The 144,179-nt window shown below is 40.6% G+C and overlaps 1 protein-coding gene across 2 annotated transcripts; it reads right to left on the minus strand.

Moving 5' to 3' along the window:
• Positions 1–9,906: 9,906 nt before the first annotated feature.
• LOC117471811 (protein unc-13 homolog C) lies at positions 9,907–118,035 on the minus strand. Of its 2 annotated transcripts, XM_034117044.1 has the most exons (34): positions 117,530–118,035; positions 106,907–111,358; positions 96,502–96,524; positions 95,813–95,859; positions 94,169–94,247; positions 91,788–91,793; positions 91,428–91,499; positions 86,626–86,845; positions 84,767–84,994; positions 80,869–81,010; positions 78,016–78,185; positions 75,717–75,832; positions 75,293–75,456; positions 70,879–71,035; positions 70,347–70,415; positions 61,160–61,249; positions 60,094–60,222; positions 53,962–54,095; positions 51,599–51,684; positions 37,244–37,370; positions 35,345–35,441; positions 34,492–34,635; positions 34,168–34,245; positions 32,624–32,701; positions 31,839–31,865; positions 28,671–28,759; positions 27,903–28,040; positions 26,526–26,649; positions 25,965–26,024; positions 23,074–23,154; positions 18,178–18,325; positions 14,536–14,628; positions 12,975–13,134; positions 9,907–11,551 (listed from the first exon to the last, which is right to left on the minus strand). In XM_034117044.1, the coding sequence occupies exons 2-34, from the start codon at positions 111,159–111,161 to the stop codon at positions 11,266–11,268; spliced, it is 7,917 nt and encodes a 2,638-aa protein (XP_033972935.1). In that variant the 5' UTR covers positions 111,162–111,358; positions 117,530–118,035; the 3' UTR covers positions 9,907–11,265. The 2 variants fall into 2 exon arrangements, with proteins under 2 accessions (XP_033972935.1, XP_033972936.1); XM_034117045.1 differs by lacking the exons at positions 91,788–91,793; positions 94,169–94,247; positions 96,502–96,524.
• Between the last annotated feature and the right edge of the window lie 26,144 nt (positions 118,036–144,179).

Raw genomic sequence — 144,179 nt, forward strand, 5'->3', positions numbered from 1 at the left:
CTCTTTGAGGCCATAGTTAGGCACGGCTGTGTTTTGATCTTAATGCTTAAGTCAGCAGGCTATTATCCTAAAAATGGTAAGTACGCTTTCAAAAATATGCCCAAAAACAGACCATTACTTGTAAGTGAGTTTGCAGAAAAACAACCCCAAAAGTTCCTTATCATAGGCAGACTTTGCAACTGTGGCTGGGGACACTGTAGTGCCATATGTCCATTTAGAGAACCACAGACACTTAAACAGTTTGGTGGAAAGCTATGAAACTCCTCTCTGACCATCTGCCACGGGGCTTTCCTCTGTTCTCTGCAGTCTGGACAGAAACAGGGGCAGACTGTAGTGACCCAGTGTTAAAAAATTAAACCCAGACGCCTTCCAACTGGGCAGTACTTCCCCGCCTGGTTATAGGAGGTCGGGGTGGGGGATGTAGCCAAAGGAAGTTGTACAACTTAAACTGTCACTGCTGATATTTGCAGTCAGACAACCTGCCTGAATCCCAAATGTCTTGCTGCACAAACACACTCACGCGTATACAGACATACACTTAACCCTGTACACAGACATGCACATATGCAAAAAAACAATAGCCATTGAGCAAATTGGCAATTTGCATACATTGTGTGAAGGAAATGTGAAAGGTGGTGCTGTTCCAGTGATTATGATTAATAGAAAAACTGTCACCGTGCAACAGCTATGGCTGAGTGCCTGCACATAAGATTATGTTGCACTCTATGAAGCTTTGTCACACGGCTTGGTGGATTTACGAGGCAGCACATGCACACAAGCCTCTCCACATGTCATTTGCATTTAATATGTTTGACAGCTCTCATGCTATACAGAATTTGATGTGGCTTTACAAACATTACAGGCTGGTCGTCCATGATGCTGCCTTAGCCTTGACAGAAATGACTAGAGGGTATTATAATTAGTGGGTAGAAACTGTAAATAAGCTATTTTTCATATAAATTGTTAGGAAAAAAGCCTATAAAGCTACTTGAAAAGACATTACCTCTTGTCTTAAATAATACACTGCCTGATTTTCCTCCTGTTCAAATCCAGTCAGCTACAGAGGTATTTAACAGCTCATTCCTGACTTAAAAACCATGTAAGCTGCAGTGCAAAAGCCAGATCCAGCATTTACCTCTCAGCCAGGCTGTAGGGTGGTCAGGGGGCCGGGGATTCATACTGAGCACAGAGCAATCCAACTGAGACCCAAAGCTGTAATTACACATGAACAGATGGCCATGCTGGAGGACTCTGCTCCCTCAACCCTCTTCTTCCAGACCTGTTACCTGCAGCGCTCAGAGCTTTCCCTGCGTTGTTTCACATCGATTATTGTCCACAGTAAATGGGGGGTTGGCTGGATGGCTTTGCAGTTAGAAATATGGCTGTGTTACAAGAGAGCCACCATCAATAAAACAGCCATACCACCACGGCCTCTGTGGCTAACCATCTTAGGGCAGTATATAAAACAATGTGAATCCAGGAGCTGTATACACTGTTATTGCTACTTTGCACATGATGCAGAAAAGTCTTAAATACCCTAAGAGAGGAAGTCCCCGAACCTGAGTGTTTGACAGCATTTGATGAGGTGCCGTTAGGTAAAAAAATGTCTCTCAAGATTTAAATGAACACATTCACTAACTGCAGAAATAGGAAGAATAGTACAGTACAGTGTGGTTGTTATTTATTTAAATAGTTCTGTGGACTCCCATGAGATAAAGATAGCAAGGGAGAGATGCTTGCTCTGCCGGCCATATCCTTTGTTCTCTCTTTGAAATCATGGGGGTGATTTACGAGTGAGGAATACAAATGTAGCCTTTGTTGTGTTTTGCTAGTGGTCCAGTGAAGAGAGAAGAAAACATATAATCCAGTCCAACTCCTATTCATCATGTATAGAAAGAGAAAGAAAATGAGCCGAAAAGAGGACCTCTTTAAAAAGTATTACTATATCTTCATGCAAAGTACTTTGAGGTGCCTCACAAATGATTCAGGGGCCACAGAGCTCTTGAGCAAATATGAAATTGGAGATATTTACTGTTTCTGTGGCCCAATTGAGCTGTTTCCAAGGGCCCCACAACAAGACAGCTCCAGGCTTTAAAATGTAATGATTTGTCAAATCAAAGTGATATACTTGCCATTGAGCGATTTGGTGACCAGATTCTATTTGCACTCACTTCCTTTTAATCAAAAGCTGCGAAATGAAACTGTGCGCAGTCAACTGAAAACTACACCCAGATGACTGTATCGCACAAGGAAATAAATTATGTCTCCCCCTCCCTTGTCGTCATATGTGTTTGCTATAAAACTGTCACCCAGCAGAAGCAATTACAGCATTGTTTGCGCCAACTACACGCTAACGGTTGGCTGCTCAGTGTCATGGTTCAGCTCAACAACTCATCTATCAGGGTCAGAAACAGCAGCTCTGTAGTCCCGCACACCGTAACAGAGGTCGATGCAGCAATCCCTCGATACGTCTAATCAACAGTGGACCACCTCTGTTGCTTTGCTTACTGCTCAACAAGTGCAGCATCCAACTCTGTGCTGAATTCTTTGGCTTTTTCTCCCCCATTGTGCCCTTTTTTCTGTTTCAATGGCAGGAGGAGGAGCAGGTTCCCTGTGCCCACGGAGACAGTTGTAATTACACTCAGCTAGATTGGTAAGGGAGAGAGGGCAAGTGTACACCCACAGGACACACTCAAAACACATACTCAAGCACATATATTTATATTTTCATGGGGACACAACACAGGCTCGGTGCATCCACATGCAGGTCACACAATGTTATCTTCTTAGTGCATACTGTATATGGCACACATAAACGTACACACACATCTCTCCAGACACACGATGATGTCCTGATGATTTATTAAAGCGGTGAGAGGGGAGAAGGAGCAGGGCAGGAGTTCAGTGATGGAGAGTGAGGGGGGAAAGCTGTGGGGAGAGGAAGAGGGGCGGGACCTTGACGACTGTCACAGTGAAGCAGTGTCCAGTATCAGTGTGTGAGTGGATCCAGGGTAAGCTAGTCTTAAAGCCAATTTTTTATAATCTGCAGCAACTTCTCCAGGTCAATATGTCCGAAAAACATTTTATGATTAAGTAACAAATTATACCAATCGAAGGGTGATAAATCCTGGGAACTCCTGAAATATTACAGAGGACTTTACTAGGAGGTTTTCCCTTTTCAAACACAGGTGTGACACATTTCAAGGGATGATTTTTATGAAGTTGTGTCATTGCCCTGAAATGGTCCACGCTTGCTTACTAGCCTAGCTTAATAGCACCACTTAATACAAATGGTGTATGACACATCCTATGGACACCTCTTTGTATGAGACCTTTTTCACGGAAGACATTCTGACATGTCACATAGTAAAAGCACGGATGTAAATAATAAGGCGAATGATGGCTGAAATGGCTGATTGTTGTCAGGGTGTTGGGCATGCTTGCTCACAGTCAGTCTCGCTTGAATAGCTCAGAGCCATCGTGTGCTTTTCCTGTGACAAGTTAAAATGTTTGCCGAATGCAAGGCCTAGAATGTTTTTAAGTGCACAATTTGGTGACATTGGAAGAAAAATTGCAGGGGTCCATTGTTTGCGCTGTTAGTAAAGGGTAGAGGGTGTGTTGTAATATTTTTCAGAAGTGGCATTTTTCTCATCTTAGTAAATGCTGTGTCCGTTTAATGTGCTTCATCGAGGCACAGCATTTACTAGCCAGTGTGGGGAAATAGTGATCCACATGTTTTATCTGAAGACAGGCCTCTAAATCACTTCTGAAAACCCACCTCTTCTCCTTCGCGATTGACATCTTGTCGACTGTTGCTTTTATTGCTTTTAAATTGTCTATTGTTTTATGGTGTGAGAGCTGAGCTGTGTGATTTTGTGTATGTTTTCTTTGTTTATTTAACTGTACAGCACTTGAGTCTGGAGGTTTTAAAGTGCCTTATAAATAAAGCTGTATTGTATTGAACTATTTTTGATCTTTAGAACTACAACAGGTTTTATTTTCTTGCACCTTGCAACATGAGATGACGTGTTGGAGTCCTTCTGCTTCCTGGGCACGATCCTCAGCCAAGACCTCAAGTGGGAGCAGAAAATCAGCTCCCTCACCAAAAAAAGCCCAACAGAGGATGTTCTTCCTACGGCAGCTGAAGACCTGCCAAAGACGATGATGGTGAAATTCTACACCTCCATCATGGAGTCCATCCTCACCTCCTCCATCACCATCTGGTACGCTGCAGCTACTGCCAAGGACCAGGGCTGCAGCGTATCCTCCGCTCTGCAGAGAGGGTGATCGGCTGCAATCTGCCATCCCTCCACGACCTGCACGCCTCCAGGACCCTGAGGCACAAACTGTTCACCCCCCTCCTCTCTGGCAGGGGACCAAAACCTCTCCCCACCTGAACAGCTTCTTCCCCTCCGCTACCGGCCTCATCAACAAGGCCCACGGCCCCCTTTGACACTGACTTTTATCCACCCCAGAAAAACATTATGCATGACTTTAATGCACATTATGCGAACAGCATCTTGTTCTTTTTAAAAATTGTAAATCCTGCACATGTTGGATCTTTCTGTGGATGACTTATCCCTGCCTTAAGGTGAGCCCCATCAATCTTGCTCTGAAGAACAGCCTTCTGCTTTGAAGGACACAGAGAAGTCCAGGTTGGATGCTTCATGTATGTCAGGCTGTTACACAACAGCTTGCTGCATTATATTATCACACAGATGGACATCTTCCTTTGGCTCATAAATTCTCGACTATGTTTCCGCCTATTGTTGAGCGTCACTGATGTTTTATCTTCCTGTCATATGCTCAATTAACTGCCCCTGATTCCCCTGATCCACCTGAAGCAGCCACACACACACACACACACACACACACACACACACACACACACACACACACACACACACACACACACACACACACACACACACACACACACACACACACACACACACACACAGATAGGGCTGTGGGGTTAACGATATGGTCTTCATTTTTACCATAAATCATATCAACCAGCCCATCCTCAGAGATCATATTGGAGTAGCATCAGTGTGTCCTATGTGTGTTGCAGATGATGAGTCAAAAAATTCCTGAAGGAGTTGACAATATGCAAATGAGAGGTCAAGGTTGAGCAAGACAAAGTTGATGTAATTTTGAATCTTGGCAGCTCTACGGCAGGATGAGTCAGGTTAGTATTTTACTCCATCTTCTCTGCCTTCAGGGAAAACATGAGTGACAGCGTTTCCCTCCCCCCTGCTTCTGATTCTTCTCTTTTCTGGTTGTTTTCTTATTTGAACTTGTTTCTTCCACATGTCCCTATAACACGGTGAAGAAACAAGCTGCTGTGACTGGCATGCTTGGCTTAGGAAAAGAAAAGAACAGGATATAAGAAAACTGCTAACACAATAGCAGATGACGTGGGGGATTGGAGCAGTCAGGGATTTTAAAAAGCCAAAACAATGATGCAATTACCTGTAATGTTATTCAATCTAATTTTGGACTCATTCAAGCGCACCTAATGTTACTTTGACTAAGTAATGTCACAGTATTTTGCTACAGTGCATTCATTTAAAGGCATCACAAATCTATATATATATTGCTGTAGCTCCTGCATTGATTAAACTGGTACTTAGTGATCCATCACATCTATGTTCATATCGATACTCTTCTAATGCATTTGAACCATCTGTCCTTTAAAATAGATCTGCCATTAAGACAATGTTCTTATACTGAAGATATAGCATTATATGTAGCATTTACTCTATCTTAACATTACATTACATTACATTACATATTACTTGTTAGATGCTTTTATCCAAAGCGACTTACATACTCAATACTGTGGGCAATCCCCACAGGAGCAATTTTGGGGGAAGTGTCTTGCCCAAGGACACAACGACATGATGACTGCAGTGGGGTTTGAACCTGTACTACCCTGATCCCAACACCAACGCACTAGTCCACTGCACCACACACCTCCCTTAAGTCATACTTACTTGCCACATGAAGTCACTGTAGTTGTGCGCACAAGTTGAATATATCATCTGTATACAACACATAGTTTTGCTTGTTAAAAAGCACAATTCCCAGGTTGTTGTGGAAGGTCACCTTAAAAATGTCATCCCCAGAAAACAAGTTTCAAAAGTTATATTACTGTAGGACAGGGGTGTCAAACTCAATTTCATCTCGGGCCACATTAGCATCATGGTTGCACTCAAAGGGCCAGTTTTATATACATACAAAAAATACATATATAAATATTTAATAAAATAATGTATTATATTACATTACTGCCGTCTGCATTGGATTATTATCGGATAGGGTAATGACTTAATAAGTCTCTTCAGTGAGAATGTCACAAAATGATTTTTTTTTTAAAAGTCAGATTCTGAGAAAAAAAAGAATATTTTGAAGAAAAAAAGTCAAATTCAGAGAAAAAAGGCATATTTTGAGATGCATTGTGGGACATGTAGTTTATGGGCAACGTGCTTCTGTAAATCGGCATGTAACCTTATAATAAACATATTATATTCTTTGCAAGCTCTTGTGGGGCCACATAAAAGGAAGTCACGGGCCGGATTTGGCCCCCGGGCCTTGAGTTTGACACCCCTGCTGTAGGAGTACACCAACATTTTCGAACATACACTTATTTTCTTTTTTGTCACATAAGTTGTATTGACCTTCTCAAACTCGTAAAGCAAAGCCTTATTCAAAAAGTGTTGCACTGCTGCTTCAAGGTATTTGAACTTAAAAGAAGCTTTATCATTTGTGTTTCTCCTTTTCTCTTCGTGCTTATGAATCTATATTATGTTGTTCGGCTAATGTGATGGAAAATAAACACCTTTTTCACTTCATGTTGACTCCTCATAACAGGAAAACACAGATGAAACAAATCACCCTATTACCCTGTCAATGAAGGATGTAAACACCAACATTTTCATTCAGAAAACTTGCTTACAAGACTCTCTATGTATATACATCAAATTACAATACACTCAAAAAGGACCATCATGCCAGTATGAAACAACTGCATTGATGTCTCTCTGCACTATAACTTAGGACTTTGTACTTTCTGTATGTTTTTCTTTTAAAACAGTTTTCCATATCTCCATTGGGCTCTTACTCCCTGTTTTCTATTACTCTCTTGGTATCTCTGATGTTCTCACTTTCCCAATCTCTTTCCCAAATGGACTAGCAGAAAAGAAAAGACAAAAGGGTGACACTGACAAATGGACTTACTTGGTCCGGCCCTCTTATGTGCAGCTTCCAGGTGATTAGATACACTGAGTGGGTTTTTGACCAAGTGACCGGCCGAGCCGAGATAAATCAGTTTACAGTGAACCGCAATTTCTCTCTAAGGAACCAGTTTTATGTAGTTTTATCAGTGTTTCTTTGAAATGTATGTTTTAGTCTGAATTGTAAAATAGACCTCTGTCTACATTTATAGAGTTAGCATTTCCCTAAATTACTACCCATGAGTAATCTTACAATAATACTATCGTATCCACTCGTTACATACGTCTTTAGCTTGAGTCTACATTTTCCCATTTAGCAAGAAATGAACTGCTCTCTAAATAAAAATACATTACATTACATGTTAGACGATTTTATCCAAAGCGACTTACATACTTACAAATTGCTCCCCACAGGAGCAATTTGGGGTGAAGTGTCTTGCCCAGGGACACAACGACATGCTGACTGCAGTGGGGTTTGAACCTGTGACCCCCTTATCCGAACACCAACGCACAAGTCCACTGCGCCACACGCCTCCATAATTGTGTCATTGAAGTTTTGGCAGATGACGTGTTTTTTGGGGATTATTTTCTGACACAAACTTGGATTTCTTCCTGTGGGTGTTGAATGACAGTAAGTAGAGCACAACTGATCTGAAAACACTCATCTGAAGCACCATGAAATCAAGCATAAAAATTGTAACTTTGGCAAAGTAAAAGCCTTCATGTTAAGTGCGAAGGATTACAGTTTCCAGTGAAAGTTTCTGTAGGCGTTTTCATAGAGTGAGCATCAACAGGTAAAAATGACTCAGATATCTGTGACTAAGTTACAGACACGAGTTGGAAGAGTCTGTGCAGTCGGAAATCAGTCAGAACACTGTGTCTCGGCCTGTCACTCAAAACCATGAAATACATATTTTACTTTTAAGCAATCCCGTAGTTCCCAAAGCACAGTCATAATTATTTAATTTTAAGGATACCTCTTCCTCTTCCTATTGAGGGAGGATTGCAAGACATATTTAGAATATAATATATGCTTCATGAATGTATTGAGGGATGTTTGTAACGTTAAGAGAGACTGCAGCAAATCCACATCAAAAACTGTGAAGCCTTGTGAAGTACAAGTGGATATTTGCATAATAAAAACAACTCTAATGGAGCTACAGTGTATGCAGGTTGATATATTGTCCCAATTTATGTCATAAACCAGTGTTGGTTGGATCAATCCAGGGTGTGGGAAGAAGTGAAAGTAGGGAAGAAGTGAGATTACAGACCTCTGCAGCCCGCTCTTCATCTCTTCTTGAGGCTAACCACCTGAGGATACATTAGCCACTATTAGCAACATACACCAACATCTCTGACTGTACTGAAGCTGGTCCAGTTGCATTGTGGGTGTTCTAAGATGAAGGTATTGATGAGGGAAAAAAGCATATGAAAAAAGCATATTTCTTATAGTGATGTGGCCAACAGTAAAGTACGCTTTGAGTGACAGGTGGGTGCTCTCACAGGTCGCAAGCGGCTAGCGAACATCTACGCTGCTCCACCTCTTTAGTGTAGAGTAGCGGTGTGGGCACTGCACTTTAAACTTCAGAACGGCTCTTTAGAAACCAAAGTGTATTGTCCAAATGTTTTATGTGCATCACCGTATAACACTCACTATACTGTAGGAGCAAACAGATCTGCAAAACAGTGTAAATCATTTTCTGAAACACAGATTAGGGTTTTTACCAATTTTAAAGGGGACCTATCATGCACATTTTTTTATGTATTTTATACATAACTATGTGTCCCCAGTGTGTCGGGGACCTCAGGCAGCATCAAAAAATAAAACCCTTTCTCTTTTCCTCTGTACCCAAATCTTTTAAAAACGGGGTACAACGAGCGGATACAGATTTGCTGCCGATATTACGTAATTTCGGATGGTGAACCCACAGAAAGTTGCTATCAGAAACAATGCCTTAAGTGTTTTGGACGTAATCTCATCTTTGTTTACATTAGCAAGCCTCGCTAACACTCCGAGCTAACCTGTACTGTAGAGCACATGTGTTTAAAAAGCAGGAAATAAAAAAAGGAACTCACCTTGTGGTAAACCCGCAAGAGAAAAAGCATTTGAGCTCCATACTGTTTCAGAAATAATCCTTGATGTGGTTTAGAACAGGATGGCAGAATTTAACTTTATCTCCGGTAGAATTCTGATCAGGCATTAGCTCCGCCTCCTCTTTTTCTTTTTTCAAGCTAACGACCCAAAATCCGCGTTTCTCTAACGGCTGCAAAAGAGGGGTATGAGCAGTATGAGGCATGGCTACATTGGGTGATCTGTTTGGTATTTTAAGCAAAAAACTTCACAGACATGTTTTGTATAGGTATGGCCCTACAATATATTTTTCCAATATAGCATAATAGGTCCACTTTAAATGCAACTGACCATAATTGTCATCATGTTAACTGAGGCTATTTTAGACCGAACGTCATAGTCTAGCAAACCTGATCAAACTGCTCCCAGAGAGTACATTATTTTCAATGTTTTGATATTCTAATTTTCAACAACTCAGCTCCAATAACTCTACCTAAATCTGAAGCTTCAATCATAAAAACCCCATGATAAATACACATGTATGTGTTAGAGAGATGCTTGCTCCAACGATTGCTCAAAATGACCCAGATGTTTAAACACATTTGCACATACTTTATGCACATTGAAGAAAAGTAGACTTTTGTACAATATCTCACTAAATATATTTACATGACATACAATTCGCCATCAGTGCAATACATAGGAATGTTGCATATTTACCAAATGTTACTCTTTCCTTTATGAAGAAAATAAATTCCAATGACAGAAGCTGATATAACTAATGTGTAAAGTAACATGTGCAACTTTCATATTGGTTAACAGCTTCATAGGAAATAAAAAAAATAAAATCTTATTACCACCCTATCAATAATCATATATTAAGCATTGAAAAAGTAATAGATCACATGTACATATTTCATCATATATCATACATGTAATGGATTGCTTTTGTACAAATATTTGATATAACTTTGGCAGTTAATCAGGAACAAAGTTATCGGAAAAATATGAAACAATAATATCAAACTGTCAGTAATGTCATGTAAGCTTGCCTTCCAAAGCTCATGTTCACAGTGGTCATTCAGAAAGGCTGGAAGCTGATGGCCAAAAACAAGGAACAAAAAGCCCGGGAAAAAAAAAAGAAAAACATTTCCATCCTTTCTGCTAAGACTGTTAGCACTGGAGGCTGTCGTCATTGTTGTCATGGTTATAAAATTACAAACACCTATGAAGGTTTACATAGCAGTCATCGCCATTTAAAAAAACATGGTCTATTTTCAGGTCGACTTAAAATACAAACAGTTTGAAGGCAAGGGGACAGGACCCTGCTCGGTGGTCACTGTGGAATCATGGGAGAGACATGACCGAGAAGAGGACATGCACAACAGTGCTGTGAGGAAGAACGTGAAGCCAAAAAACGAGGGTGCAAAATGAAAAGACTCTGCAACAATCAAAACGCCACACTGTCAGAAAATGACTTACACCGGACAAAATAATCGAGCAAATTTCAAACATACTAAGTTCACCATAATTCATATACGTTGGTTTTGTTCTTTTTTTCACTGGTTTGGCACTTTATTGGAACAAATTCTGTTCAAAAAGACTAAATGTTGTACAAAAGGTATTTCATGTCTCGTTAACATAACTCGTAGAATATAGTACTTAATAGTAAGCATACGGTAAGTAAACACTTGTACATACTGTAGTTTTTAAAATGAACATTCCAACAGATGTTTTACGCACATGCACAAAAACAAACAAACAAACACAACTCTCTCTCTCTGTCACTGTCTTGCTGCCTCGCCACATGTGGGCCTCCTGCGCTTCGCTTTGGACATTCTCCAGCTTCTTTTCAGAAAGAACATCTGTTGCTACTGCCCTTTCTCCTTCTCCCTGTTCTATTCATCTTCCACTTAAGACAACACAACTCTTTTAATACTGCGTTTTTGCTGCACATTACGACACTTCCTCCGCCGAGCGTGTGTCCGTCTTGAGACGCACAAACTCTTTGGCCACCTCGTCTGTGGTCCTTTGAGAGAGTATCCTCATGATGGTGAGGCCGGTTTCGTCCATGGAGATGCTCTTCACCAGGGGGTAGTTTGCGGAGCAGCTGCCATTGTCCGCCAGCTCTTTGAGCTGAATCACCGTCATGCCGATGATGCGGTCGTCGCGAGCAAAGCAGTAGTCCTTCACTGAGACGTGGAGCTCGTAGACCTCCGGACCGTGTTCGTTACTGAGAACACTGCGGAGGAAAGACAGCGAGAGATCAGAGAGGGGACAAATATTATGTTCACAAGCTAAATCAGGGCTGTTTGACTACACTGCAGTACTATATAACAGGATATAAAAAGGAGATGATTCAACCTGGATAATAGAACAGTCAGTTACCATTTCAAACTGTCAAATTAGTTGAAAGTCACTTAAAATTAACTTGACTTTTATGTAATTTTTTAAAGATGGATCAAATTAAACAAAAAGGCCAACGTGTCACTCTGAGGAATTGTTCATGGACACACACCAATTGCTTTTGGATACTGACATTTGGATTTCTTGGCAGCTGGATGTCAGTAAAAGTCTCTGGCTGCGGGACAACTACCGAAAAACCATCTTAGTATCTGTGTGGCTGTGATGAGTCGTTTCAATCATGCTTTGCAAGTGAAATGAATTGCTCTATTCAAATGATTCTTTGTTTCAAACCATCTTTTTGTTTCAGGTTATTTTCTGATATCCCCAGCAACTTTTACGACTTCGTAAAAATTAAAATGACATGCCAGAAGTGAATCCAAATGCAGACAGCCCTGAGCCTGCACTGATCGCGAAGGTGTTGCTACATCTCGCACTAAAACCATTTAAGCTGTGTGACTTTAGTTGGATCGGCTCCGAATGACAGTGGTAAAGAAGAGACAAGCCTAAAGATTAATCAAACCGTCTCTTCACTTCCTTCAAGAGTTTCAATGCAGCAAAAGTGTCGGTGAAGCAATTTGAACCCCACTCACAACCTACAACTACTGGAACAACTTTTGGAGTAAGGTATTACAGGTATAATGTTTTATGTAGGTTGCTGGAGGCAAGACTTTAGTGTGCAGAAAGCATACTGAACACTTCTCTGAAGACACTGTTACATGGTTATGGTACAGGATGTCACAGAAATTAGACTTTTAGGTTGTATGTATAACATGCTACAAAGTAGTAATCAGGCTTGGGGAGTCACAGATTATTTGTAACAGGATTATGTAATCAGGATACAACAAAAAAGGTTACTTTATTCACGTAATTCTTTTATTTCTTGTATTAAACTAACACCTTATTCTGTAGGTCTATCCCATAATTTAAAAGGACACATTTTTGATACTAAATATCTTGGTTTCTTCCTGGTTACATTGTTCTGTTGCGTTACATAAGACACTCAAGTAAAAAAAAAACATATTCTTTTCTCTTGTTTTTTGCATTTGATATTCTAACGGAAAGTAATCAGGATACATTACTTTCATATTGTGATACTTAGTTTAAGTTACTAATAATATTTTATAACATGTAACTAATTATTGTAACATAATACATTTTTAAAGTAACCCTCCCATCCCAGGTAATAATAATAGGTGCTTTTAAACATGTTGCCCCCTTTCTCCTCCCCTCTGTAACAAACACTCAGCACGGTGACTTACTATTGGAATGTTTCGTTGTACTTTGGTGACCAGTTGTTATTCTTGGTCTTGGTGCTGAATTTGCGCTTCTTGTCAGCCAGGTGCGGTCCCACGGCGTTGACCTCTACAAACGGCCGGAACATGGCGTTGGTCTGCCAGATGAGGTTGTTCACTGCGACCACTGAGAAACACACAAAATAATTATCAGAAGTGTAGATAAGGTTTAAGGTAAAGCAGATCCTCGTCAAACATTAGCATTGTTTAAATGTATTCTTGGCCCTATTATTGGAAGTGTCTTTATCCTCTTCACCAAGATGATTGTCTGAATGTATACACATTTATTATTTTATGCTGAGATGCTTTCAGAGCAAGTACAAAATAATTTGATAGCAGATACATTTCCACCTCTCTGGAATATTATTGGTAATCATCATAAGATGTGAGTGCCTGTGAGTCAAATTGCAACATTATCATTATATGCAGAACATTTAGCATGGTCGATACATCTACCATAAAAGCCTGAGATACTGATACTGTTTTTTATTTCTATTTTGGTCTGTTATGGTTGTCAAGGGAAAATAATAAAGAAAGGCTAAAGTGCATGTTTTCATCCTGTCAAAATAGAAACATCCATCTATGATTGCTATATTAACCTCGCTGGCAATCACGTTGTCATGTAACTGCTGTGGGCTGATTACAGCTGATTGCCAGCTGCAGTGCGTATGGTGCGACTTCAGGAGGGGGAACGGAAATCATTGGCATCGATGAGTCCGATCGTTGTCGCCGACATTTAGGAAACAAAGATCAGGAGGATAGGAGAGTCATAGACGCAGGTTTTTGGTTGTAACAACATTGATCTGCTGATGTCGCTAGATGTCATCAAGATTCCTAACTGCGAAAACGTTGTGCTAATCCATCATGTAAATGTGGAGTTATTTGAGTGGATAAATGAACACCTTGACAAACACATTTTCTTGCCACTGCTAATGTCTTTGTATAATTCTGTCGCAATACATCCGTAAATTGTCAAGACATTTGATGAAAAGCCCCACATTTTAAACTGTTGGTGGTACTAGCGTTGCAGGTAAAAACACTTTTCCGAGCAATAAATGATAAGTGACTTCCTCAGTGACTAAAAGAATAAAAAAACGAGACCTACTGTATATAGTTAGTACAACCCCAGCTGTGTGTTAATGTTACTTGTTACTTGTTAGACACTTTTATCCAAAGCGACTTACATACTCAATACTGTGGACAATCCCCACAGAAGCAATTTGGGGTGAAGTGTCTTGCCCACGGACACAACGACATGCTGACTGCAGTGGGGTTTGAACCTGTGACCATCTGATCCCAACACCAACGCTCTATCCACTGCGCCACACGCCTCCAAGGTCCTTAATGTCCTTATTTTCTGTTCAAAGCAGACATTTATAACAATGCTGCTAATCATGGCCCAGCAGCACTATCATATAAATGAGATTACCGCCATGAGCTGTCCATGCTGTGTCTTTGAACATGTGCAGGTGTTAATACTATTAAACAGGAATGTCACAAAGTAAGTCTGAGTAAAGGTGATGCTCACCCTTCACGCTGACTTTGTGCTCTCCAGTGCCAGGGTGAGAGATGAGAGTCACTTGCATCGACACCTCCCCCACGGATCCGTTGGATGACTGACCTGGACACACACCAAAACAACAACAGGAGAAGTTAAAAGAGGCATAATAGAAATCACAGAGAATGGAGGAGTGGCAGAGAGGGAGCCAGGGATAGAAATAGAGGGATCGGGTAACCAAAATAAAGCCAGAGTGAGAGAGATGGAGAGAGGATGAAAGGAAACAATCCAAAACTGTAGGTGCAGCTTTTCTCGTGGATGAGGTATCCAGAAATTGATCCAAACAGCGGTGGATAAACAACTAAACCCAGGGAAAAGGAAGGGGAGTAGACTTGCTTTCACCCCTATTAGAGCCCAGTAGCAACAAGAGCCAGGGGTTTACTTTCGCTTGAGGCTGAACAAGTAAAACAACAAGGATAGAAAAAAGAAACATGAAGTAATCCGATTGGCTTGAAGGCCACGGAGGAGGCAGATGGTGTGAAGGGAAACGCTCAAAACATAATGTTCTGCTCAGTGAAATCATCAAACCGTCCAAGTCGACAGAAGCACAATCAAAACATTGGATTTGACTATATTCCAAATGAAAGCAAAACAAGGTACAAGAAAGGAGTGAGAGAGGAGAGGGGAGTAGGGGCGTCACACCTCGCGCAATTACATCAAAATCAAAGGTTCAATCACACAGGGACATGTTTCTGCCAGGAAACGATTTGATTTCTGACAATGTGTCTCACTTTGCTCGATACAGGGCTTCCTGACTTGTGTTTCATCCCGCCCCGGGACAATAAGATATTGAACACTGGACGGTGTGCTGATGTGGTTGATTAAAGAGCATGATCCAATATCTTATCAATATGTGCCGAACATGCGGTGCCACTTATAGAGGGTAATGAAGAAACAAACCTCCTGATTTATTGTAATGAGGCCCCGAGAGGCAGAAAAACATCTCTGCTGCACAATTAAGCCCTGGACTTTTGGGAAATGAACCGAGCAACGCCACTGCACATTTACTTCAGCTACAACGGTTGAAATAGTTTGAAATAAATCGATTGTGTATGTTTTCTGTCAGTAATTGCCTTTATGAAATGATAAACAGACAGTTACACACAGCAGATACTCGAATGGGGAGTTTAAGGGACATGGGAGAGCTGATTGAGGATAAGAAGAATGGCACATAAGGTAGATAATGGAGAATAAAAGCAGATAAATCTGTGGTGGCAGAGAGAGTCAGCAGATAAAGTGAGGAAAAGGCTAACAAAAGGACAGAGTAGTAACTGATAAGAGGGGTGAGTTGTAGACATGAATTGTTGCAGAGTTGCAGTTAATTGATTGAAAGTGTTGCCCTTTACTGTCTCGAATAACGTTGAATGCACAGGAAGTGAGACATCAAAAGAAGATTCCTTTTGAGGCAGAACGCTGTAAAACATGTACTGTATGAACAAAGATGATAGAACAAAGACCATCTATAGGGCATTGCTTCCCTAATGCTTTATGACTACACTAATTATTATACATTTTGAAGCCATAAGGATGCAGCAGTGATTTATGTAAATGCATAAAAAGCATTACACTTTAATTACCAGCAACAATAAAAGGTCATGATAAAGCATGCAATATTAAATATGCCTCAATATGTATTCATTAGCATACTGAGTCCTGACCTCACTTGCTTATCGAGGTGGATATACAGTAGGAGAGTAAAGTTCGGCATTATGTATTTTAGCCCCATTAGTAAACCTCTTGTAGCTGGTGTAAAGCATATATGAGACTCTTATTATCAGCCGCAACAGTGAGGTTGGTGTGTGTGTGTGTGTGTGTGTGTGTGTGTGTGTGTGTGTGTGTGTGTGCGTGTGTGTGTGTGTGTGCGTGCGTGTGTGTGTCATCATGGCATCATGTCTTTCTGGAGACACCTGCTGCACGAGGACCTTCCAATGATGAGGTTTTTTCACTAATTATTCAGGTGTTTCTACTTCTACGTCTGTCTGTCTGTCTAGCTGGGGACAGATTCTGTGACCATGTAATGCCGCAACTGTGCAAATGCAGTTACGAAAGCTTACAGGTGTGCAGCTCAGATCAAAGTAAAGGTCAAGTGCAAAGATGGGAGTGGAGCTGGAACAAGGGAGGTAGAAACATAATGAAGCGGCCTTTTGGACCCCACTTTGAGCCCCCGGTCTGATTTAAAGTCACTGCTGGTGTGATCTGATTGCAAAATTGTCTGTAGTTCAACATAAGTCACAGCTTTAAAGTGTTATGACTGTAACTATAGTGTATTGAAAAGTGTTATGTATGTTTATGAGTGTAGTTATGAAGAATTATAGATGGCCTCTTTATGAACTATAAGGGTGGTATGTTTTTTTTTAATAGAAAGTGTTACGAAAAGATGTGTTATTATTACTGTCCGGGGAGGCTTCAGCACACTCTCTAACAAACAGGAAGAGGGGAATAGACGAGAGCATAGCATGGTCTAAATGTGTCAGAGCACAGGGGTTGGTGATTAATGAAACGGTCTCCACTGTGCTTCATCAAGCATCATCACATCCCCACACTGTTTACTGTCCTAATGCCCATCTACCACCTCACTAGTTCCACTTATATGCTGCAGGACACAGAGAGAATGGATGCTCGTAGGTCCTGCTGCCTGCCTGACTAGCTTTCTGCGTTTGCCATCTTGTTTCCTGCTGCCTGCCTACTGTATGCATCGTTCTGCCAGGCTGAGCACACCGAGCAGCCGGGAGCTTAAAGCTTCCACGCCCCACTGGGCAGAGTTCCCTCTCCAATCTCTCCGGACACCTTGTTAGAGATGGAGTAACAACGTTCCATATAGAGACGGATGGATGTGACGACAACAGATAAAGAGGGTCTGTGATGACAGAGGGAACGAGCGCGCAAATGGGAATTTATACATTTCACACTTCGGATGTACCTTATACGTTTGTGTCATGACAGGGTTGTTATGTGTTTCTAATAAGGAAGAGAGAAATAGAGCATGGAAGTCTTCCAGCCCCTCAGGCTATGGGGTGAAGTGGCCACTGGAAAGTTTGCTTATTTCTTTTCTCCTGAAAGCGATAAATGACTTAAACAGTTAAGGGGATAAATGCAATTACTGCGATTTCCGTTGCAACCAAAGAACATGACGTGACACAGAGAGATCCTCAGAGCACATAGACTGTTGTGGAAAGGAAGCTAACACTGATGGGAAAACAGAAATATATAACGCTTAAAAGAAGCCAGGACTGGAGTCATTATTTGTAATCACTTCTAACGACCAATAGAAGCAGCTGCTGATTTGTAGTAAGGCTTTTCACCTGTATCACTTAAACTATACTGTTACAGGAGCAAATGGCTGCCACAACAGCTGCCGAATACATATTGATCACTAATAGAGTTAATCAAGTTTCATTGGAATATGTTTACTCTTAACTAGTGTCAGACAAAAGGGCTGTGACACAATGGTTTCCACAATAATTAGCATGGTACAGCATCACATGGTCTTGCTGAAATGTTGTCCCTTTATAACAAACAACAGAGCCCCAACCTACGTTTTTCATTATTTGAATGCTGAGGTAAAGCCACTCTCTAAACTGAAACGTAATTCAATCTTGGCTAGCTCATTACCTTGAGAGGTTTGGGTGCATATATATTTCTTGATCAAGGCATCTGTAGGTTGAGTGTAAAGGCTGAGAGCATATTTGAGGGACCTCATATCGGGGCTCTTTTCCAGGAAGGTTTTCTTCAGCCCGTTTCCTCCAGCATGGAAGTATTGCTGTAAAAAACAAACAAGAAAGAACAGATTTATACTTTTTCCTGAGGTGAACATAAACTTTGAAACAGCATTGGACATGATGCAAACTCTTTTTTAGATCACACAAGACTGGATACAGATGCCTGAGAGAAAAGCCCATTATTATGTGGACAGTGTGCATTTCACAAGGAGGGGGAAACACTTTAACAGAGCAGACAAGAGACAACAGTAATTGCCCCTTTTGTAGCTAATGACCATGCATTTAAATCTGAAACCCATGCTTGCTTGGTTAATGCACATTTGTCCTGTTAAGCACAGACAGGGCTTTGCTTCCCCTTTCCAACACTGTCACCACTCCCACATGTGGAGGATTGGAGGGTGACCAAGGACAGATCTTATTAAAAAAGGAGGTGTTGCTGAAAAGTCAAGATGAGTACTCGGAGAGACTGTCTCAACCCTTTATTGTTTTGTCCTTCGCTAGCTCTCCTCTGTAACACATGATCATTATAGGAACACAGGTTTATTTGTCGAGGTGTTTGCAGAGTTAGTGTAGGGTCTGTTGTCGTGATCAAAGTTAAAAAAGGAGATATGTCTCATAACCTCAAAGGCACTGGACACAATTTAAAATACAGTAGACAGAGATTGCGTTTAGCTGCCATTTGAGCCACATCATTACATTACATTACATTACATGTCACTTGTTAGACGCTTTTATCCAAAGCGACTTACATACTCAATACTGTGGGCAATCCCCACAGGAGCAATTTGGGGTGAAGTGTCTTGCCCAGGGAGACAACGACATGCTGACTGCAGTGGGGTTTGAACCTGTGCTCCCTTGATCCGAACACCAAGGCACAACCCACTGCGCAACACGCCTCCCACATCATCTTCATCCCACATGGAATGACGCTCCCCACGCTGGTTGGTAATTGTTTTTTGATCGGGGTCTGCACTTTGAACTGACTCAGCACAGTATGAGGCACTGTTTTCCTCCTCACTTATAACTCATGAGTCACAACATTTGTCTGGCATTTGCCATTTGTGGATGATGCATAAGCTGTCATGCAGGGGGTGAGACTTGGGTGGAGTTTACCCAGAGAAAGACACAAAAAACACACAATCAATTATATATTGCGCGATATATTCATAAATGTAGCCTACAGCGAGCAAACACATCTAATCAAAAGTGTGTGCTTTCCTTGACAAACTGAACCAAGGCTTAGCTTACTGTCAGTAATGATGAAGCTGCAGCTTTTGGAGAAATGTTTTAGAATATGGGTACATGCTGCAGTTGGTATTGCTGCTAGTTGGAGAACTCAAATCAAATTCAAAGGTTAAGATTTACTGAAGTGTCCTTTCATCAAAGGTCATAATATCTACACTATGTCCTACCCCCACGTCTAACTATTAAAAAAAGCGCAGTTCCATATAAGCAAACCAGCATTCAAAATAAAAAAAGTTCCCAAATAAATAGTACCCTACATATGACAACAGGAATTTTAATAACAGGGTGTTATGTTTGTTTTTCAAATTCGTTTTTTAAGAAAAAGAGAATACATAATCCCATGTGTAGTCCATCCACACACAACTCTTTCTAGAACAACAAAGCTGGATTTGGTGGGAAAGCTAAGTCTGTCTTTCTTCTACGATCACTCACAGGTCAGAGTTTACAGAAGGGAACGAATGGTGCATTATGGGGAATCAGTTAAATGGACTGCAAGCCATCTGCCAACAGGTCTTTGGGGCAGTGCATCAGCCCATTATCCCCCATTAGTTTCCACAGAAGTTCAAAGTTCAGTCCAGATAAATTATTGTCAGTTAGATAATCACTACATGCACTTCAAATATTCCTGTAGAAATATATAAATGCAATACTGGGGCTGAAACACAGTACTTTGGCTTGTTAATACCATATATGTCCGGCAGTGGCACAGTCAGTAGGGGCGTGGACTGGGCGCCGTAGGGTCGCCGGTTCAAGTCTCCAAACAGACCTAAATATGGAGTGTGGACTGCTACTTGGAGAGGTCCCAGTTCACCTCCTGGGCCCTGCCGCGGTGCCCTTGAGCAAGGCACCGGACTTCCCCTCCCCCACTCCCATTGCTCCCCGGGCGCTGTACAATAGCTGCCCACTGCTCCTAGTACTAGACTCCTGGTACTAGGATGGGTTAAATGCAGAGGCCAAATGTCACTGTGTGTGCTGTGTGCTCTGCATGTGTGACCATTGAAGAGTCTATTCTATTCTATATGTGCCCTTTGGGTAACATTAAGATCTAATGCTAGTAGTTCATCATCGTGACTGTGTCTGTACTAGTCAATATGTACAGTACATTAAGTTCCTTTTAAACTCTCTTTGTTTATTATCTCAGAATAAGAATATATTTATTGTCATCATGATCAGGTACGACAAAGTGTAGTTTGCCTCTCTCAAGTAAAAGGAGTAGGAACAAATAAATACCAGCAGTGATAAAAGCAATAGTAGCAGCAAGGTAAGGCATTAGGTATATTCAATAGCCGCGTTCACACCGGAGTACTTTTCACCGTACTTTTCGTGTTTAGTTCCGTTAGTACCCCTTATGTCGCGTTCACACCAAAAAGAGCACTTAATCTCGGGAACTTTTACCCCCATTTTTAGTGCCTGCTGAGAGATCGTACTTTCCTGGGGGAAAAAAGTGCCCCAGTTCGGGTTGGCTGGGCGAATTGCAAACCACGCCCCGTACAACTCTGAAATGTTTTGTAGAGCCGCCATTTTATTATCCTCGCATTAGCATTATTAGCATTAGCATTCGCCCAGCGCACAAACGCAGAGAGACTAACTTATGGCAACACAAAACAAAACATGGGAGCGGTGGAGATGAGGAGGTGTCGGCGTTCTGGCGATTTACTCGGAAGGCCAGTCCCCAACTCCGGGGACTTCCGGCCGGAGGACTCCGGGTGGCAGTATACGCCGTGAAGTTGTTTGCTGCCTGCCAGTAAACCCAAAGCAGAAGAAGACGAAGTGACGTCAGCGGCTCATTTGCGTAATCTTCCCTCAGGGAAAAGTACTCCGGTGTGAACACGATCTGTACTAAATGCCCTGGGGTCATAAGTGCCGGGGCTCTGAGTGCCGGCACTAAATACGGCAAAGTACTTGGTGTGAACGCGGCTATCGAAATGGTAATCTTTAGCTACATAATTTACATAATAATAATAAATAGATGGTAAAAGAAAAATATATTTGTTTATATTAATTTATGTTTGCCTCCTTTCAGGGGTGGAGGTGTGTGTATACGTGTGTCACAGTCCTTGGTGTGTGTGTGTGTGTGTGTGTGTGTGTGTGTGTGTGTGTGTGTGTGTGTGTGTTAACAGTCATTATAATGTGTTCTGTGGTTAAGCAGGGATGGGTATGATGGCTGTTCTTAAGTTTGTTCTTTTGTAGATCCCAAGTTCAAAGCTGTTGTCCTGCAGTATGAAGAATGTGACGCAAACAACCCTACACATACATCTAGCTTTCTATCCTTAATCAGCTAACTCTCCTAAGGCATTACTGATCTGCGCTAATTTACTTATCTCAATGGAGAGCTGATGAACACAAAATGCAGCGACATGATTGATCTAAACCTGCAGGTAGTTTCCTTGGAGACGGCAGAATCAATTAGATTTCTCTGCACTTTATGATGCAGTGTTTCCCAAGTGGCCCCTCCACCATAACTCTTTTCTTATCCCTGCAGAACTCAGGCCGGGTCTGGAAATTGTCTCACAATCCCTTAACAACAAACAGTCGTATGGCAGTAAATTAACAGCGCTGCATTTCAAACCTTATTTTGCTGAGAAGCTTCGGGCATCTTTCCATATTTCTAGATATGAATTACATTTCTCAAATTGGTCCAGACTAAGCAGTGTGTCACTTATTCGGATGCATCATCTGTTTGCAGCTACATTGAGTTCACCAGTCAGAAGTAGGGCTGCTCGATTATGGCAAAAATCATAATCTCGATTATTTGGGTCAATAATTTATATCACGATTATTAAAAACGATTATCCATTTACTTTGAAAACATCCATTTATTGAAAAAAAATGGAACAGTTGATTACCCTGAACTTTAAGTATAATTCAACTGAAAAACCAATAAAAAAAATTATAATAAAAAAAAATTATAAAAAAAATAAATTATAATTAAAAAAATAATCGTTTTATTTCGATTACGTTGTTTTCTTAATCGTTGCAAGCCAAAATCGTAATTGCGATTAAAAAACGATTAATTGAATCAGAAGCACATGAAAAGTAATGTGTTAAAAATTTTAAAAAGTGTCTTTGCTTTTTCTTTTTGCAATTTGTGAGGCGACAGTGTACAAATAATTTCTCTATATTTTATTTAAAATAAATCATATTAATATAAACACACATCATGCCATTACAGGTTTATTGAGTGCACCTTTTGCATGTTAGAATCTTTACATAAACATTACTAGTCGACCAGTCAAGCATTAACTGTATGCCATGTTTGCTTTAAACCAGCCTTATAAAACATCAGACAGAATAAGAGAGGAAAGCAGAAGAGGGTCAATTACATCTCTGCCCAGTCCGTCCCCAGCTCATGACATGAGCAACGGCCTCACCATTTTCCGTGTCTTTGATTTACACAACTCTCATTAAAGGCCATTTGCATTTGCATTTCTCTGCTCTGCTATGCTTTATGTGCCTCTCCTGTCTTTTTCTAAAGGTCAAGCTTAGCCATCCAGGTGTCTACTCCCTGTACAGCCAACAGTGTAATAAAAGCCATAAAACTCACCTTGATGGTGGGAAGCACGAGGTCCATGGCTGCACACTGTCGTGGAGTCAAACTTCTGGCTTCCTCTCGGGTCACATGCTCCTGGAGGGAGGAACAAAAGGCACGTTCAAACACTTTAAATTTAAGATGTTTCTCCAGTTTAATGTGGAAGGCCTTAGGTGAACCATGGCACCTCAGCAGGGGCAGTTAGTTACCTTTCATAAATCAGCACCAATTGCAGTCATTTAAAACCCCTGTTATGCAGCAAGGCACCCAGAGGTTTAACAAATCGAGTTTAATCAAGAAAAATGTTTTTGTAGTCTGTGAATGTATTACTTCTGTCTCAGGCTTATTTCCCAGGTGTTTTCCTTATAGGCACAAAGAGAATAGCATTAGTGCTTTATGAAAAGGGGCTTTGAAGAAACTAAATCACAGATGCAAACGCTGCTACTGTAACTTACTCACTTTCACACATCTGGTCCCTTGTGTGTCTTAGTGCTAGCTGCTAAGAATGAACCAACATGAACTATTCTACAAGAGGTGTGCACAATGTGCAGCACTGTGAAATGACCCTCCCCATCCTTTAAATGAAAGGCTCCAGCCGAAACAGACATACATGTCTTCTGTATTCATAATATGAAGTTCTTATTAAAAAATGAGACTGAAACAGAAAAATGTTGTTTCAACAAAATGTAGCCACTATATTCTGCAACAAAACTAAAGCATTAATAATGTAGTTGTCTCTTTTTGATGCCAACATTAAACTGGGGCCACTTGACTTTGTATTGACTCAGTTCCAGTAATCTCCCCATCCTATGAAAACAATGTGGTGAGTCCCAAAATAACTGAGGGCCGCAGGCAGGAAGAAATAGTTCTCCCTAATGAAAACGCCATGATGCAGATGTATACATGTATGCTAAGGCAGATAAGTGCAGCCCAGAAATGAACATGGGATTGTGAAGCCCAATGGAAATGATTGTGAAAATAGCCCTGCAAACATTGTTGTTTGTTTCAGACAACGACATATCAGCCCGATTAACTCTGCTGCAAATCCCCACCATTACATGAGTCAAAGTTCAGAGCACTTGAATATTAAAAGGTATTCATAATACAAAGTAGGTATAACCCCTGCAGTACATGAGGTTATATGCATGCATTAATAATACAATATAATATAATAGAGTTTAGAAAATAAGGATGTAACACATTTTAACAAACACAGCAAGAAACACAACACATATGTACACTGGACTACATAAAGCAAAAACAGTCATAATCATAAATAACAAGCTTTGGGAGAGAGACGGAAACAACCATCTGTGTGATGACGAGCTGGACCCAGAAGTTCCCACAAAGGACATTTTACACACAAAACACCAACATCAGTACAAACACAACAACAGGTAAACACTCACACACACACATATAGGTACATAGACAGTTATTCATTTGCATCCCGCATTTGAATGTGAAATAAAATTCCTCTCTGAGGTATTGTCATAGCGCTGTTGTTAGTGAAACCACAGTGTACCCACTGATCCGAGCCAGTGCCTACTCAGAGCCCCGGGGATTACACATCCTCCGGTCACATGCGCAATTAGACACCAGGCTGGCTAGTGTTGCACTGAGTTACACTTTGAAATGGAAAAGCCAGTAGAACCATATGCAAAACCCATGGTCACTAACCTGGGCGTCAAAATCGACAGTGCTTTTAAATGAGATAAACAGATAGACTCTGTGGTTCAGTCCAGTTTGTATCACTTGAGGCTCCTGTCCGAAATTAAACCGGTTTTTATCCTTTTTAGACTTTGAGCGTGTAATTCATGCCTTTGTTTCTACACGTCTAGATTACTGTAATGCACTTTATGCCGGCCTAAACAAGACCTCGCTGGCACGCTGCGGCTCGGCTGCTTACAGGAACATGCAAGCATGAGCACATCACACCAATTCTGGCTTCCCTCCACTGGCTTCCTGTCCATTCTAGAGTTCATTTTAAGATTCTATTGTTTGTTTTTTGTATATCGCTTAATGGGCTGGCCCCTCAGTACATCTCCGACCTCCTAAAGGTGTACACCCCCTGAAGGGCTTTGAGGTCGGCTGATCAGCTGCTGCTGGTAGTCCCTAAAACCAAGAAAAAGACCAGGGGAGATCGAGCCTTCTCAGCGGTAGCCCCCAGGCTCTGGAACGACCTGCCCCCCCATGTCAAATTGTCGCCCACCCTCCAAACTTTTAAGTCCCGCCTAAACTGACTGACCCGCCTAAACTGACTGACTCGAAAGCGAGGGAAAAGCTTTCGAGTCAGTCTGAGCTACGTTTTATCGATTGTTATGCTTTTATTGTCTGTCCATAGCCTTTATGTACCGTGTATTAATTCTTATGTGTGCCTTTTATCCTTTTATCTTTTCTTATGTGTGCCTTTTATCTATTATTGTAATATTATATTTTATTATAATGTTATGTTTGGTGTGAAGCACTTTGGTAAACCCTTTGGTAAGTGGATTGGATTGGATTGGATTACATAATGATGCTTCCAAATGACATAACCCATCTATACACATTTGTAGATGAAATCCATATGCATAAATAACTGCAGCCAACGGATCATTTTATTTCCTATTAAATACTTTTAATTGATGATTACAGAAAGATATTTTTTTAAACTCTTGGAAGTTATCATGATGTGATTAATGCTGATATTTAGTTACATTTCTACCAAATAGGCTCTTGAGAAAGTGTATTGCGTTGCGTTTATGTGGAGCTGTATTATCTGATAATTCATCGTATACACAGTTTACAATATAGTACATCATGTTCAGCAAAATTAGAGATGTCATGGTTTACTCAGAGGACAATGAGTGGGTTTAGCTTCGCTAAGATTAGCAAAACCCGCCTTGGGTTTCTCCAACAATTACCTTCAGTTTGGTCAGCTGTCCCAAGTCCTTGGCAGCATTGAAGATCATCTGAGCTCCTTGCTGTTGGACAGAGAGATATTTAAATCATTACACAAGGAATAGATTATAATTTAAATGACTGTATACATTAGGATTATAAAATATAAAGCAAGTAAAGATGAAGGGTTACAATTCTCAACATGCAGTTATTACTGTTATTGTGTTTTCATTTTATTTTGGAAGCTCCAAGAAACAAAAATGTTTGAAGACTGCTTGACGTGAATTGCACTTTCATATGTCCATCGATAAGAACAACAAAAACAGTAAATGCGATTTTCCAAAATGAAAGATGTCAACACGGCTCTAAAACAAGGATTAACAATTCTCCCCACGTGTGCGAAGATTTAGAGATGCCATGTTGTTTCATCTCATGTACAGTAATTTGTGTGTTATGTGGGGGAGCTGAACAGATGGAGGAAATCGAAAAAGAGACAGGCGGAGACGAGGAGGGAGGTGGAGTGGAGGCCGAGGGATGGAAATATAACAGAGAAACGAAGGAGACAGATAATTGATCCAACTCACGCTCTGGTCATTCAGAGGAGGCAGAACTATTGTTGTCTCGATGATGTTCAGCACGATTTTCCAAAGCTCTTTGAGGACTCGTTTCAGCACAGTCTTTTCACAGATCTTGGCAAATAACATCAAACTGCAGAGCGGGAAAAGAAGGCCGTTAGTTAGGTCAACACTCCGAGCATGTGTCTCAAACAGAGCCAGCATGAATGAAGGCTTCAACAAGTGATGACGCATTCATAAATAATGTTATTCAATAAATAAAAAGCACCTGTGATTCATAGAATAAAATGCAGCAGCTATGTGCTTTAATCTCACCCCATTGTGCAAGAAGGGTCTAAGAGACAGGAGGAAGGATTTGGTATTTCCATATCATTAAGAGGATTCCCTGTAATACCCTATTGGCCTCAATGTTGCTATGAAAAATGGTGGAGAGAGATTCCTAGAGCTCAGCTGAACCATATCACCACTTCGGTTCTTTCAAGAACGACACAGAATAAATACAGTCCATAGGTTGAATTAATAGACATTCACAGATACTGCAAGTCTCTGCTTTTTTTCTGAAAACAAATGTAAATGGTAATTATTATATGCTGCATTATTCATTTTATTAGCAGTTTTATTCACAATGTATTCATCAACATAACAAAATGTTCTTAATATTGAATTGAGGGCATATCAATGATTCAGGACACTTGCATACAATTTACAACTAGCAGCTTACTATGCTAACATCCAAAATATTTGAAACAAAAGAAACAGTGTTCACAGAGCTAACATTGTTTAGCTGAGAGGGAACCAAGCGTAGCCTTAACATTTGTCTGACAATTGCGTGGGTGAGGATGGATTAATCATCGTTCTTCCCATGCACTTAAATGAAAAATATTGAAAGACACATTCTCGGATGGTATACTTCATTATTTTTTGCATAGAATTTAATCCTATTAAACTTTAAGACCAGCCAGTTTGAATAAGAGGCAGGGATGTAGGTTTTCCTTAAAGAAACATCGTTGTATCAGGTGCTATAACAAGCAGCAGGAACGTTTTGAGTGCAAAGAGAATAACATAGGAGTATAACAGTAAAGTGATAACATTCATTTACAAAAACAATAGATACAAGACAGCTGTTGTGAGCCCACTGGCCACGTCACTTTTAAAGGTTTGAGCAAAACCATCCACACTCCTTCCTTTCACACATCTTGAGCACATTTCACCAGGTGAAGAATTATTAAACATCACTTCAAGGCCAAAGCTCTCAACCTTCATGGCAATGGATGGCTGAGCCTATTAACTGAATGAATGACTTTAAATTGTTTTACAAAAGAGGGTTGCACAGACTTAAGACAACAGTAACAAAACAGCTACAAATATAATATAGTATATACTCACTTTTTATCCAGGAGGTCCATAAGAGGTCTGAGGACGGTCTCTGCGTCCATGGCAGCGTTGCTTCCTTTGGCCGGCCCTTTCATCTGAACCAGCTCCTGGTTCATCTGCTTCACACAGTCCTCTATCACACCTTGGAAACTGTGAGTTGGAAAAAAAAACAGTCTTTTGCTACTGGTTTAATATTAAACACTGCAGCAGAAGTTCATTCCTGAGTTTGGACTTCCAAACTGTATATGTTAATGCGTAGACATGCAGTTATTATTACAGGATGTGTGGTGAAAAATGTGTGAATGGGTATACAGCATATACGTTAAATGTATATACAGTACAATACATACAGTGTCTGTGTTTGTCTGTTTGTGTGTATGCATTTGTAGATACATGTTACGTTTATGTTTGATATGTACTGATATGTTTTAAGACTTATTGTTTTAACATTCATTTATCAGCGTTTATTGTCTTAGGAAGCACTTTGTAACATCTGGTTTTAAATATCCATTCGTTTTTGTTGTAGAGCACTTTTTAAGGAGATCGTAACTCATTCTTGTTGGTCCTAAAATATTATTGAAAAAGGTGTTAGAGGCAGGGGACGTTTTTTGTACAAGATAAAATGCTTCGTAACTTTTTTTGCTTATTAAGCATTGTGCACAGCAAGAGTTCAAGTCAATTATATTCATTGCTGATAACTAAGCAGTCGTGTAGTCGAACACACACACACAGACACACACAGACCCACACACACAGATGTTGAGTCACATTAATGCACACCTGGAGCCAAACACTCCGCTGAGCTCATCCAGCACCGTGTTGAGTTTATTCTGCAGCTCCTTCAGCAAATCACTGGCCTCTGCATCCAGCTGTGGAGAAAGAAGGACAGTTACTACATCATTACACTTCATACACTAGCTCACTAGAGCTCTGAATCTCTGCCTCAAATGCGCTGGGGGTGCCGGGTGTTAAGGGGGGAGCCGACAGGCACAGAGGAGAGGTAACCTGCCTCGCTGGTGGCCTCCCTCTCATTCTGCCTGCCATCTGTGCCGAGAGATGCCCTGAATACAAATGGACGGCTCACCTCCGAGCGCTGCAATGATGACTGCTTGCCGAGTCATAAGACATGATTTCAGCAAAAAGGCAGCCAGCTAGTGGTCTCTCAAAATGGAATATTTGTGTGCACTACTACACAAGGTACAGTAGAGAAAATAGGCTGTCAGGCACCTTGGACACTGTAACATCTTAGTCATATTAAGCTGGCTCTTATATAAACATAAATCTTTGTATCTGCAGAAGTTCTGATACAGAAATCCTCTGACTGAGCTTTTGTGTTCAGGAATTGTTCCTGCAAGTGTTTCACAATAAACTCCTGGAGTGAGCAACTCTGTAATATTTAGTTTATTATTTAGGAGTGTTGATGTTTAATATTACTATCTGTAGTTACATTGTGGTACAAGCATCTAATCCATGAACTTTTTGCCTTAACATCATTAACCATACATGAATCATAGTATGATACAAATTATGATTAGACATGACCTTGCAATGAACAATTGTCCATACCAACTTACACAAATATACTTGCAAAATTGATGGACAGCATGTATGTGTCCATGCATGGCATGTGTTGGGTTTCTGTAGCACTATCTCTATGCATGTGATGGATGTGCAAATGTGTGTGTACTTCTGTGGTTTTGGGCAATTTCTGAGAGAATGCATGAGTGGAGATCCACTATTTGTGCTGTGTGTTGAGTGCAGTTGTGTGTGTGTAAGTAACTGCATGAATGAGTGCTTCTGTGTACACTGTTCGTCTCAGGGCTTATGAATTATGTTCACCATGACCAAATGTCCAAACATTAATGTTTTGGATGGGGGTGGAGAACACACGTTGCTGGGGCTCAGTGCCTGAGATGGATGTGAGGCCAGGCACCGCACCACATGCATGACAGATCGTCATATTAGAACCGATCAGCTTAGCCATGGAGCCGCTCATCTCGCACGTTATCATGGCGGATGGCTCAGCTGGGAAACTGATGTGTAAACTAAACCTTTTAAAGATATTGTTATTCTGCAGACATGCCTCTATCTGAAGCACAAACAGATTTATTAGTGTTTGCATGTGCACCGATCACACTGCTGTCACCTCAGTGGAAAAGATCGCAGCATGCAAGATTTTCCTGTCACAGAGAAAATTGACCATATAGTTGGGGCTGTGATTTTACGCTTTGAGTAACGGATAACATCTTTTCAGGTGATAGCAAAACATACTGTAGGCCTTGGTCTTTTATCATTTACTCTTTGTCTGTGGAAAGTTTAAGACTGTGCTATAATCTGCAGCCTGTCAGTCTCTGAAACTAAGATTTTTTTCCCCATGAACACTGTGTGATTGTCACTGTCTAAATGGGCATGCTGCTACAGGAAATTCGCTCTGCTCTTGGATAAATCAGGCCACCTGTCAGCTACCGAGAGACGAATATTCTGTACTGACTGTGAAATGCCTGGTGCTCGAATCAAATGTCCACCTGACGACTGCAATCCTCTCTGAAAAGCCTTCATTCAAAGGTACTCTGACTTGCCAAGTAAGGCATTTCTCAGGACGAAAATATAAAATCTTCTAAAACGATTTGATTTCATGTGGAGAATAATGTAATGATTACTACTTATATTAAGGTATATGTGGTACTACGAATAGGTAATTGGCTCTCAATTTGCATTTATAGAAAGTACTTTATTTTAATTCCTGCAAGAGGAAAACATCAATTTTAGAATCAGAGCACCTGACTCCTCCAAAGCTACTTTCACTCGATGCTGACTGACATCCAGAGTCCTCCAGAGTGCACAAACTCTGCGCTGGCTGACAGCCTATCAACAGCAGCCCAGCTTTGCTTCCCTTCGCCTGTTCAAACAATACAATATCTACTCGCTGGCAGGTTGTCATTCGGAGACATAGTTGTTCCTGAACAGTGCAAAGTAAATAAAGGTTTATTAAACCAACATCTCTTTAAGTGAGAAAAACACATTAGCAAACAGGCTGACACCAAAAATAACGTCCGAAACCAATCTAGGGAAATCAGTCCATAAATGTGGGCACTGTAAGAGATTATTGCTAATCTTTGTTATTGGTAATGCGATGATAACAGCTTTTGGTAATTACATTGGCTCTCTGGGAGTTAATTGCTGATAGGGAACTATTCTGTAATGAATAGGCTACTGTGCAGAGGAGGAAACTCATATCAAAATGTTACCTTAATACACCTCGGCTGTATGATTAGTATTCAAGAGAAATTATTTAAAATGAGTATAAAGAAATATATGATTGCCCATTTACAATGAATATAATTTAACTTTTTGAAGACTTTTGGTGTCATTACTCTCAGACAATAATGGGCTGGGAGTGATCCAGGTTTCAAATGGCTAACTGTGTGGAGGTGGCACCACTTCAGCCGAGGACACAGCTGGAGAGATTAGTAAGTGTTTGAGAAGCTCATTAAACACGGTCTGAAAAATCCGGTCTGAAGCATTTTGTAGCTGCAGCTCGGGGATAGAGATGATCAAAACCACAACCAGCAGCTTGGCGAATCTCTGACTCCCTTTTTTGGGTCGTGTAAAAAATAGGCAACAACGAACTCGTATCGCTCTACTAAATTAGCCATAGTGGACGACGGGAAAGAAAGCAAGCTAAAAATAAAGATGGCATCGGGTGGGTTGAGCCACTATCCCCAGAGCGCCGGGGATGGTGAGCTTGAGCAGCCTGTCCAGAGGGGTGATGGGTAATTCAGTTTCCGTATGCTCTGTGGCACATGCTGCTGGAGGGGTTGGGGGAGTGGGGTGAAAAGCGTAAGAGCGTGAGGGGTGGCAGGGAGGAACAGGGAGGGAGGGGGCGTGCTGTTTCGTATCATTCGCTAAATGGTGGGAAGGGGTGTTGAAGAGTCCTATTGCACACACCTTACAGAAGGACACAACCCCCTCCTCCTGGAGACAGAGAGAGAGAGCACAGAAAGGAAACGGGGGGGAAACAGAAGACACAACGACGGGAGACAAAACGCAAGGCAAGACAGGCATTAGAAACTGGAGACACATGCTTCACCTTCTCAGGTTCGACTGACAGGAACACAGTCACGGGTGATTCACATCAAACACACAGATTCATAGGGTTTCACTCAATATTTACAACACATGTTATACACAGGAGGGGGGGGGTTAGAGGTAGGGGAACAGTGATGGGGTACAGAGGGAGTTATTTAGGAACTGTAGAAAAAGGTGACACTGGCAAACTGAACTACATGTCAGATTAGTCTATCAGGTGGTTTAGTACAGATTGGAGGGAAGGATTACAGCAACTCACTGTAGGGGTCAATTCACTTTCACTTCATATAAATGTCATCACAAATGATCATTTACATGATCATGACACAGCATTTATTCCACAGCAGAGAGCTGATCCCAGGATGTAGACGTAAACCCTCATAAGAACCGGTAACCTTGCTGAAGTGTCCTTTAGAAAGACACTGAATCCTTTGAAGCCCCGACGACACTTTAGCCAACCTTGTGTTTTAACCTTCCAGTGGATGAATGCAGATCATTGAAGAAGTACATTGTAATAATGCATACATTTTTTGCCTTGAAATTAATATTTTTTAAAGTTAGAATAGTAAATCTCAATTGAAATGAAAGTGAATTGTCTCAAAATGTGACAAAGGCACTGCAGACATACACACTTAGGCACAGACCTGTTTGCCTCCCATGGACTCGAACATCTTCTCCAGTTGGACTCGGAGCTGCTGGATGTTGTTGAGGATGATGCAGGGCTGAAAGAGTGTAAGAATTAATTAACCAATATTGCCTCCTAAAGGACAGCGAACAACATGTGTCAGAAACACATCCTAGAAAAGCCTAGTTCTCCCTTTTTGAACAGCCATTGTAATGTAACACTTGTCAGCTTGAGACCCTATAATTGCAACACTTTGTCAGGGGGTTACAAAACGTCAAATCCATCAGTTTTGATTTTCTGACACATCTTTTTTACAAAGATATTAGATTTCTGAAACAACATTGACAGTCAGTCAACAGGGAAATACAATACATAATACAACAGGGAGCGAAATGTCTACACTGAGTTTGTCAGGCTTTATTGATTCTCAGCTGCACAACAAGTTAAACAGCTGTTGGACATTAATCACACTGCTTTTTATGGAGTCATTCTTCAGAGTTTTCAGTCAGGCACAGATTATGTACATCATCTACCCAAAAAAACAACTGACAAACCCAAAATTATGATCGTGCTAATGATGGTACTAAAGTGATTATTCTGCGCCCCACTGGAAAACAATAATTGATGTTTTTTGAAACCAAAAAAACAGACAAAAGTGTTTCAGCTGCAGCACATAATAGCTTACTAGATTGATGAGCATATACTATAGGAGAGTGGTAATATGCTAAATCTAGATCAAATCAAAGGAGATATCCCTTAGCTACATATGTTTAGCTTGAGAGAAGAGACACATATTTGTATTTAACAGCTGCTGTGACATCACTCTGGACTTCATAGACTAAAACGGAAAAAGAGGGGTTCATGGAATAAATACAAAAGTTAGGAATCACTGCTCTAGATTTTCATCGTTAATAATAAAACCGCTCTATGTTTCAGTTTTTGGGGCAAAGACAGACACACAGTAAATTCTTGGTAAATATGGCTCGGGGATTTGGGTCATGTTCTATATAAGTCTAACAAATGATTGACAAGGTTTAATTTGACATAATCCCACCACTTTTCTCTTCCATCTGCCTCTCATTACCTTTTTTTTCTCTCCATCATCTGTGTGCTCAACCCTGTCTCGAGGAGGGACATTTCAGGTTTTCTCTGAGACAATTGTAATGAGCCTGTCAACACTGTGAGGAAACATCTGCCTCCTCCGCCAGTACCCCGCGTGCTATCTCTCAGTTGAACTTCAAAGACCAGTGAGGATAATTAGGCCACTCGGAAGGCTCTGCATTTAGTCATCCATCACATTAACAATGGACAGAGAACCCAGAAAAATACCAGGGACTTTTCTCAATCAGCTAACGGCTGTGACATGAATAATTGCATCTTGGTTAATAGAGACACTTTATTAAGTCCGTTACAAAAGGCGGGAGTTGGCTGCAAATCTGGAGCTCTCTCCATGCAAACCACGGTTAGAGACACACATGGAAACACTATTATCTGACTAACTATATTTGCACTGCAACAAAATACACTCAACCATTGCTATTAACTCTGTGGCAGGTCACTTACCACGTTCTCCTTGTTTAAATGCAAAGGAAAGTCCTTGGATATGATTGCAGCATATTGCAGAAGAACTTTGTTGATAGTCTGTAGGGAGGGAGAGAAACAATTGTGTAATTACAGTTTGTTTGCCGTTCTTTTATTGAATTTCTGGAACACACTGAAAAGATTTAGGCAGTCACAACCTAATAACAAGATAGGATCAAATCGAATACATATACCACTGAGTCTCCTTAGATCAATGGCAAACTATTTAACTGTGAGTTATTACTTCCCACAGGAGTGTTTAGGGTTCACAGGGGGACGAAGGAGGGGCTTTCCAAAGACTCTGACCTTCGCAAATCGGCACATGAAGTGAGCCAGAGCCTGCGGGTTCGGACACTCCAGCTTCTTGATGATCTCGAAGCTCTGGTTTAGCTGCGTGAACACGTCAACCACCGAACAGGAAAAGAGGGCGTGCTCCGAGGTTTGCTGGAACTGAAGGAAGAGAGACAGCAGATTTGTTAACCTTTAACTGAAACAATTAGGCAAAGCGAAGTGAACATTTGACCATTTGTACCAATTACTTTATAAATCCATCGCTCACAGGGACGACCACTGACTGACAATTATATCAGAAGGTGTTATGTTAACCCTTTATGTGTGAATGGTCATTAACAGCTGAGGTGCAATAATGACATTTAACACTCACACCCGTTTAACATCTATATAGTTATCTCTGGAACCGTTTGAATTTCTGCATTTATTCACTATGATTGACAAACAGGTCATACTCAATCATACTGTAAATATCTTGGTTACAATTTTTACTTTGTTTAGAGGACTTTCTAGGTGATATAAATCACATACTGTATGTAAAGTGCATAGATAGAAGATGCATCAATTTATTTAAATCACTTTGTATCAAATTTGTATAAGGCTTATGCATATTTCCTTTTATTATTTCCTAATATCCTTTCGTGCCTTTCACTGCTCTGAAAAAAGTGTTTCCCCCCTGTTTTTATCAATTCGTAATTTAAATGTCATTCATATTCTTGTCTTGTGCAACATTTCCTTAATCCCCCAAACCCTCAAGAGGTACATTCAGTCTCAGCATCTGTCCTTGTGAATAAGAAAGCAGTCTTAAGTGGCTTGGTTGGTTAAATATAAAGCTACATATAAAAAAATAATTCATTGCTATACTTACTCCATCTTTCTTGTCCCTTTCCAGAGCGCCATTTAGGAAATCCATGGCAACGTCCTCATTCTCATCAAGCCACTGAATGACAAACGGCTCAAACCACCTGGAAAAGAAACACTTGCTGTAATTGAAGGGTCAAATCATAGTTTTTTAAACATTTAATTAATCCTTCGGTAGCACCAGATGAATCAGGGTTTATTATGTGAGAAAAATGACAAGATTTGTTTTTATTGTTTAACAATTCTAGGGGAACTAATGTATTTAATAGAGATCAATAAAAAACGACTTCAAGTTAAGATATCTTGAAAAAACCTCAGGATTTCAGTGTGGTTTTGGCTAAGGCTTCAACCCATGAAGGCATTGATATCAGGTTTCAGTTTGTGGACAGATTCGACTGCGAGGCTCAGACAGAGGACAGCAGAGGACACGACAGGCCGGGCCGGATGAGCAGGGTAAGGAAGTAAATTTGTTTGTGGAATAATAATGCTGTTGTGTCTGTTTCACTTTGCCATTTCCTTGTTTAATAAAGTGCCTGCAGCTTGTCCTCAGAGCAGCGGATGTCCCCCCAAAACGGCTTTGTACTCTGGCTAAGGACATCTGCTAAAGGAAGGATAAATAAGGTGGGTGTGGCAACTGAGAAAGGGAAGTGAGACAGGCAGAAAAAGACCGGTTGTGTATATGTTTATGTGTGTGTGTGTGTGTGTGTGTGTGTGTGTGTGTGTGTGTGTGTGTGTGTGTGTGTGTGTGTGTGTGTGTGTGTGTGTGTGTGTGTGTGTGTGTGTGTGTGTGTGTGTGTGTGTGTGTGTGTGTGTGTGTGTGTGTGTGTGTGTGTCCGGGGAGGAATCAATCATATGAGAGATGGTGTTTGAGTGACAGAGTTGGAGAGGGGGAGGGTGAATTATTACTCTGATAGCCTGGCAGGATGGGAGAGGGCATTGCGTTCACTGCCTGCATTACACATGTTCACAGTGCAGCTATTTGCAGCTTTGTTGCACATGATTATGTATGCACACTATAACACAGTGCTACACGAAAAAAGAAGAACGCAAAAATGCTTTTAGGCTATGCATTTGTCCCCTCATCCAAAACAGTTTAGGATAAGCTTCAACTACCACGATTCACTGTCTTACATGCATTGGACTCGCAATCTTGACCATTACATAATTGTTCTGACAATGGTTCCTGTGATGTGGATTGTTGCTTTTATTGCTCTTAAATGGTCTATTGTTTTTATCATACGGCTGGTTTTATTTTGTTATTTTTACTTTTTTATCTGTAGTTTTACTTATTTTATGGTTTGTGAGCTGAGCTGTGATTTTTGTATTTTATTTATTTTTCTTTATAGCACTACCATCTGGAGGTTTTAAAGTGCTTTACAAATAAAGCTGTATTGTTTTGTGATACTAGAAAAGGATTTCAGATTAAAGAAAAAACATTGCTACTTCAGACTTAAATGAGGTTCTGGAGATTTGGACTATCATACCTAATGAAAAGGAACATCTGCGCATTCAAATCTGTGCAAACAAATTATTAAAAGAAAAACTACATATTGTCAAATTGACATATACATAAAAAAGTAATTTGGTATGGAGAATGTTTTCAGGCTACACTACAAAACATTTTCCTATGGAGTTCCACAGAGATCAATCTTTGGGTTCCTCCTTTTGTCATTATATAAATGATAGTAGGATTCATTTCCCTTTTGTTTGGTAAATATGAGCAATATTAGTATCAGAAATCAACACGGAAATGTTAGGTGTTGTCACCTATATTCATTTCTTTTGACATAATTGCTGCAGTCTCACCTTAAAAGCTCCATACTTTGGTACGTACAGTAATGTAAATGTGTATGCATGTTAATTTATATCTGCATGTACATGTGTGTGAAAACGAGAGGACACTTACAGTGAATACTCAGGTGGAACACCCTTGAAGGCCGGCAGGTCACGAACATACTCATTATGGAACCATTTGACTTTGAAGTGAAGATTCATGTATTCAGTACTTTTGCATAGGCGGTGCTTGTCATGCTCTGTAAAGCAGATCAAAACATGAGAAGCACACGTTAGCATATTGAGTATAACCTCTGAAGTCACATTTCACAGAGACACATAGCAACACCTCTGGTCTGAGCAGAGAGCAAGTTCAATTGTGGTAGCACAGCGACATCACATTTTCAGTCTTTCATTGATAAATGTGTTGCATGTGGTGGACAAAAAACGTCTTCCTCTTCCAAAAACTCACACACTTTCACAAAATCAACAGATACTTGAAAACATCCTAACAGGCATAATAAGATCTAGGTAGAAAGGGGTTGCTTTTATCCCGACTTTTCTAAAAGGCTCAATTGTGTACAGCCTTGAGCTATCAAAGAAAAGAAACCCAGACTGTGAATGTGTCTGGCTGCCTTCAAAAGAAATTAAAAAAAGGCCTTGAATGACTGCAAAGAAACTGAAGCTAAAAGGAATAAGACTTAATGACAAGGCTGCTGAGTCATTTAGTCCGGCTCACTGTAGACATTTCAGAACAATTCAACATTTCCATGGGATCTCCTGGAAGAGAGATGGATGCTGATTGGAGGAGAAGAAGGAAACCAATTAAGTTGGATGACATGGAATGAAAGAGACAGACTAATCAGAGAGAAAAAAACATCTGTGCAATGGTGGGTAAACTTTTAAACGTTTTGCTACATGTCTGCAGATGAGGGAATGACATTGAGGAGAAGAAGAAGAAGAAGAAGAGACATGAAAGTATTATGGCTCTATTATAATAGAGGATCATGGGACCAATTGTATCACGGAAATAAACACAAATAGCAAAAAAACAAACAAAAGAGATTCAAATAATATATATAATGTTTACCATGTTCATCTCCTTAGTCTAGCATGTACATATAACATTTGCTAATTAGCACAAAACACACAGTGCAACTGAATAACACAAATAATCAGTATACAAATCCATCGTAATCCATCCAATAGTTGTGGAGATCTTTCTGTTTGAACCAAAGTGGTGCACGGACCAACATCCCAATTTGTTGAGCCATGCTGCTAACATTGTCCAAAATGTATTTCGTGGGTCGTTTCAATTCCAAAACAGCCTTTGTCCTGGCAGGTATAACCTTTGTGGAGCAAACAAAGACTGTTTGTTGGGCAGAAAGCCTGTCTCAGACCTGCCAATTAACATGGAGATCTATGACCATGGTCTTCCCCTGCCCTTAACCAAAAAGCTTTTATTGCATAACCCTAACCCAACATTCACCGTGAAGACAGTGTCAGATCTCTCGTGTCACATTTGGCATTGTCAGTTCCCATTTATCTACATTAAGTGTTGTGTGAACACAAAGGCATCGTCAAATACTCTGAACAAAGTAAATGCTGTATAATTATTGCATGACAAACCTCCCTAAGCTCGTTCCTGACCCGAGGCGAGTCTCCATGTTCTTCCTCTCTCTCCACCCCTTCCTGTGTATCTTTCTCTCTTAGCCCCTCTCTCTTCATGGTCTTGTTTCACTTTTTTATCCAACCTTTTGTCTCTCTTTTTATGTACTTTTTATTCAGTATGCAAATAGCCATACAATCCCTTTCTCTATGGCACAGTGCGGGAATCTATTTTTGGTTTTGCAGCTGTTACATGTTTCCACAGATACAACGTAGAGAGTGTTGAAGCTACATCTGATCATAAATGGGTATCTGAGACATATTGCATTTGCAGGTGTGAACTTCATTACCTCTCCACTGAAATGAGCCAACATTTCGCTATCTGAAACCAAGGCTGAAGAAAAAAAGGTTTAAAGGATTGTGATAGATTTCTTTTTGATTTGACAGCAGGTGCTTCTAAAGAGTAGACATAAAAACACACACTGTTTTGCAAAATAGAAGATTCATACATGCATGCAACATCAAAGACATTTTTAAATCCATGCGTTGCATCCTGGCTGCCTTAATCCTGATAAGAACCTCACTGCTTACTCTGATGAATAGTGCATAGCCTGCGAGCCCACACTCCTCTCTAAGCTCGGAGGGAAATATTTACATATGTATAATTAACATATTTACCTGTGGATATATGTATTCAAATTTACATTGCAATATATTGCTCCTTGGAGAGGAGTAGACAAAGAGAGCATGACTCAAGTCAGTCTGTTATTTTAATTGCTGCTACTTATTTCAAGCCTGCTTTTATTTTTGATTATTGACTTACGTGACTATTACACATTGTTTGTAAAAAACAATGTAGTTCAGTCAGACAACTCACGTGTTTCTTTAACATGTTTATTAGAAGCAGCATATAGTTGAGTTTGGCGTCTAGGCTCGGGCCTCATCACTCCACAGATATACATAGCACGATGAGTGATGATTAAATAACTAACCCCCCGAGTCTGCAGGTGGAAGCTGGGGTGGTGGTGGGTCAGGCAAGCAGCAGCGACGTGGAAGTAGCAGCAGCAATAGCAGCAGCAAGCAATGCATAGAGAGAGATCTGGCAGGTTAAATAGAGCGGCATATTAAGAAGACTCTGTTTGGTTGGTTGTAGAGTGGCAAGGCGCGTTATGTATGAATGCAGCATAAGTGCTCGAGTTGACTGCCTGAACTAGCTCGCAGGCTTCACCCCATTTGTGTGTGTAAATGTGTATTTAAGGATAGTTTGACAGTGTTGGTATCTCCAGGTATATTATCTCTGATGCATAGACCTGTGCTATGTTACAGTAAAGCAGCAACACTAAGAGTGAAGAGGATACTGTATAGAAAAAGGTGGATGGTTGCCATAGCCACCATGGCTTAACACATGCTGTAGGTAACAGAGTGTCAGAAAAAACAAAGCAGTTGGCTTTTGAGTGAAGTCATTTTCTCCACGCATACAGTAAATGCCTGAGGTGGAGTTTGTTCAACTTGCACATATACTGTAGATTTTACACAACTCCCAGGAGCCATATGAGGGGACTGTTTTAAAGTGTGCAATGTTCTGTGAATAGCTGAAATAAAAAGCCACAATGAAACCAGCAGCCCAGGGTTATTTTCGTTTTGCGCCCAATGCCAGGAAATGGCAGGGATCACGGCTCTCATCAAAAACCTAACCTTCATGGCCGAAGCAGTGTTGATGGTTGAAATTGCCGTGGGATTTAAGGTTTCACCTGGATTCACCTGTTCAGTCTGAGTCGCTGGAGGAGCAGCTGGCTGAAACAATGTGAATACTGAGGCGAGATTGTTTTACTCGAGAGGACCTGCAGTCATTCTGCTGCGGCAAGATCCGCTGTGGCAGCGCCACTTTAATGACTGAGCTGGCATTACAAGGCAGCTTATACACACACAGGATGGACACTCACAATCACAGTGTGTCAACCTTTCCAAACTTCACACACACACACACACACACACACACACACACACACACACACACACACACACACACACACACACACACACACACACACACACACACACACACACACACACACACACCCTCACTGTCACACAGTCACCTAAAGGAAGCAGATGGAGGTCAGTTGAGAGACAGAAAAGTAAAGGTCAGCAGGTGTTTTGTTGGGTGCTGCCAGACAGGATCTGCTGGCTTGCTGTATGTGAACACTTGTGTGTGTGTGTGTGTGTGTGTGTGTGTGTGTGTGTGTGTGTGTGTGTGTGTGTGTGTGTGTGTGTGTGTGTGTGTGTGTGTGTGTGTGTGTGTGTGTGTGTGTGTGTGTGTCCTTAAATCCACTCAAACACATGTACTGCATAAAGTATAGACTGCTAAATCATCCATTTAGAAAGTAGAATGCTTTCAATTAAAATGCTCCAAAAATAATACAAAACTACTTGACAAGAGGTTAATCAAACACCTCATATTTGTGCAGACTTATCCATGAGATGTGCACATTAGTAAAAGATAAACACATTGGGTCATTCTAATATAAGATAAGCCTTGATTAATACCTGTAGGGAAATGCAGAAGAGTCTACAGTGTATCTACATATATTACACCTGACAAAACATTATGGCACAAAATGTGACCAAAATAAAAACAGAATAAAAAAAAGTTGGAGCAGCCTCGTTAGATCCTCTGCACACGATTTATTGCTTTCTGTTACTGTGGCAACAACACACATTTGCAATTCTGGGATTAAAACTAGTAGTGGGGATGAATTTATAATATTTGCCCTGACAACGGCTTTAGAGGAAAGCTCTTGCAAAGCAGAAATGTGCATATTTGGGGAGATCATGAATATGCTTATATTTATTGTCAACAAGTGGGAAGTTTGGCCTGATGTTGTTTACAAAACAAACAACCGGGTCACAAGAACATATCAGGAAAACTGCTCAAACTTAAATTATTTATATACATTTATTTTTGATTTAAATCAGCAATAAGGATAACCTGGCCGTTAGAGGCAATTGTATTCTAACACACAAATCTCCAAGTTCTTTAACTGAATTTTATTTACGTATTAAAATGCAGCAGCAAGATTTTCTGCATGACATTTTGTTTGAAGCTTTAATATTTGTGGGATGAAGACAGACATATCTGCCAGCGGTTAAAAGAGCGTTAAGTTCTTGAAAAGCTGTCGTCTTTCCTTTCACTTTTCATGGAGGTAATATCCTCTCTCTAGAAAAAGGAAGAGGGACAGCATGTGCTTCTATGAACACTCTGAATGAAGGCAAAAGAATATTCTTTTCCATCCACCGAGCCCTATGTGGTTGTTTGAATAGAGGAGCGAATCTGAAGGAAATGAGGCCGTAGGGAGCAGTGTTTAAACATACTGTAATAAAACATACAGAAGATGTGTGACTTTAGAATGAGTCATCTGTTCTTTTCTTAGTTAAAACACTTTGTAAATGTTTTATATTTAGCTAGAAATGTTGGAGGGGACAGACATTTCTTGGGTTTTTAAACGGAGCAAAAGCCTACAAACTGTCGAACTTCAATGTTTTTAATTTATCATCCATCACATTTTGCTTCCATGACAGGAATCATTTGTAAAGATGAGGTGTCATTTTTTTTAATATGCAATCTGTTATTTTGAAAGGCAAGTCATTGCATATATTTATGTATGATGTTTATGCAAATCCAGCCTCCTGGGTCCCTTACATGGACCATTTTAGCATTTAACATTCTATATGCATGTTTGTTGAATGTGTCTTGCAGCATCACAAAGACAGGAGCAAGCATCGTACAATGTCTGATTTTACTGACCGTTAAATATACCTATAAATAAATGCACGAGAAAAACATTTCCAAGAATCGGGTCTATACAACAATGTTCAATTCTTCAGGTTGTTTTGAAAAGACAAACAATATCAGGAATGCTGATGAGGCTGAGATTGTAATAAGCTATGCATTTCCATAAGAAAAAAAATCCTCTTCTCTCCAAGTCCCACACCAAACATATCCTCTATTTTTTGGACGAAAACACAAAGTTAACGGTTTCTGCGACAGCGTGCCTCATCGCCTTGTTCCCAACAGGTTTGATCATTGCCTTGGTAACTGCAACTTGATGTGATACAGGAGAATTATGACTAATTAAAAATGCAAACGTCAGTATAATGGTTTATTTTGTGTTTATGCAATCATGCGAATGGCTTGTGGCACCATACATTTGCTCCTTGCCCCTCTCCACTTTCTGCACCACAATAGCCTGGAGAAGCCGGTCTCTTTCCCTCATTTAGCGAGACATTTTCATTAGGGGCCATTGTGATTGGTACATCTGTTTAATGGCTAATGTGACTGCCTGAGAGATAATGATTAATCACCACAGTCATCCTACTTATATTCACATCAACTGCCCTTTATACAAAGATAAACAAAAGTATCAAGTGGGCTTGGATGCAGCCTCATTGCCTGTGCATACATGATGTAGCGTTGCTATCAGAATGTTGAGGGTCATAACATGTGTGTGCACGTCTGTGTGTGTTACATCATGCAGTTGTAAGTGTGTGTGTTTTCCATTGTGCCCTGCTGGTGGTAAACAGTGAGGGCGGTCCTGGGGGAGGAGTAGGCTCAGCGTCCCTGGTGAGGATGTCATCTTGTCTGACTCAGCCCACCGGGACAGACTAACTCACAGGAGACTCACTCACGTTCTGCCTCATTGATTTAAATGTCGGGGATAGTATGATGAACTGCAGCGCTTCACCACGGCATTTCAATACTCAAATGACCATTCAGTGGATATATCTAGCGGGTGGTTGGACAGGTTCAAGACAAAAGGCTGGAGGATCGAGGCCAGTATAGTTCTCCTTCTGACATAATTCCTTCATCTCCGCTTCTGACCCAGTTCTGTCAAAGGGCCTCAGACCATGTATCACAGGGCCTACTGACACAGCTCTGCGATAACACCAGAGCCCAGAGACACTTTCTCAATCATATAATGCATTGGGACGGCTTATACTAACGTGGGGGTCCCCTCTGTTAAAGAATAGCAAAAAAACAGTTATTTTTAAACCTATCAATGTAAAAAGCGATACCGTGTAGCTGAGACTAAAAGAGATTTGAATTCAAAGTGAATAGCTATGCTGAAACCTGCAAATAGGCTGACAGCATTCACTATCAGCTTGGGGCAGGTTTTTTTGCATTATAATATTATGTAAAAGATTAACATTGTAACACGTGAATCAGTGATTTAGCTTCACGTGGTAAAACTTTAAGAGATAAAACACGTGAGCCCAAAGAGACACTGACTCCTGTTGATGTTGTTTAAAAATATAATGCAGAACAGCTTATACTAATGTAGATCACTTTGCTTAAAGGGGACCTATCATGCAAAATGCACTTTTGTACGTCTTTTATACATGAATATGTGTCCCCGGTGTTCCAGGGAACTCACCAAGTGTCAGAAAACACAACCCTCTCTATTTTCCTCCATACCCAAATCTCTAAAAAAGGGGCTGCAACGGATCTGATAAAAACTGATCCAGATTTGAACACTGTCCTGACGTCAGGACGGTGGCGCTACGGCTATTGGGCCAACTCCACCAATCAGGAGGAGACAGCCACGGCCATTGCCGTTCGAAAGCGCTGGAGACGCTGTAGTACATATGCCAGGCCTGTAGATGGTGCTGTTCTCACAGAATCTGCCCTTGCAAAAACAGAGCTAAAAAATGTCAAATTGAGCGAAATGAGGCATGGCTAAAATGCATGATCTGTTTGGTATTTTGAAAAAAGTATAAATATGCCTTATATAGGTATGGTCCTACACTATATTATTCAAATATAGCATGATAGGTCCACTTTAAGAATCATGAAAAAGATTCCACTGCAAAATGAAAAGGTTGCATACATTTAGTTTTGAATCCATTTGAAAAGCCATAGACTGTTAGCTGAGACATAGAGATAAGATATGAGTGTGCATATCTTGAAAACTGCAAAAAGCCTTTTGAATTGTATCATGATGCCTAAGCTAAAGTTGTAACACATGAATCATTGATGTAGTGTCACATGGTATATCTGAAGTTACATAACGCTTCAGTAAAAATAATTTGGTTTCACACGCGACACAAACGTCCCCTGGGTGTACTTCCTGTGTCTGTTTGACCCTTTCACCACAACACCCCTCCCTCTCAGCCTCATCAGACTCGTGCCCTCTTAACTATTGATCTGAGCCTCTAATATTGATAGAAATTCTTCTTCTTGAAATCCCAGTGCGTCTAGATGCTAACGCGTGTGTAGATATCAAGTCATCAATGACCACTCCCCAAGCAGCGGTATTGGTTGCCCTCGCAGTAACACCGGGCGGAAAAAGTAATTAGAAAACAGTTGGAGCAGACAACACCTTACTCAAATCCCACTGCAGGACAATACACCACCTTTAGTCATGCCAAGCCCCGGAAACAACTCCTTTCTGTGGGAATGAAACTCCCCTTTCAGAGGAATATTCATTGAAATTAAATTAACATTTTCTATGGAGTGAAGCTGTTCCAACAGACTGAGTAGAAGTTAATGGGCTGCTGGAGCATTGGATCTTTGATGACACGCTCCAATGACCACGGCCATTAAACAGCTACACATACAGCGTATACTGAAGAACTTCATCTCAGAAGTACTCTGAGGTCCAGAAGCAGCACCACTTTATCTCTTCTTAATTAGAAATTGTGGCCAAAACACAGTTAAGTTAATGAGATTAACCCTTTATTAAGGCACAGTTTTGATTTAGTTGGCATTTCCTCCCTTTTTAATCAGCCGGTGATTTCATTAGTTTATCTAATTTGGAGGTATGGTCAGCTGCCTCCACACACATTGCTATTTATTGAGTCTGAACTTTAAAAAGTATGTGACCTTTTCTGTCAGTGGTCAACGAATGATGCCTATGATTAATAAGTGTCAACATGTAAAACTACAGAGTATCAGTTTGAGTGTTTAGTGAAAATATGAATGGGTGAGAGTTCTGCTACAGCCGTACTCTAACAGTCTCATTCTCCTTTTTTAGTTTCTGTTTTTATCTTCTGTTCTGTCTTCCCCCTTCCTCTCTTAGTAGCTCTCCCTCTCTCTCACACATTCAGAGATTCACACAGCGATGCTAAAATTAGCAGCATCCAATTCTGCACCAGCTCTGGCAGCGAAGGCCTCCGAGCAGGAAGCAGAGGATGCATCAAAGACTTCATTAAGTAATGCACATTGCACACACGTGTGCACGCAACTCACACACACATACAAACTCCTCTTTCATTCTCATTCATTCTTGAATACTCGCACGCCTGCACGCACAAACGGAGAAACACAGACCAACCGAGCAGGACGTTCTGTCCCGCCTCCTTCAGGGTGTCTCTGTCAGCCGCTTAACCCGTTATGTGTGCCTTGTTATGTAAGCAGGTCACTCCGAGTTACTTCCATTTGTCTGAGCAGCAACCTGGACTGTCTCTGTACTTCTCCTACCACATCATTATTCCCTTTAACTTTGTATAAGTATACCATACATGCACACACAAAGGAATATGTACATTCACACTACAAAAGATGCAAAAGTGAGCTTGCACACACGTCCATCTGTGCACATTTCTGCAGTTTCATTTACTTTTCATCTCAACACACACACACACACACACACACACACACACACACACACACACACACACACACACACACGCACACACAACCAGGAGAACTCAGCAATCAATTGTTGGTGTTCCACCAAACAATTTCAAGCTGTTAATGTGCAGCCCAATGATTTCTTTTGTGACTGATCTTTGTAAAAGGCAGTGAGTTATAAGAGTGATTAAATCCTTTGTGGTGACTCATTTTCTTTTAACCAATTAAGTTCTTTTCCCGAACCACTAATCTTTATTTCTAGAGCTCTCACACACACATGAGCCGGATACATGTGACCGGGCCAATATAAGGAACATTTACCATTCCATTAAAACCCATTGAGTCTTCATTTGCGTAACGTTTTCTTACACTGCTCGTTTTAGTCATCGTGTCAATGTTATCAACTCCTGATGGAGAATTCATTAGCTGCACTATTATCTGTGAAAAGAGACCGTTGCCTCCCAGTGCAGCAGCTTGGATCAATGTGAACGTTTGTGAGGCCTAAAGTGATTTATAGTAAAAGAAACATTCACTGTATGTACTATACAATTCAATACAAATTCCCTTTTATACTATGGTGAATTATCATAAGGAGGCAAACATTTTAGTAGGAGATGTATCCATAAAGTGCATATTTTAACAATAATAGATATTTTGACTTAAAACAAGTGACTTTTTCATCCTCTTTACTGATATGTAGCTCCACTGGTTATACAGCAGCGATTTATGAGGCCCTCTGTAAAGTTTAGAGGACAGGAGGTGAGATATTAATGTCAATGTATCACATATCCAAGCATTTTAAAGGTTTAGATCATCAATATATGCTGTAACAAAAACTATAGACACATACTGTGTGTGAAGGGTGAGTAATATACCTCCACAGTATCTGCAAATAGAAGTGGGCTATGCAAGATGCTAGTGGCACCATCAGTTTTATGTGGTTTCACAATCTCTACAGTAAAACACATTATGTGGTTTATTGTGTGCATGTTTGCTTCACACTGTTATGCAGTTATGAGCTCTCATACTGTCCTTCATTTAATTAGCCTGTCTCCAGCACACCAAACCAAACTTTGACAGGCAGTGGGACCAACAGGAAATGAGCAATAAGTCATATAAAATGCTCCTTTGAGGAAAATGACAGTCATGTCCTCCTCCTGGCACGTGTCGCTGTGGGCGGGCAGCGATGAACTGACAGGACGAGGCAAGAGGAGACCAAGCAATGGAGGAGCGTTCGCACTCAAGGAGAGAGAAATAGGGTATATGTGACTGAGTGCATCCATGATTCTTGTCTCCTTTTGTTACACGGACACCTTCAGGCAACACACACACACACACACACACACACACACACACACACACACACACACACACACACACACACACACACACACACACACACACACACACACACACAACACACACACACACACACACACACACACACACACACACACACACACACACACACACACACACACACACACACACACACACACACACACACAGCAGTCAGTAACACCTGAGGTGGTCACATGCCAGCCGTCAGCATGGCTCTGTGTGCCAGTAGTGTCTCTTTATTGATCCACTTAACTGCTTATTAACCCTTGTAAAAACGACAAGAGGAGAGATCTAAATAGTTATGGCACTATCATGAAACAGCAGAAGCCTTGTAATCATTTTCAATTAATCAAGCCTCAGTGACGCTTATACAAATAATAAGTGTCTATGGGTTTCCTCTATGGCACATGTTGTGGATTATCTAAAAAAATGAAACATATTCATTTAGTGAATACAATCAGATTTTAAAATATGCACTGTTTCTCCTCTTCTTATAAACCTTTTATATATACAATAAAAAAAGGGTTAGGGTATTGGATGGTAAGACTCAAAACACGCTAATCCTCAGTGAAAGAGCGCCATTTTAACTTCCATGTATTCTCTTTAACATGCAGTAAAAACAATATACATGTTGGGTCACATTGTGTCTAAAAATGTTGCAGCTGAAGCTCAACTTTCAGTATAGAACAAACATATTTTATTTCTGGCTGTTTGTTTGCGTCAATATATAATGAACAAACTATTTGTATCTAAAACTTTGGAATATTATAATTTCCCAAGCTACATTGCTGGATTACTAATTAATGAGAACCCTTCATTTCTCTAAGTATGTCAGTGGGTTGAAGTGTATAGAAAGATCTGCTGGTTTGTGTTGCAACACATAACATACAGAGGTCGTTATCCTCGCAGTGAAAACAGTGACACAGTTTCAGACAGTATTGCATTGCTAGATGATGAAACAAAAGACCTTTTTTTTCTAAATACTTTTTCTCTTTAGGGCAAAAGAAGGACATAAGTAGCAACATCTTATTCATAATATAATTCTGAGAACCTGAAACATCACCACCGAAGTGAGAAAGAGGCTACTGGAAGTCGTTATTGCTTTTCTCAGTCAATCTGTGCCATGCTACCAGAGTTATTTTAAAAAGGCTATCGGGAATGTTAAAATGATACATGTGGAATGGTGAAAAAGGTTACGATTAGTTGATATAATGTACAGTCAATCTCAGTTCCCATAATCCAGACATCTTTTTGCGGCTTTATAGCTGCTCATTAAGTCCCTACAGAAATACAAATCCATCTGTGCACACACTTCTATCAAGCTGCAGGTTCTATTAAAATCTGATTCATGGCCACATTCATATGCATACAGTCCCTGCACATATCCAAAAGGCAGATCACATTTCAAACCACCTCACATATATGAGACCATATTCTATATCTGCTCCATATGCATTTGTGGGTATATCAAGGCACCGCAGTTTGCATTAGCACATGGTTACCATAGTAACCTAAAATGGCTTAGCAGAGAGAGCGGTAGGTATTTGCTGTGTAGATGAGGATTAATCACCAATAAGCTCTTTTGGTGCTCCTCTGCCTTTTCTCTTACACACTCTAAAGAGCATTCCCAATCCTTGACCTCAATCGCCTCCCTGCTTTTCTCACCGCTTCCTCTTCTGTCATCATTAAAGCGGCAGATATCATGCCCTCAATCATGCTTAGTTTAACATCCAGATGGTTCACAGGTTTAGCTTGCAACAGGCAACAAATGTGTGAAAAGCCCCGGCATCAACCTAAATATTCCGCCGGGGGCGGCAGATAAGAGGAATGGAGAAAGTCTGACTTCAAATTGATCACCGCAGTGAGAATAATTCGGTAAACATGAGCATAGTGTGTGCTGCATACTAGTGTCATTCTGCATGATTTCTGGGTAATACAGCTTGAGATGATGAGCAGGAGTCAGAGGAGATGGAGTTTGAAATCAAAACTCAACTTTGTTCACATCTGTCTCCTTGTCAGCCGAGGCAGATCTGAGATGTATTGCTTGATCACTGTGAATCTCTGCTGTCTTTGGAAACAAGACGTATCGTGTTGACAAAATGTATTATACACTATTGAAGACTACAAGAATCCTAAATGTGAAAAATAAAACATTTTGCAGCACATTTACTGTTCAAACTGTGCCCCATATGGCTGCTATGAGATGACGGATTTACACACTTGAGTAATTAGTGATAGTGGAGGAAGTTGATTGATTATTTGGCTGGTGCTAGATTACAGACTGTAAATCACTCCTTTCATATGGTGAAAAATGCATTTGTTATGCCTTTATCCTGAACACTAAGGGCAATGCTTCTTATTTACTAACTGCATTATGTAACAATGTTATATAATAAGTTGAGTACTTACGTTTGAAATGGCTGCGATGTTTATGCTGAGGAAACAGTTTTGCACTGTTTGACTTAACCTGTTTACCTACTTAGCTGCCCAATAGAGCGTATAATGGGTATAGGTCCCATACATTAATACATAATGCTGAGACCCTGTAATTGCAAACTGTGTAAATTGTAAATGTCCCTTGAATAATTTAAAGGTTGACTCTGATCAGTTACAACACACTGAATATTCGGTTTCATTTAATTAAACAATACTAATTAGAAAGGCAAGTGAGACTGTAGAGCTGGATTTAGTGAACACAACTAAAGAAATTAGGAGAGGACATTAGGAGAGGAAGCAATCTGTAAAACTACGAAGAGTAAAAACAGAGATATGGATTAGAACACTTACATTTTTTTTTTTTTTTTTTACTACACTTGTGGAATTACTTTGTAAAGAAAATACACACCTAAAAAACCTTAAAATGATTTATTGATGTGCTGATGCAAGTTTCAAAACAATCTCAGTCAGTGCTATACCAAACTCTAAGAAACTGTACATCCTTCTCTACTATGAACATTAAGGCTGAATGGGGAGTGAACTCAACATGGAAATTAAAACAGACACATTGATCAATGCAAAGCAACACAACTCCACACATGTAAGAAGTTGGAGGGAGTTTGGATGGACACACATAAGCTCCTACTTCATTTCAAACTGTTTCACAACGATCATCAGGAGAAAATATAGATACACATTTTGTGTTTTGTGATACTGAATCATTTCTGACAAACAGAGTTTTCAAAAGATGTGATGTGAAAATATCGCAACATATTGCCCTGCTTACAGCTTCTTGCCCTAGCAATCATAGTGCCTGATATGTGGGAATGCAGAAGTGCACCACACACATTGATCACACGCAAGAAGGAAATAACAAGGAATTGGTGTAATGACCCTTCAGGTTGGAGTGAGAGAAAATGTATTTGTGAGGAAATGGAAGAAATGGTTGATTTATGACACAGTGGGAATTGCAAATGCACTATCTGATATACCACCATGGCGGTTTGGATTCTATTGACTTTGTTTATTTGTGTTTTCCTTTTCTTTATGACCACACGCAGACGCACACCTTTACACAAGACTAGGCAACTTGTTTCGATTAAACCATGAATCAATTGTTTATCTTGATTTAAAAAAGACACAGTTTCTCTATAATGATCAATAAAGTGAAATCCGCGCTGTGTAATGCAGATACTCATTAGAGCTGACCAGAGGCAGCTGATAAACAACAGCACTCGGATAAACAGACGTGCGGCACAGTAAAAGCTATTCCTTAGTGGGAATACATTGGAATGAACTGCTAATGAGAGAACACCTAACACGCAGCTCCACATTCACTAGGATGCAAAGTGAGACCTATCATTCTTCAGCAACACTTTTATCCTCAGCTCTCATTTACTCTCTTACACACACACACACACACACACATTCCCTCGAGCAAGAGATAATTGTGTGATCTGCAGCATTACTTACCTTCCATTGCATACTTCATATCCAGGGCGAAGAGGCTCCACATGATCTCGGCGCTGGTCTTGCCGGCGTTCAGCTCCTGCGGAAACCTGGTGGAATAGAAGCGGATTCCAATCAGACTCATTTCCCTATAATGACACGCTCCGCTGGGCGGCCTGATGGCTCGGCCCAGCCTGAATCTCTAACAAACCACTATACCAGATGTGCTTCGAGACATGGTTGGGGAATCTCATAATCTAATAATCCCCCATTATTTGAAAACCTGGTTGAATTTGGGAGAGATCGAGATGCATGCGCGGGCTTTAAGATTGGAAAGAGTGTAGGAGGAAGTGACAAAGCATAAGATAAGGGACAGTGAGGGAAAGGGCGGCAACCTATCTGCAAAGTAATCTGCTATTTTGAATGCATATGGATTTTTCAGTCAAAGTTGGAATGTGAGGTGTCAATGGTTTAATTATCCGTATCCTCCGACAGTGATGGGAGGACATTTAAAGATGACAGGGCACGGCCTGAGAGAGGTGATTATCAGGAAGTGTTTTACTTTTGCCAGAGACCATTCTGTGTACAACAAGAAATCATATTTAACCGACAATCTTTGAAATGAAACAGTGATCATCCGCTCAGACTGGACAACAAGTATAATGCCGAAGCATGAATGCAAACACACACACACACACACACACACACACACACACACACACACACACACACACACACACACACACACACACACACACACACACACACACACACACACTCACACACTCACACACACACACACACACACACACACACACACACACACACACACACACACACACACACACACACACTCACACACTCACACACACACACACACACACATCCATTTATGGAGGGAAGGAAGATGTAAGCTCCCATTGGCAATTGGACAGAAAAAAAAGACTCTCCAGAAACAATTGCTCCCCTTTTCATCTCTATCACTCTCAAAATATTTTTCTCAACTCCTGTGATTTCCGTTGTTATCTTCCACACACACATAGTGCGCTGTGGGTGGGGGAGACACACATCATAATAGCAGAAATGTAACATCTGCAGCTCTTGTTTACATCCGCCTGATGAGTATTCATGAGAGTAATCTCTAAAGCTTCTTATCCTTTACATTTCAAAGAACAACTGCAGCATCTAATTGTATATTCCTAATCAGAAAACAAATTCTGTAGATCAGTCTATTGTCTAAAAGATATCTAGGCTACAGTCCCAAGTAAACATCCTCATGGTCACAAACAGAGTCACATATGAACAGTTTTCCCTCGGGCAGCAGCTCCCATTATTTAAAGGCAGCAAGTCCACTCCTGGGTTTATTGGGAAAAGGCAAAGGGAATGCTGTCACTCTGTAACTTGACCAGGGGAATGTGGAGGAAATGGGCATGAATATTGCAAATCTATCATTAGACAGTGTAGGAGAGAAGGCTCAGGGCATACACAGAGTGTTAATAAGCATCGTAAATCGAGAGGAAGGAGAACAAGAAGAAGGGAAGGCGAGAATGAGGGGATGTATGTGTGAGCGAGACGAAGAGAGAATAATATGTTTCATCTTATTTCTTCTAATGTGAGCTCCGCCAGGAAGGAAGCAAACACAAACACCCCCTCAACACCAACACCGCAACCAGACCTCTATCCCCCTTTTCTAAAAAACAAATCCTTCATCTCTTATATAACTCCGCAACACAGCAATCCCATTTTATCCATCCATATTATGGCTCACCATAAAACAAAGCATTCCTTACGGTTGGCTTCTCTGGCTGCCTCACAGCCTTATTGCGCAACACTGCGCTCATTCATGTCTCCACAAGCAGTAAATACATTTTTTTTTAAATCTACAGGGATGGTTTTTCTTTGTTTTCCTTCAAGCCCGATTTGCCTCTAACTCAACCAAATAAATACAGTAAGGAATTATATAAATATTGAACAAATCAGTGCATATTTAATCAATTGAGCCTTATTAAAGGCACACACATTTTGTATTTATTCATCTTAGAGTATTTCCACATCAAACACTTTTACACTGATACTTCCTTTCAAACCTCCTTTCAAGCCAAACAAATCATCGACCATTTTGTCACGAATGGTTGAGATTAAACCCTATGAAATGAAGCTTAAGAGAGAGCAGTGAAAACTCCGCCTGCATTTTAGGAGAGTTTTCAGTAAGGTCATTTATACCTCTGAATTTAAATAGAGGATAAATGGTAATATGTAAATAGTTAACACGATGATCAGCAATGCATGAGTAATGAGAAAAACCAAACAGCTAACGACCATAACCTGGCATAGTAACGAATGAAGTGCTCATTGCTTGATAAGAAGCATAATAAAGGAGTACATACTGGTTAATGACTGGGGTGTAAGCTGTCCGGTCCTCATCGATCACAGACACCATGAGAGTGATGAGTTTTGGCCAGAAGTCCAGGTTCTTTATAGACGGACCCTGCTCCTCTCGGGGGATGTCCTGCTTCCGGCTCTGCAGAGGAGAAAAGAAAGATGGTGGGAGACTGAAAACTGTTTTGAAATATTGTCTTCAGTGTTATGGTAAATGTCTGTTTCCTGGTTTCTTTCTGGCATTGCCAATGGAGTTGCTGTAATGCTAAATACATGTCACACTTGATCTGACAATAGAGCAACATCATATCATAATGTGTTGCAGATATGAGACCATTAACATTTTTGGATTCAGCAGAAATAGACAGGGATCAAAAAGAGGAAGCCAGACAAATATGAAAGTAGTAACATACTTTTTAACACTTGAATATATATTGCATATCATTATATTATCTCTGTATGACATCTTTATGAAAGTGATAATGTACTTGCAGTTCATTTAAACTGAACTAAATAAGTTAGTATTATGTTAGATGTTGACAGTGTAAGGACAATACAAACTATACAAATAAGCCTTAATCATAACACCAGATTACAAATGTTATTTCATGAAATCAAAGCAGTTTTTTTAATCCTTATGTTAATTGGTCATATATTTTGATTCTGTGATTCATTCATATTAATTTGTTAGTATGCTTCCATTCCCTCATTAGATTAAAATGACTGCCACACTTATAAGTGATACACAGAAAATACAAAGTGCATGTAATCGAGCATTACCATTTAGAGTTTTATTTTATTTTATTTTTATAGAGTAACAGAAAAAGAAACAGCGGACACAGGAAGCCATCTGAAAAGCTTTGTTTGTTTAACTGTACCGGAACAGATACACCCAAAACAACAGGATTTACCAGGACTGGAATGTTGAGCATTTCAGTTTGAAAAGTGTAATCATCCATCAGTAGTGTGTTTGTGTGGGTGTGCGTCAAAGTGTGTGGCAGAAATCTCCGTGGCTGTCCTGGGGTGATGGGTGTTAAATATGAAATCTTTCCCTGACCCTGCCATCTGCTCACCCCACACTGAGTGTAACCATACTGATCTGCAGTCAGCAAGTTACTGTCAGTCTCTCGCTCTGACACTAACAGGTTCTGCAGAATACAGGCTAGGTCGTGCACACACAAAACACAGAGCTTACTGGCAGCTCTGTTTCATACACACACACACATAAAAACATGCACTTATGCACACTGACAATTACATAAAAATGAGAAAATGTGTATTGCATTCTCTTGGGAGGCTGTGTACCCACAGTCCACAGTCATAGGTTATAATGTGATCTACATACCCTCTTTGACAAACCCTCCCAAGAGGATGCAATACACATTTTCTCATTTGTGTATGTAACTCTAAAGCAAAATGTTTACTTGATGAATGCTGGTAAAAGGAAATTGTGTTAAAAATGAAACATGTTCCAATCAGTTATTGAATAATTTAGGTTGAATTATTTACCAACCTTAGGCCTATTGACTTTGTTGCAGCACTGAGAGCAGACGCTGTAGCGAGAGCTTGAGATATTGAAATGCAACATGAGTCAATTTACCATTGATTCAATCCTTAAAACCTAGTCAGTTCCTACCATGATCAACTTGTATCAGATGACGTTGATTGTAGTCTTAAATATCCTATGATGCAAGGCACACATTGCAGCTGGAAGTACGACACAATTTAATCTCACTGCAACAAGAAAGACAAATACGGCTTACAGCTGATTCTGCGACAGTAGATTGTGTGAGCCCAGGGTTCACTGCTTTAATCATTTGTGTTTGGGTTTGCAAAAGTAAAATCCATCCTCGTGTGTGCCATCGTCAGGAAAACAGATGAATAACATGACTGGATCCATCATATTGATCAAAGCTCATGAATTTGTCATTTGCATTGCATTCCCATGCTTGCTATGTATCAACACATGAAACATGAACCAGTTTCCAAAGTGGAGGCAAAAGGGAGCTCCATATGTAACGTAATCAAAGGCTGTGTTGGGAATTTAAGCTAAACGCATGTTAACCTTGATTGAGTAAACATCTATGCATTAGTAAAACTGGTGGAAACATCAGTTAGTGTGATCATAAATTAAGGCAAGCATCACTCGAGATAGATCTGCTTGTTCCATCAATCACACAATTCAAAACATTGAGAGGTTAACAAGTGTCTTGTTGCGAATGAGCGATTTATGAGTTAAGATCAATTAAACAATCAATTTCGGCGCTGAACTCATCGTTAATGAAATGACGATGCGATGCTTACTTGGAAGAGGTAACACTTCTTATAAAGGACTGCTACATTAAGGGGAGATATGCTAATAAATGCAACAAGGTACATTTCTGGTTAATTGGAGCCATGTGATAATAAAACAAATATCCCTGCAGGAGGTCACTTGACTATGCAAAAATCTGTCGATGGGTGTATCCTTGTGCGTGTGCGCGTGCATGGCTGTATGCATATGAAGGACATTGAAGGTTGTGTCATCCCTACTAAATTGAAAGCGATATGCAGCGAGCGAAAATGTAGTGTAGACTCCCATAGCTCATCTGTATTCACCTCAAGTAGGTACACACACATTGTTAAAGGTGATTAAGTGTCTTGCTGTCTTTTTACAGCCCACAACATACCCATGGGCTTCACTCTCAGTTGTACTAGGAGGTGAATACTGTCCTGAACTCACTAATCCCAGTGAATGGTGCATGTGGAGGGGGCACTAGCAGAAATATTCATAGAAATGCATCACTCCTCTAGAGGGTAGCTAGTGCTTTATGGTTATTGTTTAGCACTTTCAGTCCCTGTGTGGGAGAAATCAGCATTACCATACAACTGGCTCATCAATTCTCACAATGTGACACAAATCTCTGATTGAAGGATGTTCTTGGAGAATGGAAAAATCCCAAGAGAAAGAGCTGTGCGGCGAACTGAAGCTGTATTTAAAGGCCCAGAGATAAAAAGGTTGTTTGCTCAAGAATTGTATGAAAGGATTTACTCAAAGGCACATATTCTGAAGACAAACAGCATGCTCTTCAAACGCAGTCATCAACCAGATGGGTATTGTGCGCAAATATGTGATCATGGCGATAAGAGGGAGACTTATCAAATCAATTTGAATTGCCTGCTCAGTAACAAGTGGAGGAGTAGCTCCTCTCACAAAGTAGATCCCTTTCTTTTGCATACCTGTCAACAAACAGCAGCCCCCCTCTTCATAAACAGATTGCTTCTATTCATCTGCCTACTTAAGCATGGACATTTGCATAATGCATTCATGTGTGCATATACATGAGCATTTTTCATAGACGCAAGTGCAAGCTACTTAGCATTTCTGGTCTGTGAACTATCCTTGCAAATCCACATTCATTCACAGGGTATTTCCCCGTAGTCTTGCTCTTTTTCTGCCAACATTTAGGAAACTGTTAAGCTACATTCCCCTCACCCCTCCGTCCCTCATCCACTTTACGAACAGACCGAAGCAGAGAGCTGTGTTATGTCACGCAATATGCCTCATAGTGGCTGGGATATTTCCCTGCCTGCCTGACCATCGTGTCATGGATTGTGTCGCCACACTCAGTCATTGTTAGCGACCGGAGAATTGGGGTGTGAATTGTTTTCTAACCGCTGAGTCAAAGGCTACCTAGTGTATGTGAACATAATCATTTGAATTCACAGTGAGATATGCTTTAGGGGGAAGCTGATGTCTTTTTCTTCTGCCGTGTACGAAACATTGATGGAGAGGCTGCCAGTTGTGGAACTGTGGTGGACGACGATGTAATTAGTGAAACGGTCTATCTCTCCTGGTTTGGTAATTGCTTACAAAGCTTCAGGCTGTTTGAACAAAGGAAGCTTATTATTCAACTTTTGAGCGGGCTGCACCCATTATCTTAAATACATTATATTCTGAGGTGGGGACCATTCTCCTTGGGAAGTAAACCGTGAAATAAAAAGGTGGGACCGCCTGTTGCCTGATTATTTAACCCGGAAAGGCCAAAGCATGTAAACTCAATCCCATAGCAATGTCAATGTGTTCAGAGAAGCATGCCCTTACTTAAGAATGGGTGATGCCATGTTTCATGAAAATGTAATTAAGTGAGTTCTTTATCTGGAAACATGCCTGAAGCTGCTCGTGGTACGCAAGTGATACATTATTACACGAGGACGCAGTATGGCAGCATACTCTCATGCTAGTTTATTTATATCGTCCATGTTCCAACTTATATTTTTGCTCATGTATTATCCATCTGGAGCCAAAATAGATGTAAAAAGCCTGATGCTGTTATATGTCTCTTCATGGCAAGCTCTCTCTTTCTTAGATGGTTGAAACTTTAAGTTAACAATAAACACTTTTAATGTTCTGCTTTTACAGCAATACATAGAGTCTAATTGATGCCAGTCATGCTGGAATATCAAGATGTTCTGTCAGCACAAAATGTAACAAATGGTTGTTTACCTGGATTTTCAGGAGAGGCCCTGAAGTAATAACTATATTCAATATGAATGACTTTTAAAGGTCTGCCGGTAATTAAAGGCAGCCTTTGGGTGTTTTAGGTATTCTGCTACTTTATTAGCCTACATCACCAAGCTTAAACATTTCTTTGTTTGCATTGGTGCAGGTAGGTTTTTCATTAAGACCCATTAGGAGTCAGTTATCTAGTTAGCGTTGCCCATCAGCTTGGCTAATTACCAGATGCTGAGATGCTAGTTTGTAGATTAAATGTGATTACATAAGTCAGCAGAGCAGGTATGCTGTCAGCTGCCTTCATTAAAGTTAGCTTGATTAAACTCTATTTTTACACTGCTATTTGCATTTTCTGTAAGTGCTAGATGTATGCTTCTGTTGTTTAATGTTTAACGGCACACTGGATAGCCAATGTCTTATTTTCACTTTCCATCGTAATTCTCTTGTTACATTGTAAGACATTCAGAAAATAAAACCAAACAAACTTACAATAACAATAAACAGAAAGGCCTATATCTTATTATTCTGAACCATCCATAAAATAAAAAATCCTCTTGTTAGAAATAACATTGTTTTAGTAACAGCTTGTAGATTGTTTTTGCTTTGGATGGGGCAGTAGTGGGTTGGGTTATGGCTTTCAAGCCCAGGGAAGCAACAAAAACATCAACCATAACAACAATAAACAAAAGAACACTAAAGCTGAACAGCCGAAACACAAATCCCATACTAAAAAACGACTTTTACATAACAGTCAGCACTGATTAACTCAAAAGAGCTGAAAGAAGTGACACACATACTATTACAAAATGGCGGTTATAAATAATTCAATATTATTTGCTAAACTGCCAAAGGCATGCTGGGGCAGCTCTTTCTCTGCTTGTGTTAGCCTTTGCACCCAAATGTTTACTTCGCTAGTGCGGGCATGGCTGGTGTATTACACATCTCAATACTGGAGACCGAGCCATCGAACCATTCACAACAGGCCATGGCCACAGCACAAGCGGCAACTAAGTCCAAGAGAATACTCATTGAGTATTGAGGTCAAATGTTTTTTTAATTTGTGCATCATTACATCTGCAAGATTGAATGTAAGGAAAACAGAGCTCTAAATTAGCACAATAACTATCTATTGTTGGACAATTGATTTTCCCAGAAATAGTTTTGATAAAATATATTATAGTCATTTTGAGTCCATGCGATACCACTTATATAATAAGTATATCATTACATACAAATTCAAGTACATTATTTTAAAGAGCAATATACTTAAACTTCTTAGAAACATTTAGATATTGGAATTTGGAATTGGTAAAAGACCGCACAATCAAAACAATAACTAAAATGGACTCAACCAAAATATGCAATGCCTAAGCTATATCATGCTAAGGAAATCCCTGCTGTCACTCTGGCATGATGCTGGCAAAATGTTGTTGACATTCGTATGTCAACAAGCAATCACGTAAACACCACGGGCAATATCGAAGTCAGCAACAATTATGAAAAGGCATATCCATATGTTGTTGTCGTTAATGTCATCATTTTTGACAGGTCTTTGGCAGTGAATCACCAAGCACAACTAAATATGTGGATGAGCCTGAATTAATTGATAAGCAGTGGAAGTGAAAATGATCTGAAAGCTGTTTACCTGGTCAAGGAGTTGGTTGTAGAGTTCATGACAGTTATCAAAAATGTATTTGTATGTAGAGTCCAGACACGCCTTCACGCAGTCCTTCACCACCATGCTGGCTCTGGGCGGACTCTGGAGCTCTTGAACCTGCACACACACAAACACACGAGCAAATACACACACATGATTTCAATGTTTTTCAGTATCAAAGCAGATGATATTAAAATTACCCAGTAACTATAGATGATGACATTTACTGTCTTGAATGAATTTTTATGTTGTTCCATCAGTGAAGTGATAAAGTAATTATATCAGATTACACGTACGTGAAACATTATCGCTTCCTTGTGGAAAAAGGGCAACCTTCTTACATCCATTATGTATATCATAATTGACATGTGGCCAGACATTTAGGTGTGTGTGAAGTATAGTCACACTGTAGCTCCGATGTGTGAGCAGCTGTGCGTATACAATGGCAGAGTGAAAGCATTGGTAACCTAAAGTGACAGATTTCATTCCTTTGCTCATAGCTGCCATCTTAGCTATGCCTCGGTGAACTAGCACTACCCCCCCATTCCAGGCAAAAGAGAGCTGAATAGAGCCAAGCTCTTCCTATAGATAGCAGTCAAGACGTAGTGTTGGTGGAGAGGGAGAGGGAGAGGGGGAGGAAACAGGAAGCGTTATAAACACAGAGGCTTCCAGCAGTATGCAGGTCAACACACGTTACACAAACATGACCCCACCAGCCTGAAGTCAAGAAATTGTGCAGCAATAAATCATTTGGGTTTGAATGGTCACTGGTGTTAGGAGGGACAGGTTTCCAGGAATTATGATTTGGAATCGATTTGGCCTAAATGAAAGGTGCCTAAAATCAATCAGATGTTTATGTTTATGACTTCATTCTGTCAGATTTCACAGCCATGACGAGGGCTGAAAGTGCCGTTTTCGCTTATTCAGGGGGCGAGGCATTTCTGTGATAAAACATTACATCTTCAAAGATTATATTTTTTTAGTGGTGTGCTCCATCATTATTTATGATATTGTTTATGTTTCTTTCCATTTCTCTCTGCCTACACACAGCTACCTTCATCCTGAAGAAGGTGATGCTGGTCAGCAGATCAACAGTGGACTTCAGATCTTGGAGACGCTCTGGGTTTCCTGCAGGGAAATTATCCTGTAGTGAGAAAACATAAAAATGAAATTAACACGAGGAGACATCTCGTTGAAAGCAGCATTTTAACGTCACAAACCCCTTCACCCAACACATCACAGCGCTTAGCCCAAAACATTGAAATTGATTAGAGTGCAACGCCCAGTAATCATACCGAAATGACTGTCGGTCTAATCGTTTAGTGGACAAGGGAGGTCTCTGCTGATGAAATCCTCTATTTCGGGGCCATGAAGTCATCAGGCAGTGCAGAGCAGCGTGACGGGAGCGCATAAAGCTCTGACGTCCTGGATGGCCTCGCTGCCACATGCATTATCCTACTTCTCCTTCTTTCTCGTTGCTCAAATACATTTTGTACTCGTTGTCTACTACTCCTTTACCTTGTCAATAAATGCACAAAAGAGATTTAGGAAATAGAGCCGGGTTCAGCAGTCTCAAGGCTCGACGGCACAGAAAAAAGGTCTGTCCGACATCATGGCTGATCAGCAGAAACAAAACTCGCCTGACATCTTTTGCACGTGAGCAGCATCTTACTGAGTTGATAAATGATTCAAGCTGACCACTTTACAAAGAAGCGGAGTTTTGAAGAATAATTGCTCAACACAACTTGGACAGTGGCCTTAAAAAGAGCCAATGGAGGGGAAAACATGTGGATGGGCTGTTAATGGACATGGAAGAGAGCTGGATACAGCACGGAGGCAGGACCACGTTTATTGCTATGAAAGTGTTCAGTGGCGCATGAAGCCAAAATGGACAGACTATGGAGAATATATTTAATCGGATCTTCCGGTTATCTTCTGCATCTATGGACCCAGAGAGCAACATCACTAGCATTTCCTTTATTTATTGCATGTCTAAAAACATATATATATATATGTGCGCTCCATGGCATCACGCAATGGGCCTGGAAGTTGAAATTCTACGTTTGGTCACTACATAAAGTGTCTAGTGCTTCTACAAAGGGATTTTTTTTTAATGGACTGTCAGCTATCTACTTACAGTATATCTCTCTGAAGCCATGACTAATGGGAACAGTCTAGTTTAGAGGTGAACGAGTAGAGTAGTTCCCAAAGATGAACAGCCTCCAGGAAAACAAGATTGACACACATTCTGCACAGGCAAAAGTGGAACAGTACTATATTTGGCTGCAGATGAGCAATAAAAGAAGAAAAATAAATCAGCTGGGACTGTTTTTTGTTCCCGTTTAGTTTTCTTGCTTCTCTTTGAAAGCGGTTTGCATCATTGCCTTACATATTAACAATAAAGTTGTTAGGGTATTTCATCATTTGTATCTCGCTGAAAGATTTTCAAATGTCATTTAAGAGTGTCCTTTGTCATACACTCAAACAGCAGACTCCTCTGGGTAAAAGAAATCTTAAATTACAAGCAGAGAGAAAATGATTTTCTTGCAGCTGCGGCACCACCACCAGTCTTATTCACACAATGGGAGTTCCATCACTCACCTCCCTTTCTCTCTTTGCTGACACTGCACTTTCTCTCACAATAACCGCACATACATGCAGCCTTCAGACAAAAGAGAAACCATCAGTCCCTTTGAAACATTGATTTTGTAGTTTCCCCCTGCAACCTTGAATGTTGTCTGAAATCGCTCTGCTGGAACAGCTCCCACAACATGTGTTTAATCTGTAGGGTTTTCACTTTGAAACAAATAAAGGAGGCAATTTGAGTTTTGCTCAAGAGACTACATTCTGACATGTAACCCACTAAGGCTTCTTTTTTGTCCAAGTAATGTCAAACTAATCTTTGCTTCCTGGCTTTTCCAATAGAGGCATTAACACCTTTATCTACAGTAGGGGAGGAAAATCACCCTTGAAAGAGCTGAAATTGCACATAAAACTGTGCAATTGCACTGCTGCTATTCTGCTTTACAGAGATAGTTGAAGACTGGTCCATTAAGTCTACTTTGTCTTTACAGTAAATGAGAGGATTAATTTGAGTCGCACATATAATACAATCTTATTTTAAAGCTGTATATTTAAAAAGGAAAGAAATTATTCAGTGTAGAATTAGAAATCTGTTAATTAGTGCATTTTGACATCAAAAGGTTATGTAGCTGTGTAATTATGATGATTGAAGTGAAGTAAAGTTAAGTGCTCATTGACGCTTACAGTATGTATGCTGCAAAGGAGGTACAGTAGGTGGGTTTTTCACACACCAAACATTACTTCATACATAATGTTATGGTCCCAGCTTTCAATCTAATTTGATATTTGACATCCCATTTTGATTGCAGATGGCAGGGGTAAATACAAATGTATTCATATTTGACTAAATCCGTGTTAAGGGAGGAAGGAAATGTCATCTAAATTATAATCAAAGTTTCAGGGAACCAAGTTCTGGATGTGTAAATAGCTTAAAGACAGCATGTACAGTACTTATTTTGATTCTGGAAAGCATTACTTACTTTGGAGAAAAAACTTAATACAGCTTCACACTGTTCCTGGTATTAAAACAGTGCCTTGCTTTACAATACACAAAACACTTACATCTGCAAACACTGTTTATTAACACAGGGACAGTGGTGTGAATAACGTTGCATTCTTCCAACAGATGAATACAAATACACCAGAAATTAGGAACTTCATCAGCAGAAAAACTAAGAAAAAGCGAAACAGATTTATTGCCAGAGAGCAGTCAAGCATACTGAAAACAAAAGGCATCCATCTCTGAGCTGAAAGTAAAGACAACATCAGCACTGCCTTTAAAAGATGACAGAAAGTCCATTATGAGACGTGAGTAACGCTGATGAGATTTGAGTTCTTTGTCTTTGTTCTCGCTTACTTTGAAGACAATGGTGTTCACTGAGAACCAAACCCAAAAGCAGTGACACTGTACAACTCCATAATTATGTAAGAATATCAATGTTTTTTAAACCTTTTTACAGAGGCAGCATAATGGCTTTATAAAAGGATTTGCTGGTCAAACACCAGGCAACAAGTGGAGCTCGTGCAGGAAATCATGTGGAAGGAGAGATCAAACGCAGTCATGCTCACTGGACCTCCAACTGCCACAGGAACACTGCACTGTCACCCTGCACTCTGCCCATCATGCATCATGGGCTAAGACATATGCTCAATTGTTTGTATTTTGAATCAAAATTCAGGTTATATCAATGAATTAGTAACATTTCATTTAAATAACCCAATATGACAAATGACACATTTATCTCAGGGTGATGTACAATGTGTAAAGCATACATGTCTCCCAGAGAAACAGTTAATGGTGAAAATGTATTTATAATGTAATAAATGTAATACTTATTGGGTATACATTATATATTCTGACATTACGGGGCATATCTTTAAAGGTGGGGTAGGTCATTTTGGAGAAACCAGCTCGAGTGCGCGAGAATTTGAAAATACACAACCGGAAAAAATCTGCCACTTCCTTACAGAGCCCCTTCTCCAACACACACGGACGCGCACATGACCAATGAGGGCACGAGATAAGTTTGTGCACAGATGGAAGGCTGACAGGCAGGTAGGCCATCCAGTTATTTTAGCCGGGCCGGCTAAAATGATTGGTCGTGCTTTTTACAGTATTACGGCTTCCACAAATGACATTTTTTTATGGATTTTTTGTCAAAGCACTTAAGATATTCATTGCTATCGGGATGTTAAGAGCATTCCATGGAATATAACAAAAAGTGTATCTCGAGCCGGTTTCTCAAACTTACCTACCCCACCTTTAAGCTCCATTCAAAGTGGTTCAGGTTGGAATTTATTGAAACATCATATAATGCAGAAAGTAGTAGTTTGAAATGCATGTATTAATATAAAAATCTGCATTGAACAATGAATACCTGATTTTCTTTATTGTAATTGTAGGAGCAGAACTTCACATATGTGTGACTTTTTCTTTCCCTTTCATAATTTGTTTCTTCCTCCATCAGAGCTGGAGGTGTCTTATCGTCTTGCTCTCTGTGAACGGTGATACTAGCTTGTCTCTTACACTTGGCTTTTTACATCGTCTGTCATACATTTCATTTCAAAGGGTAAGCTTTGGAATGATGCAGGTTCTTCTCTGCAGAGAAAAAGAAGATTAGCCAACAACTGTGGAGATGCAGCTTTGTTCTCTTTGAGTATTTTCTCAACAAAAAAAAGGATATGCTTTTCTGGCATTTGAGGATGACAGTCTGGTTGTATGCCTCTATAGCAACCCTTGATATGTATAAGGGAATCTTGCTATAGAGCAACCTAGTTGAGATGATAGAACTATAATGTTGGTTCTTTATCAGCTCCATTAACAGCTCAATGTAACTTGATATGACACGATACTGCCTTGGAGATCTAGAGCTATGGCATGGAACAAATATTTGATTTTTATTGCAGAGGCAGCAGGAACTACTGCACCATATAAAGCAACAAAGCAGGTTTTTGCATTAAGTCACATTTTCTCTAAAGGCACAGCGTAATACTGCACAGAGTTTGATTTCTAAGACAATATAGCACACGTCCTAGGGGTGCTAACTGAACCAACATCACTTTATATCAAACTGTCCAAACTAAGCCAACGGCCCAAATCCCTCGCAGCGTGCTCGGAATACTGAGGGGTTTATGTCCGACCTGGAGAAACGTGCAAATCCCATCTGGGACAGACCGGCTATACAAGGTGTCACTGTGTATCAGCGCTGTTAGAATAAAGTTTAAAGCGAAGAAATGCATATGTGGCAAAATGTAAAGTGGCAGCTGCACCCCGGTTCCATCTCTGCTGATTCAAGGGCCCTGTTTTACAAAAGCAAACTCAATCTCCCTCTGAATGACATTATAGGGAAATCCATACGGTGAGTAGCCATATGTGAAACTTATTACTGTCAGATAGTGGCAGGACGGCTCTGAGGGACGGCTGTAGAAAGTGGGAGAGAGTATGAACTAAGAAAAGGTTATGAAAAAGGAAATGTGTGTGTGTGTGTGTGTGTGTGTGTGTGTGTGTGTGTGTGTGTGTGTGTGTGTGTGTGTGTGTGTGTGTGTGTGTGTGTGTGTGTGTGTGTGTGTGTGTGTGTGTGTGTGTGATAGAAACCACTGGTCTGTGGAAGGCTTGACAAGGCTGAGCAGCAGGGCAGCGGTGCTGGCAGGTGAAGCCAACGTGATTTTCTGTGACTGCTCTCAGTGAACATGTCATCGCCAGACAGCCATGCAATCTGAAAATAAAAGAGGCCATCTCTCCTCACTTAACCCTCTCCCACATTCTCTGTTTCCCACCCACCAGGCCTCCTGTCATCATTAGTGTTTATCCTCTTCTCTCTTTCCAAATAAATCCCTCTCTGCATCCAACTCTCTTCCTATTTGTCCAAATCGCATCTCCTCCAACTCACTGTCTCTGCTGATTTCATCTAACTCTGTTTTGTCCAAATGCATTCCTTCCTCACTATTTGCAACTCCATCTCAGTCTCCCTGAAGTCCTCTTGTTTCTCTTTCATGCATCACATCTTGTTGCTTTTCTCTCATGCTTTCTTTCTTTGTCTTTGTAGACAGACATCAGACTCTGCTGTCATCAGGGTGTGTCTCTGTGATCACATGTGGCTTCACACAGCAAGCCGGGGCAAAGAACAGGGGGACTAAAGCAATCACCCACTCAAGGACATGTTGCCTTTTGTGTCAAATGAAACGGTGTGAGGGTCATATTTCAGTTACACTTCACAATGGTAAGCCACCAGCTGGGGAGAGAGGTGTGTGTGTGTGTGTGTGTGTGTGTGTGTGTGTGTGTGTGTGTGTGTGTGTGTGTGTGTGTGTGTGTGTGTGTGTGTGTGTGTGTGTGTGTGTGTGTGTGTGTGTGTGTTTGCAGGCATGCTTCGGCATTATACTTGTTGTCCAGTCTGAGCGGATGATCACTGTTTCATTTCAAAGATTGTCGGTTAAATATGATTTCTTGGTGTACACAGAATGGTCTCTGGCAAAAGTAAAACACTTCCTGATAATCACCTCTCTCAGGCCGTGCCCTGTCATATTTAAATGTCCTCCCATCACTGTCGGAGGATACGGATAATTAAACCATTGACACCTCACATTCAAACTTTGACTGAAAAATCCATATGCATTCAAAATAGCAGATTACTTTGCAGATAGGTTGCCGCCCTTTCCCTCACTGTCCCTTATCTTATGCTTTGTCACTTCCTCCTACACTTTTTCCAATCTTAAAGCCCCGCGCATGCATCTCGATCTCTCCCAAATTCAACCATGTTTTCAAATAATGGGGGATTATTAGATTATGAGATTCCCCAACCATGTCTCGAAGCACATCTGTTATAGTGGTTTGTTAGAGATTCAGGCTGTGTGTGTGTGTGTGTGTGTGTGTGTGTGTGTGTGTGTGTGTGTGTGTGTGTGTGTGTGTGTGTGTGTGTGTGTGTGTGTGTGTGTGTGTGTGTGTGTGTGTGTGTGTGTGTGTGTGTGTGTGTGTGTGTGTGTGTGTGTGTGTGTGTGTGTGTGTGTGTGTGGCTGCTTCAGGTGAATCTTGGATGTCTGCACATTTGGGAAAACGTCTGTGGCTGGCTGTGTGATGACTAATAGGCTTAGCTCTCCTGGGATTGCTCTGGGAGATTATGTACTGTGTGTCAGGATTTCAATCTGCTTGAGAAGAATACAGAGAACCCTTTATTGGCCTGGGAGATCAATTCCAGTCTCTTCAATGTACCTTTCTTCCAGAGGAGGATATTTGATTCATATGTTTGATTGGCACCTTTTGTCATTTGTTTCAGGTTAGGGAGGGGAACAAAGTGATTTGATTTGACCCTTTTAGCTATTCTTATTGCTTTTAATATTGTATTTATTTCAATTGAAGTGAAAATAGGCACGTTTTTGGCTTTAACTTCTCATTATGAAGTACATCTGGCAGGCACATTGCTTTATAATGATGAAACAGCAGAGATTAGAAGGGGGGACTCACTGTGCATAGCCTAAGAGAGAAAGAGACCCCATGCTGTTCACACAAGGGCTTTTTGCAAGAGTAGTTTGCAATTACTTAAGCAGCATGCATGGGAATTATTTATAATATGATATGTGTTAATGTATTCATTTGTCTTGATCGTCTGAAAATGCACCAAAGTTGTTGCCAAGTAGGATCTGAATGTCTTTGCAACAACTGTGCTAGCAATTATATTACATGGGAAATGTACGTTTGAAGTTGGACAGTTTTCTATTGCCACTTTAATATAGCTTTTTAGGTATATTGTATTTCAGTGAACACATTTTTCACACAAAATAGAATTCTCTTATTTTCATTTGAGTATACTAAAGTCAAGCAGGTACAGTTTGTCTTTCACGGAGCCGACAACAAAAAGTTCGTAGACACAGACACCATGTAGCCTGCTGATGCTTCAAATGGTGACAGTCACCCGTTTACATCAAAGGCGGCTGTACCAGGTCAACCAGAAGATTCTCCATACACAGCAGCGCAGTGGAGCCTGCTGACAGACCTCGCCTGCTGCTCATCATTCAGTGACAATCACCCAACTCAGCAGGGGATAAAACGCCACCACTAACGTTTATATAGAAGAAGTATTTACCCAGCATGGTTGACAAAATGCAAAGACTTAAAACAAATGACTGTACCAAAGATATAACAAACTGTTATATATATGCAAACTGCTTGACAGAGACTTTCACAAATGTTTGATGCAGGGCTATTTTATAGAACTGCATTCACTTGTTTATATAACTTTATTATGCAATTTGCCTTTTTTTATGTGGATAAATGACCCTAATAATTATGTCTAAAAATGATAAACAGCTTCTAGCTATTCTTTGCTTCATTGCAGCAGAAGCTTATAGAGTTTAGCTGTTCCTCCCTCTCTCCACTCCCTCGGTGCACCACCTTGTTTTTGCTGCAGTATGTATGGTCTTGTAGCTAGCAGTTAATGATGGAGCCTATGACTGCAGCATAGCCATCACAATATATAGTATGTCTCTATAAAACAAAGCAGAAGAAAGACACAATAGTCTTATTCATGTAGAACAGGAACAGGATTTCTGTTTTTCATATTGGTTATAGCCAAAAACAAAATCAATTTGTGTAGGTGCTGTTGGCTACAAATAAAATTGTGGAGTACATATCCTAGTTTACAGATGTTTACAAGGTGGCCAATACTCCTAATCCATAAACCAACATAGCATAAATAGTGCTGGACACTAACAATAGGGGCTATTTATTAGACCTTGAGGATCAGCATTTCCTGAGCTGCTGATGGATCCCTTGACACTGTAGGCTGATCATCGATATTTATGTGCCTTGCAAAATCACTTTATAGTCATAGATCATTCCATTAATTCAAAACTATAATCAATGGTTTCAGTAATTTGTTGGTTATTCTTGAATAAGAAGGTGTAACACGAGGTATGTCTGGGTATTTTTCTGTAATTACTGTTTTTTCAAATCACCCAATTCGCTAATCTTCCTTCATCATCGCAGCTTAAAACCACAAAGTATTCCAAGCCATTTACTAAGCCTATGGTGATAATATTATGAACCCATATGTGAGTCATGTGACATTATCAAATGTCATTCTTGGTATAAGACCATCACATCTCTTATGACATTTACCTCTTCTTAAACCGGATATTTAGTATTAAACCTAAAGGCATTTACATGCGTCATGTGTGACTAAATTGTAGAATTGATATAAGGCAAGCATGCATTCAAATGCTCACTGAATTTAGCACAAGATAGAAAAGAAGATCCAGTCAATAATCACGTTTGGAGGGGAACGGGCACACATTTGGCTTTTAGAACAAATGGTAAATGGATTGCTGCTCCAAGCCAGATATAGTAAGCACACAGTGTGCTGTAAACAGAGTTGAATTAACCTTGAAACCTATCAAATCAATCAGGTAGCAGACACTTCAGCACTTCTGTCAAAAGTCCAGTCACTTTTAAAGGATGTTAATTATAAACACCAATGCTAAATGGCTGCCTGGATTTGCATCTGTGTGTGAAAGATAGGGAAGAAATGGTCAACTATTTTAAATACTGTCAGTGTAGTCTCTAAGTCAATTGAAAACATCCAACCTTAAAAAAGTATGATTCTTTTGAATTGACTAAATTCACAGAAACAAACACCATTCCAAACAAACAAGGAGTCCTTACGTACCCGATATTTGGAGAGGTCGATCCTCAGTGAGTTATGCAGCTGGTCCAATAATTTGACAAATTTCTCCCTCTGTCAGGATGAAAAATATCATAATTCAGTCACCACACCTAAAGCACTCTACAGTCTACAAATTGACAACACTGCGTGGTTGGTAGCTTTGCTGTGCTTGCAGTGATTCACTTTTACTTCCTGGAACAAAATGTAGGGGTTTAGCTATATATATTGCCTGACTCGGCTTCCTGCCTGGAAATATTATTTAATGCCTAACAACATTAGCTTATTAAAATTCCAATCTGAAGCACTGGCAAATTTCTGCACAACTTGCTGTAGACAAATAACTCTAAATGAGAAGGATGATAAAAAGTATTGACGGCAAGAGTTCAATATGAGGCTATAACACAGCAGTAGAGGTTACTTAAGTCCAACTGGGGACCACAGAGCTCATATTTTCATTTAGCACTATTTGACTATACATCACTCTGCAGGCATGTCAGTGGATGTCAGACTAAAAGGCAATAATAGATGCACTTACCCCAAAGTTAGAGGCAGCAAATCGGTCCGATGCGGAGGCAGTGGTTGTGGTGGTGGTGGTGGTGTGGGCGAAGTAAGCGTTGATATTAGCGAGCAGGTTGCTCATCACTGCTGGCACACCGGGACACATGTACTTGGCGGACAGACAGGAGAAGTGCCTGGAGAGGAAAAGAAACAGCTATTATTTTGCATAGTATAAGAGGCATTGAAATAGCCATGTTTGAACCAAATAGGATGGAGGAGTTTGAGACCCAACAATGACAGGCTTCCAGAGAGAGAAAAATATAAAGACACGCTTCAAAATTCACAAAGCTAAAAGAAAACATAGGTAAAGGTTTTGAAAGAATTCCCTTGAAATACATAGCTAATAAATTACCCATACCCCAATTATATGATTTGCTTCACAGTAATAAAAGAAAGTGAATAGACAAACTATAGTAGAATATTGGCTCAACCAATTCCCAATCTGACTGCTAAAGAGAGAACCAACGTTCAATGCTCCAATGGTGGAGGAATAGTTCATAAGTAGTTCAATGCCCTATTCATGTAGTATAGAAGGGCCTGAAATGACTATCAAGAGCAAATGAAGCTATAAATCAGCTGTATAACCTATACTATTAAGGACATAAGGCTGCAAAGTAAAATATGGAGCAAGTAGGTTTGGTAGTAAATCAAGGGACCCTGTGGGGGCTGAGATATAATCACATCCAGGGGAACACAGGAGACAAATGTAAGTTCTGCTGAGAACCATTTAACTGTTATGTTTGTTTCATTCTGTAACAACTACAACCTAGACAAATGCAAGCACAGCAAGTGTTTCCCATTGAGGTGAATCCAAACAAACTACATCTCAATAAGGTGCAGTGCACAGAAACATCACACACGTCAGCTTTCCCAGAGGAGACAGAAACATTACACACGAGGCCTTTTACTGCTGAAAACTTGATGTCTTCAGTTTGGAAGCATCTTATTTCTCCAGTGCCCTTTTAACTCCCCAAACTTCAAACCACACACAATGAAACAGGCACAATTTGCCGCTCCAGATTTGCGAGGATCTTTCCTTACACTCGAAGACACACATCTGCAACAGAGCAACACATCAGTAATTAAGCAGTGGAGCCAGAGAGGCCTGGTTTAAACAGAGATCTCTGCCTCACTGAAGAACATATGCTACTTTTAACACTTCGTACTGCTTTTTCACAAGCCATGTGGAAAGCCTCCCACATTACAATTCACTGGTACCTACATAGAGAATGGATGCCATCTTCAAACACCACATCAAATGATCATGATGGAATACCCCAAATACAAATGTATAAGTGCAAAAATCTGTATGTTTACTTTTATAATGAGAAAAATAAATGTGAGGGCTTCTTTACCAGCCTCCGGTGACCTATAGCAACCAAACATCTGGATGCTTTTTACAGTAAAGATCCCTGAGAGCTCGAAGCCAGCTGGGATTTATAATAAACCATGTGTAATGCTCATTCTGAAATCTATAGAAACCATTTTGTTTGCTGTCTTGAAATCGGCCTGGTACAGGTAAAGGTGTATCTTATTTTATCTTTCCATACATATCTATTTATATATATATAAGTTAGAGGTGACCATAAGTATCGTAAAGCTGGATGTTGAGCCTGGAGCACAGATATTTGAAACTAGAAACATCCTGCAAAGGTTAGGGCTTCATAAAGCCAAAGTGTTAGAGAAGGGCCAGGCACAGCGTTATGTGGAGTAATGATTACAGATTTACCACCCTCCAAAAGTGCAGCCCCACACACACACACACACACACACACACACACACACACACACAGACACACACACACACACACACACACACACACACACACACACACACACACACACACACTCACAAATAAACACAAACATGTTCTCATAGGGAGGCCTATTTAATTACTTTGCTTTCAGCCTCCAAATTACCCAGGAGCACTTGGGGTTAGGGGAGCTAAGAGAGTGATGCATGGAGAGTGATGATGGCATCCGCTGAATTCCCATGGTGCTTTTAGAGGTGGATCTCCTGAGCTCAAGAGGAAGGCGTTCCTTCTCCTCGTGTTACCTTTCCTGGGTTTTCACCAGCGGCTGAGACACACTGCGCACACACTCACATATCATTTTACTCTCTCGGATGGTTGGGAGAAATGAGAAAAAGATGATGAGAAACAGGAGGGTTAGTGGTAGGGAGTGGTGATAGAGTGCGATGAAGAAAAAACGAAAGTGAGGGAGGGTGTGTGTTGGGGGCGCTGTGTGGGGCACAGGAGGGACAGTGGAGTTTGCACAGCCGCGGTGATTTATGCAGCCATCAAGACAAGAGTGACTGGGAGTCAAGGCTCTGTGATGAAGAAAAAGGAAAGGTAGAGCCGTTCATAAATTCCTGATGAAGCATAATAAGCGCTGATATGAGAGACGCAGAGCTTTAACAAGAATCAAGCCTGAAGCATCACCTGGAGCTGAGAAACTGCTCATAAAGCCTCTGACTGCTTCACTTGTCTGCACTTAAAGAAGCCTGCAATCACTCATATGATGCAATACCATGTCACACTGACACAAGTATCTGTCACCTAGCAACAGTTAGCAGCACCAAAGTAATCTAACACTTATATATAAAACCCTATATGTGTTGTTATAGCAGCAGTTCCACGCCTTACTTATATGGACATAATGGATAATAATAGGGGGGTTTTGAAAGAGCTTCACATGGCGCAACAAAAACACATGTTTGCCCTTCAGAGCCAGTAGGAAGATAACGCAGGGAGCTACTGTGGGATGTATGAGGTTGAGTCATGTTCACTGTGATCAGAAAAGTGGGAGAGAAGAGGGGATCAAACATGCCTCCGGTCGAGTGGAAAGAATCAGAAACAGGGTATTTCACGAGTAATCCAACAACCTGTTGAACAACGGTTGATACCATTGATCTTACTTTGCGACAAAACATCAAAAGGCATATTCCAGGAGTATTTTATGACTCAAAATGTGCAGGGTATTTTGAGGAAATTATATAAAGACCGTACAAAAATACCCTTTCTCAGTGTTGCTTCACCTGAGGAATGCATGAGGATAGCTTTCTGGACATGAAAGCCAAATGTGAGCTGCGCCTTTCATTCAATTTGCCAACACAATCTGTGTGTAATTAGAGTCTGATTTATGGAGGCAGCAGGTAATTACACATCCAGCAACTGGGACTGTCCAACAAGTGTATTCGGAAAGAAAAGGAGATTCTAATAGGTGCGGATTGGTGGTGAAATTAGCATTTTTTTAATCAGCAGATCTGCATGAGATCACAATTTGGGGTAATGCAAATAGTCATTGACTGTTAACTACTAACTGAATTGGGTAAATGCAAGATAAGTCATAAGCAAACAAGGAACACAAGATAAGGGGGTTTAACCCAGAGCTCTTGTTTCTGCTTTTTTCACAAAATGTTTGGATTTGGATTTATCAATGGGCTGGGCTTTTACCAAAATGGCTTAATCCTCTAGTCTAGCAAATATGCAAAATAAAATGTGTTTTGTGGAATTTAGCATATTGCTCCACTGCTGTTAGATAGTAGTATGCTTTTTGTAGATTGTGTGTAGATTGTGTTGTCTGAACTCAGTAGGAGTCTTGAGGTGAAACGTATTTATTTGAAGCAAGTGTGAGTGTTACTATAACACATTGCAACAGTATGAATCAGTAAAAGTGTGGAAAAGAAACAAATAAAAGAATCCCACACTCCTTTCGGATGGAGAGTACATAAACGGAATAGAGACTGAATACAAAGTGGGTGCACGGTACTTATATATAAATAAAAACTGCAGTAGCCACTAGTCTACTGGAAGTGATGTCAAATTAGATGCATTATGCAGACTTCTGCACTGGTAACCATTATATCAAAACTGCACACTTCACATTGCATTGCATGACCTTGATCAATATTCAATGATTTTAATGTTCCAGGTGGTGTGTCTGTGCATGCGTGTGTGGAGGTGTGCATGTGTGGAGGTGTGTGCGTGCGTGCGTGCGTGCGCGCGCGCGCGTGCGTGCGTGCGTGCGTGTGTGTGTGTGTGTGTGTGTGTGTGTGTAAAGAAATGAAGAGAGACATTGAAACATTTATGGATGGACAGGGTCACTGAGGATCAGAGAGACGGAGAGATAGAGGGAAACAAGACTCTTTATGTGAGTCCATGATCAATGTGACCAAGGCAGGTTTGGAGTTTTTCCATGAGACCAGCAATTAATCAATCAAACTCAGGAGCTCGATAGTCCTCCAAAGCTCTGATTCTGCTGAGGAGACATCTTTACTACTGCTCTTCTCCTTCTTTTCTCCTTCTCTCATTCCTTCTCCCCTCCACTTTGCCCAATGAGACAATGAAATATCGGTGAGGTAAAAGGCCATAGATCAGGGTGGTACTCACGTCATAGCCTGATAGATGGACTCCACTCCGTATCTCATGGCGAACTCATCCACTATCTCCTGAGACACGTCGTCAAAGTAGACCTTCCACGCCTCGTCCCCTTTCACCTGCGGTATCTTCACCACGCCGCCGCTCTTCACCTCCGTCAGGTAGTGGAACAGGTTCTGAGAGATAACACAGAGCATGTTACGGTGATGGAGCACAGCACTGAATGACCCTTATCACAACTTTTAAATTGTCTTTTACAAAGCTGTAACTATTGATTGTTGCAAAATCCTATTACAGGAGTTTGCTTTATGATGTAATCACAACTGCTTTATTTTTTACATGCGTTCGCAAATGTTATACCTAGCTCCCAAAGATAATGATTGGAGATGAGAGAAAGTACATTTTTGCTGAATCATATAGTGAGGGGTTACTGTACCTCATGTAAACAGGTGTACTGGCCGTGAGGAGGAACCACGTTCTCCTCTCCTTTCATCTCCACGCTGATCTTGAGTCTGATGGCACCAGATACCGCAGACTTGTCAGTCCTTTTATCTGTAACACACAACCAAACTGGGTTAGCCATGACTGCAAATTAACTGATAAGAAACTGCCAATTACAAGCCACATCTTAGGGAGGTTAGCCAACATGTGCCTCCCTAAATCCAACCCTCTAATATTAAAACAATTCAGCTTCAGAGTAGCACTAGTGGACTGCAAATCTCTGTTTCTAAATTGTGTGCAATAGCCCTGCCTTTAAATGTTTCCACATAACAGCTGTTAATCAAACAAGGAAACAACGTATTAACAAGAAGATATCACTTTTATTCCATTCAGTTAATTCGGAAAAGCTCCAGCACATAATTGGTCCCAGTCAGTGAAATACAATAAACAGCATTATTGTCAACCTCGATAAAAATCTGTCCTTGACCACAGCTAAACAGAGTGACATTTATATACACTGATAGAAAACAAACACATTAATCATCTAAAACACTCATTGTTAAATGACAAGAACATAAATGGTATGACATCATGTCCTTTAAAACATGAATGGCATAATATCCCCGCTCACAGCCATAGAGTACAACACTTGCATTTGGGATATAACTGGCTATGATGGGTTGGAGGTTTAGGGGGTTTATTTAGTGTATGCAAATATCAGCACACATACTATACAGTACAAGCACATATTTTTTGCTGGGGTTTGCTCCACAGTTAAAGTGCCCCCCCCCCCTCTGTGCTCCCATACAGTATATGATTCATCACTATTGGATCAACTGAGGAAAATTTCATCCCTACAGTCATTTGGTCAATAGACAGACAAGTGAAAAAATAATAACGTGACAAAGTGACAGCGACTAGCACAGTAAACAGAAAAGCCCGGACTGAAGTGGAGCTGAAGAGGCTTAGAGAGGAGAGCAGCACCCACACCACACAGAGGCCTGTTTAAACATTCATCGTGGACATTTAAACAGGCACAGAGCAGCAGGAGGGTTCAGGGGTCGGAAATTACCACAAATTGCTTCCTTTTAGCTGGAGAGGCAAACAAAGACATCATCCTCCTTCATAATGCTCCAACACAAGTGGAAGCTCCCATTATGCTGCCATTCAAGCTCATGCAACATGGAGGAACCAGTGATGTATGAGAGGAAACAAGGAAAGACTCTGCATCATGTGTCTTCATGTTCTGTTTAGTGCAGAGGGAGTGTTTAGAGACAGTTTGAATGGAGATATTCTATAATGCTAATGGTATGTAAACCTTATGAGATGCTTCATAATCATAGAAATTATAACTTGGGCTGGGTATCTAAACATTTTCTTTTGGTATTGAAGTGTTTTCATGTGTCCAAAACACCAACATTAGAAACAGTCAACTTGGGCTGCAGCAATTGGTCGATACATCAAGTAATAGTTTTTAACTTAAATAAAATAATTTGGCAATAAAGTAAACTAGAATCTCAAATGTGGCAATTTTTTTAAGATTGACATCACCCTGTGCTGTGAGAAATTGTGAATGTATTTCCTTTCTATTTTGAAACGTGGGTTTTTCTGCTCCAAAGGACTTCACACACTGGGTTGTGATGACACCAAAATATGAATTACTCACCTGGAAATATTGTGTGTTGCTCTTTCATTGTGAAAGGTGAGAATGAACGTGTTTGATCTTGTATGTGTTTCCTTTGTGAATCTTCAAGTAGAATAAACTTGTCTCGGTTCAGACTATTGCACCTCTGTATTTTCTAATACTCAGGCACAACTAAGCCAGCAACACACAATGCGATTGGTTGATTCCTATATTTGAGGTGCAAAAGCTCATACAAAACAACCTTTTTCGGGAAAAATGTAAACAATGCCGCCTACTTTCATTTAATATGCATGTTCTGTGTCAAAGTATTCATCACAAAATCGATAGTTCCTACAAATATTAATCTCAAAAATGGTCCCCAGTGGGCAAAAGCCTTAAATCGGTTGTTCATTCAGTTAAAGCTCTTAAAACATTAGACATCTGTGGTGAGGTTTTGTTCAACTGAGAAAACAAGTTTTTGTTTATTATGGTATTAATCCTGAGACTCAGGTTTCATATCTATGTTGTACTGTATTAAAAAAATCAATATACATCTCATAATATCACACAAAGTAAATATTTTACCTGGAGATGTGCCATTACAACTGCCATCATTAGTCTTGGTGAATCAATATCTCTTGTATGCTGACTCTGAGATCAGATTACATACCTAGATTGTACCAAACATCCATCTCCCCGCTGAGGGTGCGGACCTCGATGATGGTCTGGCCCAAGAAGTCGTCCGACTCGCGCTTGAAATGCTGCTTCACCCGAGATTTGATGTCATCGTCTTCGTCCCACACTCGCACCTTGATGCGGTCAGTGGCGTTGTGACATTCACTGTAATTTGGGAGATGATAATGTCAAGTAAAAACAATCACAACAACATGAACAACAACAGAAACAGTACATTCAGTACCATCATCAGGTTGGGGGTATTCAGTGGAGCAGAATGACATCCAATTGCACCATTCAAGCATAAGTACAAGTTCAGAAACCTTCCTGACTCTTTTCCAAGTACCATATGGAGAACAATGCTTGCCTGAATTCAAATGAGAGTGTGTGTATTTGCGTGTGCACATTAGTGTATAAGAGTGTGGAGAAAGGCGCTAAGCCTGCAAGGAGGAATAACTCCAAGACGTTGCATGACCTTTCCTCTGCATCCCTATATATCTCCCAATGCATGCTAATATAATCAGCAAGGATTGTTTATTTGTGAAGGTTTTACGTCCCTCTCTCTGATCTTCTTTGCAGTGCTACAGCTGACAGACTTTTCACAATAATGTCTATGCTAAATAGAACGGAGGTGGCCAAAGCACTTAGCCTCAGATAAGGGTCAGACTGTACGGCTCTGGAATTCAAACCGACAGATTACATTTTGTTCTAATGACATCTTGGGTGCGACAGCCAGAGAAAGAGTATCTGCAGTGTTTTTTTAACTAATCCCTTTCCGGGGAAAGCGCTGGCTGCTGCCGCTCCACCAGTCTGGGACTCTCTGCCAAGCATACAGTAATGCATCGCTCTATTAATCTACATCCCTGTAGTAATGGGAAAGAGTTTTATTACAGCCCCCAACGGAGTCTCATTACAGGTGTGGAGCCCCGTTTGGGACTGGCATAGGACATCCACACACAAATACACACACACACACACACACACACACACACACACACACACACACACACACACACACACACACACACACACACACACACACACCAGATATGCATAAAACAGAACTCTAAAAATAATTTCAGGAACAGTGTCACATTTAAAAGCAAACAACAAAAAATTGAAATATACAGACAGGAACCTCCAGAGGTATGATGCTCGAAATCTCACTGTCTGCATGAATTAAACAAAGATGTCTTAGCTGCTATCTCATTGGTTAAAGTAAACATAATCCTGTGGATCATATCAGGACAGAGGGTCCCGGGTAAGAGGAAAATAAAAGATAAATACATAATGCAACGGTCTGGCTGGGTTTGACGCCTATTGGGTTTGGTGAGTGGTTTAGACCTGAGTCTAATTATATGTTCACAGTATGTTTGGGTTATAATACAAATGAAAGTTCACATGTTGGCCAACTTTCACAACCAATTATTATGTATTCATGTAAAGCTTGTGTAATAACTTTAATATATGCATTTCAAGATTTAGTTTTACACATATGAAGAGTTTTGTCTAGGCCATAGCCGTGTGATGCAGAAGCTGCAATCAGGGAACGACCTAAATATGACTGCTGTAAAAAACAGTTTAATCTGCTTTGAGTGCTTTGGTTTGGATGCAGGATGGGAAATTGATGTCTGTTTGGTGACAGTAGGTGATCAGGTGGGTCTTTGCCCTGTGAGAAATGCTAGTTGTTTTGCAAACAGCAGCAGTCTGATCAATAAACAAGTATGCATTGCAGAGTGTGAGCAGCGCTACCCGAGCTCCCAGCAGGATGTCTACTATTATGTCAAAATCTGCTTGATGTGTGAGAAGCGGCACATTCGTGTGTGCTTTCTCAATTCTCGCTAAAGTGGTCCAGCTCAAATTGTGTGCAATCTATTCACGTTTGATACGATAAATATAATAATGAATTATAGGTTAACATTATATTGGCATTTCTTTTACGACTTCCTTCGTCTTTGAGTGCTTAGTTGTGCATGACTCCTTCAAAACCATTCAGGATTTCATGTTTTTCGAAAAACATTTCAAGGCCTGGAAAAAAACATTTTGAAATGACAGTATCCGGCCTATAAATGACAGCATGACAAACATTTTAAGTCATTTGTATTAACCTTTGCTTCAACTCCCCGGACTGTTGGAAACCTGATGAAAACCTGATGCTCAAAGTATAACTAAATACCAACTACTTTCAAATACCATTTTGCACACAGGTCAGGGTTGAACCTTGAAGCTGTTAGGAGGAAATTACATGTTTCTTTTATACCTTGATCTTATTTTCAGAGTTGTGTATTGGGGTCAGCTTTGCGGGACTTGAACAGGTTTCACAAAAGCTGCAATTTCCTGCATTTTCAAAACTACTTAACGGGTTAAGTAAATGTTTATTTAGAATGTGTGAAGAATGTGTGAAGAATAACACATATTCTAACCAAAGGCGAGGCAGAGTGGTAAACAGTGAATTGGATGGTGATGTAACCAAGGAGAAAAGCCTGTGCTTACAATAAAGGGACAGATGCTTGGTAATAACAATGGAGAGGTCATACTCAACAAGAATCCACCTACTACTAAAGCATTAGCGTACAAAGTATTTATTTTGATTTTAAAACAACAAGGTTAAGCTTTGTGTTGTGTAAATTGTTAGATGTCATTGTTAAGCTGCCTTTAGCAGGGATTGAATTTCCCCAAAACTCTGCAGTGCATCTGGTGCGTAACATGTCATAAAATCAGTGATAAAAATAGAGTAATTGTCTCTTGCGTATTTACTAATGCCTTGAGAAGACCCTGAACTGCTGATTCTTAATCTTAGTGGGGATTATCTTGTTGGGCAGAGGTCAAATTAATAGAAAGCACTCACAAGAAGAACTTCTCATCCCAGACTGGGTTGAGGTTTCCGAAGATGGTCTTCGTCCTGCGTTTGGTCTTGCCCACCTGGACGGTGACGTAAGGGTCGCTGGAGCCCGTTTTATCCTTGGCCTGTAAGCCCTGTGCACTCATTACTGCAGAAACACAGGGTTGGAAGAACAATAAAGGATAGTAAGTACCACAAGCAGCATATTATTTCACCATCTTAAAGTTTTGATATGTCCCTGGATTTATTATATTGAAGGTTTCTTTCCCTGAACTTAATTACAACAGCACTGATCTCTAATTTAATTCACTCTATTCCCAGGGACATATTATTGTGGAAGTCATAAAGAGGAAGCATTGGCCTGGTGGCTGAAGTTTTACAGCAGCCCCTCAATCCCAGTCATAAAGCTACAATATGTGTCTACTGTGCTAAGACTAAGAATCTCACACACCACACACACACACACACACTGAGAAAGGGAGGTGCAGAGAGGAGAGAGACAGTAGTATTTCACCGCGCCATAAAAGGAAAAAGGACACTGGAGCATTAAATATGCATAAGTGACAGACTAAATAATTCAGGGTACATATATATCCCTCAGCTCAATGCTGACAGAAGTTGGTGTGGAGGATATAGAGGCTGAAGAGCCATGGCCTCCTTGCTCCAGGAGAACTGAACATCAAAAGAGTGGTCAGAGACTGCGATATAAATAGAGGGGTCACTTTGCTTTAAGGAATCAGTCAGCCCATCCCTCAGCATCACACCCAATGTCCGAACAGAGGGTCTGCCAGAACACAACTAGCAAAGCCACATTTCCTAGAAGCAAACAGTACAATTATCCCTCCCCCACCCTTCTGTATGAAGAACGGCCTTTTGCCACGCCTTTAAGTCTGGCTACATTTTGCATCTCCCAATGCCTTGAACTGAGTAAGGAGCACGGTAAGGGTTTTTAATTCTATATCTGTATTGAATCCTTTACTGTTATTATAATGATGTGTATATTCAACCAGGGCCATGCAGAAAATACATTAATCTCAAAAAGAGTAGAGATGATAAATTAATGCTAGATTTGAGTCTTTCCAATGTTAAGATGGAAAGAGCGTTTGCTCACAATCCATGTTTTTGCACCATGGAAAAAAGAGAGAAAGTCTATGCATGTTTTAAACTCAGCTGGAAACATATTCTAATACTGATCCTGTTAAGGTTGGCAAAAGTTGTAAATATCTTTAAAGGATTAAAACCAAGTTTACAAGACTGCCTTTTACTACAAAGTTGTATTGATTAGAGAAGAGCATAGTAACAGGGCTGTGTTTGAGCAAGGCTTTAGAAGAAAGTAATAGAATTGTTTTTAGGCAATATAAACAAAGGAAAATCTTCTACAGCGATGTAATTAACTTGATCTTACTGCGTGCTTGTATACTAATACTGCAATCAGTGCATTTGGAGGTACAATAGCATATGTGCTGATTAGTAGATCATGTTTAATTAGCAAAGGATCGTATAGTATGACTATAGTACCGGCAAGTCAAGGTTTATATTCACTGGCAGACCTTGTAGTATGCACATTAGCCAGTATGAGAATATCTCATGGTCACTGAGAGAGTGCTGCAGAGTCAACGCCAGTCAGTATTTATCTAATGAATGTCGAATAAAACACCAACTCAATAACTACATCTTAAAATGGGACGTTCAATAAGCCCCTGGGAAATCGAGTGAGGCACATGCGTCTTTTCAATGTCTCTCACTCTTCTTCTTCTCTTCTTTGCTATTCCCACACTTTCCTTCCACCTTTCAATTTGGCTCCCTCTCTCTCCGATTCTATTTCTCTCTGGTGTATTGGCACTGTGAGAAATGCGAGGTGAGCAATAAATGAGCTGGGCCTGGCACAGTGACCACAGAGCTGGATTGAAGTCGGGGGGTCGAGGTGACAAAGCTAACTTCCTGACCTTCTTTCTTTCAGTTGACTTGAAATAGAATGAAACCCAGCGATGTGTAATGTGTATGTAAATGAAGTAGTAACATGAAAGAAAGCCTAGTAATACTCAAGGATGATTATTCTTTATAGTTTTATGGAGTACTGAAATGAGGATAAACAATATAGGTTATGTAATCAGGGAGTGAAACATACTGTGGTAAATTAAAAGTAAATGAGGACATGGGATTCAGATCCTTTTCCCTCAAAAAGGACACTCAACAGACAGTGGTTATGAGAGTTAAGAAGAAACACACTATGCATGTTACATTTAAAGGGGCCCTATTATGCTAATGTTTAAGTTAATATGTATTTAGTGTCTCTACTGGGACATGTCTCCATGCTTTAATGTTCAAAAAGGTCTTTATTTTTCTCATACTGCCTGTGCTGCAGCACCTCTTTTCACCCTCTGTCTGAAACCAGAGCCCAGTCTGCTCTGATTGGTTAGCTGGCCGGCTCTGTTGTGATAGGTCAACCGCTTAGAGGTATCCCGCCCTTTTGCCTATCACGTACAATGTGTTAGAGCGCTAGCCAATAGGGCGTGTGTTACATACTGATATCACTGTGTTAAGGAAGTAATGGAGGCGTTTCAGGCAGGGGGGGGGGGGAGTGTTTGGGAGATAAATTCCCTCTGGGGGGAACTTTAACCTACATGCACAACACTTATAACACACTAAAGGAAAGGGAAACCCCCCCAAAGCATTATAGGGCCTCTTTAAGACTCTTTAAAGAGACACTGATTAATCTGGTTTAAATCCATCCAACCATTTTGTAACCCAAGGAACTAATACTGCCCTAAAAATAATTTCCCAACTGAACAAGCTGTAAAGTGCTGTACTGTCAAACTCGCTCAGGGGCACGACACTTTGATTGGCACCTCTGAGAGAGCTCTACGTGTAGCTGCAGTATGAACAAATCGGTTTGTTATTGAGCTCAGAAAGACATGAAGATCTCTGTCAGTTACAGCAAGCACTGTGTCTCTGCTATCAAACATTGCTTCTTTCTCTAATTATGTTCAATGTGCCTTTGTTTAACATTAGGCCATTTAACCTTTCAAGCCTTCCCACAGCTCAGCTCGTCCGTTGTTTTCAGTGGAGCAGCACGTCCCAGTCTGAGCTCCTGTTTGAAATGAATATGTAACTAAAAAGATGTCATTGTCTAGGTACACGAGTCAAGTGGATAGTAAAAGAACACGTGTCCTGTTTTCAAAATCTCTACTTGAAAAAAAACTACAAACGTATCTTTTTGCCGCTGCTTTTGATTGAGCTGTTCATATTTACACTGCAGTATGGCTTTTATTCATGTATTTTATACCTGTTGTGTTTATTTTATTATCTTTGCTTTTTAAATGCCTGTTTTCAAATGCCATTTTATAATGTGTTTCTGCTGTATTTCTTCTTAAATCTAATTTATTTTGTAAAGCACTTTGAATTGCCGTGTGCTGAAAGGTGCTATATAAATAAACTTGCCTTGCCTTGCCTTGCCTAAGATCATTTCCAATTACATCTCCCAAAAATCCCTGATCAATTCCTATTTCTATTTCTCATTCAATATGCATTGATGATTAGTTCAGCATCAGAGGTTCACGACCAAGATCACGGGGTTAATAACAAACTGATACTTATTAGAATAACAATATTTGTCATTTGAGATGAGCCTGACTGGTAATGGCATTTTTGTTGATTTGGCACCGGAGGGCTGAACAAAGAGGTTATAGGTCATGGACCAAAGGTCAAGGGTCACCTGCTGCAGCACCAAATGTATAAAGCATGTATCAACGTTCAGATGATTGATGGTTAACGTGCAAATGAGAGCTAATAAAAACTCCTCATCACAAATGAAAGATGCTGTCATAGTGAGATTATGAATCCGAATTTTGATGAATGTTTTGAAGAATTAACTTTCTGATATAAATACGGACACCAGGCTAACCTGTGATGGTGATTTTGGCCGACCACTTGGAGGTCCCATCCAGAACCGCCTGTTTGGCCGTCTTCAGATGGCTGGTGAGTTCTTCTTTGGAGACGTGGAACATCTCCTGGATCACCTCGAACACTTCAGGAGTGTTTTTCTCGCGGATCTTCATGCGCTCCTTCATAGCCATGATGATATTCTGGGTCTTGTCCTCCGCCCCGTGCTTGGAGCTCTTCTCCACCGCCCCTGAAACAAGAAGTCAAAGAGCTCAGTATTCTGCATATTTAATACCCAGGAATTAGGTAAGAAAACTGGTGATCCATCAAAGTGGCAAAGTATCTATCATATGTATTCACCACGTTTTTGTGGACACCATTTTTTTTAAATAACTCCTAACTCTCTGTCTCTTAAATACTGCAAGAGTGTACAATACTGTGTTACCCCATCCAAGAACCAATCAATTGTTGGTCGTGCTTTTTACAGTACTACGGCTTCCACAGATGACATTTTTTTATGGATTTTTTGTCAAAGCACTTAAGATATTCATTGCTATCGGGATGTTAAGAGCATTCCATGGAATATAACAAAAAGTGTATCTCGAGCCGGTTTCTCAAACTTACCTACCCTACCTTTAATTATGTGAATGTGTGTCTGATAGACAAAAGACGTGACGGTTCATTCTCTGTATCTGATAACAGTATTATCATTCCAGAGTGTGTTCATGAGAGCAGATTGAAATGTGATAAAGATGAATCACAGCTTGAACTGCAAAACATTGTTCTGCTGGAATAAAACTGTTATAAAAAACGGCCTGGGTGTAGCTAATCCATTTATAGTGTGTGAGGATTGCCGCGAGGATCATCCTGAAGCCGGCATGTCACATTGTTCCTGTTTGACTACGCCGTAACAACAGGGTGAGCCTGATTGAAAAAACTGATTGGAGGCAGTGATGAGTGCGGTGAGCGGTGTAAATGCACCGTGTAGCAATAAGTGCAAGGGGATATGTAAAATGTATTACACAAATCCCCGTAACAGCATTGACGTGTCCTGCAGGCATTTCAATGTAGTGTTGGTATTTATAGAAATGTGGGAGATGAAGTGCATTGCGGACACCTAACAGATTCCCAGACAAACCATGTGTTTAGGTTGAACAGATTCAAAACATTTTGAATGATTATAAGCCAACAGTTTCAAAACAGTAAATCTTAACATCAGACTGTAAGATCATAAATATTCAATGAAATGAAAGATTCACTATATGGAGTTCATAGCATATCTATGATGGAAGGATTGTCTTTGCACAGATCTCTCCACATGCCGACGTCAATGCTAGTAGCTATTCGTGCTAGCAGCTAAATTAGCAAACAACAGCAAACAGTTCACAATTCATAGAGCTAAATGTTTTAACCTGAGAATGAACCAGAGCGCTAGCTTCTGTGACAACTATGTGGGTCTGGACAACGTTATCAGCAGTAACCACTGTAAGAGCACAGGACAATGCAGCGGCCACAGCTAGCCACACATGTGATAGCATGCAGGCACAGCCGGGACTGCTATGCGCATAGAAGCTCAGATTACAAAACACAGTGAACTTTATTCTCTGCTCAGGTAGTCATTACTCCAGAATGTTGAATATAGTAAATAGCTGCATTATTAATGTTCTGAATGTCATGCATAAATACATTTGACATGTAAAAACTAGAATGACTGCAGTTTTTGTGAATTTATTTTCTATACAATGCAGCAAATCACACTTTCTCTCTCTCACAAAGACACAGAGCACTGTCCTCACAAAGGCACGATTGTGAATACATGCCTTTGTGTTTTCAATCCTGTGTGATCTGTACATCAAAGCAAAAATGAATGCACTTCCTTACTTTGTAAACAATCTGCATTAAGCAGGTCCTGGCACTTATCGTGGCATTTGACGCCACACTCTGAGCAGCGCATGCCCTGCCGGGCGATGCCCCACAGCAGCCCCTCGCACTCATGGCAGTAGGTCGGTGCCGTCGCCGTCCACACCTCAAAGTTATGGGGTGTTGTGGATGAAATTGGGTAGATCAAGGCCTGGAGAGTCTTCTTGAAGACATGTTGTTTCTGAGAAAAAAGAAAAGGCATGGAGAAATTGAAAGAAATAATGAGGTATGGAGACAATGACAGACAATGAAGTGAGAAGCAGAGGAGCTAGGCTGACTCATGGCACTATGAGCTTGAGAAAATAACAGTCTTAACAACTTTAAAAGTTAATAAAAAAGCAACTTTGTACCAAGATTGCTTTTCATAAATGTTCAATACATGGTGAGATCAGTAGAATAAAAGAGGAATATTTCAGAACCTGCTGAGGGAAAGCAATAGACTAATGTCATAAAATAAAGTTAATTTCAAAATTGATTTGCAGTGTGAGTAAGATTACATTTACAATAAACTTCTGTGCCATAGTAATCTTATTTCTCATCTTTTATTAATCGGCCTGCAGCTATTATTCATCACAACTCCAGCTTTTTTCAACTTCTCTTCTTAGAGAAAGGGATCTAACAGATTGTACTATTCGAAGAAAAAACATGTATGAGGCTTTGTTGATCCTTTCTGATTACCTTATCATCAAATGGAGAGGTCAGTTGAATGAGAGTGAATCAGTCAAACATCTCATTAAGCTTAGATTAACTGGCCACTGGCTTTGTTCACATTGAGTGGTTTACTGACTAAAGCTCCTAGAGACAAAATAAGAAAGTCTTCGAGAGGCCTGTCTGATTGCTGTGTAACAGAAGCCTCTTCAAATTGAATGCTTTACTGCAGCAGCCCTGCCATCCACAAGGACTGGAAAACGGCCCGGGACTTGCCAATTCTCGAAGGCAGAATCAATGGATGCTGTAAATAAGGTTTTTAAAAGTGAGCATTATCCAGATTGAGAGGGAGCGTGCAAGCGAGGGAGAAAGTGACAGAGGAAGAGAAGGAGATGTATGGCGGTTGAATAAATCTTCAAGAGGTACTTGCTCTCCACTTCTTCTACGCTCCACTCCTCCCCCCCCCCCCCTCCCTCTGCTGTCGGCCCCATGTGTGTTGTGCTTTAACACCTGAACAGCAGCCCTGCACTTCACCACAAAGACTGCTTCACTGCTCACTCGAGCACACTTACAGACACAAATACCCACACACGTACACTTGCACATGATGAAATGGCACCAGATGACAGGACAAGAAGGCCCTCTAACATTGTGAGACGCTGTTGATGGAACAGAGAGGCCACTGAACCCTGGGAAGCTTTAATGAAACACAGAGGCAGAGACAGCAAGATTTTCCTTTTAATCTAAGGACGATGAGATGAAGCAGATGTCTGAGATTTATCCACAACTTGCACACAAGCTAGGTCAGGGATGCACCCGGAAGCTTGCTCTTTGCCACATGTACTAGTGAACCGTTAAATAAGGACACAGCCTGAAGGAGATGAGTGAGCCAGAATTTCTGTGGAGCGTGGGAAATCTCAGAGACCTCTCCATCATGTGTTTTTATCAGAGGGCTGACTTGGCAGGTAAATAATAAATATCTATCTGTTAGCCTCTTTCTGACCCGCCAACTAAAAGTTAAAATGGTACTAAGCATGTACTACGTAAAACGGTTCCACCTTGGTGTTTTTTTATACAGTAGTAGTTCACTATTCATCTGTTTCTGTCTCTTTAAATTTCCCTCCCTCTCTCCGGCTTCTCACTTTCAGCCTCTGACGCTGGACGTCACACTGTGCAGCAGATGTGGGAAGAGTGCTGCGTGTGTGCGAGTCTCATGTGTTACACCGTGAGGTAACCCTGGTGATTTTGTGCAAGACACTGCAAGAATTGATTGACAGGCGCAGCGTCTGCCTGAGAGCAACATACAGAGAGGAATCTAATCTCTCCTCCTCCTTTCACCCCTCCATTTCCAATTTCACCACCTATTGTCCTTGTCAACAGCTTCATTGGCAGTGCCATCCTCACCGTCCTGCTCCATCCGTCAACACCTACAATCTTTTACTTTAACTACCTTTCCAGCCCTAACAAGGAATCCATGGTGGTTTTCGCAAACCACAAGACAGTGGGGTTGATTTGGATTTCTGAAAGTACTTTAAACAGAACTGATACGATGAATCGAAAACTCATTTATTAGATGATGAACAGGAAAATAATCACCAACTATATTGATAATCAATTCATCATGTTAATAGTTTTTCATGAAAAATAAAAGACAATGTTGCTTTCAGCCTCACATATTGAGATTTCTGGATTTAGTATATGATATAAGACAGAACCCTAACATTTAAGAAAAACAAATCTGGTAAGTAATTCACGGTATATACTATTTTATGAATGATTGGTTTTAAATGGAAGAATTATGCATCACTTTCCACTAGAGCTGCAACCATTGTTCAACTGATCCGTCAATTGGCAGAAAAATAATTGCCAACTATTTTCATAATGGATTAATTGTGAGTCATTTTTCATGCAAACATTTGAAAAAAAGCTGCCTCTAAATAATGGAAATGTCCTGCTTTTCTCTGGTTGAAATTCAATTAAAATGTACATTACATATATGACTGTATATCAAATCAATGTCTTTTGATTTTGGAAATAAAAACAAGACATTTAAAGACATCACCTTGGACAAAACTAGGATGGACATTTCATACGATTCTCTAGAACAAACGATAACTTATTTATCTCGAAAATAGGCTGCAAATAAATCTATACTGAAGAAAACATCAGTGACGGCCATCATTTTAAACTCAATCTATTATTTGTCTGTCTGGTAAGATTCAAACGACCGTTCAAAATGACTGTGGTGGATATCAGAGGCAGGCGTCTTGAAATCAATGTCGTATAATGTTGCCGCCTGATGACATATGAACCGTCTTCAAACAACGCATCACATCTTATTTCCTGATACTCTTTGACCCATGTCAGATTGCGGCCCTCTTGGTCCTTTGTATAACTGAGTCAATGCCTTTGTCTCAGCAGGTAACCGCAACCCCAGTTCTTGTTGACAGTGACTGTTAAAAGGCTCTGGTGCTTGGATCACATGCAGCTCAAAACATCGAGCGGACACACGGTCCGTTAGCTGGCGCACACATAATGTTTCTTTCTGCTCTAAAAAGCAGAAACATGGGACACATGACGCATGAGGAGAAAGAGAGAATTATATATACGTCACCAATGACAGAGTAAGATATTTTAATCATATTCAAATGTATTACGGTGACAGAGGAGACAAATAGAAGAGGTGGAGCAGAGATGAGAAGAAAAGAGGATGGAAGACAGAAGCTCTCTAAATAGGTTAAACATCTCTCGTGGGACGGATTGTTCAACATGGCTGGCTGATCAGTGACAAATCAGGGCCAGAGGGTCATGATGAGGAGCTCTGATCTTCTCTCATTCTCCTCTCATTTCCCTCCATTTATCACCCTTCCTTTCTCCTCTCATCCCCCAACTCCTACACACTCTTGAACAGCATATGGCAGTTTACTGACTACTCTCGCAGCCCTCACAGGAAAGCACTCTCCTGGACTTAATGCAGCAGATAAAACTCTGACATCTGCTCGTCCTACTTAGCAAGACCACAACATCTGCAGCTTTGCTCAGAACCGGGCCGCCCTCGGCCACCGATTATTATTATTCTCTTTCTTTGCTAGCTCCGATTTAGATTATTGGACATCTCACCCTCAAGTCCTTACTTACCACTGTGATGCAATCTCCATTTTTGCCGAATAATCATTTCCCCTTCCTACACCAATTAACATAGTGCATCCATCACGTCATTTCTCCCTCTCATCTGGGGCATGAGTCGTTCATCCCGAAAGCCCCTTTCATAAGACCCATAGCTATTAGTAAGCAATCAAGACCCTGTCACTGTAGGGCAACGGAGCATGTGGACCACAAGGACCGAGTCAAGTGATACGGACATCTACACAAATCAGTGTGCCCAAATTGATGTCTCATGTTTGAAAAGATGAAATATGTGTGTATGATGTACACAGTAAGTCGGTAATCTCCTAGGTTTATGCAGCCCCTTGTTGCACACCATTAGATATGAAATTGTCTGCTTGTTTGTCTTGCTGTGAAACTGCTTTCTCCTGCTGTTTGCAGCCTATAATGCCACTTCCCTGAGGGGGGGAAGAATTGAAATCAATTAATGTGGAGAGAGCTTTCGAGGTGTCTCACTCCATCTGCCTTCTTCCGTAGCGTTCTCTTCCTCCATGCTCAGTGGTTATGAGGGCATGGTCTGAATGGAATAATGGGGCTATCCGAATATCTGAACTCCTCCAAATAATCGAACAGGAGGAGCACAGCGGAAGGAGAGAGCAGCTGGCCACAAAGACCATTTTAATAAACTGTGGCTTGTTTTATAAACTGAGTCAGGCAGACAGATGATGGCATGCTGTATAAACAACCAAAGAGAAAATGCCAGTAGCTAATGCAATCCATCTCATTTTGGAATCATGTGCTGTGTTCCTGGCAATGTGATCCCAGGCCCTGAAGAACAATGGCTGCACAGCTATAAATGTTTGTTGCTGCACTCTCCTCTCAAAACACCACCCCCTAAAATATAATGAGAACATGGGCACAGCATCCCACGTCCCTGCAGTGTATCCCATTACCCATAAGCCGCCACAATGAACAGACAAGGACTTTTCATGCAGCATGTTAGTACTCACCAGGTCTACATCATTCAGGGTGGACCGGTTCACCAGAGCGAACGAGATGCCTGCCTTTCGAGCAGTGAGGGTCTGCGAGAAGAAGAGGAGAGAGATCATGAAGAAGGATACATCCAGGAACACATTTTACATATCTGCCGTTTTGTACAGTATCTGAATGGATTCACACGCAGCAGCATGTAGCTGGTGAATGGATATTAAGCCTTGCAAAGATTTGAGGTACAAACATAAAATCATTTGGATAAGGAAATTAGCTAGCAAAAGTACATGAATAGATACAAAATGTTTCTGCAGACAAAGCATTCATTGTTAGCTCTTGTTTCCTTAGCTTGTGAACAAGTGAAAACAGAGTCAGCTTACCAAAGCCTGTGATTTCCAAAGAGGCCGTGAATAGAGAATGAAAGAAAGGAAGAAATTGAATTAGACAAGAAGTGGGTGGATGAATGATGAAAGCACAAACAGCAGAAGAATTGTATTTATTATCCAAACTGAGCACATAAGTGTCTCTACTGCCATGCAGGACTGCTGGTTAGGCCGCAGCGCTCTAGAAAGATTCAACTATTCATCAAGAGAAATTATACAGCCGTTGCATGATTTGTTTTATCCACTCATGCACTGGAAGTTACTAAACTGCAGTCATGCTTGGCATTTATATTCAGTTCTCTGTTGGATGAAGCTTTGATCATATTTTCTGCTGTCTGCTCTGCACATTAGTTTGACACAAACAGAGAAACACAAGACGCACGCACTCACGTATGGGTGAAGCCAGCTGTACTGCACAACACAGACTCTCCCACACACACACACACACACACACACACTCACAAATATACTTAAACATTAAACAGAACACGCCCACACAAACAAGTAACAGACACACACACATATACACATATGTAAATTAGCTGTTTCTATATCAACTGAGTTTGAGTGACCAGAGATTGTTAAACAGTTATCCCATACTGGAGAAAGTTACGATATTTAACAGAGGAATGCAGACATGGACAGCTGACAATATTGGATCAGTCTTTACCAAGACCCTCTTGAGTGTACAGCCCAGCTATGGTAAAGATCCATGGCAGCCATGGAGTATGTAGGAGGGAACGTGACCTCTACATGAACCGTGAGTGTTGATGTAAGTTTATCAACATGCACCAGCACTGCTGAGGTTGCTACGGGCATTACAATATGACCCTGTGTCCAGATGATATCCATTCGACTACAATATAGCATCAAATGCATTGTGAATCCATTTTCAACACTCTGTTTTTTTGTTTGTTTATGTTTTTGCATCCCGCCATGGTGCGGGGGGACCCTGCTGTCCGTTCCAATTAAACGCTGCTGCTGCCCGGAAGCAATCACACAGCAAACGGGGGTCATTGACAAAGGAGAGGCATGAAAGGGGACCAATTAGTTTGCTGAATACTGACTTCATCCCACGTGTAAAAGGCTTGCTCAGTGTCACTTTTACATGATTTAAAAGCCCCACACAGTTAAATCAGAAGTCAATGAAGTCTCTCGGATATATTTTTGGGTGGAGTTGTCATCATTTCAAGTTAAATGCAATTTTTTTCAACACCTGCCGAGCAAAAAAGTTAAAATGAAGAAAAATGCCCAAGCATCGGCGAGGCTGAAATCTGACAACTCACTGAAAAATATCACCCATAGCTGTTATGGGTCTATGTAGGAATGGCATATATACACGCAAAATCCAAAAAATAATTATATTTAAAAACGACAACCCATACTTACCAAGACATTGTTGGTTATTAATTTCATGAGAGATATGGACAAATACAGCATCAACTCATGTTGTTCACTGTAATAAACATTCATCAGCATCTACGTGTATGACATCAAGCTGCATCATTATATTTCACAAGAAAAATATATTGTGAGAGTATCAAACAGGTTGTTTTAAAATAAACTGAATTTAAGAGCTCTGATTATTGTTTTCCAATATTTTGACTAGAATACATGAAGATGAAAAACAAACATACACAAGACAGACGGACACTGTGCAGCACATAATGGACCAACAGTTATAAACACACATGAATAGTATTGGCACGACAGCATGTTGTCTCTCAGAAAGGCTAACCATGTGGCACAGTGCTAGAGTGGACCACTCTGCAACATGCGTCTCTGTGGGAAATGTTACAACACATTATGTTGCAATAAAAACAAATGGGGGAGCATCACTGTGATGCAATATCTTAAACACCCTCGCTAGGCGAATTCATCAAGCCATAGAGTTATGGCTAAGGTTACATTAAAAACTCCCACAAAGCAGCGCTCTACACTCAACAAAAGGGCTTTAAGTGGTTGCTTTTATCACCAATCAAACTCTTTACTGGCGTGTTTTTATCACAATAAAAGTTGATGGGCTTTTTTTTAAAAGCTATTTAATTTGTTGAACTATAGCAGGTCTACATATGGGAAGAGAGCATTTGTATTCCTCCCAATTGTATGCGTGTGTAACAAACAAGTACAAAAAATAACATATCCAGATTACGTTTGATTACCATTGCTGTGTTAGAGAATACAGCTTAAAATAAACAAGGGATATCATATAACAATAAGAAACAAACATGATATTGTGTTCCTAGTAAAGTTAGTATTGTCTTCTGCAGGGGTCCATACTCACACAGAGCAGGATTCCACCAGCGTGGCACAATGTGGGGTCACTCAGATAGATTTGACATAAATCACACATAACCTTGTTCAGGCGGATGACTCACCAGGTCTCGGACAAGAGGCACTATCCTCTTGCGGCGTAAATCTGGCATGCTGTCAATACCATAAAGAATACTGCCAGACCTGGAGAAGCAGACAGATTTAAAGTGTATTAATATCATAATAATGCCATGCTGGGGGAGACATTACAACGGAGAAAGGGGGGCTTTGATTTACACAGCCGGCGATGCCATGGATCACGCCTCCTACCTAACCTGTCCCACCCCGTCCTCTGCACTTCACACGGGGCCGACCACCAACAGGAGAGCTTCATGTGATCCCCAGATGTTACAGAAGTACTCAGATCTTTTACTTATAAGTTAAAGTAGCATTACTAGTGTGTAAAAGTACTCTGTTACCAGGACAAGTTCTGCGATAACAATGGTACTCAAGTAAAAGTATTTGCATCCAAATCTACTTAAAGTACCAAAAGTACAAGTACTCGTTATGTAGGAAGGACAATTTACTTTGTGTTGCAGCTGGTAAAGTTGTAGCTAATTTTCATTAATTATTCTATTATAGTTTATTAGTTGATTTATGGTTTGATTTATTCATCTAAATCTGCAAAGTAGCTAGTATCTAAAGCAAACATACTGTAATTGCAGTTTTAAAAAAAAAAGCACAATGTTATTGCACAAAATGTAGTGGAGTAAAATGTTGAAATAGCATAATGTGAAAATACTCAAGTACCTCAGATTTTCACAAAAGTATATTGATTGAGTGATTTTACTCTTAAGTATTACTTATTATCTGCTGGATCTGTAGACCCTGTCTCTTTTATTTGATCTAAACGCTTATATTGCTGCATTAATACCTGTTAATACATATATCATTGAAATGCATTGTTATTACATTTTTAAATACTGAAGTTGGAGTTATTTTCTCCATTCCTCAAAAGTAGACACTTGAAGATGACTTCTCCTCAGTCTGCGCAACACTTTTTTAATCTCTAGGTTTTGTCTCACTCTCTCCATCCTTCAACTCTCTTGTGCACTACTTTGCTCCCTCGCTGCTTTCCCGTGAGGCTCTCAGTGGCATCACCTCAACTGTCACTCAAAGCCTCTATAATGACCTCAACATGACATCAAGGCCCCAATGCCTCCACAAAGATAAAACTCCACAAGCTTTCCTGTCAGTGCTCTCAGCGACATCAGTGGAGTGACCCTAAAGATACACAACGTGACGAGCTGTACCGCCCCTCGCCCCTCCCGAGGAGCCGTGCTTCCCGCTGCCTCTTTACACTAAGCAGGCTGCAAAAGGCTGCAAAGTGCTAGCATTAGCTGGGGTAATGGAGGTTAAATATGATTGTTAGCTGTTTTTTCTTTATGACAACATCTGTCTTTCACGTAGGTTTTCTACAGTGATCGTTTGAACGCATTTCCGAGTCATTAATTAGGTGTGTGAAGCCAAGAGGTTACGGTTCTTTACAGATGTTGTGAAGGCATCAAACATCTTGAACATTCATCTTCTCGCTGTGGTTGGTCACAACATTGGGAGTGGGACATCTTAACAGGGACTGCATGCCAGAGAATCAGCATGTCTGCAACATTTGTGCTTCATATGCCTCAGCATGGGGGTACAAAACAGCACAGTAGCAAAGATTCATGTACTTATAAACAGATTAGATTGGGAAATGAGCCACAACTCACCCTCCAGACTGCAAGCCGAGCAGTTTGGGGTCCAAAAGACTGCGAGGCTGCAGAAAGAAGAAACACACGATGTAAAACAAGCAATACAAGGTGAGTGCAAACACCTCAACACAAAGCGAGCAGGAGCTAAATGAAAACAAAAGAAAAAGTATTTGTGACTTTGGGTACTTTGGGAAATACAGTACAGGTCATTTCAGGATAACAAAATGATAGGGGAAATACAGCACAGGGAGAAGGGAGGGAAGCAATACAGGCAAAAGACCAAATTATTCCACATCAATGTAATTTGTGGACTGAAGACTGAGAGTGTTGCCGCTCTCAGTGCTTCAGGCAGGGTTTGAGTATTGTGTAACACTCGCTCTTCACTGACCAAAAAAGTTCAGTTTGCAACACAAATCAACGTCAGCAAAAGGGATAACACGGATAACCAGCGCAAAACAACAACAACAGGATGACTCAAAGGCACAGGATACATTCTCTTTCATACTTCCGGATATCATTTCTATTCATCTACAGAAAACTACACACACTCTTACGGATACAGCCAGGTATTATTTCAAATCCGCTTCAAAATACACACTTAATCCACACACCACAAAAGACAGATTTAAAATCATGTACACAAAGACATGCACATGCTATAAATCACAAGGGGTTCATGTGGTTGACGATAAACAATGACTTTAAACCTGTGTATCCAAATCTCCGCTGTCTGCAGGGAGAAAATGACAGAAATGTGGAGAGTTAGGGAGCAGCTGGAAAATATACACACTTAGTTAGGCCACTTATCTGCTATCACCACCTGATGACACAATTCTGTGTTGCTAAACAATTTATGCAGAAATGGAGACACAGTCAACATTTGCCTCAAGGAGAATGGCTTTGAACTCTGAATACCTTATGAAGTAGAAGTAGAAAAAAAACCAGGAGGCTCTCAGATGACGGTCGAAAGGCGAACATATATAGTGTATGTAGATTAAATCTATGCAGCACAAATTAAACAACGATGCCTTTGATATATAACATCACCTGAGTTAACCATCATATCTATAGAGACATGGGACATTAGGTAAGCATAGCCGGTTGGTTTCATATTGCCATTTTGAATGCAAACGACGAGAGGGCAAGCTCTTTCAATAAGCAAGACTGCAGAGGTGTAATTACTGTGCGATTGATCCATGGGTGATAAATGGCAGCACAATCATGACCTAACGTGTTGCAAACAGAAAACAGCTGTTCACAAGAGAACGATCAAATTACTGCTCTGATTAAAATGACATGATACACGGTTTCTTGTCTGCGTGCAGTTACCGCATCATCAGTATGAGGCAATGCAAATGAGCTTCTTTCACTTGTATCTATTCAAATGGGTTTGGTCTGCTTGGTTGAAAGTTGTGCCCTGGTAAAAAATCACATCATTAAATTATGAATTGATAACCATTAAAACAGCAATTACTCCCGACTTGCCCAATGATTGAGAACACAGTACATAGCATTTGCGGGATGCTATTACACAGTGCGCTTTAGGACCATTAGTGTTTACCACAAGTGCATATCTTTTTATAATGACCGTCCTTATGGAGGCGCTGGTTCTATCAAAAAAACCTTTATGCTCAATCAGGCTCACAGTAGGTATATTGGCCCTATTATAGAACATGTTTACATGCTTTAATGTTCTAAAAACACTTTTTTGCAAATTGTATACCTGTATTCAACTCCTTTATGAAATGCTCTGTTTTAGCGCTTACTGTATCCCTGTCTGCTGTTATTGGCTTGAGAGGATGGCTTATTTCTCAAGCCATTGTTGGAGATACTCAGAAAGATGGCTCGTATATTCTATTAAGCCTATATGTGCCAAAAAGAAGGGCAGCCAAATGTGAATGGCTTGTAAATGCCATGTCTTCTGACCGAGGCAGCCCAGAAAATTCAATTTGACAGGATTTTTCCGACTTTAAATGCTTTCAGTAAACACTTTACCTTTTTACAATTTAACTATTCAAGTATATATAGTTCAGGAAAGGCGTATATTTGTAGAGAAACTGCAATCTTAGTACAACTGTGCGAATATATCTTTTTAGGGGGTATAGGCGATACAAAAAGGTTGCACACACGCAGAGACACAGCACTCAAAGGAGAGCTAAGCCGAAAGTGGGTGCCATGGACAGCGATCAGCTAAGCTACTTTCAGCACTGCTATACAAGATAGAGCCATCTCCTCGAGCAGCGAGTCTGTAGCTGCACTAGATAAAGCCAGACCACAAAGATAGGCTATAGGCTGCTGATATAAACCTCATTTCAAAGGTGCCTTAAATCTGTGGAACAAAAATGTAATTGATTGGTAGGAAACAGCCTCTCTGTGTGCTGCGTGCAACATGTTGAGGTTCCAGCAGTAGCAGTAAATCCTGTATTTCAGTACCGACACACTCTCACGCTCTGTACATAGATCCAAGCTTGCCGGAGCAGAAAAGCCTGCACATGGCTGATAGTATAACCAGGACTGACCCCTGCTCCAACACACGGAAACATGTGTTTTTATGTGGACACGTTCAGGCATACATTAACACAGAGACGCACTAACGCACACATAGTGGTGTGTGTCTTGGTATAAATAGAAAACACACAGTGGTGGAAACAGTCCTCTTTGCCAGCATGGAAATCAATATTAACTCCAGAAACCCTTAATCAGCGATGAGTCATTTTGTGAATACCATTATTTTTACAGATATTCTTGAGTATTCAACACAATACGTATGCTATGATCGCAGTCCAAACGTGTGAGTGTGTGAGGGCATGAGGATAATTACAAGGGAGCTTATGAAAAACTGAGGTAATTAAGATAATAAAGAGGACCAGGACCTCTGATAGCAACTCAAAACCTCTAGCCTTCTTTGGAAATGTAAGGCTTGAGTATAAAAGCTAGCAAGACTGCAAGAGTATATGGGCATGAACACGTCCCTTAAGTGCGGCAAATACATGTTCCCTATGCTGCCAAAAGCTACGGCCCAGATGCCTTTGACCCTTTTTTTGTTAGTGAGAATAAAATAGATTTTATACTAAATAACTTAGACAAGGTTAATCTCTTCAGCCATATTCACATTGCCATGTTTTTGTACTTTTAATACATATGGCGTGAACTGAGGTAAGTTCCGGTAGAAGTCCTTTAAAATTACCTTTTTTTTCAATAACTAATAATTGACTCTCTCTTTTTTGCCTTTATTAGTGTTGCCATATCATTGTGTAATTGAAAGCGCTATATAATTGCCATGTATGATCATTATTTTGAGTTTTTAATATATTCATATCGCCTACATTGCATATTGTCATTTCAGTATGGGGTTGGAACCTTGCAGCGTATCTAGGGTAATAACATCTCAAGCGTTACTTTTGCACATTCTGCTAAATATTAAATCCACAGACCTCTCTGCAGAGAGCAGAAGGATTGTGTAAAAGTACATTCAGGGAGAAGCAGGAGAGAGGAGAGACCATGAGGGCATGGCTGACATGGCTGACATGACCTCCAGTTGTGTTCTGGCACATGGGACCAGCGCAGCGAGACCCCAGCACACAGCATGCTGTCGGCCGCAGACCTGAAGTGAAACCACCCTGATAAAAATGGAAGAAAAAAAGCTCACTGGAGCAGAAAAACCTTCTGGTGTCAACGAAAACACTCAGTTACTAGTCTCTACGGGAAAGTGACTAAATATCTGAAGTGAAGCATAATACTAGCATCTTTTAATAGAAAGTCTTTCCATCACGCAAACAATAATGCTACACTGTCAGCTAAATATCAATAAACATTCAGGTAAAAGTTAAAAAGACATGCATAATGTAATACTTGAAATGTTCTGCTTTTATGATATTTATGACCAGCTTTTTTAGCATTACCTAATGCTGCCTAGTTCAACCAAGGCTTCTGAGGCGTGCAATATTAACACATAAGAGAAACAGTTCTGGCCTGGTTGTTAATGAAAATGTCCATATTCCCATTCAGTGCAAAGACATGATTAAGGTTGACCTTCATGCTGCTGCTACATTGGCCTTCAACACTTGCACTTTACTAATGATCACAATTTGTTTCTAACAGCAACAGTCAACCTTGGTTTATTTTAGAAAAATCTTCCTCTGACTCAGTATTAGTTCATCAGACCCGACAAAAAGTACTTATGGGCTGGTGTGTCTTCATCCCACAAGTAGGCAGATTCAGGTTATCTAAAATATAATCAATTTATTAATTATATATTCATTTGTGAAGGTCAGACCAATTTTAGTATTTTATATTATGAATTCAAAATGAACATAGTGTCGACACTTACAATATGATCAATAAGAATTTCAGTTGACTCAAATATTGATTATTATGTGCTCGGTTCGGTGAGTTCCCGACAGCTGTGATATTTTGATGAAATGTATATACAGATTTCTGTATTTATTTATTTATGACGTTATGTTGGATTTTCATAGCCTTCAATGCATTTATTAGTTGACTATATCATTATATAATCGATGTAATACATTTTGTTTCATATTATCATATATTAGACAACTAAAGGCTGTATTATAAATCATTTCTGTCTGGATACAGGATGACAGATCTGTGATAAAACAATGAGAGCTTTCACCCCTCCACGCTTTGATGTAATGACATGTTGTGGCTCAGAGTGAAATGTGAACGTCATGGGTGCCTCTGCTACTGATTTGTTCACTGCTTGTCCATCTGATGACTCAAACAATACCACATGACCAGACCACATCCTCCTATAGAAGAAACATGCATCATCTACTGTATATGTGAACTCGCTGTTCCCATCAGCTCCGATTTCTTCAGCTATGACTAAATGTGTTTGAAGCTGTGTCAGGCTGATTTCAGAGGGTTCATATTATTCAGTTTCTGCTCAACAGTTCCAGCCTATAGGCATGAACGAGGAATAGAACATTAGGGTAAAACGGGGTAATTGGCCCTTCTATTTAAAGATATGTGCATTTTGTTTTTTAAACTGAGATCTAATTTGAACATGGCAAAACTACTATAAAATATTTAGTTTTATGTTATTATTCTAGTGTTATTTAGTGGGAAAAGTATAAGCATGATGATAAAGAGGAATATTTGGAATTCCCCAATCAGAGAGAGGATACTGTGTGTCTAATCTGAAAGCCATAGATATGATATGAGGTCATGTATTGGAATTAATGTCAGCTCTTCAAAGGTTTAAGAGTAAACTGTGCCGTTGAGGCTTTTCCTGTTTACTACAGTTAAATCAAAACAGCGATATTGAATCTGCCAGTGCTTTGAATTAGATAGTATCATCTAAAACAACAACAGAGACTCTTCATTCCCTGTATCTGCATTTTTCATACACACACTTTCATGAGAAATGGTGCACTAAGCATAAAGAGGGTCTACCTCCTTTGCTCCCCTAAGAGCAAGCAGCAAACTTCACTAGCAGCAGACCTCTATAAATATTCCAAGCAAGGCTGACCTGGTTACAGAATGCCCTTGGGAGTGTGAATTAGCATCTGAATACATACACTGCTGTAGCCGGTTGAAGACAGGCCTGGCAGGAGTGGCAGTACTGCTGAGACTCCCTCCACAGCTCCCTCAAAGACCAGCCAGCATGCTTCAGAGGCCGAGCATGATGAGGACACATCAGATACACAAGATGAAAGCATGAGTCTAATGAGGGGGGAGTGTATGCATCTCTGTGCTTCCATTAGTAGGTATTTCTCCATTAGTAGTATAATGGGTTTTAAACAACTGGCCCATAAATGCATATTACATTGATTTCTATCAACCCAGAGCAAGTGAAAGAGATTGTGTTAAATGTCACGTCGTTAGTGGTAATGCAACTTTCAGGAAAAGCTTAATGCTGGACAGAGTCAGAGTTCGATGTCAAGTTGCATTATATATGCTTTGGGTGACAGCGGATACAGCAGGTTAATGATTTAATAACTGAAATGTATGGAGTGTTACAATATTCTATTTAAAGTAAAACCACTTTTTTACCAAATAAAAAGCTACCTAAGCAAGTGAAAAATTGTCATGTTTTGATTCCTTCGTTTCTAGGTTTGTCAGCTTGCTGCTACATAGACAATCTGCGAAAAATACCCATTAATGGCTTGTACCAATATTTACAATGACCTCTTATCATCAAAATAAGCACAGTATAAACTCTAATGTATCTTCCTAGTGTTGGCCTTTCTCACATTGTCTCAAATGTTCTTCACACAGTTCGGTGAAAACTAACAAAAGCATCTTGACTCATACACCACTTTTCCTAGTACCAGGAAAAACGATATACTATGTACAATGTTTTAGACAAGGCCACTGAGTAATGTGAAGAAAGATGAAGAAAGGAGCCGAAAGCCATCAGAGACTGAGTATATTCATATGCCCAGAATCTAAAGCACGCCACAACTTGCACATGAACGAGTCAATACTGAGAAGTGAGTCAATCTGACTCGTATTGCCCGGTAGACAAGCAAACACAATGTATATGAAGGGTAAATATTCAGATTGTATCAACAAGGATGAGTAACACTGAATTTAATAATTTGAACAATAGTCATGGTGTGTGTGTCTAAGTCTTTGGTTATAATTGTGATGACAATGTGTCCTTTCTATCTTGCATACTAATAGTTGCAGTTTGTTGGTGTTAAAAGGTCAGTAGGCATGGTCACATTTAATTTAAAAAGAGTTTTGGAAAATATTTTTTCTCTGCAGCATGTGTGTTGAATGTTGAATGTGGCAACTGTGTTTGTGCACTCATCTGTCACACAGTCCTCATGTGCCGGTATTCCCTGAACTAAAGTACCTACCTCACCATGAGTACCGCAGTAGCAGCTACATATGTAGGTCAGGAGCTTTTTCATTTTAAGTAAGAGTGGACATTCCCTGGTCTCTTTTTTCACTCCAGTTGAAGGACTACTTTTCCTTCAATTAATCAATCTAACCATGTGTTGATTTTGAATTGTGTCTTTTGTACATAAGTCTCAAGCCATGTGTTACACAGCATTTTAATTCAAGGCCATTCTGCAGGAAGGCAAACGTATGATACAGAAATACAAATGAGAGCATTGGCAATATATATTCTGCTCCATGTCAGGCATATCTCCTTTTTTCAAACACGATAGTGCAAACATAGGTGACATACAGAACCTCCTTAATGCAAAGTCAATGGTTGCGGTCGAATAGTCCAAAAATCAGCTCCTAACGTCTATCCTTATCGTCTATCCCTTGACCTCTGTGTGAAACGTCATGGGGTTAAGGGATAGTGGATAGGAGAATTCAAAAGGATTTAGGAGAAGAGACTGTGATACTTTAGAGAATCCGACTGCATTTTCACTATCCGACGTGTTTATGATGCGCCAGCGGACGTCATAAATGTGTCTGCTGCTGTGGGGAAACTATGGAAACTATAGTTTTCTATACAGCGGACTACATGGATGTATAATAAGAACGAGGGACTACTGTAAACTCATCTAGAGACTCTGCACCGTGCTCTGATGCTGTTGTTTTATGCTTTATGAACGGGGACAACAGAGAAACATATTCTTCATGACCAAAGTTGGAATTGAAATAAAAAAATACGTATGATTGTATGAACTATGAAAAGATCTTAAAATCAATACAAATGTATTTATTATAAACGTTAGTCCTTAACATCTATCACTGTGTATATCACCATTCAAACATCTTTTAAAAGTTGAACAAACCCCACACAGCTCAGTAAAGACTGTGAAATGTTGACTTTATTTGATCATTTCAGTAAAAACTAACGTTCATATTTCTCTTTTTGATTATAATACTGATGAACGTTCAAAAAAGCACTTTGGCAAGTTACCACATACGTTTTAAAATGCTTAATAAGCACCGTAACCTTCATGATATCATTTTTCGGTCATAATCGGTTGTTTCCGTGAACGGCCGAATGTTTTGTGACGGCAAATGCTGCGGCTGCAAGGCATTGTGGGGCAGCATTTTCTCCTCTCCTTTCGTAAAGGGAGGTCCAGTGGTTCCTAAGCTAAAAGAGGTTATAAAGGAAGTTTGAAACCTCCTTTCCTATCATCTAGAGCAGGGGTTTTCAAAGTGTGGGAAGGTGAGCCTCCCCTCAGAGAACATGAGAACAGCGGCGCCCCCCCTCCCAATTATTATTGCTATTATTATTATTATTGTTGTTGTTGCTATAATGCAGGGGTATTCAATTGCATTTCAAAGAGGTCCAGTAAGAGAAAATGAAGACTGTTTCTCTCCTCTTGTCTCGTCTCTGTGTGTGTGTTTGAATCTATCGTGCTGACTCACTGAGTGCACCGATATGATTGGCTGAGTAGCATCACCTCCTTAAAACATTAAACAATAACTTTTTAAAACATTTTTATCTTTATGTTTTAAACATGTTGTATAAAACTCCCCCACTACTTGGACTATTCCTTGCACCCCTCTAGAATAAGCCCGAATGGTCTCAACTTATAACAAGATCGCAAGGACACTGGTAGCGATCGGACAATTGAGTGTTGTTCAGTGTGTTGTGGAACATGCGTGTGCGTGCATGAAAATATACCACACACCCAATTACAATAGCATGTTCAATTCACTACCATGGAAGTTAATAAAGTTGTTAAAGTTGGAACAGCCTGTGGACAGCCGTTCTTCCTTGCATGTCAGTCGCCGACACCTTCTTACAGAGGACAGGCAAATCTAGCTGCAGCACGACCCGTATATTTTCGCACGGTGTTCTCAACACATATATTTTTTTTTAAATTTACATTTTCAACATCGTGGATAAATCCTTATATGCTCCCGGCAACACACTGAACGTCAACTTTGCCTCCTTATTACACTCACCCCTACTTTAGTGGGAACAATGAGTCTGCGTCTTTGATGCACACAGGAATAAACGCAGATCATCCTCTGGCTGCAGCCTTCACCGGCACTTGCTTTTGATCAAAGTCAATGCGGAAAACCTGCACTCACACAGGTAGGTGGAGGTGAAGGGAATGAGCACTTTTACAGCCTTTTTGGCGAGGTGGGGGAACCCACAGTCTCCACAGACAGCCAAAAGTGTGCAAGTGTCACTTTACTCGTCTTTTTCTCGTTGTTCTTTTTCTCAAGCTGCGCCTCCCCTGAAGCTCTCTGGCGCCCCCCAGGGGAGGCGCGCCTCACACTTTGAAAACCGCTGATCTAGAGAATTCAAACGGCACATATCATGGCTGCCACTGAGTTACTTCCGGGTCATTTCACTCCGTTAGGAAGGTTCCTAAGCTAAATGGACTATTCGACTGCAACCTACGTGTGAGACTTCATGTCGACGCATGCTTGAACTGTCTTACCACACATTGACTGTAGAAATATTTTAGTGTGAAGTATTGATGGTAGTTTTGGAGGCCAGCCCTATCGTAGCTTTTAGAGGTCTTTTCAATATTGATGATAAATGATAAACCTTCAGAAAACATGTTTAAGAGTATTATCCTCTCAGCCACAGTCTGCTACTAAAAGAACCTAGTTCTGTGCCATGGGAATACCAATTCAAAGTCAATGCCACCAGAAACACTGTCATCCACCTCCAGAGAAAGTCCTCCAACTCAGCTTTTCAACTCAAAGCATATTACCAATTCAAAGAGAAATCGTTCAAGTTGGTCAAGTCTGATGTTCCCACAAATCCAACAATATTAAACCACCACGTTTCAATTGTACAGCTTGTATCGACCACACGAATGAAATCTATTCACTATGATTCAGACACTAAAACGCTGTACCCACTGAATGTTAAGGCTTACCAAGGACATCAATGTTTTTGTATATCTTGTTAACTTAACCCTTAGATGCATAAGTGGGTCTTTTTGGACCCGGTGAGGTGGTTTTCTTGAAGTATCTCTGTAATTACATTTTTTTATCATTTCATATTCCAGCTATTCCGCAAAAAACATGTTTTGGATATCATGCCATTCACATTTTTAATTTACATTTTAAGAAATTGTAGTTTTTGTATTAGTACCCCAAGCTTCCATAAGTGGGTCAAAAATGACCCGCATGCATTTTCTATGGAATCCTATGGGAAAACGTTTTTTTTCAAAATGTAGAAGACATTTCTAAAATGATAAATAGTGAAAAATTAAATATAAAATATTTCTAGTGTGAACCAAAATATAATACTAAATATTATACAAGACATTTTTCTTAACCAAAATGACAAAAATTGCATAAAAACACATATTATTCTAATACGGGTCCTTTTAGACCCACTTATGGAAGAGTGTAGGGTCCAGTCACTCGTGCATCTAAGGGTTAAAAAAACATGTGTACTTGAGATTAGTTACCTACATTTTCCAAATAATTCTAATGTCATTTTCCTTTTCATAGGCATTCTTAGGTCAGAATTCAGGTGTTAACGGTACATCCACACGGCAGCATGCGTTGAAGCTTGCCGGTGGGCGTGTCTGGCGTGCGACCAACAACCAATCACATTAATCTCCCGCCCTGGACACACAAGCACGCGGTTTGATTGGCTAGAGCTTGTACTGGCATATGATTTGATTGGCTGGCGCTTCCGTCGACGCTTGAAAAGTTTAACTTTTCTCAACTTTCGAAGCGAGCAACGGAGGCAAAGCGACACGACGGAACCACAATGCAGTTCGGCAAAGCGTGACGTCACCCCATTCAAAGTGAATGGGAAGCGTCTCCGTTGAAGCAACGCACGCAGCCGTGTGGACGGGCCGTACGTCTTTAGGAGAGAAATTAAACTTTTAAAGGATCCTCCAACATATGACATTTAAGAGTCTATTGCTGTATCTTTTCAGTGTAAAACATGACTTTGTACATTCATGTTGCTGAAAAACTCACGAGTGCAAACATGAATACACCTACCAAACAGTCGGCAATCTTTGTGAAGTACTGCAAACTACAAAGTATTCACAATTTGTAGTTAAAGTGCTGTGATTCCAAACCACTGATATAGTTATTTAAGTCACAACTGTCTCGTTTTGATGACTACTTACTGTTACAGTTGTACCTGTATTGCTAATGTAATTCCTTATTAAACAGTAGTAAAACATTATACAAATAGTAACAATGAGACAAACACAAAATAATTAAGAGACATACCTCCTGCCAGGATCTGCTGCTCAAGTTCAGCCATCTGTTTCCTGTAAGCCCTCAGTGCGGCCTCCTTGAATGTTGGTCGGATACGTTTCTTGGATGGGGCCTCTGTTGACTTCTCTGTAGACTTCTCCTCTGAAATATTTTTGTTTTCATCCTCTTTTTGATCCACTTTTTCAGACACCTCAGCTACCTCCTCTGTTATCTCCTCTACCTCTTCTAACTCCTCATCGCCCTCTTCCATCTCCTCTGTCACATCATTGTCATCAGGATCTTCTACGTCTACATATTCCACCATTGCGTCATATTCAGCTGTGTCCTCTGTGAGGTGGGTTTCATAGTCTTCATTGTACTCTTCATCCAAATTGCAATCATACTCCAGAACACATGCCTCTTTACTTGTCTCATAGTTATCTGTGGCTTCAATATCTTGAGAGGCCTCTAAGTCCTCAAAGGCATCATCATCTTGAGAGGCATCAACGTCATCAGACACATCATAGTCCTGAGAAGTCTCACACTCCTGCACAGCTTCATCTGTCTCATCTGTCTCATCAGCATTAGTTCTGTTCTCCAAGTTGGCTAGTACCTGCTCCATCACTTCAACATAGTGGGTCTCATTGTCCACTGGTTGTTCCACAGCTTCTGGGTCTGAACCTGCTTTCTTATCCTCTGCCTTGTTAAAGACAGGCTCTTTGTAGGCATCTGAGTCTGTTGCAGTAGAAGGGTTACTAACACCAGAGGTGGACAGGGTGCGAAAACGGCCCATAAATGATGAGCTGGTGGGCGCCTCTGGAGGAGCAGGATTAGGAGTGGGAGGGGCAGACTTCAAAACAACCTCCAGAGCTGACTTAGCTCTCTGCAGTGTAGAGCCAAAGCCAAAACCAAAGGACTTCTCAGTGAGATCTATGCTGAGCCTACTACTCCAAGACTTGGGGACCTCCTCAACTTTCTCTGTTCGAATCTCACTCTGACTGCGGTACATAGTTGAAGATTTATTCTGAGACTGGTGAAAGCTATGATTGACATCCAGTTCAGGGAATTTATCCTTCGGAACTACTTTGGGGGTTTCTTTAGGGGCATCTTTAGATACTACTTTGGGTGCAACTTTAGGGGCTTCTGATGGGACTGCTTTTGGGATCTCATTGGGTAGCACCTTGGGACTCTCTTGAGGTGCTACCTTTGGGGCTTCTTGAGGTGGAATCTTAGAAACTTCTTGAGGTGGAATCTTAGAAACTTCTTTAGGTGGAATCTTAGAAACTTCTTGAGGTGAAATCTTAGAAACTTCTTTAGGTGGAATCTTAGAAACTTCTTTAGGTGGCATCTTAGAAACTTCTTGAGGTGGAATCTTAGAAACTTCTTGAGGTGGAATCTTAGAAACTTCTTTAGGTGGAATCTTAGAAACCTCTTTAGTGGGTACTTTACCAGTCTCCTTAGATGCTATTTTAGTTATCTCTTTTGGGGTCTCTTTTGGGGGTAGTTGTGCAGCTTCTTTGGTAACCTCTTTAGCAACAACTTTCAGACCTTCTTTAGGTGCAACTTGTGGTAGATCTTTTGCAAACACTTTAGGAGACTCCTTAGGGGATTCTTTAGGGGACTCTTTAGGGGTTGAAATAGGGCTCACAAATGGAGTTATTTTCGGGCTCTCTTTCGGTGACTCTCTTGGACTTTCTTTTGGAGTCACTATCGGGCTAACTTTCGGGGTAGTTTTAGGAGTGACTTTGGTAGGCTCATTAGAAGTTATCTTTGATGTCACTTTAGAAACTTCTTTAACAGTGGGCTTTGTTGTATCTTTAGGTGTTACTTTTGTACGTTCTTTAGGAAGGGCTTGAGAGGGTTCTTTAACTGCTGATTTCTGTACCTCTTTAGATACATCTTTAGGAGTTGCTTTAGAGGTCCCTTTAGATGAAACTTTAGTAGCAGAAACCTTTGAGACTTCCTTAGGCAATATTTTGGTGGTTTCTTCTTTAGGAGCCAATTTAGTCTGTTTATGTGTAGACTTAGCAGCAGCTTTAGGGGTATCTTTAGATGATACTTTAGTGTTTTCTTTTGCACTAATCTTATATTCTTCTTTAGACTGCCGGGCAGATGTCTTGATGACAGTCTCCCGTTCTGTGACGGGAGGAATAATGTGTGTGGTTATAGGTGGTAGAGAGTCTCTGTCAAGCATCATGAATTCCTCTTCTCCTTCAAATTGTAAATCAACCTCCTGACATTTAGTGATGTTTTCTGGAAAACCGGGGATGGTTGATGGGTCAAAGGGACTGCTGACCTCTATAGAAGCTTCCAAACCAGAGTCAGCACCCTGCTCGAGATGATGCCAGTCTTTCCAGGGTGATAGGTCACCTTGAAGAGAGACCTGGGAGCCACTGTAGTGGCTTCTGTCTCCTGACATGCAGACAAGTCCATTGCTCACCCCACTGTCAATAGTTTCTGTAGTCTCAATCTCATTGTGTTCATATGTTTGATTATCATGGCCGAGCGGCTGAGTCTCGCTAGCATACCAGGAGGTGGACATGTCTTCTTGTTTCCTCTGCCACAGTTCCTGATCGGAAGAGGACAGCAGTGAGCCGCCATTTGCCCGTGTAAAATACTGACTTTCTGAAAAGTCCTCGGAGTACGACTGGCAAAGCTTTGAGCAGTCAGACTCAGAGCGGCTGAGTTTTGGGGTGGAGTAGTCACTCTGGGAAAGCCAACCTGGGGTCAAATCAGAGTAGTAAGCCTTTGCATGCTTGTCTGGGTCATAGTAGGCGTCATCAGCATAGTGAACAGTGCCTGAGTAGCCGGCTTCCTCTCCTGACCGGCTATGGTCATGGGAACGCCTCTTCTCTGATTTGCTCTTGTGAACAGGCTTTGAAACCACCATTGCATATTTATTTCTGCTTAATTCATCTAATTCTTTATCACTGTCCATTGAATCCCAGTCATCGCTCTCCACTACTTTGTCCTTCCCTGAGACTTTTATATCCATGCTTTCATAGGTTTGTGAGGAAGACATTGCTTTGTCTTTTCTCTCCTTTCCATCTTGAGTTAAGCTATCTGTAGAGACTATAATACCTGTTCCTTTGAGTTTATAGCACTTTTTTAAGACCACATCTCTTTCTTGGGTTGTTGCAAAAATAACAATAATTGGGCGGGGTTTTGCATTAGAACATTCTCTCTGTTGCCCTAACCTATGAGCAAGCTCAATTTTTATTGTTTTAAGGGCATCAACGAAACCCATTTTGTCTTTCAGTATTTTGTATATTACACTCTCTGTTTTCTCTGCCCTTTCTTCGGGAACATTAATGAACCGCAAGGTTGAATTATTGGCCTGGTGGCTAATTTGTTTTATGTAGTCATGAATATCACGTGTTTCCCTTCTAGATTGGACAAATCCTGTGCGAAGCTGCTCAATCTCACTTTGAACTACTTCCACACTGCTGGATATCTCATCAATGGAGCTTTTTAGGGCATTTACATGGCCGCGTAGCTCGGACAGCTCTGTCTCTATCTGGCTGATCCCCTGAAGCTCCTTAAAGATCATTTCCATGACATCCTGGGTCTGACTAATGCAACCTGTGGAGGAGGAGCCAGGCTCCAGGGTTGAGCTCTTTTGCTGCCGTCCAGCACGGTCCAAGGACTTGCTCCGGATGCCCAAGGTTTTCCTCCAATTGCTCACCTCGGAGTCGGAGGAGACACATTCCTGACTCTTTTTCCATTTTCTTAACTTGCGTAGAGCACCAAGCCTAAGTGTGTGTAGACTTGAGCGTTCCACTCGCTCGCCCTCAGAGCTGCCATCAGAGGGAGCCAAACTGATGAGGCTCTTCCTGTTTCGTCTTACTGGCATAGTGTGTGATTTTTGCTCATCCAGTCTCCTTACAAGTTTTGTCTCACTCAAGGAGTCAGAGTAATTACTATCAATTGAAAGAACCTCAGAAAAGATACTTTCATTATTATTCAAAAAGAGAGAGTTTTTCGGGAGTCCATTTGCTATAGCTACTCGATAGCTGAAAGTGGGTGACAGTGATGAGCAATCGTTTTTTCCGTCGTCTTCTTCAAGCGATATGTTACGTGCCGAAGAGCATTTGGAAATCTTTTTAACGGTAGTCTTCAGTGTGGTAGAGAGAGTTAGATTGTGCGCTTGCAAATCAGTGGTCAATTTGGGCTCTTTATTTTCACTTCTCTCTTTCTTCTTTATTGGGTTTGCCAATTTCTTTGTAAACATTCCTTTGCAAATCTTTTTAATGTAGGATGATATAGTATTTATTAGGGCAGAAACCATGGATGGCAATACTGTGGACTATTTGTATCATCAAGTGGAAGGAGAATTTGGCTGAGAATACAGCGTAGATGAGCCAAGCACGATCAACCTGTGATTGACAATGGGATTCCAGCTCACAGTCACTAAAACCACAGTCCGTGTAGAAGCTCAATATTTTTTAATCCAGTGGCCTTCTTCCCGAAATGGTACATCTCTCTCTGTAAGACAAAAAAAACAAAAAAACAAATATTAACTTTACATTTTCTTGCAGATTCTAAAATATCACGGGCAGGGTTGTTACTTACATATAGAGACTGTGGAAATTAGACAATCAGTTTAATCTAACAATCTTTAGATGTATTGTGCAAAGATACCAATGATTTACATACAACATGGAACATTCATTTGAAATGTTAAACAAATCTCAGTAAAGATTGAATTGCTTTATTGTTTAGCACAATGCTTTAAAACAAATCCCACAGAGCATCGCAGTAACCTATGTGCAGACAAAGAGAGAGAATTAAAGCGTTGTGTGTATGTACTTGTAAGTGGGCGGGGTAGAGGTGTTGGGGGAAATCAATTGCATGTGTATATGACTGCTTGGCATTCATGTATCGATGTGTGTACTGTATTTGTCAGTCAAGGTCAATAGACACTGGCTACACTGATATATCCAGCTTCTACAGCAGGAGAACCAATACTTGTAATTGCTTCAGTGCTACAATACTCTTGTCGGAGTGTGTTTAACACAAATAAATATCTTGATGAATGAAAAATGCGAGAACCCTAAATACGCATCTTCTCTTGTTCGTCATTTTCAACACCATATTTTAAGATCACAAGTCATAATCTGTATATTTGCTATTTTCTATTTATTGATCGTAATGATGAGAGTGTTTCCACAAATTGAAATGATGAGGTTAATGACCTATGTTGTCATACATTAAATGTCTCACTTAGTTAGATTTGAAAGTATCAGCAACTGAACCATTCAGTTGTCATAATGCATATTTGCATCAGACTATATAGTATTTCTGAAAATGAAATGGTCATGTTAGTATCATGGAAAGGGACTAGAGACTAGAATCCCGCCATGTGGCCTTTAACAACTTGGAGTTGCTGAGAGGTGTGTGTTTTCTATAGTAAAACAGGCCAACAGAGTAGAAATGAATGGTTGTTGTGCAGAGAATCTGACAGCTGCTCCACATTAGTTTTGGGATATACATGTAGAGCTTGATGTGTCTACAGTCTCATGACTACAGAGACATGCTCACTTCAAATGAGCTGTGAAACATGGCATCACAGTTCACTTTTAATGCTGGGCTCTGAAGAAGGACCAGGCATTAGCAAATTGAGCTTAAGGCTATAGTTGCCAGCATTGATGTGTTTCTGCCAGATTCATGGTTGATTGAATGAATGTAAGGGCTTCACCATGTGTTAACTTTACAGTTTAAGGTTTGGTGCGGGCATGGGGAAAGGATGTTTGTGCAGGAAACACTTTGCATTGTATGTAATGATGAAGGTCTTGTGCAATAGTACCAATCTTAGTAGGTGAGTAAACTCAATGCAGCTAGTTAGGAACTGTAACCTAAGCTGTCATTTAATGGAAAAGTACTGATTCCTAGAACATTTGGTCAGTATGGACTTGAGTTGTGAAATTAAGAGAAAATCTGCATTGCAATTTAGAATGAGGTAAAGACGACTACAGTACATTTATGCTATGAGAAAGTCATGACTCAGCTATCTTGTAGACTGGCGTAAAGCCAAGAGCAGCCTTTTTGCAACCATTGGGTCATGACCCAAAACTGCCCCTCCTCGCAAATAAATCACATTAGATATTGTTTAAACGTGTTCTGACATTGCCTCAACAACTTACACTAACGTGTTTAGCTCGCATATGAATCTCAAACCTGCATGCACAAAACTGAGGGGCGTCGCAGCACAGGCAGAGTCAACTTGTGTTAATCAGTGAGCTTGCAAGGGTTAAGTGCCTTGTTCAAGGGCACATGTTGTTAGGGTAGGAGAGTGATGGCTTATTCACTTCCTCAACCAGGGTAAGTATATAAGACATGTCTATTAGGCATGTATTGTTTCGTCAATGGTATGGTATGGTATCCAAATAAAAGAATCCTCAAGAAATGATTCATTTTGCAAAATATGTAAAGCCGCTACACACCCACACAGGTGTTTCCACTTATGTTGACGGATCAGACCTCCTCTCTGGACTGTGGGGGCATGAACAGACTAAAACTGATTGACACAACTGTGGTTAGTTTAATTGGAACTGTTATGATTAGAAAGTGTATAACTGTTATTATCCAATAGATTTTTTTTACAACATCACTTAACTCCTAGCTTAGCTCTACCCATCTGTAACCTTAGCAAATCCTAATCAGCCACAGTAATTGTTTGAAAATGAATGTGCGGGTTCCCACTGCTTTGCTGATTAATAACAATGTGGAGAGTTTCAACAGCAGTTTCATGATCAACTAAGACTGGAACATTTACATTATACAGTCATGACCATTTATTCAAATTTGGGGTAAAAACGATTTACTTATAATCAGTCAATCTGAAATTAGTTAGTTATTTTCACATTCAGTGATTCCTTATAGCATTAAAGTAAATTGCAAATGTGTGTGTATAATAAATGAAAATGGTTATAATTTCCACACTTGAATAACACAATATAATGAACAGAATTTAATGTAGGCATGACGGAAATAAAATGAGTGGGATTGTAATGGATTGATATAAAATAGAATGACTTGAAAATTGAAAGGGATATACCACTAAATAATAAAGGAGATTTGGGAGATACCTATATAATATTATAGAAACTAAATAAGTTGGTTGCAACAGAAATGCAGGAATGTGGTCGATGATGATAACAACTGCAAACCTTTCATAGCCAAAGAGTGTTAATAATGCATAAAGTTCAACTTTGGCATCACAATCTATGTCTCCTTTCAGTCTTATACTGAAGAACTGACGGGTTTGAGTGTTGCCTTTGTAAGAAAGTGGTTGAGGTCACGGCTCTGAAGCTAGCCAGTCAGTTGAGATGAAGCACTTCTCTCTGGGCTTTTGGGTTGGCAATGTTGGGTTTCCTTTCTGTTACGATCAAACACACTTTTGTTGCCCTCTGCAGACGTAGAGGTGATACACAGATAACAGAGGAGGTTGTCTCTGGGTGACTGAGCACAGGCAGAGTATCTTTAAGTTGCAGAAATGTGCTGCTAATGCACAGCTCAAGACTTCTCCCTCTGTGGCTGTCAGTGTTAGAGTGCTGTCTTCTGATATGGCTACCAGAAGTACTTTAATTAAACTCAATAAACGGTTACACTGTGCAACTGAGTTTTTAATTCAAGGTTTAAAAGTGGTTGGAAAGGAAAAACCGTTTTGACAAAGCACAAGTATTAACCGAATATTGAATGCACCATGTCACAGGTTCAGCAGATCATGGGGAAAAGATGGCTTTAAGCCAAGCTAATTGCTTTGGTGTGTTGTCAGAAAATAACAAATAAGGGCGTATTCATTATTAATAGTAACAAAAGAAAGGTATTACAAATTGTGTGTACGTGAAGTGTGTTGATATCATCTGATCTGGACGAACACTTGAATTGTAAAAGTTATTAAATCTAAAATAAATGTTTTAATTATATTATTTCTTGATTGGCAAAATGAATCATTCCTTGAGAAATCTCAAAGTACTTTAATTATTCTATTAGTAAAATGTCCATGGGTGGTTAATTTCAGATTAGTGTTGCTTTGAGTGCATTTGCGCTCAGATGTGAGGGGTGAACCGGCAAAAAGGTTCTCTCTAATGCAGAGAAGGAGAAGTTTTGTTCATTGTTCATTTTGTCATCAATACTTGTTTTTCCATTCCTGGTTCAATTCATAATTACACATACAAATGGATCTTGCCTGCATAGAAGTGTGTTGTGCATAATATTAACTAACCTTTTAGGTTTATATTAGGCAATATGTCAAATTGATTACCCATTTTAGATGATGTGTAATCAAAACATATTTTTTAGGCTCCATATTGTTGAATGGCTCAACCATTATGGAATACACAACACTCCAGACAAACACCTAATAATGATTCATTTGGCCAATTATTGTGATGCAGTGATATAATTGAGCTACAGCCCCAATCATGGCTGACAGCATCTGGAATATGTTACTGTTTATGGTAACAGTGACTGGAACATTATTTATATAAAGCACCGTGGCTGCACTATGTCAGAACAAATCACAACAAAAGAGTTTTAGGGTTTAATAAGTGTTCATTAACAATTAGGGAGTTTACTCTCTCTTTACAGAGCCAGCACCCTGACATCTGCGTGTTAAAGTTAGACAGATTAGGTATCCACCCTCTTCCAGAACTGGAGTTTGTTCGCAAATTACTTGATAATACGCACAATGTATCGCCTGTATCGTCTCATTACAGCTTAATGGCGGTGAAAATGATGGCAGATAACTGGATCACCTTATCCTACTTCAATGTGTTATAAAATTGACAGGAACTGCAACCCCATGCTGAGAGAAGACCAACAAGCAAATTGGCAACAGATTAAATGGAACCATTTATTCTAAGTCATCATGACAAGCACATGTGAGAATCAGATCACATGTTGGGTTATCTAAGTCTACAGTATCTCCGCTATTGTTCATCCATGCTTTGTAGCGTAATGTAAGCAAATCTAGTGTGATAAAGCTCATTCTGTAATACCTATGTAGAGATAAGTGGGCAACGCTATATGGGTTTTTAATAGAATGAGATATAAATACTTCATTTAAGTAGCATGTGCTCAAAGACACACCCTCTGCCCACCAAGATATACTGTAGAGCACTGTAGTATGTGGAACATACAGTACATACAATAGGTAGCTATTAGTGTGTATTACATCATACAGTATGACGTTTTCAAGCATGGTATATATTCAAAAAGCCATGTTAAATTAATGTGCATATATATATTTTTGTTTTCTCCATATAAACCTATTATTCCACGCTCAATAATTCAAAGGTTATGTGCCTCTAGGCAACATTGAAACTCAAAATACCTGTTGTAAAATATGCCTGGACAGCTACTGTAAAGGCAACCGAAAAATAGTTACCTGCAACTCTGACAAATGAAAAAAAGTGGGAATTCCTGTTGTCCTGAGGTATGTGAGTCAGACTAGAGAAACCTCCAGAGAAAGGGGAGCACCCCAGCCACACCCACTCCCTCTGCTCTGATGCACTGCTACCCCATCCCTGCATAATGTCCAGGGACCCATTTCCCCCGCTTCTTCCTAATGCTTCTGATTAGCAGAGCACTCTAAAACACTACATTTCTCACAGTCCCACAGTCTCTACCACTCTACTTTGATGAAAAATGAGTGTCAGTTGGAGGCATGCTAACCTATATCTCACAATAGTACAATCTGCTCTCCTCTCCTGATTAAAGCTCAAGTATGCCAATTTGAGGTTATTTTGCTGCAAGCAATTACACTACATGCGGTGATGGGCTGTACATTCTCTCATCATTCTGTGTGAAGCTGAGGGATCTTTCTTTGCAAACCAACTGCATGCAGATGAGAGATGTGTTACGTCATGTCTCCAGAACACATGATTATGGATTATGGTGGAGTGTGGATTGGTGTACATGTGGGTGTGTGCATGCCCATGAGTCTGTGTGTGCAGCAGAGCGTGCACACACATGTGCGCCATGCATGCCTCCGTGCATGATTGCTTTTAAGCATGCATTTGCTGCCCAGAGAGAAGAGCGAAGCACACCAGTGGGGGATGAGTATGTGAGGGTGTGTGCATCCTCAGATCATATTGCCCTCACGCCCATCCTCAGCTACATTCTGCCTCCCTTCTCCTAACCGGTGTATTTCCCAACAGTGAAATATCTGCCTGCAGCCCTAGGAATCCAGCCAACATCACAACAGATTGTCTCGCCTCATAAATCAAAATATTACCTTTTCTTTGGCCGGCATGAGGAGAACCAGTCTCATCGCATAATTTGCTCAGTGTGAAACAACAGCATTGCTCACATGCTCATGTTTAGCGTTATGCATATCAACATGAGGAAAGGTTAGAATGAGAGTAATGGGACGTTGACAGTGTTGGTATGAGATCTGTTTTTGGTAATAAACAACCAAACGTTTAAAACACATCTCAACACCTCAATTTTTTTGTATTTTTCACCCCAGATACATCGACAGATGATGCCATCTAACCGCATCATTCTCAAATAACGTTTCATTAATCCGCTGACAGGGCCACAGAGGGAGGGGAGGGAAGCAACAAGAAGATGTAGGATGAAGTCAGTCAAGATTCCCCCGCCATGCAAACACGCATCCAGCGCCCAAATGGGCTCCGCGGCTGCACATACCTGGTTGTGTCAAATCCCCGTGCAGGACGCCAGCGGTAGTGAGCACAGCGAGCCGTGTGGAGCCGATTCCCCGATTTCAGCGAATGGTCGGTGCGAGTAGAGCAGCTGAGGAGGGAGGGCGGGAGGAGAGCGGCTCGGTGCGCAGCTGCCTGCTAATACCAAAGCTCACAGCATCTCTCCGCGTCCGTCAGACACCACATCCCACAGCCCTGCCTCCGTGCACAGACACACACACACCTCTCCTCCATGCCACCTTCTGTGCCAACCGCTCGTTCCTCTGCTGTGCTCCCCTGTTCGCGTAATGGGGGACCGAAGATGCTGCCCTTTAATGCCGCAGGCTGCTGGGTTTATTTCCCCCACGACTCAAACACACACGCGCACACACAGTCACACACCCATGCTCGTAGGGCAGTGTCACAGCACGAGGTGTCTACTCCAAAATTGTGTGCAGACGGGTGGTGGTGATGCTGATGGGGAGACAGACAGCGCGACTGTCGGCTGCTCAGACTGAGGCTCTGCTCCCCGGCTGGAGGATGTCTGTCCCTCCCCCGTACAAAACTCTCTCTCCCTCTCTCACCCTCACTCACTCTCCCTCCCTCTCTCTACTTCTGTGCTCACTGAGCCGGCCTGAGAGAATCGAGCCCACAGACACACACACAAAACGCAAGATACCCCCAAACACACACACTGGCTTGTGCGAAAAGCTTAAGTGAGAGGGAAGCAAAAAGAAAAGGAGGAAAGGGGGAGTGAGGATGAAATAGTGTGAGCGTGTGTGTGTGGCTAGATAATTGTTTGATCATACCACTGCAAAAACGGCACATTCCGATGGAAACACGAGAGTGATCATGTAATAGGTCAATACACCTTAAACCACCGCAGGTACACAGGGGCGGACTGGCCATTGGGAATACCGGAGTGGGCCGGTCGGCCGGCCGAGTTTCCCTGGCTGATTTTTAGTCCCAGTCCGCCCCTGCATACACACATGATGTTACAATGTTAAGCTACAAGCATTATTGCTATATTTTTTTTCGCCAGGGCTCGTGAGTAGTGCATGCCACGTGCGCAACTGCATTGTGCCCGCGTGCCTGCGGGATACGAGGAGCGCACTTTCATCTCTTTCTGTCAAACAGTCACACACACACACACTTTATGATCTGAGTCACCCTGCACTCTATACACAGAGGACCATTCCCATCAGTAGCCTACATCACACACACACACACACACACACACACACACACACACACACACACACACACACACACACACACACACACACACGAGTACACTCAAACATCATTTAATTGCGTCTCTCACTGGAAATGTCGTCATACATGATTGCCCATCCACGTTGCCGATTAGTCATCTATGTATTCTGGTGTATTAAAACACCATCAGCGTTGTGAAAGTCACGTGACTGAATTTCACAGCTTTGAAAAAAAAAATCAATCATTTGGAATAAAAAAAACACTTATAAGCTCGCGACAAAATAGCAGGAGGTAATTTGCTTAATTTGTCCTTGTGTGATATTTCGCTAATTGAGGCTTTGGTGTCGTGTTGACAGCAGGGGGAAATGAAGACGGACACTGACGTGAAACGATTGCAGGTAGAGTGTCACATGACATCTCCCATAATTTCGGCTACTCCCACTGCCTTGGTGGTGATTAAGCATTCAAATAAAGCCCATCTCTCTCCGTCTATCTCTCAACTGCCCCCCCCCCCCCCCCCCCCCCCCCAACCTCCTCCCCTCTCCCCTCTCCCCTCTCCCCTCGTGCCTGAGTCTGCCTCCCTCTGTCAGTCTTGCTCTCCTCCCTCAGCTGAGATGTGTGTCATGCGTTCCTCCAACAGCCACTAATTGTCTGGCCTTCTAGCGAAATCACATTTCTCCCTCTCTCTCTAACATGGGAGAGAGGGTGAGGAGAGATGTGGGTTGGGGGGGCTGATGTTGTGCATGGCTGCTGCTCGCCCCCAGCTGGCGATGAGCGCGACTGCAGCCTGGATGCTCAGCTGTTTCTGAGCCAGTCTGACCCAAATGGTCGCCTCCAATCACTGAAGCACACTTGTGTTCAGCCGAAGATAGCAGAGCAGAAGCTGATTTATGTTAGCATTTGACATGGTTCAGCTCGAGACTAATGTGATCTAACAACGGGGCAAATTAGCTAATTAATTGTGTCTGGAGAATATTGTGGACTAGTTCATTTGTGCCACATTTATCACATACTGTATTGCATCCTATCAGAGTGAACGCCCATCAATACAAACATGATTACTGTCAAATAAAGACAGAAAACAAACAAATGCCGAATCTTTCATTGTGGGTTCACCCCTCGAATGTTCCTCTTTTATTTCCATTTCAGTTACATTCTCCATCCGCTTCTCTGTTGTGTATTTTCTCTCGTGTATTTCACTATTCCACTTTCTGTGTTTTCTGGAAACGGATACCCTTGCTTCTGTTTGGGCCTGGAGCTGCCAAGGGACAGCAAGCCAAGACTCCTGAGGTCTTCTCCACCTCCACCCCCCACCATCCTCTCCTCTTTCCAGCCTTCGCCTCTCAAAGCTTGTGTAACAAATATCCTCCCTTTATTCCTCTGGGTCTCTCCCTCACCCTCTCTGTGATCACCCATAATGTTTATTTGTATTTCAAATTGAACACGACATCTACGTCTTGAATAATTAACTTGTGGTCTTTAGTGTAGATTTAACTGAACACTTACAGTAAATAAACTGAGTATTGCTCTCAATCGAAGTAAATCTACTTTGAAATAGTCAGATTTGGCAAACAGTAACCTACACAACCTCTGTACAGCAAGATGACCTGGCAAACAGATTTAATGAGATGGCTTCTTAGCCTTAAAAAATACTCTGTTCCAGTTGTGAATCATTCTCCATTAAGACACCATGTTGTTTTAAACAGAAAATCAGACAAGCCGAATAGAGAAAACTAAATTGAGGGACATTGTTATTTGCGAAAAACCTTCTGGCTTTGTGCAACCATTAGGTCAAATGTTTGACCTGCTTATTTCTGAAAGCTGATTTTACAAAAACAATATAAACTCCTTCCCTGACAGCTTATAGTTGAGGCTTTTAAACATCACTCTATCCATGAAAGTGATTTAGCTCATTGACAATATGAACCCATGTGTTCAAAATGTGTACCATATGTACATATGAACCATATGTAGAGTTCAACTATGAACCCATCTTCTAGCCCATTTGACAATGCATCACCATCTGTTCTGAGAAGAGTCATTGATGCCAGCCTACATGTGAAGACCTCTCCAACACAACAGAGTAGATAAAGTAATTTCCCCGTTGGTGATTAATAAAGTATGTATTCTTCTTCTATGACCCCAAGTATGATCAGTAACCATTGCACCTTTATTGGAAAACAAATTTACTATTTTCTCACTACATAGGAATTATAGATATATCTCTACTTTTAATTCTATCAAAAATTCCCAGAAAACAGTGTAAAGCTGTCGGACTTCAACGCCAAAAAGACAACCTGTGTATACCATTAAGTATGCCGGGCAAAATAATACACAGTATGTCAAATGCAGTATGCCAAAAATACCAGGATGTGGTACTGCATCCGGTTGCATTTAGCAGTATGTCAGCTCCCACTATATTTGATGATTTGCCATTTTACTCTCACATAACTGTATTATTGTTGAGCTAATGACGGACAAGTATGCTGTATCTCTTTTGTAAACATGAGTCAATAAATATAGAGAAGTAAAAATGTCTTTAGTGTGACAAGAACAATTATTCCTCAAAAGTGCTGTGATTCTTTCTGTATGTCTTTGTTTATTTTATGACACTTTGTATGCTTTGTTGACCTGTCCAAACCGTTGTGACAATTACAGCAAGGCAACACACTGTCCTGCACAGTACAATGGTTTCTCTTTATGACTAAAAAAAGGCACAAGGCATGACATAAAGGGATCTCAGATCAGGAACTGTTGCTCCTTCAAGGCCAGGGCTTAAAACAGGCTTTCTGTTTGCCTTCCTAGATTCACTATCTTGGGAAAATATGTATTTGAATAGAGAAAGTGAAACAGCACAATAAAAACATGTTTGTAACTTGTAACTTTTAAAGTGTACATACTCAATGTCTCTCTAGCGAGGCTGTATATCTGTGCAGTAAAAGGCTATCCACCATTCCAAGTCCAATGTCTTATAGGCCATAGACAACCATGTCTTTGGCTTTCATTGTTGCAATAAATGCACAAGTGTGTTTGTATCTTTGTTTTCTGACCTGCTCAGGTGACACTAAATGCTGAGCTGCTGTGCGACAGTGACTTTTGCAGATATATAATCCGTACGCATAAGAAATGTCAGAGTACAAGAATTAGAGCTAATCCAGACCTTCATCCTCTGGAGGTGAAAACACAGGAAAGCTGGCACTAATGAGACAGGCAGATGGCCTTTATATAGCCTTATAGCAGCTAAATCCTTCCACCGATGCATAAAGGGATAGCTGTGGGCTGATGTAGCATTAAATCTAGCACATGACTATCAGCTTGAAGGGAAATATCTGTATCTGTATGTTGAGAAGAGAGAGCACATTAAGGGAGTCTTTTTAGATCATACAGCTGCCGACAGACAGCTGGCAACAATTCATGCTGCCTTCAGCACTATAGGGATTAACATTTTCATCATATTTGCACCTGGTGAACCAGAGAGAGTTTAATATTGTTACTGGTCGGGGAATCAACAGAATAGCAAAGACAATTGTTGTGATTGGAAATAGGAGGGGTTTAGAGTGATGGTTGTGGATTTTTTTTACACCCACCATAAAACTCGTCCAGCGATGATGAGGTCTTAAAGCTTTGCTTGAGTAATTTCACGGAATCAAGGAACATGTTTCCAGAGGACTGTTCAATTATTTGTGTATAAAATCCCAGTTCTGGGCGTGTTTACCAATTCTTTTTCCAATTTATCAGCAAATAAATGTTTTTTTTTATCATCTTTGTGGAATATAACACCCTCATTTCCAGGATTCGTCTCTCTGCAGTGTCAAATAAAACCGTAAATGGTAAAAAAAAAGTCTTTAAAAATAACCATTTCAGATTGAAGGATAGTGTGAGGATGTAAAGCACAGAAGTTGCATTTTTATCATTTGTGGATTCAATTTCAAAGCTTTGCACGGTATCTATTATTTCCGCAAAAGGTCACCATTGAATATTCTGTGGGCTTCAATGACTTGTAGTTTACTTTTCAAGAAGTCACGGAATATGATTGTGTAAAGATGACGTACTAACAACATAGGATGGTTTAACATGACATGAACAGAGTTTTTTAGTCAATTTACATATGTGGAGGTGACGCTTATATTCCAAAGGATTCAGTCTTAAAGCTGTCGCTTCCGGCAAGACACAGGAAATGTATTCCTTGGAGAAACCTTGTTTCTTGTGAGAATGTAAATGTTTGGCAACAACATAAGATGCTCATTGGAGAGAAAAATACATAATAAATGATTATTTTTATCCCAATCGTTTTTGTTATGCTCTCCCTAGTGTAGCCAGAACAGGAAGTAAAATGTCTTTAAGCATTTAGTCATATTTTAGCACTTGTTCACATCCACGCTACGTTTTAAGAAAAATCAAGCGACGCTACAGACTGACTTCAGTATCAATACACATAACCGAGAGGAGGGAAAGGTTACCTGATACAAAACATAAGGAAACACCCATAGTCCTCAAATCTCACTGAAATGTTCAGAGTTGAGATATTCAATCTTAAAGAAACTTGGTAAAGTGTCAGTAAGTAAACAAACTTTAACAAGAGGCACTGCTGTGAAAGGATCTTTAGTCCAAGTGAATGTAGGGGTTAAGATAGAGATGAACAGGGTTCTGTTTTTACTTTGAGAATCAAATATGGATGTCTTAAACTCTAATGTTTATTCTTTCAGGGAACACGTCATCACAAACACCATCACCAGGGATTTCAGCCCATAGTTTGAGAAAGAGAGTGTTGTTTGGCTTCAGGAGACGTTAAGAGAGATTTCACAAATTGCAAAAAACCCTGCACTTTATACAAATAACAGGGACCAGCTAACCTCCGAAATACTAAATTACACCACAACTAATCTGGAAATGATTCAGTGTTATTCAAATTTGGAAAAATGTGCACCAAACCAACACATGTTGACCAAGCTTTTGACAAACTGCCAGTGTAATTTCACAACAACACAATGGATTTATGTAATATGTGTCTGGTCTCTTAACAACTTAAGAAAACAATTAAGTCTATCGTGGAGGGGACTTGATATATTCATATTTAAATCATTGTTTTCTTTCAAATGTAATCGATCAAGTGTTCAGATGTTGTCCTTTAGCTCTAAGACAACCACACATGCATCTCCTTAACTCTTTGAAACATCTGCACTAACAGATTAATTATATTTACAACATATTTTGAAAATCCTTTTCACGAAAGCATACATGTACAACATATTCCTGCTACATTCAAGCCTCTTTTAGTCAGAGCGGAGCACAACTCATGACTTTTCCCTGTGTTTTTTATATATCTGTTGTAATTTATTGTCTTTATTGTGATGGTAGTAATGTGTTTTTATGTGATTGTAGTATTTATTACATGTACAGCACTTTGGCCCGACCAAAAATCACTTTTAAATGTGCTTTATAAATAAACCTTGAAATGTTAACATACATTTTTTTGTTGCATTTATCTATTTAAAATGAACCACTGTTAACTAGAGCAGAATTTTTTTCATTTTGTGTAACTACGGTTTATTAATGCAAGGCCATTGGGGGTTTTCCGATTTACTGCATTGCTTAATTGCACTTTAATGCCAGATGGAAAATAAAGATTCTGTAAAAAGATATTCCACTTAGATATCTTCCATTCTTATCAGTATCTGCTGTTTATGTTGGAAGCAGTGAGCATCCACAAGAAATCAAATGTTGCCTTGCATCTGGCATTTGACTATAATATGGACTAGAAATAAATAGTAATCATAACCAGTACCAAAATTGCAGCAAAATGTTAGATTGTAGACAAATATCACTGCAATGCAATAACATTATACACCAGGTTATTTGGTTAAAAAAGAAAAATGTATATTCATTTGAAAGAATTAAACTTTTGATACAAATACAGCAAGTTAAAATGCCATGTTAACGAGGCTAACGATGTATAACAACTAGGGCTGTCAGTCGATTAAAATATTTAATCGCGATTAATCGCATGATTGTCCATAGTTAATCGCGATTAATCGCAAATTAATCGCACATTTTTTATCTGTTCTAAATGTACCTTAGAGGGATATTTTTCAAGTTTTTAATACTCTTATCAACATATGAGTGGACAAATATGCTTTATATGTTTGTTTATTATCATTTGAACAATGACAAATATTCTCATGAATATTAAACACAACAACCTGAACATTACAAATATTCGCCTCAATTCAACCTGGAACCTCTCTCATACAATAATACTGTGTGTGTGTGTGTGTGTGTGTGTGTGTGTGTGTGTGTGTGTGTGTGTGTGTGTGTGTGTGTGTGTGTGTGGACACTGTGATGGATCGTTGGAGCTACAGTATGTGCAGCTCAAGGCATATATGCTCGAACGGGAGCTGCAATCATGTTGCGCGTACTATCCGTGCTGAGTGTGCTGACTTTTCGTACAATGTCCCACTGTCTGGCTACCTGCATAAAGTCAAGTGCTCGGCGCAGTTGTCGGCGAAATGTCATTGAAACAGCTCCTTATATCCGTTAGCGCAGCTAGCTAGCACCAGATGCTAACAACAACACGTAAGGTGTGCCTCGCTCGCGCGAGTCGCGCCACACATACACACCCTCCCGGTCCTCCCGATGGCCAGTCCGGGCCTGCCGGTGAGCGTGGAAGTGTGGTCTGCCACAAGCGGGCGGCAGGAGCGGGGCTGTCAGCATCAGCTTGTAGATGGTATTTTAAACTCGATGCGCTCTGAAACTACGGGGCGGCCGAGGACAAAAAATACACATGCGTTAATCGCGTTAAAATAATTAGTGGCGTTAATTTTTTTTTGCGTTAACGCGTTATTAACGCGTTAACTTGACAGCCCTAATAACAACGCAAAAAGAGAACTACTGCTACTAATATATATAATGTTTATAATAATAATGATATAAAAATAAGACATGAATAAAGTAGAATAACAACACCAACAAGGATAATAATGATGAGAATCCTTTGTAACATGCTACCAGTAAGAAAAACCATGAAATAAAAAAACCATGATGAAACAGGATGTAACCTTTGGGTTTCACAATAATGAGACGTGGTTAGTTCAAGCTGCCATTGATAATGAAATCCCCACGTGCTGTTAGTGAGGATGATCTATATTCTCCCTTTTGAATTATTTGTCTCTACTCACCTACAGCACAGTACCTTCGCTCTGCTTCTCTAAGCTAATTATCATCGATGTTCGCTGTTGACTGCAGCAGGTAAACCATGCAGGATTTTTTGAGCGAGTGAGGCTCAACACTTAAAACCTTAATGGCCTGAGAGCTTATCCTAGAAAAACAGGTTGTCGTGCCCCAGACGACAAACTGTCCTGCTCCTCTGAAACCCCTGGCCTATTTGAGAGGGAATATTTTACAGCTTAAATCACAATAATTATTCCTACTGCTCACGCTGCCTTACAGCAAAACTGTTTCAATTACCGCTGCTGTTTACAACCTAAACTAGCTGTGATTAGCCGTCAGTCCCGAGCTGGATGCAATTTGTCAGACTGTGAATCACAATGGAAAATTAATGACGGTTACTCCATGGTGCTTAACGGACAAACATGGTCCAGCACATAACTCCCAGAAAGGCAACTAAATGTTTTGTAGATTCAAAATATAAACTGTGTTTATTAGTGAGGTCTGGAGGAGTGGTAAATACATTATCTGACTCACAAAAATGAATAAACCTATATCCTTTTAAAAAGATGAGAATACAAAACAAGAGCAAGCAGATTCAAATTAACTAGGTTTTTTGTTTGTATTGACAACCACATGACCCTGATAACGACCAGGCTGAGGGGTTATATGCTTTAGGCAAAAAAAACATCAATTATATGAAGTATGATGGCAAGGCTAGATATGTGACCTGATTAAGCTTGTTGAAATAAAAAAAATGAGAAACCCAAGACTCAATTTACCTGCCTTGTTACTAAGGACACAAATGTAACATTTGAGAACTTGTGACCAGTAAGGGTGACTGAGCCTCACCTCCAATAAGTGATGTTGCTGAATGATTCAGCCTCATCCGGAGGAAGGAGCTGCCAGTCACACTCTCCATTTCCCCCTCTGTCTATTCCTCTGTGTGTCTTGCTTTCTCTCTCCTTCAAACACACACACACACACACACACACACACACACACACACACACACACACACACACACACACACACACACACACACACACACACACACACACACACACACACACACACACACACACACACACACACACACACACACACACACACACACACACACACACACACCACACACACCACACACACACACACACACACTCAGCTCATCAGAACAGTCAGTGGCTCAGAGCTGAAAGCCTGTTGATTTCCATTCCGGTCCTCAGCTCATCTTACCTCTTACTTGCAGCTGAGTCACCACGAAACACACACTATTACCAATACACTGCAACACCCAAATCCTTGAGGTGAAACATTACACCCCAAATTTACACAGACACCTCAAATAAAAAAATAGCAACTAACAAGGAAACTACACATAAGTGTAAGTGACACACAGGCATTTAGTGTCATAATACAAGGTTAAGAAATAACAACAAAGTAGTAATAAGATAACCGAATACCAAATAATCATAGCAGTATTCACACAGTATAAGTGCTTTTATATTATTTTCTCTCTCTCACACACTCAGAGTTCCTCAGGTGTGGATGCCTGATGCTTTAACAATGAGAGAGCATAGCTGATTATCATTAAAATTAGCTCTGAGCGCTGCAAAGGCTTCTACAATACAGCGTTAGCGGCATGGATGTGTCAGCGCAGCACTTCCTGTTTACGGTTTATTCCCAAAGCAGGCTGCAGACGGCAGATAACAACACGCACAAAGCATGCTGGGAGATAAAAGCGCCACAAAATGTGCTCGGGGCCCCCAGAGCCCCTGTTGTTTCCTGATGTGGCATCAGTCAGTATTACTGCTGAGGATAGTACTCCCTGAAACAACCTTTCTCATGAGAGAAGGACGGGATGATGGGGCTAGTGGTAGAGAAAGACAAACATGTGGTTGTGATACTGTCAACACATACTTATTATAATTTTAAAAACACAATAACTGCAGTTTATTTAGAACAGGTCATTCCTACTGCGATGAAATGTTAAGGAAATTGTTTTCAACACCTGTGCTCTTCATTGATTTAGTGGTGCACAATACCATGTTTGTGTTTGAACTATCACATTCCTACGATAAGGAGTCTTGCCTGAAACCAAAGGATGAGACGAATATCAGAGAGTTCAGTGCAAAAATAGTGCACATATTGGAACACCTTATATACCTGAAGAATACTGGGGGCGAGTGCTTAAAACTGTCCATTATTATTCATCACGTTTGTTCTTGTCGAGAGCGAGACATTCTTTTTCCAGTTTCATGTTCATGTAAGTTCTTAAAATGTTGTAAAGTAAAGCATGTGTGGATGTGGAATTAGGGAAGTCATAATGTTAATAATCATTAGTGCTATTCATTTTAAATATATATGCACACAGGGTTGGGAAGGTAACCTACAAATAAATGATGTTACAATTACTAGTTACCTACAACAAATCAAAATATAAAAGTAATGTAATCTGATTACTTTCTGATACTTTGGATGACTTCAATTCCAAATGCAATGCAAATAAATACAGGAGTAAAGAAACAACAGTACGATGTTTTGTATCAAACATATGTCCACTGCTCAGTGATGTTTATTATAGGGTAACCTGCCTTTAACTGAGCATATTCATGGAGTAGCCTATACACCAGGGGTGGGGAACCTGACCTCCTCTCGGGGGGTCCGGGGGCATGCTCCCCCAGGAAGATTTTTTTTTTAAATGTTGAAGTTAAAAGCATCAATCTGGTGCACTTTGAGAGCAACATTAAGAGATATATGGATACATCTCTCAGCACCCATATGAAACAGAACTGTAAGCAGATTTATTTTTCTTTATGGATATTTTACAAATCACTCCCCTTTCAAACGGTATTCTTGTTTATTAATAACAACTTTTTTTTACTGTCATATAGTATTTTATACCTGTTTACTTTATTCTCTTATTTTTTTATAACTATAATGATCATATAAAGATGTGCCTCTACCTCACTGGTTGTAGAAAAAGCTTCTTATAATCGTTAGCATAGCTAGCTAACCAGATGCTAATAACAACAAAGTTATTGACTGTATGATCAGTATGACAGATGAACAGATCGCCACTGGGCTTTCAACTAAAGACACAGCCACGCAAAAACTGTGGCATGTGTACAGCTCCTTATCTGAAGTGGCGGAGCGGTGTTCTGGTGCTCTCCGTCAGAACTGCACCCCTGTCAGACGAGACATATACCACGTGATGACACGTTAGGCTCGTGTTGTGTTCAAGGACCCTGACCTTGGCCAGGAAAAACAGGCACTCGCTTGTTTAATTATTTTGCGGTCTAGATTTCTTTTTTGCGTGTGTTTATAAATTACCTTGAGGGCCGTATCAAATTGTCTCGCGGGCCGTATACGGCCCGGGGGCCAGAGGTTCCCCACCCCTGCTATACACCATCCCCAGTCCCCACGTTTTAGAAACGTAACAGTAATCTGATTACATCTTCTTCCATATATCTGTAAGTGATAACAGTTTGTTTATTTGTGTATCCCGATTACGTAACCCCGTTATAAGTAATCCGTTACCCTCCAGGCTGTATACACGACATATCTAATGGTACACTTGTGTTCTTCTGGGATTATTTATAGTGTTCAGTGCAGCTAGGACAGAACAGTAATACATTCTTCATTGTTTTGGCTCTGTACTCCAGCACACCGGACGTAAAATGAAACAATGGCTTTGAGTTCCAGGAGCTGATTTAAAGGTGAGATGAAGGCTGTATAGATGGATTCATAGCCAGTCCCTTGTTTTTAGTTTTAGGAGGTTTTTGTAGTTAATGAATGGTGCTCTGAGTGACCTGTAGAGCTACCATTTTCATTTTCAGCTTGTTAGTGAGCTTTATGCCTTCAGTCAAGTGGCGTTGCACTGAGTCAAACATTTTCAGTTTGACTTAAAAAAGGTATTTCCTTGTCCTTTAAATCAGGGGTGTCAAACTCAATTTCACCGTGGGTGACATTAGCATTATGGTTGTAACTATATAAATATACATATATAAATACATAATATATATGAAATAATGTATTATATTACAATATTGCCTCTGCATTGGATTATTATCGGATAGGGTAATAACTTCATTAACTACGTCTGAAAGCAGAAATCTAGGGCAAATAATTGCAAGTCTCTTCAGTGCGCATGTCACAAAATGAGATGCATTGTGGGACATATCGTTTATGGGCAACATGCTTCTGTAAGATAAGATAAGATAAGATGGACCTTTTGTCACAATCCTAGTTTTCTGTCACAATCTTAGTTTTGTCTGTCTTGTCATGATCCCTGTGTCTTGTCTTCCTTCCTGTGTTTTCCCTCATGTGTCTGATTGTCTGATTGTGTTCACCTGCTGCCCTTGTGTTTCTGCCTCCCCTGCCCAGCTGTGTCTTGTCCTGTGATTACCCTTCTTTGTATTTAGTCTTGTCTTCCCCTGTGCTCCTTGTCGGTTCATTGTCTTTCCTGTCACCCTTCATGTTGTCACGGTCAGTTTTGTCTGGATGCTACCTCGTGTTACCTTTGGATTACCTCGTGTATACTCTTTGGATTCATGGTTTTGTTAAGTATTTTTCATTGTCAACAGCTTGTTTTTTTGTAAATAAAGCTCACTTTTTGTTACATTTTGAAACCTGCTTCCCTTTTTAAACTGCTTTTGGGTCCTACCTTTTCCCGAATCGTAACACCTTTATTAATCCCTGTGGGGAAATTCAGTAGTTTAACAGCAACAGGATAAGATTGAAAAACAGGACAGCACAGATTCACACAGATTAATACAATTAAGGATAAATCAAAGATAAAAACAAAAAATGATAAATAACTATAAAATAAGAAATTAATTAAAATGAACATATATAGATATACTGTAAAGTAGCATGTAACCGTATAATAAACGTATTATATTCTTTGCAAGCTCTTGCGGGCCACATAAAATGAAGTCGCGGGCCGGATTTGGCCCCCGGGCCTTGAGTTTGACACCCCTGCTTTAAATGATATTTGCTTTTTTTAATTATTTTAAAGGATCTTGACTTTTGGTGCAATCTGTAATCTCCAAACCTGCATAAATTATAAATGCTATGTGTCAACAGACACTTATTTGGCTCTGTGAGGATGCTAACATTAGCATTTTGATAATGTTCATGATGCTTCCTAATGCTAAAACATGTAGATATTTAGCTAGTTTAATGCTCACTGCCTTAGTTTAGCCTTTGCTACTTTTGCAAGTTGACAGGTCAGTGGATCAGGTTATAACAAATTAAACTCTGGGGTCGATAATTATAACAACACTCTTCACAATCCATGTTGGAGAAGCATAGGATTTAAGAATGAATTGCCACTGACTACGCTGAAGCTGCTGTGCAAATGACTTTGAAGCTTGAATCCAACAGAGATACACATTTTTAATAAAAAACTAAAATGTCTGACAAAAAGTAATTCAAATAGATCTTTAGAATGGTTGTTCACAAATGTGTGGCCATCTTAGAAGATGTTGAGATACAATACTTCTCTTAGAACCGCAATTGTCATCTCGTAACGCGTTAGAAGAAAAGTTGGGGGTAACTAAAATGAGTAGGATACATTGTTTGGGAACCACAAATATCCGTGCAGAATGAATGGCAATATGTTGACTAGCTTTTCAGTTCGGACCAAAGTGATGGAGCAACTAACCAGCCGACCCTAGCAGCTACCTTCGTAAAACTCAGTACAAAAGCATTTAAACTTGGTGTAATCATTTTGGCATTTCGTTGTTAATGGCACACTGGTGTGAATTGGCATATGAATGGCCACATTTATCTACATTAGGATGGGTGAGGTTGAAATGATCGAGACATCAGCTGAATGGCATGCCAACTTTAAAGCTGACACATCCATTTGGCTTTAAAAGGTCACACCCATTCCTCAAAAGTAACACTTTGTGCTGGATTAGCTCTTTGCTGATACCTCCATAAGAGTTCAACAGACATTTCCAATGAGTACACAGCAGCAGATAGGCTGCCTAAAACCAGTGCAATCCACACTGTGAAAAAAACCTTTATTGATAAAATGACTGCACCCATGGGACCGGCTTCATTAGGAGCAGAGTTGGGTGTAACGCGTTACAAAGTAACGCATTACTGTAATAATATTACTTTTGTCGGTAACGGAGTAGTGTAACGCGTTACTTTTATAATTCAGTAATCACACTACAGTTACTAACATTGCCCCGACACGCGTTACTTCGTTACTTTTATAAAATCAGTCATAATCACACTGACAGACAAGAGGGGTTTCCGCCGCAGGTTTATATGTACGTAATCTGCGCGACTTGCGCGTCCACATTTCCACGTGCAGTGCTGCATAAACATGGCAGAGTCAGCGATAACTTTCGAGGGGTGGAGGTATGCCCATTATTTTGAGTTCGTCCGAAGAATAGACAGGAATGTGACGGTGAGGTGCAAACTGTGTCCAGGCCAGAAGCTGTTATACACTGCTGTAAACACCACGTCAAACCTCAACAGACACCTGCAAAGAACACATGCTAAGGTGAAGCTAATAGCTAAGGACCCCCGAACCCAGAGTGAGGATGTTGTGAGTGCGCCGCCGCAAGAATTTGGAGGACCGGTAACCAAAGCAGAGATGGACAGGCTTGTAGCATCCTTCATAGTAGAGGTAATGTTGCCCATTTGCACAGTGGAATCACCATCGCATCGTTCAGAGATATACTGCGCAAAATACAGATAGCAGGAGACAGAGGACAGCCATGGTCAGAGCTATCTGGATCAGTCTTATGCGACAATGGAAACTGAACTAAAGAGAACATTTGAAACTTTAGCAGTCTGCGTGATCTGCCTGCAGGGAGGGGCGGGCCGGCCCTGCGAGTAAAGTAACGAGTAAAGTAACGAGTAAAGTAACGAGTTACTTTATGTAGAGAGTAACGAAGTATTGTAATATATTACTTTTTTTTAAAGTAATATGTAATATATTACTTTTTTTTAGTAACGACCCCATCTCTGATTAGGAGTCAGTACAAGTTTACACATACAGTAGTCGTTCTCGCGTCCTATTTTCCCACTGAACTCTTAAACTCAAAATGACCTGACTTTGCAAAAATGTCCTCACTCAAGTGTAATTGTAGAAGTCCAATTAGCATACACAATACTACAAGCAGGCGGAAGTGCAAAGAAAGAGACACACACTGCATTTACAAGTACACCTGGCATCACGTACATAAAGGATGTGTTGCTTAATAGCGTTACCTCCTGGATGGTTCTTGGCTAAATGAAGCTGTAAATGTCTGTGCATAAGTCTGTCATTGGAGAATATGCCTGCCCTCTCTACAACAGGCTAATTATGTCTCCGCCACAGTGATGAATGTGGCTTTGCTTTGATTTACTTGCAGCTGCACTGGCTGCATTCATAGCATGTATTTCCCTATCTATCTCTCATGCACACATACACATAAACCAAATACTAAACCCCATGAGAGCAATTATCATGGAGTTCTACAGCATGCACTCGTGTTATTAATGTCTTCACTGACTCTGCTGTGACAATACAGCACTTTCAGCGGTTATTCAGAGAACAATCTGTGGCCAATGGGTTTTACTGCAGCCTATAATTACAGGCACAAATAGGCTGATGTATAGAAAACCAGCGACTCAAAGCTTTAAATTGAGCAGTTGTGGTGGGGGATGGGGGGATGGATTTTCACAGCAGTTATCTTCACTCAACTGATGAGCATGAACAACCAGCAGAGTGCCATAGCTCACTGTCTCAGTCAGTCACACATTCACATGTGCAGTAAGAGGAACATATTGTTTGTGGTCTAATACTTGTGTATGTATATATTACCAGAAGAACACAAATTAATCAGTGGCGATAAGACGTTTTGCAGAAGACATGAAGTTTGCCACAACTTTTGGAGAAGAAGCAGATGACAGCTCAGTCAGTGTGATTAGAAGGTGTGTTAAGATACATATTACACGTTTTTAAGATGTTTAGCTTGCTTTTCATCAATAATATCTGAATGTAGCTACTCACATTGCAGGGCTTAATGTTCATATATATCTGAAATATGAGTGATTAGATCTCTCCCCAAGCAAGCGCATGATACCAATACCATCACATACATTTGCATCGGAATAACAACAAAAACCAGGAGACAGGAATGTGGGCAAATAATGTTCTTGATGTCAGACTATAGCTAGTGTAGTTTCACTAGACTGTGCTGACACATGAACATGATATGACCGTTCTCTCCACGATCATATGACCAGTGATCAGTCATAACAGAATTACAATCATTTATAAAAAGAAATATGGAATATCTGGAATCATAGTTCTCTGAAACAAAGATATGCATCATATGAGAGCAAAGGGAACAAATTGGATGAAGGCAACGATGGCTTGTAATATCAACATAGCCTTGGCTCAGATGTGTCTTTGGCACATCATAAAGTATTATCAAATACTCGTCATCTTAGCTCTTGCTCTTAGTTTATTTAGCATCATCTAAATGTTTTATTTCTGGTTCAGTCCGTCAGTCTTAACATGAATAGCTAATACTAATGTTCTGTGAAGAGTCTTACTCATCCAGGTCACAGGATGTTTTGGTTTGTGGCCTGTGCATTGCTCTTTTTACTGTGTACTCCAGTTTGTGTGATATTTCGATAATATATTCCAGTATTCATTTTAGTGACGGTTGAGTAGGAATTTGTGAAGATTGTGTAATCTGTAATGGCTAAGCAGAAATATGATAGAGGTAAAGTATTTTGAAAAGATATACCAAACACATTGCAGGGTCAAATTATCACCTGAATTTAACTGTATTTAACATATTATTTAATGTAGATTTTTATGCAATACATGCACACATACAGTACACAAATAAATAGTTGTCAAATGTTAAAGGTGGGGTTGGTAATTTTGGAGAAACCAGCTTGAGTGCGCTAGAATTTGAAAATACACAGCCAGAAAAAATCTGCCACTTCCTTCCAGAGCCCCTCCTCCAACACACACGGACGCGCACATGACCAATGAGGGCACGAGATAAGTTTGTGCACAGATGGAAGGCTGACAGGCAGGTAGGCCATCTATCAAGCCCAAGTACGGGCACGAGCAAAAATAGGACTCAAGAGCACAACCAGGCAAAAAGGTCTTTAGTCAGGCGTTTAATCCAAAAGGCAAATACAGGCAAAGGTCCAAAAATGTAAAGACTGGAAGGAACGAAAAACAACCAACAAGTTGGCGGAAAACTACTAAAGAAGCAACAACCAACTAGGTTGGTAAAAATGCTAAGCAGCTAGAACAATAGCTTACGTCAGGAGAGTAACATGGAGCACTTGCTGCTATACAGACAAGACGAACTGGCACTGACCAAGGAAACAGCACAGACTAAATACACAGGTGATGAGTAATGATTAGGGGCAGCTGAGGCTCATTGAGGCCAGGCAGGTGATTAACAGGGAAGGAAAAACACACAGGTGAGGGAGTGAGGCGATCAGCCAGGGCCAGGATGTGACAGTACCCCCCCCTCAACGACCGGCACCGGACGGTCCAGGCTCGTCTGGATGATGCCTTTGGAAATCCCGGATGAGGTCTGGGTCGACAATGTTCTTTGAAGATACCCATTCCCTCTCCTCAGGACCATAGCCCTCCCAATCCACCAGATACTGGCGTCCACGACCCCGCCGGCGAACTGCCAAGAGCCGCTTGACAGAATAAACTGGCCCTCCATCGATGAACCGGGGGGGCGGTGGGGGTCTGGAGGCAGGGACCAGAAGACTCTCTTTGACCGGCTTGATCCGAGCCACATGGAAAGTTGGGTGCGACCTCATGGACCTGGGAAGCTTGAGTCTCACAGCAACAGGATTAATAATCTTTGAGACAGGGAAGGGACCGACAAAGCGAGGAGCCAACTTACGGGACTCGACTCGAAGAGGAAGGTCCCGAGTGGAGAGCCATACTCTCTGGCCGACACGATAGGTGGGAGCAGGGATCCGTCTGCGGTCTGCTGCCCTCTTGTACCGAGCAGATGTCCTAAGCAGCACTTGTCTAGCCCCATTCCAGATGCGACGGCACCTCCGAATCAGTGCCAAGGCAGAAGGAACCCTGACCTCTCCCTCCAGGGACGGAAACAGGGGCGGTTGGTAGCCATAAGCACACTGAAATGGGGAAAGACCAGTAGAAGAGCAAGGCAATGTGTTGTGCGCATACTCAACCCAGATGAGATTCTTACTCCAAGTAGTGGGGTTCTGAGAGACGAGACAACGCAGGCCGGTCTCTAACTCCTGGTTGAGCCGCTCGGTCTGTCCGTTGGACTGAGGATGATGGCCGGAGGAGAGGCTAACGGTGGCACCCAGGAGAGCACAGAACTCCTTCCAAAACTTGGAGCCGAACTGGGGACCCCGATCCGACACAACATCTTTAGGGAAGCCATGTAACCGGAAAACATTGGACAGGACAACCTCCGCCATTTCCTTGGCAGAGGGTAACTTGGGCAGAGGAACAAAGTGCACCAACTTTGAGAATCTGTCGACAATGGTCAAAATGGTTGTGTTACCTTACAGAGAAGACGGCCATCCAAGGCACTTGCTTCCATTGGTCTTGGAAGAGGGAAAGTCTCAAGGTTCAGCTTCTTAGCCAGCTCAAGGTCTATAAAACTGGCATCTGAGCCAGAGTCTACCAAAACAGGATGCCTGAGAACCACAGAAGACGAAGAAAGAGTGACATTTGGGAGACAACGTGAGGGACTAACATTAAGTGTAGTGCGGCTCACCAGTGCCCTCTTCTTTACTGGCGAGCCAGACCTTTTAGCAGGCGACAGTTGGCGATTGAGTGTCCCCGTTCACCACAGTAGAAGCACCTGCCCTCCCGCAGGCGGCGCTGTCGCTCTTCAGGGGTCAGCTTGGTCCTGCCGAGCTGCATGGGCTCCTCCGGAACAGCAGGGGGCGACAGAGGCGCTGTAGACGGAAGCCAGGGCCTGGGGTGATTCCATGAGGATGAAGAGCTGGGCGAAGACTGCCTCTTGTGGGAGAAACAGGGGATCGCAGTGTCTCTCTCTCGCTCCCTCTCTATCAGTCGCTGGTCAATCTTAATAGTCAATGAAATTAGGGAGTCCAAATCAGCTGGAAGCTCAAGAGGAGCTAACTGATCCTTTAAAGTGCCGGACAATCCATAAAGGAAAGCATCAAACAATGCTGATTGGTTCCAGTCACTGTCCGCTGCCAGGGTACGGAACTTTATAGCATAGTCAGAAACCCTCTGCTTACCCTGGCGCAATCCAACGAGTGCTCTGGCTGCCTCCCGCCCAGGTGGGATGTGCTGGAAGATCTTGGTGAAGGTCTCAGAGAAGAGACCGAGGGAGTCACAAACGGGAGACCTTCGCACCCACTCTGCCGTCGCCCAAGCCTCAGCTCGGCCAGAAAGGTGGGAGATAATGTATGCCACCCTTGAGCGCTCAGACGGGTAGCATGCAGCCTGGAGCTCAAAGTGGAGGCCGCATTGAGCCAGGAAAGCCCGACAATCACCGGAATCCCCAGAAAACCGCTCTGGTCGGGAGAGGTGAGGAGACAGGGTCGGAGTTGGAGACTGGACTGGAGTAGGATCCACTGGGGAAACAGACAATGGGGGAGCTGGAGGACTTGACTGGAGGAATAGTTTTTGGATATTTTCGACCAAATAACAGACTTGCCCACCAAAAGACGACAAAACTGACTCCTGTCTCTCGGCCATCAACTTTAAGTCCTGGCGAAGCCCGGTAAGTTCCTCCTCTTGGTGGAAAATCCTCCTCCCTTGACTCTGAAGAGCAGCCCGCACAGAATCCTGGTCGGCTGAGTCCATGCTGGCCAGTTCGTACTATCAAGCCCAAGTACGGGCACGAGCAAAAATAGGACTCAAGAGCACAACCAGGCAAAAAGGTCTTTAGTCAGGCGTTTAATCCAAAAGGCAAATACAGGCAAAGGTCCAAAAATGTAAAGACTGGAAGGAACGAAAAACAACCAACAAGTTGGCGGAAAACTACTGAAGAAGCAACAACAAAAAACAACCAACTAGGTTGGTAAAAATGCTAAGCAGCTAGAACAATAGCTTACGTCAGGAGAGTAACATGGAGCACTTGCTGCTATACAGACAAGACGAACTGGCACTGACCAAGGAAACAGCACAGACTAAATACACAGGTGATGAGTAATGATTAGGGGCAGCTGAGGCTCATTGAGGCCAGGCAGGTGATTAACAGGGAAGGAAAAACACACAGGTGAGGGAGTGAGGCGATCAGCCAGGGCCAGGATGTGACACCATCCAGTTATTTTAGCCGGGCCGGCTAAAATGATTGGTCGTGCTTTTTACAGTACTACGGCTTAAGATATTCATTGCTATCGGGATGTTAAGAGCATTCCATGGAATATAACAAAAAGTGTATCTCAAGCCGGTTTCTCAAACTTACCTACCCCACCTTTAAGATTGAATTACAGTAGATGCCTATGTTTTTTGTGGGATCAAAGTTACAGTTTTACAGTTGACTCTGTGCTATGCTGTTTAAGTCTTTAAGATGTATTTAGTAGATTAGTTGTAGACATGATGAAACCTCTAACTGGCAGACGCATCAATAACACAACAGTCAATCTAGTTGTCTTTAATAATTAGCATAGATGCAGGAGCCTGGGACTTGAGTTTTCCATTGCCATAACAACAGTGTAGCTGTGCATATGACCATATGAACCTTGAACCAAATATTACACAACAAAACTTAACTAAATGTATTTTTGTTAGCCAAAGTTCATGTTTCCATTTCAGAAATCTGACAACATCTGGTCCTCCTCTGCCCTCATTACTTATCTCAATATGGAAAGCTTGTTATGCCATGAGTTCTAGTTGGCGAGGTTATATGAGATATAAAGAATAGCTGGCCGTGGGAGGGTAAACAACAGGGGTTTGGAAAGGCAGAGAGGCGAGGTGAGATCGTAACAGATGGCCTTTCTCTGGACTTCGTCCATAGGCTTCATTAACACACACACACACACACACACACACGCACACGCACACGCACACGCACACGCACACGCACACGCACACGCACACGCACACGCACACACACACACTCACACATATTCACTGCCAGTATTCTCATACTAAAAAGCGCCTGTTGGAGGATCACAGTTGAGTGGGATATTACGCTTCCTGTTTGTTTGCAACTAGGGAACCTTGAAAAGCCATCGAGCTCCCGGGGCACTGCTGACAATCAAATAGTATTTGCTTATTGTTATTCTCAAGGGGAAAACAAGATTAAAGCTTCATTTTTACAATTATTACCTACAATAGCTGAAATAACATTACCTTCAGCTCTCCAACTGAAGCTTATCCAAAGGTGACACGTTTCAACAAGTATGAATGTGTTTTGTTATCATCATTTTTCCGTTTAGCAGCTCTTTTCATTGCCAAAGTCATACAAAAAGAGATTTAAGGCATTCCTCATAAGAGTAAAAAGCAATTAGCTTGTTCATTGAAGGTGTAACCTCCCCTTGTCAAAGTATACTAATTGTTGCAGAAATAGAAAGAACAAATGGGACGCTGTACGCCGTTGAAGATGGAAGATCCAATAAAGGTTCCTGCTGAGCGTCCGACTCCAAACCAACTCCAGATAGAGACTTACTGAAGGAGCAAACAATATCAATTATGATTAATCATTTGAAACTTCTTTGCATTTTAATTAAAACCACTGATGCATGAGGCCCCAACAAAACTTGTTTTCACAAAAATAAACTTGTTGTAATTATGTCAAACAGAAACAAATTTCGCCTGCAATTTCCCTAGCAAATAACTTTGAAACCAATTACCAACACGTACAAAACTATCATCACCAGAGGTGGGAGATAATTGTTTTTTTTAATTAGTTGAGTAAGTGAGGTGAAGAAAAAGTGTGTTACATTATACCTGTTTGAAAATTCTAAATACACATTTTTTAAAGCATTTATTCTGTTGCGTTTGTTTTATTTTCAAAGCTTTGATGGTCCACTTTGACTCAATTCAAGAAGCTACCATACTTTAACCATACAGCACATAACCATAGACCCAACAACACACTGCTTTAGTGATATAAACAAAAGGCAAGTTTACTCAATCATCACAATCACAATGACCTCCATTGATCCTCAGATGAATATGCTCTCACTTCCACTCGGGAAATCAGTATTATCCATTTGAAAAATAGTTGAATGCGTTACAGGGGTCACTGGCTGAAAGACTAAACGTTAGATCCAGCTGACAAATGCTTCCTGCACACCATCTCATATACGATAATGCACTTAACATGACGAATGCATGTGCACTGTGGCCTGAACAATGACCTTCATCTTGCACCCAGTCAAGTTCCTTGGTGTAAATATATTGGATTGAGATTCTTGAAGAATCAATACAACTGCAGTTTTCACTTCCATCTTCAGTACCAACAGAAGAGTGAAATAATGCTTCCTCACATTTGTAAATCCTTGGTGGGAAGGTTTGCTCATTGTGGATTGAAAATAGCCAGATATGTACCTGATCAACGCAGATGATTACATATTATGAACACACATCTCAACTGCATTGGTTTGCACCTTTTAACACTAAAGTAGACTTACTTCCTACACAAATAAGTTGATGTCAAGTGCAAAGAAAGGCTTCACAATAACAAAACAATGAACTGCTGATGTTTTTTCAGTTAACAGATTCTAGGGCCATCCTCTTTAGTCTTTGGGGTGTGCTCAAGAGCAGCTAAGCTCTGCACAACCTCGCTCAGCTATCATAAAGTCCAATGGAAAGAATGCCCACAAAGCTACAATATAATAACACTGGCACAATAAAAACATAATCCAGTAAAAAACGCTTATATTTTTATAGATTTTCCCTGCAGGCTGTTTGAGCCGAAGCGCTCTCATATTTTCTTTTTAATTGGCCTGAAATGGAAGGAGTCATGCAAGTCTCTATGCACAGAGATCTCACTCATTATTTGTTTAATTCAACCTCCAAAAAATACTCTCAGTTATCAGCCCAGAGGAACAAATGACACGATATGTAGTTAATAAGCAAATATCCACGATACAAATAATTCACTGAAATATTGAGGGTCATTTGTTTTGTTTTGATGGGTGAGCAGAAGATGAGAGGTTTCATAATAACAATGCTGTCAGAATCAGAATACCTTTATTTGTCCCACAGAGGGCAAATGTACGTAGTTACAGCAGAAAAGAGCCACAGACAGTATTAGAAGTATTAGAGTTAAAAAAAAGAAGTTATTATATGATAAATAAATTTAAAAAAATATATATATATAATAAAACATTTTAAAAAAGTTACACAATTTACAAAATACACATCCTGTAACAGTTCTTAGGATTTAGCAGCCAGGTATATATTGCACAGTTATTAACGGCATATATATATATATATATATATATATATATATATATATAGCATATATAGCACACAGTTGGTTGGTATTTAACAGCAAGGGGTGTTATAGTCTGTGTTGTTGTGTGTGTGTGTGGGGGAGGGTCTACTAGGGGCTGTGCTGAGGCCTGTACTACGAAGCCGGATTTTCCTAACCTGGATATGTTTGAGTTAGCCGGTTGGCCCAATCCAAAACATACGCGCTCTCGCTAAACTGTACTACGACGCTGGTTATCAAGTGGATCGCTCAAGCCAGCCGTGTCCTATCTAGTTAGGTGCGCGTTCACATGAAAGGGGTGGTATTTGGAGCATTCGACCAATCTCAAACATGGACAAGCGTACTGACAGCGCAGCGTCATACTTCCTGAATGAAAAGTGAACTTTAATATTAGTCAAATATGAAGAAGTTAAACTTTAAACATCCATGACTTAAACACTTTATCCAGGATAAAAGCCACATAGCTGCACCTGCAAGGTGAATACAGCTGGTAAAAGAAAAAGCGTTTGAATGCGTACATTAACAGGTTTATGATATCACTGCCCAGTCCAAGACACGAGTGGATCTGACTTTAATTACATTTGACTCGAGTGTTTCGTCAACTTAATGTGTTGCTTAAAATAATACTTCTGCATACAGTATGTGACACTGTGAGTGTTGCACGGCCAGATACGGCTCAAGAAGCTGACTCAAATAAGGAAATATATGATACATTATGATGTGATATGATATGAATGATAATGGGACACATCGACGTCTGCACTCACAGTGCCACGGACTGTACTTAATGTTACTCTGATCCGGTTACTTATGTTGTGGCAGATATTTAAGTAAGCTTTCTTAACGCTAATGTTATAATAGTCAGATTGCTCTGAAGATGGGAGGGGATATTCTATTAATTTTCACGTTCACACAGTCAGTTGATTTTTGCCGGCCGTCTTTCCTGCAACGGCAGTTTTTCTGTATTTCCTCTATCCTGTAATATGACTTGATAGCTTTAAACTCCGCACACGGAACTCTGATTGGTCAGCAGGCGGTGCTTTCACTGAGTTGATCTCTTAGCCTGCAACCTAACCTCCTCCCGAGGAGGTTAGCCGCTCAGCATAAGTTACCATGGAGATCTAGCCCGCTAAAATGAGAACCAGCGTCGTAGGACCGGAAAGCCCGAGTTTTCCCTGAAATCAGCCGGCTAAGCGAAAATCCGGCTTCGTAGTATACTCCCCAGGTTGTATAGTCTGACAATGTTGTGAATAATAATCAAGTATATTGAGGCTTTTTAATGAGGGATCTACTTTTCCATAAGTGTTTAAGAATGTTATTTAAGTTTCTGCAGTCACATGTTTAGACTACTTATGGGCCTGAATACCCAAGCAATTTAATTTTGTAGAAATTATACAGTATTGATTTCATGCCTCATAAACATACTGATAACTTTGCTTTCTTGTAAACTGTTTCTACTGTACACATTTTCAGTTGAATAAAGGTTACATCTTCTTGAGCCAACATAAGCTCTTCTTAAAAAAAACACGTTAAACTCCTGTCCCCTTAAGCCCCATAACTGTAAATGTGCAAGGCGGTTGGGTCTTTGATATGAGGAAATAACTGATGCTTTATACATTAAACCTTCTGGTTTCGGCACCACTTGCTTTGCAATACAATCACACAGCAACCCTTAAGACCTCTTGATTTACAACGTAAGCTCTGTAATCTGATGACCAGACAAACATGCAGGCACATGCATAAGCACAAAGATCCTCTCCACAGAAAGCTTGTTGATTTGCAATTCGAGCCAAAAGGTCTGTCATGGATTTTAAGAGGATGGAGAGTGACTGGGCTAAAGGGAGTCAGTGGATGCAGAGTCATGGCTGCTAATGTACAGTTCTTTAGTAACTGGAGTAACTCTTAAAGACATTTTAAATAGGCAAGGTGTTCAGCAATTTCACCACATGCTTCTTATTCACACTCAAGCAAGTCTGTTTGTTCAACACTCTTTAGCACGTGAACAAATATGGCAGTGGTAATGTATGTCAAGTCTTTTTTATAAGAGACACTGAGAGCTGATGCCATCCGCAGCGAGAAGGCTACAATGAATCTTATTGTATAATAAAGGTATTGAGATCAAAAGTGGAGTTGGTGAGAAAGTGATGATGAATTAACTCGTGGGTTTGGTTATATCTCAGTATTTCTTTAAATTATTCATCCATTTCCTCTAGGCTGAAAAAAAAAAATAAAACCCAATGTAACTGAGCATGTTTAAATCTGTAATAGGAATTTATTTACATAAATATGTCTCGTAAAGGTAAGCTGCACTTTAAAACACAAGACCTAGAAGATGTTTTACTATGGCTGCTAATTTATAACATTAATCAAATTAATAACACTCGTTTGGAACCCGAAAATTGTAAAAGGCAGAATCTTTGTTCTCTTTACACCTGCAAAAATCCTCAACACAACACAGGGAAGCTAACAAAGAGCCGGCAGCTGCAAGACAAGAAGCTTTTTGGGACACCGTGGCTAACGCAAGAGCACGGGAGAATGGAGGACCAACAGTGCTGGAAAAACCCTAATAATCCCTAATGTCACTGTGTTGGAACCATGTGCCTTTAGTGAGTTTGTAAGCCTCAAATGTGATCATGTAAAAGCTGAATATGCTTTGTTTTGAAAAAGGATTACTTCGATTGGCATTTGCTGATGCTGACATCGTTGGTCATCTGGTTTTGGACCCTTAACCACAAAATCCCCAAATTCAAACAAATCCTTTTTATTCTCAATTCGTGGCACCGAGTGATACAATACAGTGCTCTTATCGAGTGACTCAGCTTTGCCCACTGGCTGTCATGTTTGTTGATGCTTCTTCAGCATCGATGAGCATCT

The sequence above is a fragment of the Trematomus bernacchii genome, unplaced genomic scaffold (assembly GCF_902827165.1).
Source record: "Trematomus bernacchii unplaced genomic scaffold, fTreBer1.1, whole genome shotgun sequence".
NCBI classification, from domain to species: Eukaryota; Metazoa; Chordata; class Actinopteri; order Perciformes; family Nototheniidae; genus Trematomus; species Trematomus bernacchii.

Excerpts from the sequence above, each read along its gene's own strand:
- LOC117471811 (XM_034117044.1), bottom strand. The coding sequence starts at position 111,161 with ATGGTTTCTGCCCTAATAAATACTATATCATCCTACATTAAAAAGATT. Across the intron at positions 60,223-61,159 it reads TCACCTTCTTCAGGATGAAG|GTTCAAGAGCTCCAGAGTCC; the intron begins GTAGCTGTGTGT and ends GTGTGTGTGCAG. Across the intron at positions 51,685-53,961 it reads TACACCCCAGTCATTAACCA|GTTTCCGCAGGAGCTGAACG; the intron begins GTATGTACTCCT and ends CTATTCCACCAG.